Source organism: Dendrobates tinctorius, unplaced genomic scaffold, assembly GCF_039654945.1.
Source record: "Dendrobates tinctorius isolate UK_male_01 unplaced genomic scaffold, ASM3965494v1 ptg000010l, whole genome shotgun sequence".
NCBI lineage: Eukaryota > Metazoa > Chordata > Amphibia > Anura > Dendrobatidae > Dendrobates > Dendrobates tinctorius.
This window is the reverse complement of record NW_027361678.1, coordinates 14,101,552-14,221,810: the sequence shown is the minus strand read 5'-3', so window position 1 is coordinate 14,221,810 and position 120,259 is coordinate 14,101,552. Positions and strand designations below refer to the sequence as shown.

Genomic DNA, 120,259 nt, shown 5'->3' with positions numbered 1-120,259 from the left:
TGTTAGCAGTCTAAACCATGGATACCTAAGGTTCTGCAATGCCTGCACATGAGGAAAGACATAGCAAATCAGAGAAACTAAACTATATTTCTAATTGGAGGTATTTACTAAGATTATTATTATTACACCGACTACATATTGGGATAGGATCTTGGAGATAAAAATACCCCTTTAACCCCTTTCTGACATATGACGTGCTATCCCATCCATGTGCCCTGGACCTTAACGTCCATGGACGGGATAGTACGTCATATGCGATCAGCCGCGCTTTAACCCCTGGAACACTGCGATCAAACATGATCGCAGCATTCTAGGAGCAGGCAGAGGGGCTGTCAGCTGTGACAGCCCCTCTGCCTTTGGATCGGAGACCCGTGGCATGGCATGGGGTCCCGATCACTCCCATGGTAACCCAATGTCGTCATGACAACATCCGGGTCACCAGAGCTCAGAGACTTCCTGTCATGCACAGTGCACGTCAGGAAGTCACTAAGGTTAGTGACAAATCCCTGCAGCGCTGACAGCTTATATGGCATGCAGCTCTGCATGAAATATAAGCGATCAGCCTCCACAAAATGAGTGTCCCATAGTGGGACACAGTGTAAAAGTAGGAATGAAATAAAAAATAAATAATCGTAGAAATATTTTAAAAAAAAAATAAAAAAAAAAATATTTATTCCATCATTAAATTAATATTTGAATTAAAAAAAAATCTAAACAATGAAAGTACGGATATAAATAAACATGGTACCGCTGAAAATGTCATCTTGTCCTGCAAAAAACAAGCTGCCATATAGCTCCATTACTGGAAAAATAAAAAAGTTATAGCCCGCAGAATAAAGCGATGCAAAAATTATTTTTCTATAAAATAGTTTTTATTGTATAAAAGCGCCAAAACATAAAATGATATGTGAGGTATCGCTGTAATCGTACTGACCAGAAGAATAAAACTGCTTTATCAATTTTAACACACGCGGAACGGTATAAACGTCCCCCCCAAAGAAATTAATGAAACGCTGGTTTTTGTTCATTCTGCCTCCCAAAAATCAGATTAAAAAGTGATCAAAAAAATGTCATGTGCCCGAAAATGGTACCAATAAAAACGGCAACTTGTCCCACAAAAAACAAGACCTCACATGACTCTGCGGGCCAAAATATGTAACAATTATAGTTCTCAAACTGTGGTGATGCAAAAACTATTTTTTTGCAATAAAAAGCGCTTTTAGCGTGTGACAGCTGCCAAACATAAAAACCCGCAATAAATAGTAAACCATACCCCCCTTTTATCACCCCCTTAGTTAGGGAAAAATAATAAAATAAAAAAATGTATTTATTTCTATTTTCCCATTAGGGTTAGGGCTAAAGTTAGGATTAGGGTTGGGGTTAGGGTTGGGATTAAGGGTGTTTTAGGGTTAGGTTTGTGGTTAGGGTTATGGTTTGGATAAGGGATGTGTTGGGGTTAGAGTTACATTTGGGGGGTTTCCACTGTTTAGGTACATCAGGTGCTCTCCAAACGCGACATGCGTCTGATCTCAATTCCAGCCAATTCTGACTGAAAAAGTCAAACGGTGCTCCTTCCCTTCCGAGCTCTGCCATGCACACAAGCAGTGGTTTACCCTCACATATGGGGTATCAGCATACTCAGAACAAATTGCACAACATCTTTTGGTGTCCAATTTCTCCTGTTACCCTTGGAAAAATAAACAATTGGGGTGAAAAGATCATTTTTGTGAAAAAAATAAGATTTTTTTATCTTTACGGCGCTACATTATAAACTTCTGTGAAGCACTTGGGGGTTCAAAGTGCTTACCACACATCTAGATAAGTTCCTTAGGGGGTCTATGCTCCAAAATAATGTCACTTGTGGGGGGTTTCCACTGTTTAGGCACATCAGGGGCTCTCCAAGCGCGACATGGCGTCCAATCTCAATTCCAGACAATTTTGCATTGAAAAGTCAAACGGCGCTCCTTCCCTTCCGAGCTCTGCTATGCGCCCAAACAGTGGTTTACCTGCATATATAGGGTATCAGCGTACTCAGGACAAATTGTACAACTTTTGGGGTCCAATTTCTCCTGTTAGCCTTGGTAAAATAAAACAATTTGGATCTGAAGTAAATTTTTTGTGAAAAAAAGTTAAATGTTCATTTTTTTTTAATCATTCCAAAAATTCCTTTGAAGCACATGAAGGGTTAATAAACTTCTTTAATGTGGTTTTGAGCACCTTCAGGGGTGCAGTTTTTAGAATGGTATCACTTTTGGGTATTTATTATATAGACCCCTCAAAGTGACTTCAAATGTGATATGGTCCCTAAAAAAAAAAATTGTTTTGTAAAAATGAGAAATCGCTGGTCAACTTTTAACCCTTATAACTTCCTAACAAAAAAAAAATGTTGGTTGCAAAATTGTGCTGATGTAAAGTAGACATTTGGGAAATGTTATTTATTAACTAATTTGTGTGATATAGATCTCTATTTTATGGGCATGATTGCAAATTTTTCATCAAATTTACGTTTTTTTCACAAATAAACGAAAGTAATGTCAAAGAAATTATATCTCTATAAAATGAAGTACAATATGTCCTGAGAAAACAATGTCAGAATCACCGGGATCCATGGAAGCGTTCCAGAGTTATTACCTCATAAAGGGACAGTGGTCAGAATTGTAAAAATTGGCCTGGTCATCAGGGGTTAATTGTAAAGTCTCAAACACTTCTCTCATGCTGCGCCAGTTGTTTGCCGGACTGCATATAATGAGCTTGTTTCCACGTGTCCTCCCTATTTCCTTACAGACTGCAGCTTGGAGCCGGCCTCTCGTTCCTCCTGTATCTGGTGATCTATGTGTTAAGGCCTCGTCTCACATAGCGAGATCGTTAGCGAAATCGCTGAAACGTCACAGATTTTGTGACGCAACAGTGACCTCGCCAGCGATCTCGCTACGTGTGACACATAGCAGCGACCGGCCCTCCGCTGCGATGTCACTGATCGTGCTTGAATGTCCTGGGCCATTTTTTGATCGCTGGTGTCCCGCTGGCCAGCATGCATCGCTGTGTTTGTCACCGACGAGCGACCTCGTTGGCGACTCAGAAATCATGGACGCAGGCGGAGTCGTCAGAATAGCTGCTGTGTGACAAGGTCCCAACGACTGCTGAGGTTGTTATACGGATCGCCGGATCGTTGCTGCGCCGTTGAGTAGATCTGCCTGTTTGACAGCTTACTAGCGACCATTTAGCGACGTACCAGCGATCCTTACCAGGTCGTATCGTTGTTACTCTGTGTCCCCTGCTATTTTACTGCGCTGCACAGTTTGTTGGCACTATAGAAATAACAGTATTATTATTTAGAGATGGATTTCAGAGTAGCACCTTCTTATAGGCTCAATTCTCCAACATGGGAACTGACCGCTGCTCAGAGCGACCGCCAGTATTACTTGAATGAACAGGATGAGGATGATAGCCTTGCCACACAAGGACAAGCCATGGGCCATCATCTTGGGGCCTCATGCTCACTAGGAGACAGAAGCCGTATGTGGTGTCCGGTGACGCGACTCTGACCCACTGTATGCTGCTGGCTGGTAATAGTACAAATCAGTGGAGGAAACTCTGGCAGTATTGCACTAGTAGTTCACCACCAGCGGTGGAAGGTTGGGAATAGTGATGTGTCGGTCGCGAACGATCCGACACAAAGAGCCGGCTCCCCGCGGTGAACGATGGGAGCCGGCAGCCCAGTGAGAGCCACTAAAATCTTTAAATGGCTCTCACTGGGCCTAAAATCCCGGTGTTCGGCAGACGTAACTCCGCCCACTGGAACAAAACTCCGCCCACTAAGCAATATAATTGGTTCCTGGCGAGTGGGCGAGGTTTATGCGGTAGGTGGGCGGAGTTTAGAACGCCATAACACATATACAATAGGGATCCATTTAGGATCCAAAAGGTGTCGAGAAAAGAGTCAGCTTTTTGGTGAGCGGAGCCGTGAGAGCTGGATCACCAAAAAGAGCCAGACTGCCCATCACTAGTTGGGAAGTCACATGTAACATTTGGACAAGACCCCAACAGTCAGTATATACAGTGTGTACCCAAGAGCGCCCACCCTCATCACAAGATAACATAGCAGAGCGCACTAGTGCCAATGACCTCAGAAAGCCTGGGCCACGCGGCACCGACCACAGGGTCTGACCACGAGCAGGACCCCACGGATGGCCACAACACCTCAGGCTCTCTCCCTCTATCTCTCACCTCAGGGGGTGTCTCTTTCTCCCTCTCTCTCTCACCTCAGGGGGTGTCTCTTTCTCCTATCTCTCACCTCAGGGGGTGTCTCTTTCTCCCTCTCTCTCTCACCTCAGGGGGTGTCTCTTTCTCCCTCTCTCTCTCACCTCAGGGGGTGTCTCTTTCTCCCTCTCTCTCTCACCTCAGGGGGTGTCTCTTTCTCCCTCTCTCTCACCTCAGGGGGTGTCTCTTTCTCCCTCTCTCTCTCACCTCAGGGGGTGTCTCTTTCTCCCTCTCTCTCTCACCTCAGGGGGTGTCTCTTTCTCCCTCTATCTCTCACCTCAGGGAGTGTCTCTCCCTATCTCTCACCTCAGGGGGGTGTCTCTCCCTCACCTCAGGGGGGTGTCTCTCCCTATCTCTCACCTCAGGGGGTGTCTCTTTCTCCCTCTATCTCTCACCTCAGGGAGTGTCTCTCCCTATCTCTCACCTCAGGGGGTGTCTCTCCCTCACCTCAGGGGGGTGTCTCTCCCTCACCTCAGGGGGGTGTCTCTCACCTCAGGGGGTGTCTCTTTCTCCGTCTATCTCTCACCTAAGGGGGTGTCTCTCTCCCTCCCTATCTCTCACCTCAGGGGGTGTCTCTCTCCCTCCCTATCTCTCACCTCAGGGGGTGTCTCTCTCCCTCCCCATCTCTCACCTCAGGGGGTGTCTCTCTCCCTCCCCATCTCTCACCTCAGGGGGTGTCTCTCTCCCTCCCTATCTCTCACCTCAGGGGGTGTCTCTCTCCATCCCTATCTCTCACCTCAGGGGGTGTCTCTCTCCATCCCTATCTCTCACCTCAGGGGTCGTCTCTCTTTCTCCCTCTATCTCTCACCTCAGGGGTCGTCTCTCTTTCTCCCTCTCTCTCTCACCTCAGGGGGTGTCTCTTTCTCCCTCTCTCTCTCACCTCAGGGGGTGTCTCTTTCTCCCTCTCTCTCTCACCTCAGGGGGTGTCTCTTTCTCCCTCTCTCTCTCACCTCAGGGGGTGTCTCTTTCTCCCTCTCTCTCTCACCTCAGGGGGTGTCTCTTTCTCCCTCTATCTCTCACCTCAGGGAGTGTCTCTCCCTATCTCTCACCTCAGGGGGGTGTCTCTCCCTCACCTCAGGGGGGTGTCTCTCCCTCACCTCAGGGGGGTGTCTCTCCCTCACCTCAGGGGGGTGTCTCTCCCTATCTCTCACCTCAGGGGGTGTCTCTTTCTCCCTCTATCTCTCACCTCAGGGAGTGTCTCTCCCTATCTCTCACCTCAGGGGGTGTCTCTCCCTCACCTCAGGGGGGTGTCTCTCCCTCACCTCAGGGGGGTGTCTCTCACCTCAGGGGGGTGTCTCTCACCTCAGGGGGTGTCTCTTTCTCCGTCTATCTCTCACCTAAGGGGGTGTCTCTCTCCCTCCCTATCTCTCACCTCAGGGGGTGTCTCTCCCTCCCTATCTCTCACCTCAGGGGGTGTCTCTCTCCCTCCCCATCTCTCACCTCAGGGGGTGTCTCTCTCCCTCCCCATCTCTCACCTCAGGGGGTGTCTCTCTCCCTCCCTATCTCTCACCTCAGGGGGTGTCTCTCTCCATCCCTATCTCTCACCTCAGGGGGTGTCTCTCTCCATCCCTATCTCTCACCTCAGGGGGTGTCTCTCTCCCTCCCTATCTCTCACCTCAGGGGTCGTCTCTCTTTCTCCCTCTATCTCTCACCTCAGGGGTCGTCTCTCTTTCTCCCTCTATCTCTCACCTCAGGGGTCGTCTCTCTTTCTCCCTCTATCTCTCACCTCAGGGGTCGTCTCTCTTTCTCCCTCTATCTCTCACCTCAGGGGTCGTCTCTCTTTCTCCCTCTCTCTCTCACCTCAGGGGGTGTCTCTTTCTCCCTCTCTCTCTCACCTCAGGGGGTGTCTCTTTCTCCCTCTCTCTCTCACCTCAGGGGGTGTCTCTTTCTCCCTCTCTCTCTCACCTCAGGGGGTGTCTCTTTCTCCCTCTCTCTCTCACCTCAGGGGGTGTCTCTTTCTCCCTCTCTCTCTCACCTCAGGGGGTGTCTCTTTCTCCCTCTCTCTCTCACCTCAGGGGGTGTCTCTTTCTCCCTCTCTCTCTCACCTCAGGGGGTGTCTCTTTCTCCCTCTCTCTCTCACCTCAGGGGGTGTCTCTTTCTCCCTCTCTCTCTCACCTCAGGGGGTGTCTCTTTCTCCCTCTATCTCTCACCTCAGGGAGTGTCTCTCCCTATCTCTCACCTCAGGGGGGTGTCTCTCCCTCACCTCAGGGGGGTGTCTCTCACCTCAGGGGGTGTCTCTTTCTCCGTCTATCTCTCACCTCAGGGGGTGTCTCTCTCCCTCCCTATCTCTCACCTCAGGGGGTGTCTCTCTCCCTCCCTATCTCTCACCTCAGGGGGTGTCTCTCTCCCTATCTCTCACCTAAGGGGGTGTCTCTCTCACCTAAGGGGGTGTCTCTCTCCCTCCCCATCTCTCACCTCAGGGGGTGTCTCTCTCCCTCCCCATCTCTCACCTCAGGGGGTGTCTCTCTCCCTCCCCATCTCTCACCTCAGGGGGTGTCTCTCTCCCTCCCTATCTCACCTCAGGGGGTGTCTCTCTCCCTCCCTATCTCACCTCAGGGGGTGTCTCTCTCCCTCCCTATCTCTCACCTCAGGGGGTGTCTCTCTCCATCCCTATCTCTCACCTCAGGGGGTGTCTCTCTCCCTCCCTATCTCTCACCTCAGGGGGTGTCTCTCTCCCTCCCTATCTCTCACCTCAGGGGGTGTCTCTCTCCCTCCCTATCTCTCACCTCAGGGGGTGTCTCTCTCCCTCCCTATTTCTCACCTCAGGGGGTGTCTCTCTCCCTCCCTATCTCTCACCACGGGGTGTCCCTCTCCCTCCTTATCTCTCACCTCAGGGGGTGTCTCCCTCCCTCTCTCTCAACTCAGGGAGTGTCTCTCTCTCCATCTCTAACCTCAGGAGGTCTCTATCACCTCAGGGGTCTGTCCCACTTCTGGGGGTCTCTCTCCCTATCTCTAACCTCAGCGGTCTCTCGCTCCCTTTATTCTCATAAAGCGGGTCTCTCTCACTGCGGGGGGAACCCTCTCCTAGGTCTCAGGTTCTGGACCGCTCAGTACGAGACATAAACCTGCTTGGAATTGGCGGGCAGTCTCGGCCATGTTGTGCGTGGCGCCCATCACGAGAGAGAAGCCATTAGTAACAATAACCTCCTGCAGTTCCTGTACATGAGGCCGGAGCACCGTCCTCACAGTCTCCTATAGAACCAGAGACAGAAGCCGCGGACATGCAGGTCTCCTGTCAGTCACACAAGAGACTCCAAACATGGCGGTCAGAAAGACATACATCTGTGACGTCAGCACGGCGTCCGCCGTCACCACAGAGTTGTCATAGTGACCGAGAATCGACAGTGAGGCCTGAGGAACGCCGGAGCCTGGACGGCAGGAAACCGGTGCACGGTGTGACCCCCCGCGGGTGAGAAGGCGGAGACGTCCCTGCAGAGTGCGGTCATGTGTGCAGCCTGACGGTGCCAGGAGAAGAAACCTGAGGGGTATGTGTCTGCACATGTATACACTGCCCTGCGATATAATATGGGGATATTACATCTATATGTGACCTGCGGTATAATATGGAGATATTACATCTATATGTGACCTGCGGTATAATATGGGGATATTACATCTATATGTGACCTGCGGTATAATATGGGGATATTACATCTACATGTGACCTGCGGCATAATATGGAGATATTACATCTATATGTGACCTGCGGTATAATATGGGGATATTACATCTATATGTGACCTGCGGTATAATATGGGGATATTACATCTATATGTGACCTGCGGTATAATATGGGGATATTACATCTATATGTGACCTGCGGTATAATATGGGGATATTACATCTATATGTGACCTGCGGTATAATATGGGGATATTACATCTATATGTGACCTGCGGTATAATATGGGGATATTACATCTATATGTGACCTGCGGTATAATATGGGGATATTACATCTACATGTGACCTGCGGCATAATATGGAGATATTACATCTATATGTGACCTGCGGTATAATATGCGGATATTACATTTATATATGACACGCGGTATAATATGCAGATATTACATCTATATGTGACCTGCGGTATAATATGGGGATATTACATCTACATGTGACCTGCGGCATAATATGGAGATATTACATCTATATGTGACCTGCGGTATAATATGGGGATATTACATCTATATGTGACCTGCGGTATAATATGGGGATATTACATCTACATGTGACCTGCGGCATAATATGGGGATATTACATCTACATGTGACCTGCGGCATAATATGGAGATATTACATCTATATGTGACCTGCGGTATAATATGGGGATATTACATCTATATGTGACCTGCGGTATAATATGGGGATATTACATCTATATGTGACCTGCGGTATAATATGGGGATATTACATCTATATGTGACCTGCGGTATAATATGGGGATATTACATCTATATGTGACCTGCGGTATAATATGGGGATATTACATCTATATGTGACCTGCGGTATAATATGGGGATATTACATCTATATGTGACCTGCGGTATAATATGGGGATATTACATCTATATGTGACCTGCGGTATAATATGGGGATATTACATCTATATGTGACCTGCGGTATAATATGGGGATATTACATCTATATGTGACCTGCGGTATAATATGGGGATATTACATCTATATGTGACCTGCGGTATAATATGGGGATATTACATCTATATGTGACCTGCGGTATAATATGGGGATATTACATCTATATGTGACCTGCGGTATAATATGGGGATATTACATCTATATGTGACCTGCGGCATAATATGGGGATATTACATCTACATGTGACCTGCGGTATAATATGGGGATATTACATCTATATGTGACCTGCGGTATAATATGCGGATATTACATTTATATATGACACGCGGTATAATATGCGGATATTACATCTACATGTGACCTGCGGTATAATATGCGGATATTACATCTATATGTGACCTGCGGTATAATATGGGGAAATTACATCTATATGTGACATGCGGTATAATATGGGGATATTACATCTATATCAAATCAAATCAAATTTATTATCGCCAAGTACATATTACATATATACAAGGAATTCTTTGTGGCAAAGAGGCAACATAATATATAACAACAGATACAACAAGTAACATCTAACAAGACAGATACAGTATATAGTCTACACATGACGATTTAATTGTTGAACAGAGAGTGGATAGAAGCTGTTCATATGGCGGTTGGTGCTGCATTTGGGGACTCTGAAGCGACGTCCTGAAGGGAGTAGTTGGAATGAGGAGTGTCCCGGGTGAGAGGGATCGGATGAAATTTTCAATGCGTGGGATCGAATACTATTACATCTATATGTGACCTGCGGTATAATATGCGGATATTACATCTATATGTGACCTGCGGTATAATATGGGATATTACATCTATATGTGACCTGCGGTATAATATGGGGATATTACATCTATATGTGACCTGCGGTATAATATGCGGATATTACATCTATATGTGACCTGCGGTATAATATGGGGATATTACATCTATATGTGACCTGCGGTATAATATGGAGATATTACATCTATATGTGACCTGCGGTATAATATGCGGATATTACATCTATATGTGACCTGCGGTATAATATGGGGATATTACATCTATATGTGACCTGCGGCATAATATGGAGATATTACATCTATATGTGACCTGCGGTATAATATGCGGATATTACATTTATATATGACACGCGGTATAATATGCGGATATTACATCTACATGTGACCTGCGGTATAATATGCGGATATTACATCTATATGTGACCTGCGGTATAATATGGGGAAATTACATCTATATGTGACATGCGGTATAATATGGGGATATTACATCTATATCAAATCAAATCAAATCAAATTTATTATCGCCAAGTACATATTACATATATACAAGGAATTCTTTGTGGCAAAGAGGCAACATAATATATAACAACAGATACAACAAGTAACATCTAACAAGATAGATACAGTATATAGTCTACACATGACGATTTAATTGTTGAACAGAGAGTGGATAGAAGCTGTTCATATGGCGGTTGGTGCTGCATTTGGGGACTCTGAAGCGACGTCCTGAAGGGAGTAGTTGGAATGAGGAGTGTCCCGGGTGAGAGGGATCGGATGAAATTTTCAATGCGTGGGATCGAATACTATTACATCTATATGTGACCTGCGGTATAATATGCGGATATTACATCTATATGTGACCTGCGGTATAATATGGGGATATTACATCTATATGTGACCTGCGGTATAATATGCGGATATTACATCTATATGTGACCTGCGGTATAATATGGGGATATTACATCTATATGTGACCTGCGGCATAATATGGAGATATTACATCTATATGTGACCTGCGGTATAATATGCGGATATTACATCTATATGTGACCTGCGGTATAATATGCGGATATTACATCTATATGTGACCTGCGGTATAATATGGGGATATTACATCTATATGTGACCTGCGGTATAATATGCGGATATTACATCTATATGTGACCTGCGGTATAATATGCGGATATTACATCTATATGTGACCTGCGGTATAATATGGGGATATTACATCTATATGTGACCTGCGGTATAATATGGGGATATTACATCTATATGTGACCTGCGGTATAATATGCGGATATTACATCTATATGTGACCTGCGGTATAATATGGGGATATTACATCTATATGTGACCTGCGGCATAATATGGAGATATTACATCTATATGTGACCTGCGGTATAATATGCGGATATTACATCTATATGTGACCTGCGGTATAATATGCGGATATTACATCTATATGTGACCTGCGGTATAATATGGGGATATTACATCTATATGTGACCTGCGGTATAATATGCGGATATTACATCTATATGTGACCTGCGGTATAATATGCGGATATTACATCTATATGTGACCTGCGGTATAATATGGGGATATTACATCTATATGTGACCTGCGGTATAATATGGGGATATTACATCTATATGTGACCTGCGGTATAATATGCGGATATTACATCTATATGTGACCTGCGGTATAATATGGGGATATTACATCTATATGTGACCTGCGGTATAATATGGGGATATTACATCTATGTGTGACCTGCGGTATAATATGGGGATATTACATCTATATGTGACCTGCGGTATAATATGGGGATATTACATCTATGTGTGACCTGCGGTATAATATGCGGATATTACATCTGTATGTGACCTGTGGTATAATAGGGGGATGTTACATCTATATGTGACATGCGGTATAATATGGGGATATTACATCTATATGTGACCTGCGATATATAAGAGGGGGATATTACATCTATATGTGACCTGCAGTATAATATGGGGATATTACATCTATGTGTGACCTGCGGTATAGTATAGGGATATTACATCTATGTGTGACCTGCGGTATAATATGCGGATATTACATCTATGTGTGACCTGCGGTATAATATGCGGATATTACATCTATATGTGACCTGCGGTATAATATGGGGATATTACATCTACGTGTGAACTGCAGTATAATATGGGGATATTACTTCTATATGTGACCTGTGGTATAATATGGGGATATTACATCTATGTGTGACCTACGGTATAATATGGGGATATTACATCTATATGTGACCTGCGATATAATATGGGGATATGACATCTATGTGTGTCATGCGGTGTAATATAGGGATGTTACACCTATATGTGACCTGCAGTATAATATGGGGATAATACTTCTATATGTGACCTGTGGTATAATATGGTGATATTACATCTATATGTGACCTGCGATATAATATAGGGATGTTACATCTATATGTGACCTGCAGTGTAATATGGGGATATTACATCTATATGTGACCTGCGATATAATATTACAGCTATATGTGACATGTGGTATAATATGGGGATATTACAGCTATATGTGACATACGGTATAATATGTGGATATTACATCTATATGTGACCTGCGGTATAATATGGGATTATTAAATCTATATGCGACCTGCGGTATAATATGGGGATATTACATACGGTATAATATGGGGATATTACATCTATATGTGACCTGCGGTATAATATGGGGATATTACTTCTATACAGTTAGGTCCATATATATTTGGACCGAGACAACATTTTTCTAATTTTGGTTCTAGACATTTTACCACAATGAATTTTAAACAAAACAGTTCAGATGCAGTTGAAGTTCAGACTTTCAGCTTTCATTTGAGGGTATCCACATTAAAATTGGATGAAGGGTTTAGGAGTTTCAGCTCCTTAACATGTGCCACCCTGTTTTTAAAGGGACCAAAAGTAATTGGACAGATTAAATAATTGTAAATAAAATGTTAATTTCTGGTACTTGGTTGAAAACCCTTTGTTGGCAATGACTGCCTGAAGTCTTGAACTCATGGACATCACCAGACGCTGTGTTTCCTCCTTTTTGATGCTCTGCCAGGCCTTCACTGCGGTGGTTTTCAGTTGCTGTTTGTTTGTGGGCCTTTCTGTCTGAAGTTTAGTCTTTAACCACTTTATCCCCAAGAGTGGTTTGCACTTTCATGACAGGGCCAATTTTTACAATCCTGACCACTGTACCTTTATGAGGTAATAACTCTGAAACGCATCCATGGATCCCGGTGATTCCGACATTGTTTTCTCGTGACATATTGTACTTCATGTTAGTGGTAAAATTTCATTCAAATAACTTGCGTTTATTTGTGAAAAAAGCGGAAATTTGGCGAAAATTTTGAAAGTTTCCCATTTTTCCAACTTTGAATTTTTATGCTCTTAAATCACAGAGATACAGCACACAAAAAACTTAATAAATAACATTTCCCACATGTTTATTTTACATCAGCACAATTTTGGAACCAAATTTTTTTTGTTAGGAAGTTATAAGAGTTAATAGTTGACCAGCGATTTCTAATTTTTGCAACACCATTTTATTTTTACGGACCACATCACATTTGAAGTCTCTTTGAGGGGTCTATATGATTGAAAATACCCAAAAGTGACACCATTCTAAAAACTGCACCCCTCGAGGTGCTCAAAACCACATTCAAGAAGTTTATTAACCCTTCAGGTGCTTCACAGGAATTTTTTGAATGTTTAAAAAAATTACTTCAGGTCCAATTTTTTTTATTTTACCAAGGGTAACAGGAGAAATTGGACTGCAAAAGTTATTTTGCAATTTGTCCTGAGTACGCTGATACCTGATATGTGGGGGGAAACCACTGTTTCGACGCATGGCAGAGCTGAGAAGGGAAGGAGCGCCGTTTGACTTTTTCAATGCAAAATTGGCTGGAATTCAGATCGGACGCCATGTCACGTTTGGAGAGCCCCTGATGACCCTAAACAGTGGGAACCCCCCACAAGTGACCCCATTTTAGAAACTAGACCCCCCTCCAAGGAACTTATCTAGATATGTGGTGAGAACTTTGAACCCACAAGGGCTTCACAGAAGTTTATAATGTACAGCTGTACAATTAAAAAATCATTTTTTCCACAAAAATGATCTTTTCACCCCCAATTTTTATTTTCCTAAGGGTAACAGGACCCTATAAGTTATTGTGCAATTTGTCCTGAATACGCTGAGACCCCATGTGTGGGTGTAAACTACTATTTGGGCGCATGGCAGAGCTCGGAAGGGAAGCAGCGCCATTTGACTTTTATGGCTGGAATTGAGATCGGACGGCATGTCGCGTTTGGAAAGCCCCTGATATGCCAAAACAGTGGAAACCCCCCACAAATGACACCAATTTGGAAACTAGACCCCCAAGGAACTTATCTAGATGTGTGGTGAGAACTTTGAACCCACAAGGGCTTCACAGAAGTTTATAACGTACAGCCATAAAATTAAAAAATCACATTTTTTCCACAAAAATGATCTTTTGACCCCCAATTTTTATTTTTCCAAGGGTAACAGGACCCTAACAGTTATTGTGCAATTTGACTTGAGTAGGCTGATACCCCATATGTGGGGGTAAACCACTATTTGGGCACATGGCAGAGCTCGGAAGGGAAGCAGCGCCATTTGACTTTTTTGGCTGGAATTGCGATTAGACGCCATGCTGCATTTGGAATGCCCCTGATGTGCCTGAACAGTGGAAACCCCCCACAAATGACAACGTTTTGGAAACTAGACCCCCCCCCAAGGAACTTATCTAGATGTGTGGTGAGCACTTTGAACCACCAAGGGCTTCACAGAAGTTTATAACGCCCGGGCGTGAAAATAAAAAAATCATATTTTTTCCACAAACATGATCTTTCAGTCCCCAGTTTTATTTTCCCAAGGGTAACAGGAGAATTTGGACCCCAAAAGTTGTTGTACAATTTGTCCTGAGTACGCTGATATCCCATATGTGGGAGAAAACTACTGTAAAGGGACACGTCGGGGCTCGGAAGGGAAATAGTGATGTTTTGGAATGCAGACTTTGATGGAATGGTCTGCGGGTGTCATGTCGCGTTTGGAGAGCCTCTGATGTGCCTAAACTGTTGAAATTCCCCACAAGTGACCCTATTTTGGAAACTAGACCCCCCAAGGAACTTACCTAGATATGTGGTGAGCACTTTGAACCCCCAAGTGCTTCACAGAAGTTTATAATGCCAGGGCATGAAAATAAAAAAATATATATTTTTTTCCACAAAAATGATATTTTTGCCCCCAATTTTTTATTATCCTAAGGGTAACAGGAGAAATTTGACCCCAAAAGTTGTTTTGCAATTTGTCCTAAAGTAGGCTGATACCCCATATGTGAGGGTAAAACACTGTTTGAGCGCATGGCAGAGCTTGGAAGGGAAGGAGCACCGTTTGACTTTTTCAACGCAGAATTGGCTGGAATTGAGATCAGACGCCATGTTGCGTTTGGAGAGAACCTGATGTGCCTAAACAGTGGAAACCCCCCAATTCTAACTCCAACCCTAACCCCTACACACCCCTAACCCTAATCTCAGCCCTAAACCCTAGCCCTAACCCTAATGGGAAAATGGAAATAAATACTTTTTTTAATTTTATTATTTTTCCCTAACTAAGGGGGTGATAAAGAGGGGTTTGATTTACTATTTATGGCGGGTTTTTATGTTTGGCAGCTGTCACACGCTAAATGACGCTTTTTATTGTAAAAATAGTTTTTGCATCACCACATTTTCAGAGCTATAACTTTTCCGTATTTTGACGAGTTGACGTTTTTATTGGTACCATTTTTGGGCGCGTGACATTTTTTGATCGCTTTTTATTCCGATTTTTGGGACGCAGAATGAACAAAAAAACAGCATTTCAAGAATTTCTTTTGGGGGGTAAGTTTACACCGTTCCGCGTGCGGTAAAATTGAGAAAGCGGTTTTATTCTTCGGGTCGGTACGGTTACAGCGATACCTCATTTATGTCATTTTTTTTATGTTTTGGCGCTTTTATGCAGTGAAAACAATTTTATATAAAAATGAATTATTTTCTACTTCCCCCATGACAGCACCACGGAGAGAGGGGATCTGCCCCACGGGGACAGGAAACCTACAGATAAAAAGGCGGTACCTCTCTGCCGCATCAGTTGGTTTCCTGTCCCCATAGGGAACCTACAGACTTACCATCGGATGCCGGGGCCGACCAGTCTGGAGGATGGCAGCGGGAGCCACCTGCCCCAGCTGGGGCGGTCACCCGAGGCGCCACTGCTGGGGGTCAGCGGGCCTCCAGGGTGTGCAGGGGGGGAGAGCGGTGGCAGTAGGAAGATCCGTCCTCCCCTCAAGGCTTGGCATCCTCCATGAGCAGGTACCGGGAGAGCGTCAGCGGGCGCAGGTATTCCCCACACCGAGGAGGACGCTGCCGGCCGCGGTGCACCTCTGGGAGCTGGAAGCGGCGCGCACGCACAAGGCGCGTGTCATGAGGGACGGCAGGCCGGAAAGGAGGCGCCGCCGGCCGCGGTGCATCTCTGGGAGCCGGGGCGTGTGACGTCACGGGGCCGGCAGGCCGGAGAGGAAGCGTCGCCGGACGCGGTGCATCTCTGGAAGCCGGCGGTGGTGCGCACGCATGGGGCACGTAACGTCACACAAGAGCCGGCAGGCCGGGGGAGGCGAGGCAATGCCTCACACGCGCCAGATGTCAAGGAGTCACCGCCGCCCACGCGAAGGGGCGGATGGGAGGCGTCACCAGCTGGCCTTGTGGGGGGGGGGGGGGGGGGGGGGAGAGAGGGAAATTTGGGGTTGATCTCATCCCTCACTTGGTTAGAAGTGCACAGGGGGCGCAGCGTGGCCTGGCACCATGAGTGAACCAGAAGAGCAGCAACTGGTGGAAACGTCCTCAGACACAGGACACCAGCAGCAGCCACGGAAGTCACCGCAGCAGCACCGTAAGGCTACTTTCACACATCCGTTTTTGTAAATCCGGCACGATGCGGCGAAAATAGTGAAAACCGGATCCGGAATTGGATCCGGTTTTTTCACATTGAATTTAATGATCGCCGCATCGTGCCGGATGGACATGCGGCGCCTCCGGTTTGTGCCGGATACGGCAAACATGCGCCGTCCGGCGTCTGTAAAAAACGTTGCCTGCAACGTTTTTGAACAGCGCATGCCCGGGCACTGTGAGATTTAACCCCACAAGTGCCCGGCGAGTCTCTCTCTCCCTCTCCCTCTCTATCCCGTGCTGCGGCTCCTCTCAATACCGGCTCTCCTGTCCCCGGTGCTGCGGCTCCTCTCCATACCGGCTCTCCCGTCCCCCCGGTGCTGCGGCTCCTCTCCATACCGGCTCTCCCGTCCCCCCGGTGCTGCGGCTCCTCTCCATACCGGCTCTCCCGTCCCCCCGGTGCTGCGGCTCCTCTCCATACCGGCTCTCCCGTCCCCCGGTGCTGCGGCTCCTCTCCATACCGGCTCTCCCGTCCCCCGGTGCTGCGGCTCCTCTCCGTACCGGCTCTCCCGTCCCCCGGTGCTGCGGCTCCTCTCCATACCGGCTCTCCCGTCCCCCGGTGCTGCGGCTCCTTTAAATGTCCTCCACGCCGCATAAGGCGCCGCATCTACATCCGGTGTCACCGCTGCAGGCCGGATCCGGCGGACCGGCTTTTCGCCGCATGCCGCCGGACCCCTGACACCGGATGTGTGAAAGTAGCCTTAGAAGGACACCAAGGAGCAGCCGCAGCGACAAGGCAGCAGCAGCCGTTCGGAGTCCCGACGCAGCAAGGAGTCCCAAAGGACAAGCCGCGTGCAGATCCGGGGCCAACGGCTGATTCGGTATCCTTCTTCGGGCCGGCGGGTAAGTGGACTACGTGAACGTATATCCTGTAATTAGGGCCTGTCCTCCTTCTCTTACAGGGGAAGAAGTGCACCCAGAAATCTAACCACAAGATTTGCCCACTTTGTAAGGAGGAGCTCCTCACCGCGTGGGGGAAAAGACTCTGCCAGTCCTGCATTGAGCATACAATATGCAAGGAATCCCCAGGGTTCACTTCTGACCTTAGAGCCCTAATTGCCCATCAGGTAGAGACCACTGTCAAAACCCTGCGGGAAAAAAGCAAAAAGAAGAAACCCAAAAGAAAGGAACCCGAGTCAGACCCTAGTGAAAGGGAAAGTGGTTCTTCGTCATCTGACACAGCCCGTCATCCGGCTCCTCGTCCTCTGAGGATGAAGGTCGCAGCTGCTTCCCCATAGAAGAAACGGATAATTTAGTAAAGACTATCAGAACCACTATGGGGCTTGTAGATGCTAGGCCGAAGAGAACCATCCAGGACGCCATGTTTAGTGGGCTGGAACAGAAGAAAAGGAGGTCTTTCCCCATGAACGATAAAATCCAGTCGCTCATTCAGAGGGAGTGGAAAAGGCCGGAGAAAAAGGGCCTCCTAGCACCAAAAAGGAAATACCCCTTTGAGGAGCCAAGCTGCTCGTTTTGGGACAAGGCACCGAAAGTGGATGTAGCAATAGCGAAAGCTTCGAAAAAAATTCAACACGAGGACACTGAAAGACCCTATGGATATAAGAAGGCCGATACATTCCTGAAAGAAGCCTGGGAGGCAGCCGGAAGTGGACTAAAACCCGCTATAGCTGCCACTTGCACAGCCAGATCCCTGATGGTATGGCTGGACCAGCTGGACGACCAGCTAAAAAATAAAACCACAAGGGGAGCAATCCTGGACTCTGTCCCGTTAATGAGGGGAGCAGCGGCATTTCTAGCAGACACATCCGCAGATTCAATCAGATTGACAGCCAGGGAAGCCTCATTCTCGAATGCTGCACGAAGAGCCCTATGGCTCAAGTGCTGGACGGGAGACCTGCAAGCAAAAACAAAGTTGTGCTCCATCCCCTGTGAAGGGGAATTCCTTTTCGGGCCTACACTGGACGATATACTTGAGAAAGCAGGGGATAAAAAGAAGTCTTTCCCGAACCCATCCAATTTCCCCTTCAAATGCTTTCGGAGCAGGAAATTTATCCAGAGGAAGCCGCCTAAAAATTCCCAGGACAAGTGGGAAGATAGAAGAGGCAAAGGGAAGGGGTTCATGTTCGGGAAGCCGGCGGACAAGAAGCAACCCCAATGCAGGTGTCTCCCAGGTAGGGGGAAGATTGAGCCTCTTCTTCCCGGCCTGGGAAAAGATATCCGACAGTTCCTGGATCCTAAGCATTATAGAAACAGGCCTCAAGTTAAAATTCCACACCTTACCCAAACCCTCTTTCGTAGTGACCCCACAAAGGCAATAGAGAGAAGAGCAAGTTGCAGTACAGCAAGAGATTCAAACCCTGGTGGAGAAAGCAGTGTCGCAGGAAGTCCCCCACCGAGAAAAAGGAGAAGGCTTCTATTCCCCTTTCTTACGGAAGAAACCAGATGGAACATTCAGGACGATAGTAAACCTGAAAGGGTTGAACAAATGCTTAGTGATTCCTCCATTCAAGATGGAGACCATAAAATCCACGGTAAAGATATTGTTTCCAGCTTGTTACATGGCAGTACTCGACTTAAAAGACGCGCACTATCACGTCCCTATACACACGGACTACCGCCGGTTTCTCAGAATAGCAGTCACAATAGGGGGAGAAATAAAGCATTACCAATTCAAAGCCCGCCCATTCGGGCTGGCCATCGCCCCAAGAGTATTCACGAACATCGTATCAGAGGTTATGGCACATTTGAGAGAACAGAACGCCCTAATAGTCCCATACTTGGACGACTTCCTAATAGTAGGCAACTCCCTGGCCCATTGCAGAGACCAGTTGAACCAGACTATGGAATCTCTGTCCAACCTAGGTTGGCTGCTGAACCTACCAAAATCTCGGTTAATTCCGAGCCAGGTGCAGGAATATCTGGGCATAACCATAGAATCCATCAGGCAGGAGTGCCGCCTCCCCGAAGGGAAACGGCTACACATAGAGCAGCTAACAACAGGAGCAATGACACGGACACTAATGACACTCAGGAAGGCCATGTCCTTGCTCAGCTCAATGACAGCCTGCCTACCAGCGGTCCAGTGGGCCCAAGCTCATACAAGAGATCTCCAGTGGGAGATACTGGAGGCAGAAATTTCTCTTCACTAGTGTTGAGCATTCCGATACCGCAAGTATCGGGTATCGGCCGATACTTGCTGTATCGGAATTCCGTTACCGACTTCCGATATTTTTTCAATATCGGAAGTCGGCATCGGAATCGGAAGTTCAAAGTTGATTGACAGCCTGACGTCATCATGATGCGCGGTGTGTGCGCATCATGATGCGCCGTCATTTCGGGCCTGCCGCGGGTCTCTGCCGGCCTGCCGGGGGGCTGTGCCGGCCTGCCGGGGGGCTGTGTGGACTGCCCGGGGTCTGTACCGGCCTGCCGGGGGGGCTGTGCCGGCCTGCCGGTGGTCTGTGCACCCTGTGGGGGTCTGTACCGGCCTGCCGGGGGGCTGTGCCGGCCTGCCGGTGGTCTGTGCACCCTGTGGGTGTCTGTACCGGCCTGCCGGGGGGCTGTGCTGATGTCCGGGGGTCTGTGCAAGCATCGTCCGATGGGACTACAAGTCCCATCTGGCGATGCCTGCTACCATGACAGTGATTGACACATTAGCCAATGATGGAACAGTAGTAGTCCCATCATCCGGCTAATGTGTTAAATGTTAAAAAAAAAAAAAAAAAAAAATACTACATACATACTACATGCATGCTACATACATACTACATGCTACATACATACTACATACATACTACATACATACTACATGCATGCTACATACATACTACATACATACTACATATATACTACATGCATGCTACATACATACTACATATATACTACATGCATGCTACATACATACTACATATATACTACATGCATGCTACATACATACTACATGCTACATACATACTACATACATACTACATATATACTACATGCATGCTACATACATACTACATGCTACATACATACTACATGCTACATACATACTACATGCTACATACATACTACATGCTACATACATACTACATATATACTACATGCATGCTACATACATACTACATGCTACATACATACTACATACATACTACATGCATGCTACATACATACTACATGCATGCTACATACATACTACATATATACTACATGCATGCTACATACATACTACATGCTACATACATACTACATATATACTACATGCATGCTACATACATACTACATGCTACATACATACTACATATATACTACATACATACATATATACTACATACATGCATGCTACATACATGCTACATACATACTACATATATACTACATGCATGCTACATACATACTACATGCTACATACATACTACATATATACTACATGCATGCTACATACATACTGCATGCTACATGCATGCTACATACATACTACATACATATTACATGCTACATACATACCACATATATACTACATACATACTACATACAATACATTCATACAATACATACATAGACATACAGTACATATAACATAGAGTAACATACTTACCAATACTTGTCACATTGTTCCCCGAAGCCATTGTCTTTTACGGAATAAATATTAACATAACAAACCACAAAAATACTCACCCACGATCCGAAGCAGTCCACGAGTGTGTCCCACGACGATCTTGGGTAGAGAACTGCAGCATCAGCTGTTGCTGCCGTTCTCTACGGGCTGCAGGAATCCAATGACGGAAGGTAGGTATCCTTCCGCACTGTATTCCTCCGCCACTTAAAAAAAAAAAAAAAGTCCCTAGTCTCACTTTATGCCATTGCTGCTTCCCACGCAGCAATGGCATAAAGTGAGACTAGGGACTTTTTTTTTTTTTTAAGTGGCGGAGGAATACAGTGCGGAAGGATACCTACCTTCCGTCATTGGATTCCTGCAGCCCGTAGAGAACGGCAGCAACAGCTGATGCTGCAGTTCTCTACCCAAGATCGTCGTGGGACACACTCGTGGACTGCTTCGGATCGTGGGTGAGTATTTTTGTGGTTTGTTATGTTAATATTTATTCCGTAAAAGACAATGGCTTCGGGGAACAATGTGACAAGTATTGGTAAGTATGTTACTCTATGTTATATGTACTGTATGTCTATGTATGTATTGTATGAATGTATTGTATGTAGTATGTATGTAGTATATATGTGGTATGTATGTAGCATGTAATATGTATGTAGTATGTATGTAGCATGCATGTAGCATGCAGTATGTATGTAGCATGCATGTAGTATATATGTAGTATGTATGTAGCATGTAGTATGTATGTAGCATGCATGTAGTATATATGTAGTATGTATGTAGCATGCATGTAGTATGTATGTAGTATGTATGTAGCATGTAGTATATATGTAGTATGTAGCATGTAGCATGCATGTAGTATGTATGTAGTATGTATGTATGTAGTATATATGTAGTATGTATGTAGCATGTAGTATGTATGTAGCATGCATGTAGTATGTATGTAGTATGTATGTAGTATATATGTAGTATGTATGTAGCATGTAGTATGTATGTAGCATGCATGTAGTATGTATGTAGCATGTAGTATGTATGTAGCATATACACTCACTGGCCACTTTATTAGGTACACCATGCTAGTAAGGGGTTGGACCCCCTTTTGCCTTCAGAACTGCCTCAATTCTTCGTGGCAGAGATTCAACAAGGTGCTGGAAGCATTCCTCAGAGATTTTGGACCATATTGACATGATGGCATCACACAGTTGGCGCAGATTTGTCGGCTGCACATCCCTGATGCGAATCTCCCGTTCCACCACATCCCAAAGATGCTCTATTGGATTGAGATCTGGTGACTGAGGAGGCCATTTGAGTACAGTGAACTCATTGTCATGTTCAAGAAACCAATCTGAGATGATTCGAGCTTTATGACATGGCGCATTATCCTGCTGAAAGTAGCCATCAGATGTTGGGTACATTGTGGTCATAAAGGGATGGACATGGTCAGCAACAATACTCAGGTAGGCTGTGGCGTTGCAACGATTCTCAATTGGTACCAAGGGGCCCAAAGAGTGCCCAGAAAAAATTCCCCACACCATGACACCACCACCACCAGCCTGAACCGTTGATACAAGGCAGGATGGATCCATGCTTTCAAGTTGTTTACGCCAAATTCTGACCCTACCATCCGAATGTCGCAGCAGAAATCGAGACTCATCAGACCAGGCAACGTTTTTCCAATCTTCTACTGTCCAATTTCGATGAGCTTGTGCAAATTGTAGCCTCAGTTTCCTGTTCTTAGCTGAGAGGAGTGGTACCCAGTGTGGTCTTCTGCTGCTGTAGCCCATCTGCCTCAAAGTTCGACGCACTGTGCGTTCAGAGATGCTCTTCTGCCTACCTTGGTTGTAACGGGTGGCAATTTGAGTCACTGTTGCCTTTCTATCAGCTCGAACCAGTCTGCCCATTCTCCTCTGACCTCTGGCATCAACATGGCATTTCCGGCCACAGAACTGCCGCTCACTGGATTTTTTTTCTTTTTCGGACCATTCTCTGTAAACCCTAGAGATGGTTGTGCGTGAAAATCCCAGTAGATCAGCAGTTTCTGAAATTCTCAGACCAGCCCTTCTGGCACCAACAATCATGCCACGTTCAAAGGCACTCAAATCACCTTTCTTCCCCATACTGATGCTCGGTTTGAACTGCAGGAGATTGTCTTGACCATGTCTACATGCCTAAATGCACTGAGTTGCCGCCATGTGATTGGCTGATTAGAAATTAAGTCTTAACACACAGTTGGACAGGTGTACCTAATAAAGTGGCCAGTGAGTGTATGTAGTATGTATGTAGTATGTATGTAGCATGCATGTAGTATATATGTAGTATGTATGTAGCATATATGTAGTATGTATGTAGCATGTAGTATATATGTAGTATGCATGTTGCATGCATGTAGTATATATGTAGTATGCATGTTGCATGCATGTAGTATGTATGTAGTATGCATGTTGCATGTAGTATATATGTAGTATGAATGTAGCATGTATGTAGTATGTAGTATGAATGTAGCATGTATGTAGTATGCATGTTGTATGTATGTAGCATGTAATTTTTTTTTTTTTTTTTACATTCAACACATTAGCCGGATGATGGGACTACTACTGTCCCATCATTGGCTAATGTGTCAATCACTGTCATGGTAGCAGGCATCGCCCGATGGGACTTGTAGTCCCATCGGACGATGCCTGCACAGACCCCCGAAGCCTGCACAGCCCCCCGGCAGGCCAGCACAGCCCCCCGGAGCCTGCACAGCCCCCCGGAAGGCCGGCACAGCCCCCCGGCAGGCCGGCACAGCCCCCCGGAGCCTGCACAGCCCCCCTGGCAGGCCGGCACAGCCCCCCGGCAGGCCGGCACAGACCACCGGAGCCTGCACAGACCCCCTGGCAGGCCGGCACAGCCCCCCGAAAGGCCCGTACAGACCCCAGAGAGGCTGTACAAGGGAAAAACAGGATTTTTCTTATTCCGATACCGGAAGTCCCATAGACTTGAATGGGACTTCCGGTATCGGAATCGACGATACCGATACTTTTTTTTAAGATCGGCCGATCCATTCCGATCCGATACTTTGAAGTATCGGACGGTATCGCTCAACTCTACTCTTCACGGAAATTTAGAAGGGCAGTTAAACATCTCACCTGTAACAGCTTGCTCTCTACAGTGGTGAACAGAACCATCCAACCTATCCAGGGGGGTTCCTTGGGTGATTCCGGTCTCGCAGATCCTTACTACAGATGCAAGCCCCAGGGGGTGGGGGGCTCACTGGGACAACCATGAAGCACAAGGAGTCTGGACAGAGGACGAAAAAGCAGCCTCCTTGAATATGAAGGAGCTACTAGCGGTGAAACGCGCCCTCATATATTTTCTAAACTCCCTCAGGGGCCATCACGTAAGAGTGCTCTCGGACAACAGCACGGTAGTGGCGTACTTAAATCATCAGGGGGGCACGAGGTCCTGTACCCTTATGGATGTGACAAAATCAATTTTCCACTTGGCAGAAGGGAACCTAGGCTCACTAACGGCATTACACATAAAAGGGTCAGACAACCTGATGGCGGACTTTTTAAGTCGCACACAGCTGAGGCAGGGCGAATGGGAGCTGAACCAGAAAATTTTCAATCAGATCACGCAGCTATGGGGAAAGCCCAACATAGACCTATTCGCCAACAAAACGAATCGGAAAGTGAAGATATTCTGCTCCATAGACCCATCCGGGGACCCGTTAGCCCTGGACGCCCTTATGATTCCCTGGCACTTTCCCCTTGCATATGCGTTTCCCCCAATAGCCTTGATTCTGTCAGTTCTGAGGAACATCCGGGAGGACAAAGCGAGGGTAATACTAATAGCCCCTTTCTGGCCGAGAAGGACGTGGTTCTCGTGGCTGAGGAGAATGTCCATCTCCGATCCTTGGGTCCTCCCGGATATCCCGAACTTACTCTCCCAGGGCCCAGTACTGCACCCTCAGGTGGAGAATCTACACATGACGGCCTGGAATTTGAAAGGGCTCTATTAATTAACAGAGGCTTCTCCCAAAATTTAGTATCCATGCTACTGCAAAGCAGGAAGCCGATAACCACTAAACAGTACGGGAGGGTCTGGAGAAAATTCCTTTCAGTATCAAAGGCTAGTCCAAAGGGGAAAGTACCCATATCAAACATCCTAGAGTTCCTACAAAAGGGTTTGGAGCAAGGCCTAGCTACCAGCACACTAAAGGTTCAAGTGGCAGCCCTGGGGGCCCTATACAACTGTGACTTGGCGGGGAATCGTTGGGTATCCAGGTTCATTAAGGCAGCCGGTAGATCCAGGCCCGTGTCTCCCCTGAACGCCCCTCCCTGGGATCTAAATTTAGTACTCTCGGCCCTGACCAAACCTCCCTTTGAGCCGTTGCAGAAGGCGCCACTGAAATTAATATCTTTCAAAACCTGCCTCTTGGTAGCCCTCACATCAGCCCGTAGAATTAGCGACATCCAGGCCCTGTCGGCCTTTCCTCCATTCACACAGATCCTGGACGACAGGGTGCTACTTAGAACAGACCCAGCCTATCTGCCGAAGGTAGCGTCCCGATTCCACAGAACCCAGGAAATCTCTCTCCCTTCATTTTGCCCCAGCCCCAAAAACAAGGGAGAAGAGACCTTGCACACATTAGATGTCAGGAGATGCCTAGTGGAATACTTAGCGACAATCAGGGAGTGTAGGAAGGATAGGACTCTTTTTGTTTGCTTCCAGGGGCCAAAGAAAGGGCAGAAAGCATCAAAGAGCACGCTGGCGAGGTGGATAAGGGACGCCATCACCTTGTCGTACTCGTCAGAAGGCGTGGACATCCCAGGCAGAATAACATTCCACAAGAGCGGTGTTAACTTCCTGGGCAGAGAGAGCAGGCGTCTCCATTGAGCAGATATGTAGAGCCGCTACTTGGTCCTCTCCTTCAACTTTCTTTAACCACTATCGGCTGGACCTAGCCACCTCCTCACATCTAACGTTTGGTAGAAGGGTGCTGGAGGCAGTGGTCCCCCCCTAATAGTCTCTGCAATTCTCTCCTTGGTGCCGTCATGGGGGAAGGAGAAAATCGTAGTTACTTACCGATAACGGTATTTCTCCGATCCCATGAAGGCACCCGTATATTCCCTCCCTACACGCGTGGGGTGCGCACTTATTGTAAATATAAGTTAGTCAAAAAGTCACGTGGTGTCTCCTCTACGCAGTTTAATAATTATAGAAATTCCTTTTTCTTAAAGTGTTGTGTTAGTATTAGGCTGAAGTTCCATTAATGCTCTGTAAAACAACTGATGCGGGAGAGAGGTACTGCCTTTTTATCTGTAGGTTTCCTGTCCGCGTGGGGAGGATCCCCTCTCTCCGTGGCGCCGTCATGGGATCGGAGAAATACCGTTATCGGTAAGTAACTACAATTTTTGCATCGCATTATTCTGCGAGCCATAACTTTTTTATTGTTTCGCTGATGACGCTGTGTGGTGGCTCGTTTTTTGTGGGACAAGATGACGTTTTCAGCGGTACCATGGTTATTTATATCCGTCTTTTTGATTGCGCGTTATTGCACTTTTTGTTCGGTGGTATGATAATAAAGAATTATTTTTTGCTTTGTTTTTTATTTTTATTTTTTAATGGGTCCGCTAAAGGGGTTAACTAATAGGACAGTTTTATAGGGTGGGTCGTTACGGACGCGGCGATACTAAATATGTGTACTTTTATTGTGTTTTTTTTTATTTCCAAAAAATGAATTTATTAGGGAATATTTTTTTTATTTTTAATTTATTTAGCGATTTTTTTTTTTTTTGAACTTTATTACATTGTCCCAGGGGGGACATAACTGTCATGTGACAGATCGCTGATCTGTCACTTCACAGATCGCTGTGACAGACCAGTGATCTGTCACAGGCAGTGCAGAAGGCTTCCTCATGCCTGAGCTTTGCAGGCAGTGAGGAAGCCAGCTCCCTGCAGACCCCCGAAGGTCCCCGCCGCCATATTGGATCCGGGAATCTGCAGGGAAGGAGGCCCCCGCAGCAGCTCTGCACATTGCACTGCTGCGGGGGTCTCAGGGAAGCACGAAGGGAGCCCCCTCCCTGCCAATGCTTCCCTAAACCCCTGGTACACTGCAATCGTGTTTGATCGCAGTGTGCCAGGGGTCAGCGTGTCGGGGGCGGTCCGTGACCGCCCCTGACACATAGTGCCGGGTGTCAGCTGTGATAATCAGCTGACACCCGGCTGCGATCAGCGGCGCTCACCCCGTGAGCGCCGCTGATCGCGCTAGACGTACTATCCCGTCCCCGGTCATAGGGGCCGGGTACCGTGGACTGGATAGTACGTCGGATGTCAGGTAGGGGTTAACAAGTGAAATGCATGCTCAATTGGGTTGAGATCAGGTGACTGACTTGGCCATTCAAGAATATTCCACTTCTTTGCTTTAATAAACTCCTGGGTTGCTTTGGCTTTATGTTTTGGGTCATTGTCCATCTATAGCATGAAACAACGACCAGTCAGTTTGGCTGCATTTGGCTGAATCTGAGCACACAGTATGGCTCTGAATACCTCAGAATCCATTCCGCTGCTTCCGTCCTGTGTCACATCATCAATAAACACTAGTGATCCAGTGCCACTGGCAGCCATGCATTCCCAAGCCATCACACTGCCTCCACCGTGTTTTACAGATGATGTGGTATGCTTTGGATCATGAGCTGTACCATGCCTTTGCCATACTTTTCTCTTTTCATCATTCTGGTAGAGATTGATATTGGTTTCATCTGTCCAAAGAATGTTCTTCCAGAACTGTGCTGGCTTTTTTAGATGTTTTTTAGCAAAGTCCAGTCTAGCCTTTTTATTCTTGATGCTTATGAGTGGCTTGCACCGTGCAGTGAGCCCTCTGTATTTACTTTCATGCAGTCTTCTCTTTATAGTAGATTTGGATATTGATGCGCCTTCCTCCTGGAGAGTGTTGTTCACTTGGTTGGCTGTTGTGAAGTGGTTTCTCTTCACCATGGAGATTATTCTGCGATCATCCACCACTGTTGTCTTCCGTGGGCGCCCAGGTCTTTTTGCATTGCTGAGTTCACCAGTGCTTTCTTTCTCCGGATGTACCGAACTGTAGATTTTGCCACTCCTAATGTTGTAGCAATTTCTCGGATGGGTTTTTTCTCCTTTGACCGCTTGTTTCCTTCACAGCAAAACCTTCCAAATGCAAGCACCACACCTCAAATCAACTCCAGGCCTTTAATCTGCTTAATTGAGAATGACATAACGAAGGGATTACCCACACCTGTCCATGAAATAGCCTTGGAGTCAATTGTCCAATTACTTTTGGTCCCTTTTAAAAACAGGGTGTCACATGTTAAGGAGCTGAAACTCCTAAACCTTTCATCCAATTTTAATGTGGATACCCTCAAATGAAAGCTGAAAGTCTGAACTTCAACTGCATCTGAATTGTTTTGTTTAAAATTCATTGTGGTAAAATGTCTAGAACCAAAATTAGAAAAATGTTGTCTCTGTCCAAATATATATGGACCTAACTGTATATGTGATGGGGTATAGAATACCACATAAATATATTGAATACTCAGGTGCTTCCTTTTTCCTTTTAGTAAAGTTTAAAAGAAACTAAAAAAAATGTTTTGGAAAAAAATTTCCTTTTCTATTTCAAGTAGTTTTTAAGGAGCTTTCCCATCTCCAAGATCCAAGCCCAGTAAGTAGTAGGTGTAATAATATTAATATTAGCAATCACTTTCAGTTAGTAATGTAGTATAGTTTTTGTGATTTGCCATGTCGCTTACACCATGTGCAGGGCATTGCAGTAGCTTAGGCATCCATGGCTATGACCTTATAGTGACAGTTGCTATTGGTCGTAATCGTGGATACCTAAGCTACTGCAATGCCTGCACATGGGGTTAGCAACATCACGAATCAGAAGAACTATACTATATTTATTAGAGGTTTTTGCGAATATTATTATTACACCTTCTGCATATTGAGTTCTACTTTCTCCAATCAGTCCCATTCCCTCAGCGGTGCTGTAACCGCCATCTTCCCAGCCCCGGCGACGTGTAAAGCCCCCGTTACACACTGCGATATCGCTAGCAATATCGCTGTAAAGTCACCGATTTTGTGACGTTGCAGTGATATTGCTAACGATATCGCTGCATGTGATACTTGCCTCCGACCGATTCCCCCGCTGGTTATCGCTGATCGCGCGAGAAGCTCCTGGACCATTCCTCGTCGGCCACTTCCTGCTGGGCTTCCTGTGGCGCCGACGTGTGGAGCCAGGCGGGAGGACGCAGGATTGCCGCGTCTGACAGGTAAGTAGCGATCCCCGACCACCGCTATGTCGCTGGTGAGATCTGCCTGTGTGGCAGCTCACTAGCGACCACCTAGCGATGCACCAGCGATCCTGACCGCGTCATATCGCTAGTCGGGATCGCTGGTGCATCGCTAGGTGTAACAGTACCCTAACCCTAACCCTCTGTCCTCACTTCCCTGGCTTGTAACCTCCGGCCCCATTGCCTGATGGAGCGGTGTAAAGCTGCCACCACTGGAGGAGATGTGTTCTGTACAGTGACGGATCACACTTCTCTATTTGCGTCTGATGGATGAGTCTGAGTTTGGTTATTCCAGGAGGACTTTACCCCCTGACTGCATTGTGCCCCCTGTACAGATGGTGGAGGAGACTGAAGCTGTGGGCTTGTTATCAGGGCTTGTCCTCGGCCCCTTAGCTCCAGTGAAGGAAAATCTCAAAGTTTAAGTAAATTTTCTTTCTAATTTTTCATATTTAGAAGGAACTTGATGTTCCTATAGATCGGTGGTGGTGCAGGTCCTGAATCCCCCACCAATTGCACACAAGACTCCCGGTAAGTGTGCATCTCGGCAGACAGGAGCGTACAATTCCTGTCTGAGAGCGTACACAGGCTGGAGTACTGATTTAATAGAACATTTGCTTTCTATTGAAACTGCAGTTGGGTCTGTGTGCGCTTTCAGACTTGTCTGCTGAGCTGCATAATTGATGGGTTCTTTGATCACGGACCTCCACTGATGTGCAGATAATTGAAGGGCCTGCTAAATCTGAATAATTAGGAAAAGGACATTGTGGACACTTTTAGGTTCAGCTTTGTGGGAACAGTTTGTGGAAGACCATTATCTATTCTCAATGACTGTGCCCAGAGCGCGAGGTTCATAAAGACATGAGGGGAACATGAGCGGCCACACAGAGCCCGGACCCCATGCTATAATGGAGTTTGTGAGTCCGGCCTCCCCCCAACATCTGAGTCTAACTCCACAAATGCTTTTCTAAATGAAAGGGCAGAAATCCCCACAGACGCCTCAAAAATCTTCTAGAAATCCCAAAAGAGAGGGAGCCGTTATATCTGCATAGGGGCGACTCCATAGTAATGTCTATGGATGTAGGTGGAGGACAGAAAAGCTTGTGGTTTTGGGGGGGTCATATGTTTTTCTTTAAAATACTTTTAGGATATCATTTATGTCCTTTACTCACGTTTTTGGAGCCCTTAATTCCTCAGCGATTGTAGACTCATTGTCACAATTATTCTAACTCTTGTTTCAGTTTTCTAATATGGAGAACCTGGATCCATTCTCCAGCAGTCAAGAGAAGCTTAGAGTGCGCCGTAGGACAGCGCAAGAGGATCAGCCCAGAAACGCCATTCCTCCAGCTCCAGAATCTGATAAAGACTCGGGTTACTCAGGTAAAACAAATTACTAAGTCACGTAGTGTTTACCCTCGTGTCGGCTTATCTATTACTCCTTCCTGGCTTTCTGATCTGATTCTAAGTCACCGTTATTGACGACTGTACTCAATGCATCTGCACTAAGTCAGCAGTTGTACTCTTCATGTGTGGGACTTGGCTTTACACACTGTCTGTACTCACGGGTGTTTTTTTTTTTTTTTTTGGTACAAAATTGTCTTCCTGTGATCTCATTCTATAACCACCATTCTTGATCAGTGTTCTTCTAGTTGTGGATGCCTGAGCCGAGGACTTTGTAGTCTTGGTCTTTCTTACCTCCTTCAGGATAGCTCTTTGTTTTACAGCGTATGCCTCGAGGAACCACGGTTTTCTTTTATATATAGTTTGTATAATTGTGAACTGATGTTCACCCTGGTCCTTTCCATCTTTTCTCATATTTATCTTCTGAAGGAGGTTTTCCCCTCCTCCCTGTCCCTATGTCTTGCCCTATTGGGGTAGCCGTCGCTCGGATCTCTGAATTTCTTTATATAAATTTGCAAAGTAATCTTATAATACACTACTGTTCAAAAGTTTAGGGTCACTTAGAAATTTCCTTATTTTTCAAAGAGATGCACAGTTTTTTCCAATGAAGCTAACATTAAATGATTCAGAAATACACTCTATACATTGTTAATGTGGTAAATGACTATTCTAGCTGCAAACGTCTGGTCTGTAATGCAATATCTTCATAAGTATATAAAGGCCCATTTCCAACAACCATCACTCCAGTGTTCTTATGGTACTTTTAGTTTACTAATTGTGTTAGAAGGCTAATGGATGGTTAGAATACCCTTGAAAACCCTTGTGCAAGTATGTTAGCACAGCTGAAAACAGTTTGGCTCATTAGAGAAGCTATAAACCTGACCTTCCTTTGAGCTAGTTGAGAGTCTGGAGCATTACATTTGTTGGTTCCATTAAACTCTCAAAATGGCTGGAAAATAAAGAACTTTCATGGAAAACTCGACAGTCTATTCTTGATCTTAGAAATAAAGGCTATTCCATGTGAGAAATTGCCAAGAAACTGAAGATTTCCTACAACCGTGTGTACTACTCCCTTCAGAGGAGAGCACAAACAGGCTCTAACCAGAGTAGAAAGAGAAGTGGGAGGCCCGGCTGCACAACTGAGCACCAAGACAAGCACATTAGTCTGTAGTTTGAGAGATCGACGCCTCACAAGTCCTCAACTGGCAGCTTCAATAAATTGTACACGCAAAACGCCAGTGTCAACGTCTACAGTGAAGACGTGACTCCGGGATGCTGGCCTTCAGGGCAGAGTGGCAAAGAAAAAGCCGTATCTGAGACTGGCTAATAAGAGGAAAAGATTAATATGGGCCAAAGAACACAGACATTGGACAGATGAAGATTGGAAAAAAGTGTTATGGACAGACGAATCCAAGTTTGAGGTGTTTGGATCACACTGAAGAACATTTGTGAGCTGCAGAACAACGGAAAAGATGCTGGAAGAGTGCCTGACGCCATCTGTCAAGCATGGTGGGGGTAATGTGATGGTCTGGGGTTGCTGGTAAAGTGTGAGATTTGTACAAGGTAAAAGGGATTTTGAATAAGGAAGGCTATCACTCCATTATGCAACGCCACGCCATACCCTGTGGATAGCGCTTGATTGGAGCCAATTTCATCCTACAACAGGACAATGACCCAAAGCACACCTCCAAATTATGCAAGAACTATTTAGGGAAGAAGCAGGCAGCTGGTATTCTATCTGTAATGGAGTGGCCAGAGCAGTCACCAGATCTCAACCCCATTGAGCTGTTGTGGGAGCAGCTTGACCGTATGGTATGCATGGGGTGAAATTTCTGGAAGCGTGGGGTGAAATTTCTCCAGATTACCTCAGCAAATTAACTTCTGGAATGCCAAAGGTCTGCAATGCTGGAATTGCTGCAAAGGGAGCATTCTTTGCCAAAAGCAAAGTTTTGAAGGAGAAAATTATTATTTCAAATTTTTTTTTATTTTTTTTTTTTTTATATAACCTTGTCAATGTCGGGGCTAGATTTTAAATTCATTTGGCAACTCATTTAATTAATAAAAGTATGGAAAACACAAAATTGTCTGGGTGACCCCAAACTTTTGAACGGTAGTGTATATTTCTAATAGAAATATTTTAATGAAAAATATAGTTAAAAATAGTTTTACAGTCATTATAAAAATACTTCCGTTATACTACGACTTGGGGCAGTATTATAAGAAACCCAACACATTATAATGACACCATATGCACATTCCTGCATCCTTACTATATAAACACAGCATTCTACTGGAGAGGGAGAGGAAAGATGGGGGAAATGACCACGGAGGAGGAGAAAACGACGGAGGAGGGTGAAGGGATGGGGAGGAGGGGAAACGATGGGAAGGGGGAGGGACGGGGAGGAGGGGAATAACGGAATAGTAAGGAGAGGAATAACGAGATAGGAATGATAGAATAATGGAAAGGGTGGAAATAACAGGATGGGCAGAGGAAGACTGCGCCACTTCCTACAAGGCATAGCCCCTCTTCTCCCACAGCCAACCGTTGCTAGTTAAAAATGCTGGACGCTCAGCATGTCACATCCTCCTAATACAGCGAACATTTGACCTTGTGGTGACACAGTATAAAAAGAAGAGATGACAGGAGCCTGTCTCTTCATTATTGGGGGCTGTCATGTACCCGGCCTGTCTCTTCCTTATTGGGGGCTGTCGTGTGTACAATGCCCTTTCTCCATTATCGGGAGCTGGCCTTCTGCCAGCTCATTGACAGCCCTCACCTTGTCATTGTGGCCGTATTGTGCCAAGGTAGCACATTGTAAAGTAGTAGGGCCTTGACAGCAGTGCCACGTCAGTGCCCATTGTCAGCTTTTTGACGTGCTGTGTGTCTGTGCCAAGCCGTTGCCGTATCTTGCGCCTGATACATTTTTCTTTCTGTAGATGTTGCATCTGAGTGCCTGAGTTCTGTGGAGCCGACCGACACAGAGGAAGGTGTCCCATCATTGCATTGGAGCACGACATGTCCTCCGTCTCACCATCCTCCTCTTCTGGTCCTGAAGAATTTGCTAGTTGATCAGGTAGGACAAGTTATATATGGGATGTTACAGCTCATATACAGTGCCTACAAGTAGTATTCAACCCCCTGCAGATTTAGCAGGTTTGATAAGATGCAAATAAGTTAGAGCCTTCAAACTTCACACAAGAGCAGGATTTATTAACAGATGCATAAATCTTACAAACCAAAAAGTTATGTTGCTCAGTTAAATTTTAATAAATTTTAAACATAAAAGTGTGGGTCAATTATTATTCAACCCCTAGGTTTAATATTTTGTGGAATAACCCTTGTTTGCAATTACAGCTAATAATCGTCTTTTATAAGACCTGATCAGGCCGGCACAGGTCTCTGGAGTTATCTTGGCCCACTCCTCCATGCAGATCTTCTCCAAGTTATCTAGGTTCTTTGGGTGTCTCATGTGGACTTTAATCTTGAGCTCCTGCCACAAGTTTTCAATTGGGTTAAGGTCAGGAGACTGACTAGGCCACTCCAACACCTTGATTTTTTGCCTCTTGAACCAGGCCTTGGTTTTCTTGGCTGTGTGCTTTGGGTCGTTGTCTTGTTGGAAGATGAAATGACGACCCATCTTAAGATCCTTGATGGAGGAGCGGAGGTTCTTGGCCAAAATCTCCAGGTAGGCCGTGCTATCCATCTTCCCATGGATGCGGACCAGATGGCCAGGCCCCTTGGCTGAGAAACAGCCCCACAGCATGATGCTGCCATCACCATGCTTGACTGTAGGGATGGTATTCTTGGGGTCGTATGCAGTGCCATCCAGTCTCCAAACGTCACGTGTGTGGTTGGCACCAAAGATCTCGATCTTGGTCTCATCAGACCAGAGAACCTTGAACCAGTCTGTCTCAGAGTCCTCCAAGTGATCATGAGCAAACTGTAGACGAGCCTTGACATGACAGCCTTACGGGCTCGTCTGGAACGGAGACCATTGCGATGGAGTACGTTACTTATGGTATTGACTGAAACCAATGTCCCCACTGCCATGAGATCTTCCCGGAGCTCCTTCCTTGTTGTCCTTGGGTTAGCCTTGACTCTTCGGACAAGCCTGGCCTCGGCACGGGAGGAAACTTTCAAAGGCTGTCCAGGCCGTGGAAGGCTAACAGTAGTTCCATAAGCCTTCCACTTCCGGATGATGCTCCCAACAGTGGAGACAGGTAGGCCCAACTCCTTGGAAAGGGTTTTGTACCCCTTGCCAGCCTTGTGACCCTCCACGATCTTGTCTCTGATGGCCTTGGAATGCTCCTTTGTCTTTCCCTTGTTGACCATGTATGAGTGCTGTTCACAAGTTTGGGGAGGGTCTTAAATAGTCAGAAAAGGCTGGAAAAAGAGATAATTAATCCAAACATGTGAAGCTCATTGTTCTTTGTGCCTGAAATACTTCTTAATACTTTAGGGGAACCAAACAGAATTCTGGTGGTTTGAGGGGTTGAATAATAAATGACCCTCTGAATAAACTTTTCACAATTTAAAAAAAAATTAAACAAAGAAATAACATTCTTTTTTGCTGCAGTGCATTTCACACTTCCAGGCTGATCTACAGTCCAAATGTCACAATGCCAAGTTAATTCCGAATGTGTAAACCTGCTAAATCTGCAGGGGGTTGAATACTACTTGTAGGCACTGTATTATTACATTTTACACACCTTAATATCCATTTTTATCAACCCTAATAATGACACTGCTCTATGTGTGTGTGGAGCACCACAAGTGACCTCTTTCTCTAGTCGCTTCTCTCGTTTACTGGTGACTTCCCTCCTTCTCTGGTCGCCTCCCTCTCTCTCTGGAGGCCCTCCCCCTCTCTCTCTGGAGGCCCTCCCCCTCTCTCTCTGGAGGCCCTCCCCCTCTCTCTCTGGAGGCTCTCCCTCTCTGGAGGCTCTCCCTCTCTGTCTCTCTGGAGGCCCTCCCTCTCTGTCTCTCTGGAGGCCCTCCCTCTCTGTCTCTCTGGAGGCCCTCCCTCTCTGTCTCTCTGGAGGCCCTCCCTCTCTGTCTCTCTGGAGGCCCTCCCTCTCTGTCTCTCTGGAGGCCCTCCCTCTCTGTCTCTCTGGAGGCCCTCCCTCTCTGTCTCTCTGGAGGCCCTCCCTCTCTGTCTCTCTGGAGGCCCTCCCTCTCTGTCTCTCTGGAGGCCCTCCCTCTCTGTCTCTCTGGAGGCCCTCCCTCTCTGTCTCTCTGGAGGCCCTCCCTCTCTGTCTCTCTGGAGGCCCTCCCTCTCTGTCTCTCTGGAGGCCCTCCCTCTCTGTCTCTCTGGAGGCCCTCCCTCTCTGCCTCTCTGGAGGCCCTCCCTCTCTGTCTCTCTGGAGGCCCTCCCTCTCTGTCTCTCTGGAGGCCCTCCCTCTCTGTCTCTCTGGAGGCCCTCCCTCTCTGTCTCTCTGGAGGCCCTCCCTCTCTGTCTCTCTGGAGGCCCTCCCTCTCTGTCTCTCTGGAGGCCCTCCCTCTCTGTCTCTCTGGAGGCCCTCCCTCTCTGTCTCTCTGGAGGCCCTCCCTCTCTGTCTCTCTGGAGGCCCTCCCTCTCTGTCTCTCTGGAGGCCCTCCCTCTCTGTCTCTCTGGAGGCCCTCCCTCTCTGTCTCTCTGGAGGCCCTCCCTCTCTGTCTCTCTGGAGGCCCTCCCTCTCTGTCTCTCTGGAGGTCCTCCCTCTCTGTCTCTCTGGAGGCCCTCCCTCTCTGGAGGCCCTCCCTCTCTGGAGGCCCTCCCTCTCTGGAGGCCCTCCCTCTCTGGAGGCCCTCACTCTCTGGAGGCCCTCACTCTCTGGAGGCCCTCACTCTCTGTCTCTCTGGAGGCCCTCCCTCTCTGGAGGCCCTCCCTCTCTGGAGGCCCTCCCTCTCTGGAGGCCCTCACTCTCTGGAGGCCCTCACTCTCTGGAGGCCCTCCCTCTCTGTCTCTCTGGAGGCCCTCCCTCTCTGGAGGCCCTCCCTCTCTGGTGGCCCTCCCTCTCTGGTGGCCCTCCCTCTCTGGAGGCCCTCTCTCTCTGGAGGCCCTCTCTCTCTGGAGGCCCTCCCTCTCTGGAGGCCCTCCCTCTCTGGAGGCCCTCCCTCTCTGGAGGCCCTCCCTCTCTGGAGGCCCTCCCTCTCTGTCTCTCTGGAGGCCCTGTCTCTCTGTCTCTCTGGAGGCCCTGTCTCTCTGGAGGCCCTGTCTCTCTGTCTCTCTGGAGGCCCTGTCTCTCTGTCTCTCTGGAGGCCCTGTCTCTCTGGAGGCCCTCCCTCTCTGGAGGCCCTCCCTCTCTGGAGGCCCTGTCTCTCTGGAGGCCCTCCCTCTCTGGAGGCCCTCCCTCTCTGTCTCTCTGGAGGCCCTCCCTCTCTGTCTCTCTGGAGGCCCTCCCTCTCTGTCTCTCTGGAGGCCCTCCCTCTCTGTCTCTCTGGAGGCCCTCCCTCTCTGGAGGCCCTCCCTCTCTGGAGGCCCTCCCTCTCTGGAGGCCCTCCCTCTCTGGAGGCCCTCCCTCTCTGTCTCTCTGGAGGCCCTGTCTCTCTGTCTCTCTGGAGGCCCTGTCTCTCTGGAGGCCCTGTCTCTCTGTCTCTCTGGAGGCCCTGTCTCTCTGGAGGCCCTCCCTCTCTGGAGGCCCTCCCTCTCTGGAGGCCCTCCCTCTCTGGAGGCCCTCCCTCTCTGGAGGCCCTGTCTCTCTGGAGGCCCTCCCTCTCTGGAGGCCCTCCCTCTCTGGAGGCCCTGTCTCTCTGGAGGCCCTCCCTCTCTGTCTCTCTGGAGGCCCTGTCTCTCTGGAGGCCCTCCCTCTCTGTCTCTCTGGAGGCCCTCCCTCTCTGTCTCTCTGGAGGCCCTCCCTCTCTGTCTCTCTGGAGGCCCTCCCTCTCTGTCTCTCTGGAGGCCCTCCCTCTCTGTCTCTCTGGAGGCCCTGTCTCTCTGGAGGCCCTCCCTCTCTGGAGGCCCTCCCTCTCTGGAGGCCCTCCCTCTCTGGAGGCCCTCCCTCTCTGGAGGCCCTCCCTCTCTGGAGGCCCTCCCTCTCTGGAGGCCCTCCCTCTCTGTCTCTCTGGAGGCCCTCCCTCTCTGGAGGCCCTCCCTCTCTGCCTCTCTGGAGGCCCTCCCTCTCTGTCTCTCTGGAGGCCCTCCCTCTCTGGAGGCCCTCTCTCTCTGTCTCTCTGGAGGCCCTCCCTCTCTGGAGGCCCTCCCTCTCTGTCTCTCTGGAGGCCCTCCCTCTCTGGAGGCCCTCCCTCTCTGTCTCTCTGGAGGCCCTCCCTCTCTGTCTCTCTGGAGGCCCTCCCTCTCTGGAGGCCCTCCCTCTCTGTCTCTCTGGAGGCCCTCCCTCTCTTGAGGCCCTCCCTCTCTGTCTCTCTGGAGGCCCTCCCTCTCTGGAGGCCCTCCCTCTCTGGAGGCCCTCCCTCTCTTGAGGCCCTGTCTCTCTGGAGGCCCTCCCTCTCTGGAGGCCCTGTCTCTCTGGAGGCCCTCCCTCTCTGTCTCTCTGGAGGCCCTCCCTCTCTGTCTCTCTGGAGGCCCTCCCTCTCTGTCTCTCTGGAGGCCCTCCCTCTCTGGAGGCCCTGTCTCTCTGGAGGCCCTGTCTCTCTGGAGGCCCTGTCTCTCTGGAGGCCCTCCCTCTCTGGAGGCCCTCCCTCTCTTGAGGCCCTGTCTCTCTGTCTCTCTGGAGGCCCTCCCTCTCTGGAGGCCTTGTCTCTCTGGAGGCCCTCCCTCTCTGTCTCTCTGGAGGCCCTCCCTCTCTGTCTCTCTGGAGGCCCTCCCTCTCTGTCTCTCTGGAGGCCCTCCCTCTCTGTCTCTCTGGAGGCCCTCCCTCTCTGTCTCTCTGGAGGCCCTGTCTCTCTGGAGGCCCTCCCTCTCTGTCTCTCTGGAGGCCCTCCCTCTCTGTCACTGGAGGCCCTCCCACTCTGTCTCTGGAGGCCCTCCCTCTCTGGAGGCCCTGTCTCTCTGGAGGCCCTGTCTCTCTGGAGGCCCTCCCTCTCTGGAGGCCCTCCCTCTCTGGAGGCCCTCCCTCTCTGGAGGCCCTCCCTCTCTGGAGGCCCTCCCTCTCTGGAGGCCCTCCCTCTCTGGAGGCTCTCCCTCTCTGTCTCTCTGGAGGCCCTCCCTCTCTGGAGTCCCTCCCTCTCTGGAGGCCCTCCCTCTCTGGAGGCCCTGTCTCTCTGGAGGCTCTCCCTCTCTGTCTCTCTGGAGGCCCTCCCTCTCTGTGTCTCTGGAGGCCCTCCTTCTCTGTCTCTCTGGAGGCCCTCCTTCTCTGTCTCTCTGGAGGCCCTCCCTCTCTGTCTCTCTGGAGGCCCTCCCTCTCTGTCTCTCTGGAGGCCCTCCCTCTCTGTCTCTCTGGAGGCCCTCCCTCTCTGGAGGCCCTCCCTCTCTGGAGGCCCTCCCTCTCTGTCTCTCTGGAGACCCTCCTTCTCTGTCTCTCTGGAGGCCCTCCCTCTCTGTCTCTCTGGAGGCCCTCCCTCTCTGTCTCTCTGGAGGCCCTCCCTCTCTGTCTCTCTGGAGGCCCTCCCTCTCTGTCGCTCTGGAGGCCCTCCCTCTCTGTCGCTCTGGAGGCCCTCCCTCTCTGTCGCTCTGGAGGCCCTCCCTCTCTGTCTCTCTGGAGGCCCTCCCTCTCTGTCTCTCTGGAGGCCCTCCCTCTCTGTCTCTCTGGAGGCCCTCCCTCTCTGTCTCTCTGGAGGCCCTCCCTCTCTGGAGGCCCTCCCTCTCTGGAGGCCCTCCCTCTCTGGAGGCCCTCCCTCTCTGGAGGCCCTCCCTCTCTGTCTCTCTGGAGGCCCTCCCTCTCTGGAGGCCCTCCCTCTCTGGAGGCCCTCCCTCCCCTCTCTGGAGGCCCTCCCTCTCTGGAGGCCCTCCCTCTCTGTCTCTCTGGAGGCCCTCCCTCTCTGTCTCTCTGGAGGCCCTGTCTCTCTGTCTCTCTGGAGGCCCTCCCTCTCTGTCTCTCTGGAGGCCCTCCCTCTCTGGAGGCCCTCCCTCTCTGGAGGCCCTCCCTCTCTGGAGGCCCTCCCTCTCTGGAGGCCCTCCCTCTCTGTCTCTCTGGAGGCCCTCCCTCTCTGTCTCTCTGGAGGCCCTCCCTCTCTGGAGGCCCTCCCTCTCTGGAGGCCCTCCCTCTCTGGAGGCCCTGTCTCTCTGGAGGCCCTCCCTCTCTGGAGGCCCTCCCTCTCTGGAGGCCCTCCCTCTCTGGAGGCCCTCCCTCTCTGTCTCTCTGGAGGCCCTCCCTCTCTGGAGGCCCTCCCTCTCTGCCTCTCTGGAGGCCCTCTCTCTCTGTCTCTCTGGAGGCCCTCCCTCTCTGGAGGCCCTCTCTCTCTGTCTCTCTGGAGGCCCTCCCTCTCTAGAGGCCCTCCCTCTCTGTCTCTCTGGAGGCCCTCCCTCTCTGGAGGCACTCCCTCTCTGTCTCTCTGGAGGCCCTCCCTCTCTGTCTCTCTGGAGGCCCTCCCTCTCTGGAGGCCCTCCCTCTCTTGAGGCCCTCCCTCTCTGTCTCTCTGGAGGCCCTCCCTCTCTGGAGGCCCTCCCTCTCTGTCTCTCTGGAGGCCCTCCCTCTCTTGAGGCCCTGTCTCTCTGTCTCTCTGGAGGCCCTCCCTCTCTGGAGGCCCTGTCTCTCTGGAGGCCCTCCCTCTCTGTCTCTCTGGAGGCCCTCCCTCTCTGTCTCTCTGGAGGCCCTGTCTCTCTGGAGGCCCTGTCTCTCTGGAGGCCCTGTCTCTCTGGAGGCCCTCCCTCTCTGTCTCTCTGGAGGCCCTCCCTCTCTGTCTCTCTGGAGGCCCTCCCTCTCTGTCTCTCTGGAGGCCCTCCCTCTCTGTCTCTCTGGAGGCCCTCCCTCTCTGTCTCTCTGGAGGCCTTGTCTCTCTGGAGGCCCTCCCTCTCTGTCTCTCTGGAGGCCCTCCCTCTCTGTCTCTCTGGAGGCCCTCCCTCTCTGTCTCTCTGGAGGCCCTCCCTCTCTGTCTCTCTGGAGGCCCTCCCTCTCTGTCTCTCTGGAGGCCCTCCCTCTCTGTCTCTCTGGAGGCCCTCCCTCTCTGTCTCTCTGGAGGCCCTCCCTCTCTGTCTCTCTGGAGGCCCTCCCTCTCTGTCTCTCTGGAGGCCCTCCCTCTCTGGAGGCCCTGTCTCTCTGGAGGCCCTGTCTCTCTGGAGGCTCTCCCTCTCTGTCTCTCTGGAGGCTCTCCCTCTCTGTCTCTATGGAGGCCCTCCCTCTCTGTCTCTCTGGAGGCCCTCCCTCTCTGTCTCTCTGGAGGCCCTCCTTCTCTGTGTCTCTGGAGGCCCTCCTCCTCTGTCTCTCTGGAGGCCCTCCTCCTCTGTCTCTCTGGAGGCCCTCCTTCTCTGTCTCTCTGGAGGCCCTCCTTCTCTGTCTCTCTGGAGGCCCTCCTTCTCTGTCTCTCTGGAGGCCCTCCTTCTCTGTCTCTCTGGAGGCCCTCCTTCTCTGTCTCTCTGGAGGTCCTCCTCTGTCTCTCTGGAGGCCCTCCCTCTCTGGAGGCCCTCCCTCTCTGTCTCTGGAGGCCCTGTCTCTCTGGAGGCCCTGTCTCTCTGGAGGCCCTGTCTCTCTGGAGGCCCTGTCTCTCTGGAGGCCCTGTCTCTCTGGAGGCCCTCCCTCTCTGTCTCTCTGGAGGCCCTCCCTCTCTGTCTCTCTGGAGGCCCTCCCTCTCTGGAGGCCCTCCCTCTCTGGAGGCCCTCCCTCTCTGTCTCTCTGGAGGCCCTCCCTCTCTGTCTCTCTGGAGGCCCTCCCTCTCTGGAGGCCCTCCCTCTCTGGAGGCCCTCCCTCTCTGTCTCTCTGGAGGCCCTCCCTCTCTGGAGGCCCTCCTTCTCTGTCTCTCTGGAGGCCCTCCCTCTCTGTCTCTCTGGAGGCCCTCCCTCTCTGTCTCTCTGGAGGCCCTCCCTCTTTGTCTCTCTGGAGGCTCTCCCTCTCTGGAGGCCCTCCCTCTGTCTCTCTGGAGGCCCTCCCTCTCTGGAGGCCCTCCCTCTCTGGAGGCTCTGTCTCTCTGGAGGCCCTCCCTCTCTGGAGGCCCTCCCTCTCTGTCTCTCTGGAGGCCCTGTCTCTCTGAAGGCCCTGTCTCTCTGGAGGCCCTCCCTCTCTGGAGGCCCTCCCTCTCTGGAGGCCCTCCCTCTCTGGAGGCCCTCCCTCTCTGGAGGCCCTCCCTCTCTGGAGGCCCTGTCTCTCTGGAGGCCCTGTCTCTCTGGAGGCCCTGTCTCTCTGGAGGCCCTCCCTCTCTGGAGGCCCTCCCTCTCTGGAGGCCCTCCCTCTCTGTCTCTCTGGAGGCCCTCCCTCTCTGTCTCTCTGGAGGCCCTGTCTCTCTGGAGGCCCTCTCTGGAGGCCCTCCCTCTCTGTCTCTCTGGAGGCCCTCCCTCTCTGGAGGCCCTCCCTCTCTGCCTCTCTGGAGGCCCTCCCTCTCTGTCTCTCTGGAGGCCCTCCCTCTCTGGAGGCCCTCTCTCTCTGTCTCTCTGGAGGCCCTCCCTCTATGGAGGCCCTCCCTCTCTGTCTCTCTGGAGGCCCTCCCTCTCTGTCTCTCTGGAGGCCATCCCTCTCTGTCTCTCTGGAGGCCCTCCTTCTCTGTCTCTCTGGAGGCCCTGCCTCTCTGTCTCTCTGGAGGCCCTGCCTCTCTGTCTCTCTGGAGGCCCTCCCTCTCTGGAGGCCCTCCCTCTCTGGAGGCCCTCCCTCTCTGGAGGCCCTCCCTCTCTGTCTCTCTGGAGGCCCTCCTTCTCTGTCTCTCTGGAGACCCTCCTTCTCTGTCTCTCTGGAGGCCCTCCTTCTCTGTCTCTCTGGAGGCCCTCCTTCTCTGTCTCTCTGGAGGCCCTCCTTCTCTGTCTCTCTGGAGGCCCTCCCTCTCTGGAGGCCCTCCCTCTCTGTCTCTCTCTGGAGGCCCTCCCTCTCTGGAGGCCCTCCCTCTCTGGAGGCCCTCCCTCTGTGTCTCTCTCTGGAGGCCCTCCCTCTGTGTCTCTCTCTGGAGGCCCTCCCTCTGTGTCTCTCTCTGGAGGCCCTCCCTCTCTGGAGGCCCTCCCTCTCTGGAGGCCCTGTCTCTCTGGAGGCCCTCCTTCTCTGTCTCTCTGGAGGCCCTCCCTCTCTGTCTCTCTGGAGGCCCTCCCTCTCTGTCTCTCTGGAGGCCCTCCCTCTCTGTCTCTCTGGAGGCCCTCCCTCTCTGTCTCTCTGGAGGCCCTCCCTCTCTGTCTCTCTGGAGGCCCTGTCTCTCTGGAGGCCCTCCCTCTCTGGAGGCCCTCCCTCTCTGTCTCTCTGGAGGCCCTCCCTCTCTGTCTCTCTGGAGGCCCTCCCTCTCTGTCTCTCTGAAGGTCCTGTCTCTCTGTCTCTCTGGAGGCCCTGTCTCTCTGGAGGCCCTGTCTCTCTGGAGGCCCTCCCTCTCTGTCTCTCTGGAGGCCCTCCCTCTCTGTCTCTCTGGAGGCCCTCCCTCTCTGTCTCTCTGGAGGCCCTGTCTCTCTGGAGGCCCTGTCTCTCTGGAGGCCCTGTCTCTCTGGAGGCCCTCCCTCTCTGTCTCTCTGGAGGCCCTGTCCCTCTGGAGGCCCTGTCCCTCTGGAGGCCCTGTCCCTCTGGAGGCCCTGTCTCTCTGGAGGCCCTGTCTCTCTGGGGGCCCTCCCTCTCTGTCTCTCTGGGGGCCCTCCCTCTCTGTCTCTCTGGGGGCCCTCCCTCTCTGTCTCTCTGGGGGCCCTCCCTCTCTGTCTCTCTGGGGGCCCTCCCTCTCTGTCTCTCTGGGGGCCCTCCCTCTCTGTCTCTCTGGGGGCCCTCCCTCTCTGTCTCTCTGGGGGCCCTCCCTCTCTGTCTCTCTGGGGGCCCTCCCTCTCTGTCTCTCAGGAGGCCCTCCCTCTCTGTCTCTCTGGAGCCCCTCCCTCTCTGTCTCTCTGGAGGCCCTCCCTCTCTGTCTCTCTGGAGGCCCTCCCTCTCTGTCTCTCTGGAGGCCCTCCCTCTCTGTCTCTCTGGAGGCCCTCCCTCTCTGTCTCTCTGGAGGCCCTCCCTCTCTGTCTCTCTGGAGGCCCTCCCTCTCTGTCTCTCTGGAGGCTCTGTCTCTCTGGAGGCCCTGTCTCTCTGGAGGCCCTCCCTCTCTGTCTCTCTGGAGGCCCTCCCTCTCTGTCTCTCTGGAGGCCCTCCCTCTCTGTCTCTCTGGAGGCCCTCCCTCTCTGTCTCTCTGGAGGCCCTCCCTCTCTGTCTCTCTGGAGGCCCTCCCTCTCTGTCTCTCTGGAGGCCCTCCCTCTCTGTCTCTCTGGAGGCCCTCCCTCTCTGGAGGCCTTCCCTCTGTCTCTCTGGAGGCCCTCCCTCTCTGGAGGCCTTCCCTCTCTGGAGGCCCTCCCTCTCTGTCTCTCTGGAGGCCCTCCCTCTCTGGAGGCCCTCCCTCTCTGTCTCTCTGGAGGCCCTCCCTCTCTAGAGGCCCTCCCTCTCTGTCTCTCTGGAGGCCCTCCCTCTCTGGAGGCCCTCCCTCTCTGGAGGCCCTGTCTCTCTCTCTCTCTCTCTCTCTCTCTCTCCTTTCTTCACCCAGGACATATCAGGCTTCTTAGGCCGGTTTCACATTTGCGTTAAAGGCCGCAATGTCGGCTTGCGCACGGCCGCCGCTAAGCCCTGTCCCTGCCGCGCCTCCGCCGGTAGCTCTGCCTCCGGGCGCATGACGCTGCATGCGTCCCCTATCTTTATCACTGAGGACGCAGGCCGTGCGCAGTATGCGTTTTGGCGGCGCCTGCTTCCTTTTGACGGCGCGCCGACCAGCGCCAAACGCAACCTGTTGCAATTTGGTTGCGCTTGGCGCACCGTCAAAAGGACGCAGGCGCCGCCAAACGCATACTGCGCACGGCCTGCGTCCTCAGTGATAAAGATAGGGGACGCATGCAGCGTCATGCGCCCGGAGGCGGAGCTACCGGTGGAGGCGCGGCAGGGGGCGGGGCTTAGCGGCGGCCGTGCGCAGGCCGACGCTGCGGCCTTTAACGCAAATGTGAAACCGGCCTTATAGAGGATAGGGGCATGTCCAAGTTGGGGTATAGAAGTCCATTTCATATCTGTCTCCTCTTAGTCTGTGGCAGGCACTGACATATTCCACTGTTATGGCCACTGCACTTTCCTCTTCCCTCCAGTATTATCTGCAGTTTCTTTTCCTCCTTGGACGTGAAGTCTGGGAGGAGATCACACAGTCTCTTGAAGTGACTCTCTCACTGCGGAATATTTGGGGCACCTCAGCAGGAAGTGGGCCTCATCCTCCAAGGCCTCCTGGGGGCACTGCTGGCAGAGTCTGCTCTCTTGTAGTTCTTCGGTGCAGCCCGGATTAGATGAGTAGGTTGTGGGCGCTCAGTCTGTACCGGCTCAGGATCTGTCACTCTTTGGGGTTTTCTAGTTTCTCTAGAAATGGGGCCAGTTTGAACTCCCTCTGTAGGTTCTGGTATATCATCAGTTTCTGGGGTTTGTTTGTCGTTCCTCCAGATGCTGAGATATTCCTCTTTGAGTACCATCTTCCGTAATTCACCTTTTGTCAGGTCATGTAGGTTGATGGCTTGGTCAGGCTGGCTGTGGGTACTTCATGTTGGGAGGCTTCCTGGTGTAGTAAGGCTTTGTGATGGTAGGAGCTGGGACTTCTACTTTGTAGGTGAGCCTTGAATGACAGCGCCTTCTGGATTGCGAGGTGTAGTGGGAATCTGCCCAGCTCTGCTTGGCAGGCGCTGTTTGATGTGCTCCGATGGACTTGGAGAAGATGCTTGCAGAACTCTAGGTGGAATATTTCTGTCAGCCCAGCGTCCCACTTTGATCAGTTTCGATATGAGACTGGGCCCCAGACCTCACTGCCATACAGAAGGATTGGGGCACTGATTGAGTCAAAGATTTTTAGCCAGACGGTTACTGGTGCCTTGAGATAGTACAGACGTCTTCTGATGGCATAGAAGGCTTTGGATGCCTTGTCTTTCAGTAACTCTATGGCTTGCTTGACGCTCCCTGACTGGCTGATGTCTAGGCCCAGGTAGGTGTACTTGTTGGTTTCTGTAAGTGGAGAGTTGTCTATCATAAAGGTAGGATGGCCAGTAGGTTTCTGCTTTCTTTTCTGGAACACCATGATATTAGTTTTTTTCTGGTTGATTGGCAGTGCGCATGAGCTGCTGAAGGTCTCTGGATTTTCAGATGATCTTGGAGGCCTTAAGCCCCCGTTACACATAGCGATATCTCTAGCAATATCGCTATAACGTCACCAATTTTGTGACGTAGCAGCGATATCGCTATGTCTGATACTTACCTCCGACCGGCTCCCCCCGCTGCTCATCGCTGGTCGCGCGAGAACGTCCCGGACCATTTCTCGTCGGCTGCTTCCTGCTGAGCTTCCTGTGGCGCCGACTAGCGACGCGTGAACGCCGGCGGGAGGACGTCAGGATCGCCGCGTCTGACAGGTAAGTAGCGACCCCCGACCCCTGCTATGTCGCTGGTGAGATCTGCCTGTGTGGCAGCTCACTAGCGACCACTTAGCGATGCACCAGCGATCCATATCGTTGTCGGGATCGCTGGTGCATCGCTAAGTGTAACGGTACCCTTACTCGGTTGGTGATAACAGCACAATGTCACCAGTATACAGCAGAGATTTCACCTGGGTGTCATGGAGGGAGCTCATTGATGTAGATGTTAATAAGCGTTAGACTGAGGCTGCAGCCCTGTCTCACTCCTCGGCTCTCTTGGAAATAGGCCGTCCTCCTTCCGTTGACCCTCATGCTGCAACTGTTCTCAGTTTAGGAGCTTCGGATGACATCATATATTTTGACTCCTATTCCGCTCCCCAGCAGTTTTAGGCTAAGTGCACACGTACCGGAACTCTCGCGGAAATTACCGCGAGAATTCCGGAATTCCAGTCCGCAGGAAAATCGCATTTTAAATTCCCGCGATTTTCCCGTGGAAAAACTAGCGTTTTGCAAGCGTAATTAGCTTGCAGAATGCTAGCGTTTTCCAAGCGATCTGTAGCATCGCTGGGAGAACTGATTGACAGGTTGGTCACACTCGTCAAACATAGTGTTTGACGAGTGTGACCAACTTTTTATTACTGAGGCCGCCTATGCAGCATCAGTAGTAAAAGATAAAATGTAAAAAAAATAAAAAAAAATGGTGTTATTCTCACCCTCCGACGTCCCGCGCATCCGTTCCCAGTAATCCTTTGCGAAAATGCCCGCGATGACGTCCGTTCTCGCGGGATCGCGATGTCTCGCGGTAATTCGCGATGACGTCGCGCAAATGACCGCGAGACTTCGCGATCCCGCGAGAACAAACGCCATCGCGGGCATTTTCGCAAAGGACTACTGGGAGCGTGGAGAGAGGCGGGAAGGCTGCGCGGGACGTCGGAGGGTGAGAATAACAATATTTTTTATTTTTAAATTCTATTTTTTACAGGGATATGGTGCCCAAAGCCCGGAGGACAGTCTCCTCTCCTCCGGACCGTGGGTACCATCCGCCATTGTTCTGCTTACTTTCCGCATGGTGTGCACAGCCACATGCGGGAAGTAAGCGGAACAATGCATTCCTATGGGTGCGGGATCGCCGCGATTCCGCAAATTAATGAGCATGCTGCGGTTTTTACCGCGAAGCGATTCCGCCGCGGTAAAAACCGCAGCATTAGCGCAGCATTAGCACAGCATTGCGGAATCCCATAGGAATGCATGGGATGCTTATTTTTCGCGGCAAAATCGCGCGGTTAAAACAGCCGCGGAAACGCGAAAAAAACTCCACGTGTGAACTCAGCCTCAGGAATAGTCCTGGGTACCACACTGAGTCAAAGGCCTTCCTGAACTTGAATTTAATTCAATTCAAATGAGCTTTATTGGCAGGACTAAGTACATGTTGGCATTGCCGAAGCAAATGGTAAAAATAGTGGGAGGGCGGAGGGAGGCATATAGAGGTCCAGGATATATCAGGCTCCTGTTAGAGGGTAGGGGCATGTCCAGGGTGGAGTATAGGAATCCATGTAATATCAGGCTCTTTAGTTGGGGGAAAAGGGACATGTCCAGGGTGGGTCTAAAAGTGCTCCATGACGTTTGTGACGGGCACTGACATATTTCGCTGCTATGGCCGCTGCACTTTCCTCTACCCCCAGAATTATCGGCAGTTTTTCTTCCTCCTCCGTGGAGGTGAAGTCTGGGAGGATATCATAAAGTCCCTTGAAGTAAGTGGCCCTCACTGCGAAGTATTTGGGGCACCTTAGTAGGAAGTGGGCCTCGTCCTCCACGGGGGCATTGCTGGCAGAGTCTGCGCTCTCGAGGCTTGTAGTTCTGTCGGTTCCTCTCACTCGCCTCTCTCTTTCTCTCTCTCTTTGCCTGTCTCTCTTGCTCTCTCTCGCCTCTTTCTCTCTGCCTCTCTCATCTCATCTCTCTCTCTCGTCGCCGCCCTTTTTCTCTGGATGCAGCCCTTTGATTGCCCCCCTCTCTTTCTCTCAGGTCGCCCTCCCTCCCCCTCTCTTTGGTCGCCCTCCCACCCTCCCTCCGTGTGTCTCTCTCTCTCTCTCTGTCTGGTTGCCCTCCCTCTCTGTCTGGTTGCTCTCCCTCCTTCTCTCTCTGGTCGCTCTCCCTCCTTCTCTCTCTGGTCGCTCTCCCTCCTTCTCTCTCTGGTCGCTCTCCCTCCTTCTCTCTCTGGTCGCTCTCCCTCCTTCTCTCTCTGGTCGCTCTCCCTCCTTCTCTCTCTGGTCGCTCTCTCTCGTCACCTCCCTCTGGCTGTAGCTCTTCATCGTCCTATATATCCCATTGGCAGCGGCTGCGTTTCTGTCATTTTCACAGAAGGCTGGTGTGTTTTGACTTTTTTTTTAATTTTTTCTCTTCTAGGGGTCTAGACCTGACCCTCCTATCCAGTCCTGGGCAGTCCGTCCATCCTTTCAGTTGCTCCCAACTTCTTCACAAATCCTGGTTTTCCCCCCATCAATACCTTCAACAACGTCTCAGCCTGTCTGTAAGAAGTCCACTAAGTACCTGCCCATCCTGAACTCTTACACCAAGATCGCCCCACATCCATGTCAGCTTTCCTCCAATGTAACCCATCCAAACACCAACAAGAGGGCGGCTAATCTGTCCCACCACAGCCAGGCCAAGAGGCTAGCCTCAGGATTACAGCGTTTCACAGCTAAAGGAAATGCAGCATCCGCTGTCCCTGAGTGCCACGTACAGAAGTCTGTACTACCGAGAGATGAAGTGTCATGTTGTGAGCTGGATCTGACAACTCCACCAAAAGACACCAATGATACTGTGAGCAGAGACAAAGAAGACCACCGCACAGTATCCTCACACAGTATCTCATGTAGTGAAGATGGGACGCTGCCTGCCCACCAGCAACAGAACAAAAGCCGACGATTTCACAACACACTGGATGTTTTACGCCGCTCTGGACTGTTGAGCATTGCCATGAAAACGAAAGAACTGGCCCGACTCAACCAGGCCACGCAGGTGCAGCTGGAGAGACTGCAGGAGCAGGTGGCCATCTACTCCAAGGCCGTCTGCAGCAATAAACCCGACGACTGGCAGATGTTACACGACTCGCTGGTGGGAAGTCACGTGATAGTCGAAGAGATTGATATGTGATGCTGGAGCTTCATCTCTTACTAACGTCATCTTCTCGCACGTCTTCTGGATTATATGCTGCTATCCAGATATAAGGCCTCCCTGCTACTGCTGAGACAACAGGAAGGTCTGAATGTAAATCCGTTCAGCCGCACAACCAGCAGCCGCCGGGATAATCCGTAGCCACTGCTTTTCCTCATGGGAGCAGAGCTAGCAACGTAGGAAAGCACGTTCTCTATAGAAACAATTCATTTATGAGGTTTATCCAGATAAAGCTCTGCAACAACATGAGACGTCCTGCAGTGTTTAGTCTTCTGTGTCGTGTCCAAGGGCAGAAAAGCTGGCAGCTGAAGTGCATGGATACTGTAATACTGGTTAGACTCAGCAACACCCTAACTATACAACCTCACCCATGGGATGTGCAGTCACCCCGTGTCATAGACTTCCCCTTACCTCTCAGTGTACCGAGTGCTGATGTAGCCGTCCTCTACCTCCATTTCTGTTGTTCTATTCCGTGTTTCCCTCACCATTAGGAGCACTTGCCAGATCAGACATTACTTCAGAGTAGCCATAGACGACTCTTTTATATCTTTATAGAGCGTTGTGAACTGTCGTCTGCGCCTCCCTCCTGTTCACTAAGATTAGTAGGATGGATACCGAGCACGGTAGGAGGCCTCCTGTATGTAATGGATATGGAGGGACAATGCTAGTTTTTCAGAGACCCCATATTTTGTTGCATGTTACCTCATGGTCACTGAAGGAATGACACCTCTTTTCAGTAATAGATTATCAGAAAGTGAAGCCAAATGGGTGACAGACATCATGCTTCACCAGGAGTGTGGAAGTTAAATACAAGCCGTGCAGCCTGTATGAAGAAATTTATTCTAGAGTTGTATGTGAAATCCACAAGTGTCCTGCCACCATAACGGTCACAGAAGGAAAAGCATTATGTCAGCCTTATAACCAGATTACTGCAGTGTTATGCGTTGTAAGGTACTGCATGCCCTGCAAAATAGTAATTTACAGGCGACATACGGGTGACTGAGCCAGGCGGCGTATGAGTAGTAGGTAACCACATGGCACTGGTGCTGCTCACCTTGGTTCCCACCTTTGCCTCCCAGTTTAGGGGATATCTGTGATCTATGGGTGATTGCATAGAAGCCACTGCAGAAAATAAGATCTGCTCCATTGGCAGTACCCTAGTCCACAGTGGTGTTTGATGAGCCGAACGTACTTTTGTAGGAAATTTGCAGGGACTGAAGGGATGTTAATAAGAAGATCACAACACAGCGATTGAGATTCAGTGGAGCCGAATAACTGGTGATTGTGACGGCTGCAGATTACTAAAATAATGGACAAATATCTGGGTCCCAATAAAACATGCACGTACGAAGTGTGATCCTTTGCATTGTTTCCTGATAGATGGAGATGGTGAATGTAACCATAATCACACGGAATATCGCCAGAATAATAGGTACATACACCTGACCTTATATAGCCCCCTTGTTGAAAATGGTCTGGTATTTAGGAGCTTCTTTGGCAGCTTTGACACTGCCTTTTTCTTTTCCTGGAGGTTCGTGCAGGGAGCTGAAGTTCTCATGGGGCGTCTTGTGTTGAGGATCTCTGGAGGTTAGCTGTGAAAGTAAAGGGGCAGAGTATGTAAAGGCGAGAACATGTTCCCTGACTTCCTGAGGGAGAGCTTGCCAACTAATCGTACAGATAGGCCTCTCATATGCTCCCTGAATAAGCGTCCAAAACTCAGCCTCCCTATAGGCCCTCACACCTACTAGATGGTGACATGATTATGCTTACTAACAGTAAAGAGCACCGGGTGTCCACTCTCAAAGCAGAGGAGACAGGGATGTCTAGCTGGGAAAATCACTCTGCTGCCAGCTCCGGCCACCAGTGGAAAGGATGAGAGCCGTGGGGAGCTGAATCATGGCAGCAGCCGAGCTTTGCTCTAGTTAAATGTCATGATCTATCTGACAGATCTGCACTAATTGCATGAGACAGATAAAAGCCGCCCAATCACAAAGCCGGAGCACTGCATCAATTATTCAGAATATTCCAAGAAGAAGGTGCCAGGACTAGAACAAGACCCTCAGGGACAACGTTCTCAGTCACTGGTGATCGTGGAGAAAAAGTAGCTGTCACAATAGGTTTATTGCACCCTCATATCGGAGGGCTCTGTGCTGCTGCTGCCAACAGCCCTGCCACCATAAGATATTCATTGTGTGGCAATGGAAAATGAGCACATCATCATGTGAGAACACTGTTGTTTGGTAGCTGGTGATGCTTACTTATGCTGGATTACTCCACTGACTGCATAAGATCTGAAGATGATGGTTTGGCTGCTCTTCCCCTTTGTCAACTATTCAGAACTGCATTGCCTCAAGTCCTAGTCTTAATAATTATCTTGTAGTTTACAACCCTACTGTTGTCTGCCGCTCTTCCTTCCATGACATATCAGAGCCGCTCCCAGTGTGATGGTGACTGCGTTTATACAGGACTGTTGTGCTACAATCTTTCCTTATGAGAAACCTTTAAGGGATTGACCTTAAGCAAGCCTATGTCTCTAAAAGTCACCTGTAATGTAACTGCAGGTATGTTGTACCGTCCCTAAGCACAAAATTACTAGACTCCTCATTATTTGCCGCTGTTGCAGCCTATGCTTGAACTGTAGAGACGATGATGATTATGAAGAATATTGGAGACCTAATTCCATGTCAATCATCTGTATACTATTGGACATGGAGTTATAAAAAATCCTTCAGCATCAGCAGTGGTAACATAACACCTTGCCAGCTCAAACAGAGGATTCGCACCCCCCCTAGCTAGCTGGTATGCAACCTTCTACAGGAAGATCCCCTATGGATCCAAGCCATGTGGCCTGAGTCCTTTGTTAAGCCAGCTAGGATTTCGTAAATGAGTTATGGAAATACTATATGTCCTAGCTGTACATCATATATATATATTTCAGAGATCCCCAGACCAGGTCAAGCGCCTGTCTGGGTCTTGAATCATTTTAACACACACGGGAAGGGAGATACATAGAACAGCCACTAGAAGATTGGTAGCAAAATTGTGTTTAGCCTCTGAGTAGCCTCTGAGTAGGGGCCCAATTGGATTCGATGGCGCCAGAACCACTGCCTTATTACCGACCAGAAAGTAGTTGTGATCTTTCATAGGTTTTGGGAGATTATCTCCAAACCTCCAGGGGAGGAGATTTAGGTTCAGCACAGAGGGCAGGAGGGGAGTGACCCAGAGGGATAAATACTTGTGTGCAGCATTTCCTATTGCTTTTTATCTGGGAGGTTGCGAGGACATCGTGTGAGGACAAGTCACACACGGAGACAACCACAAGCCTCACACATGGCCGCCCCTTACCCCCGCAAGCCAGGCCTTTCATCTAACTGGTAACTGACTAGATGTTCTGTTTATACCCTTTGTCCTACCCCTATTGTTTTTGCATAACTGATCATTATATATATATATATATATATATATATATATATCCATAGTGTGTCTATATGGTGTATTCTCTAGTGTGCCCTTAAGGTGATTAAATATATTATTTACGGTAACCTTGGGCTGCTCTTTTATATCGATCCTCGAATCCACATGTCCATTTTCCGGCCTAATCTCACAAGCTACTCGGGGCTGATTTCTGGCCCGATATAACCCTGTTAACGGACCAGGTGTGTATCGAACAAGTAACTGGTGGCAGTCCTACCGAGCTGATAAGTTTCTGTTTCACTGGTGCTAGTTAAAGGGGCCTGTCAGGGTTGTGGGCGAGTGTGGTGCAATGTCAATGACTGTGTGGGCCACCCTCTCTCACTCCCCTTACTTCCCTGGGTCCGTGTGGACAGGAGGGGGTCAATGTAAAATTGTACCAAGCTGACCTTACGTGTCCCTAGGGAGTTCAGAACGTCACGTTGGTACAAATGGGGAGGCCTTACCACGTGATCCCGCTGACATAATATTGACGTCAGACAGGATGGTGAGGTGTGGCTCCACGTTTCTTCACAAACCACTTGTGAAGGAGACACACCTCAACACCCCATCTCACGTAAGTATTACGTCAGCGGGATCACAGGATAAGGTCTCCCAACTTCTACCAACGTGATGTTCTGCAACCCCTTGATACGTATGGTCAGCTTGATACAGTTTTACACTGACCCCCCCCCCCCCATCCCCTGTCCCCAGGGGTCCAGGAAGGTACGGGGAGTGAGTGAAGGAGGCCCACGCAGTCACTGACATGGCACCACTCTCGCTCACAACCTTGACAGGCTGAGAGAACCCTTTCACTAGCAGCAGTGCAACAGAACCTGTTGTGATTGGGTCACCGAGGAGGAAAACAAAACCAAGCTAAGTCACAGAAAACCAGAGAGGTTGGTAACTACGCGGATTGCAGACCCCTGATCCTACCCACACAACTAGCAGCAGTCGTGGAGCATACCTACGATTATTCTAGACGCCTCGTCACAGCCGGAGGACTAAATAACCATAAAGCAAGAAAAGGGGAAATCTAAACTGCCCCAGAGCAGACCCCAAAGAAATAGATAGCCCCCACACATGTATTGACGGTGAAACAAGATGAAAGCACAAACACAGGTAGGAAAATAGGCTGTGCAAACGATGGGACCTACACTAACTAGAAACGGGTGGATTAAGGGTAACCAGGGCCCCGGGCTGTTCAGACTCTGTGGGTCCCCCGATCATGTGACGGGGTCATGCGACGGGGTCATGAAGGACAGTGCCCAGAGATGGTTTACTTAATGAGGACATGCCGCGGGCAAACAATAGCCACAGAAGAAATGGACATCTAATCCGAAAAATGACGCGCTTCTGCCAGGCGGCTGCTGCATCACCAGGTCATTAATATCGCAGGGAGAAGACAATGGGAGAGGGAATCCCCACACCAAAGAGGCATTTCACTCCCCCAGCAGACAAATCAATGACTGAAGCCTGGAACTCTGTGAGCAGTGTCACAGTCAGTGGCCACAGACGAGATCTGCTAGCCACATGGAAAATACAGCTGACCCATCACCCAAGAAGCCATCACAGACTTGTACTGGGGATGAGCGATGTGCATGGATCTATAGATATGGGGGATCTCCTCCAGAACCAGAGACCATTGTGCTCCCGGGAGATCAGTTCCTGGTAACATACATGACAGGGGCATGTGGCCCCACAGGACAGGGAGCAGGGGCAGGGGGTCCCACAGGACAGGGAACAGGGGCAGGGGGTGCCACAGGACAAGGATCAGGGGCATCACAGGGGAAGGGGGTGCCACAGGACAGGGAGCAGGGGCATCACAAGGGAAGGGGGTGCCACAGGACAGGGAGCAGGGGCATCACAGGGGAAGGGGGTGCCACAGGACAGGGAGCAGGGGCATCACAGGGGAAGGGGATGCCACAGGACAGGGAGCAGGGGAATCACAGGGGAAGGGGGTGCCACAGGACCGGAATCGGGCATCACAAGGGATGGGGGTGCCACAGGACAGGGAGCAGGGGAATCACGGGAAGGGGGTGCCACAGGACAGGGAGCAGGGGCATCACAGGGGAAGGGGGTGCCACAGGACAGGGAGCAGGGGAATCACAGGGGAAAGAGGTGCCACAGGACGGAGAAGGGGCATCACAGGGGAAGGGGGTGCCACAGGACAGAGAGCAGGAGCATCACAGGGGCAGGGGCTGCCACAGGACAGGGAGCAGGGGAATCAGAGTGACGGGATCCCACAGGACAGGGGCATCACAAGGGCAGGTGGCCCTATGGGGCAGGAGATAGGGGGTCCCATGGGGGCAGAGGGTTCCACAGGACAGGGGGCAGGCACCACCACATCACAATGCTCCTCTGTGCCCCCCACTCTGCACTGGCACTGCCCAGGGCATCACCCGCCCCTGGCACTACTACAAGGCTGGCAGCAGGTTCAGCACAGTTTGTGGCACCAGAGCGAAGCTTGTCCTCCGGGGCCCTGCTCACACTGACATGTGGGGGCCACACTTTTACCTTTTAGGTGGCTACTTTGAAGAACCTAGAATATAAGACATACAGTATTTTCAGTTGTTTCACACTTTTTTGTTAATTATATAATTCCACATGTGTTAATTCATAGTTTTGATGACTTCAGAGTGAATCTACAATTTTCATAGTAATGAAAATAAAGAAAACTCTTTGAATGAGGTGTGTCCAAACTTTTGGTCTGTACTGTGTGTGTGTGTGTGTATATATATATATATATAATATATATTGTGTGTGTGTATATATCTCTATATATAAAATATAACACTATGACTTATCTCAGCTAAGATAAAGCCTAGATCCTCAGGCTACATTCACACCATGGGTGTAGCCAGGATCAATCAAACCTGGGGGGGGGGCCAGAACCTCATACTGCACACCTCAGCTGCTGCAGAACCTCATACTGCACACCCCTACACTTGAAAATAAAGCCTACACCTCAAGAAGATGTGATGAATGCAGTCTATTTATTCCAACTATCAATTGATGTTGATGTGTTACTGAAGACGAGCAATGCCTGTCCTGGGCGTCCTTTTGGGCAGCTATGAGGTGTACCTGACTGGTGCTAAAAAAAAGGAGTGTTAGTCTGTGTACTACCCCGTTTTCATTCTTTTTGGTACAGATACGATATGGATAGACAGATATGGATAAATGGATAGATAGAGCAGATTTCTAATCTGCTTTTGCTATTGAAAACATTATCTATGAGCTCAAAAACCTTTCAGGTGATGCAGTTTTTTAAAAAGCTGATCGGCTTTTGCAGCTGAAAAACGTATCCTCAAAAAACGCAGGAAAAATGCTGTGTGTGAATGTAGCCTTAGATCAGGAATGTAACAGCCATTTATAGGACATTTCATAACTTTCCCAAATTCCTATGAAAAAATATTCAGCACATCCTGCATTGAATTACTGTACCCAATTTATTATATATTTTAGGAGTCGGTCCATTTTATACCGACTCCACCAAAATGAGCACCGACTTCGACTCCACAGCCCGTCTCTGGCATATTCTGAGAACAGAGCAAAAAGAGGCCAATCTAATAAGGGACAAAAAGCAAACTGGCACATACAGTAACATGAGAGTGGAAATTCAACACAGCCCCAGCCGGGGCTGGCCACACAAAAACTGAATAGACAAAACCAAATCAAATGTGAACATTAGCAGAGAAAACTTAGCTTGAGAAGACAGGAACTGAGCTGGAAACCAAGACCTCAGAGGGCAGGAAAAAAATCACCAGCATGGGATTAGGGAGTCGGCTGTCTTAAATCCAGTCTGAGACTCCAGATGTCCAATCGTCGTCCTCATTATCAGGTGGGAGGTCTCTGTTAATTAGATCAGCTTCATTACCTCCTGCCACCACCAGAGGGAGCCCGGAAAGAGAACTCACAACTCCTCTGTCAGCACAAACAGTTCCCTCACCAGAAACCAGAGGCAGACCTGAAAATGAGTTCACAACAAGAACCTTATCAATCCGGTAGGACTGCCAGAAGTTCCTTGTTCGATATACGCCTGGTCCGTTAACAGGGTTATATCACTCTAGAAACCAGCCCCTGGTAACGTGAGTTTAGGTCGAGAAACTGACTTGTGGATCAAGATAAAAGGTTAAATTATATATTTAATCGCCTAAAGCAGGGGTCCCCAACCACCGGTCCGCGGCCCAGCACCGGGCCGTTGCAGTGCCCTTGCCGGTCCGCGGACACAAGGGGAGCCGGCGGCGGTGCAGCAGCTGATACTCACCTAGCGGTCCCTGACGGCGCGGCAGCTTCATCCAGCGCTGAGCGGTCAAGTGTACCGCTCATTTAAGGTCATAAATATGGACGCCACTCATCTCCCATAGGCGTGGCGTCCATATTCATATCTTAATGAGCGGTAGCACGTGACCGCTCCGCACAGGAACTGAAGCGCCGCGAGATGCAGGGAGGGAAGTTCAGCGGAAGGAAGGTCAGCGATGTGAGGGTAAGTATGATGGGGGAGCCGAGCGGAGCCATATATACAAGGGAGGGAGAGTGGGAGCGGAGCCATTTATACAAGGGAGGGTGAGTGGAAGCAGAGCCATATATAAGGGAGAGAGAGTGGAAGCGGAGCCATATATAAGGGAGAGAGAGTGGGAGCGGAGCCATATATAAGAGAGGGAGAGTGGGAGCGGAGCCATATATAAGGGAGAGAGAGTGGAAGCGGAGCCATATATAAGGGAGAGAGAGTGGGAGCGGAGCCATATATAAGGGAGGGAGAGTGGGAGCGGAGCCATATATAAGGGAGAGAGAGTGGGAGCGGAGCCATATATAAGGGAGAGAGAGTGGGAGCGGAGCCATATATAAGGGAGGGAGAGTGGGAGCGGAGCCATATATAAGGGAGAGAGAGTGGGAGCGGAGCCATATATAAGGGAGGGAGAGTGGGAGCGGAGCCATATATAAGGGAGAGAGAGTGGAAGCGGAGCCATATATAAGGGAGGGAGAGTGGGAGCGGAGCCATATATAAGGGAGAGAGAGTGGAAGCGGAGCCATATATAAGGGAGGGAGAGTGGGAGCGGAGCCATATATAAGGGAGAGAGAGTGGGAGCGGAGCCATATATAAGGGAGAGAGAGTGGAAGCAGAGCCATATATAAGGGAGGGAGAGTGGGAGCGGAGCCGTATATACAGGGGAGGCCGGGAGAGTGGAAGCAGAGCCATATATGAAAGGGAGAGTGGGAGGGGAGCCATGTATACAGGATGGGACAGGGGAGCCATGTATACAGGATGGGACAGGGGAGCCATGCATACAGGATGGGAGAGTGGGAGCAGAGCCATGTATACAGGATGGGAGAGTGGGAGCAGAGCCATGTATACAAGGGAGGGAGAGTGGGAGCGGAGCCATGTATACAGGGATGGGACAGGGGAGCCATGCATACAACAGGGGGAGCCACACAGAGCTGGACAGGATGGGGGAACCACACATACATTTTCTGATTATTAGAAAATAATCAGCATGTACAGTACTCCAGTACAATCTTTCATAAGTGCTCAATGCTCCATTTCCTTGTAGGTTCCAATCATCATTAGCAGTGATGGTCATCAGTAGAAGTAGCCCAGTGCTCCCACTGAAACAGAGAAACAAGCCAGGTGCTCCCACTCCTTCAAAACCTATGGTGAGTTGAGTCACATTATAAATGTTATAATTAAATGATAAGTATGCACTGCTAAACTACAACCGCGTCCATAGCCCTGCCCCCTTATGACCAAAGCCCCGCCCCTGTCACACCTCCATCCCCGCCCTGCCGGGCCATGGAAGAGTGGTCTTGCTTGAAGCCGGTCCCTGGTACAAAAAAGGTTGGGGACCACTGGCCTAAAGGACACACTAGAGAATACACTATACTGTATATACACAATGGTTATACATATATAATGGTCAGTTATGCAAATACAATAGGGATAGGACAAAGGGTATAAACAGATCATATAGTCAGTTACCAGTTAGATGAAAGGCCTGGCTTGAGGGGGGAGGGGCTGCCACATTGGAGGCTTGTGGTCCCCTCCATGTGTGACTTGCCCTCGCCGAAAAATAGCAATATGAAATGCTGTACACAAGCATTTACCCCTCTGGGTAACTCCTCATTCCCTCTGGGCAGAACCTAAATCTCCTCTCCTGTAGGTTTGGAGATAAATTTCCCAAAACCTATGAAAGATCATAACTCCTTTCTGGACGGTCCTAGAGCAGTGGTTTTGGTTCCATTGAATCCGACCGAGCCCCTGCTACTCATAGAGACTGACTACCATTTTGCTACCTAGCTGCTCGTGGCTGTTCTATGTATTTTCCTTTCTGTGCATGCTAGAATACCTCCAGATCCAGACAGGCGCTTGACCTGGTCTGGGGATCTCGAAAATATATACGATGTACATCTAGGACAGTGGCGGCTAACATATGGCACATGTGCCAGAGGGGGCACGCAGGGCCCTTCCGGTGGGCACGCGTGCCATCTCAGGACTAGAAGACTGCAGGGGAGCAGCGGGTCACAGGAGGCAGGATCTGTCGGCTGTAACGGTGCCCGCTGCTAGAGAGAAATATTCACTGCACTGGCAATGAATATTCATTTCTCTTATAGCATGCATAGTTGCAGCCGATGGCTTCCAGCAGCTGCCGGGTTAGCACGGGTGCCCGCTCATTAAGATAATGAATATTCACCTCTCTCCACTCCCACAGGCTGGAGAGAGATGAATATTCATTCCCTTAATGAGCGGAGACGCGTGATCGCCCAGCTGCTGGCACCTGAACAAGATGCTGTGAGGGCGTGCAGGGAAGGTAAGTAGGAAGTTTTGTATTTTATTTTTAATGCTTTTCTCATGGGGGGGCCTTACATGCCACGAGAGGGTGAGTAACTAAGCATGTGAAGATAGGGATAAGGAGCCATGCATACCAGAATAGGGATGAGGAACCATGCATGCAAGGCTGGGGATGAGGAGCAATGCATACAAGTATGGGGATGAGGAACCATGCATACCAGAATAGGGATTAAGGGACAATGCATATGCGGCTTATACTGGAGTCAATAAGTTTTCCCATTTTTTTCATGTCAAAATTAGGTGCCTCAGCTTATACTTTCGTTGGCTTATACACGAGTATATATGATATATATATATTTTTTTGTGAGTCCATTATACTGTAAGGAGCGCTATGTGAGCACATTATACAGTATGAAACACGGTGGGGCCATTATACAGTATGGAGCATCATGTGGAGCCACTATACAGTATGGAGCATCGTGTGGGGCCATTATACAGTATGGAGCACTATGTGGGGGCATTATACAATATGGCGCATCGTGTGGGGCCATTATACAGTATGGAGTACTATGTGGGGCCATTATACAGTATGGAGCATCGTATGGGGCCATTATACCGTTTGGAGCATCGTGTGGGGCCATTATACAGTATGGAGCATCACATGGGGCCATTATACAGTATGGAGCATCACGTGGGGCCATTATACAGTATGGAGCATCGTGTGGGGCCATTGTACTGCATGGAGCATCGTGTGGGGCCATTATACTGCATGGAGCATCGTGTGGGGCCATTGTGTAGTATGGCGCATCATATCGGGCCATTATACTGCATGGGGCACTATGTGGGGCCCAGTACACTTTGTGCAGGACTATGTGGGGGCTATGTGGAGCCATTGTACTGTATGGAGGGCTGTGTGGGGATTACAGTTGGAGCATCATACTGTGATGGGGTCACCATTCTTTGTTGGGGGAACTAAGGGAGAGGGTACAGTAGGGTCATCATACTGTGCGTGTGGAGGAGTTCACTGTTGGGGTATCATACTGTGTTTGGGAGCACTTTTGTTTGCATCATACTTTATTTGTTTTATTCAATTTTTTTTATCCTTTGTTATTACATATTTAAATTAGGCCATTGGGCCATATGCTTTTTACTGCTGTTACACAACATATTATATTATTCCACTATAACTCCTGAGAGGCAGCAGCCATATCGCAACACAGTTCACACGTGCTTCATTTCATATGTGGTCTTTATTGCATCTTATAACACCGAACGTTACTGACATTCTGGACTTCCTGCACTTGAGGACAAAATAGTCTTCCAGCATTGTGCAAGAATTTTAGTCAGGTGTGTAAATAAAGGTGGCAGAGTAAGAAGCTTCATACAAAGTGACTGAAGAAAAGAGAAATGTAAATCTGTATCAAGTGACCAGACCACCCTCCATCATCAGTAACTGGTAACCTCCCATCATCTCCAGTCCTCTGTATGTGGTGACCTCCCGTCAACTCCAGTCATCTACATTTGGTGGCCTCCAGTCATCAGTATCTGGTGACCGGCCGTTGTCTTCATCATCCGTATCTGGTGACTGCATGTCTCCTCCATCATCAGTATCTGGTGACCGACTACCCGTTGCTTCCATCATCAGTATATAGGGACCGCCCGTCACCTCCATCATCAGTATATGATGACCACCCTCCGCCTCCATCATCAGTATCTGGTGACTGCCCGTTGCTTCCATCAGTATCTGGTACCTGCTCATCGTCTCCATCATCAGTATCTGGTGACTGCACATCACCTCCATCATCAGTATCTGGTGACTGCCCATCACCTCCATCATTAGTATCTGGTGACAGCCCATCTCCTCCATCATCAGTATCTGGTGACCGCCTGTCACCCTCATCACTGCTTCTCACTTGTACACAGGTTATGGAGGATCTCCGCAGGAGGTTATACCAAACATCTTGGAGAACTGTCCCTAGATCTTCTGTGTATGAGGCTTGTGCGGATTCTTCTGTCTCATATCATCACCTACAAGACTCCATGTTCTTAATGTCTTTGTATACAAATTTTTTCAGCATGACAACAACCCCCTCAATATCCAGCCAATCAGACACTTTCTGATGGTATTATACAGACAGATACTTATCCATCATGTAAGTAATGAAAAGAAGTGATGGAGGCAACTGTTGAATGGGTCGACAGGTGGTCACGAGATACTGATGATGGGGGAACGGGTGGTCACCAGATGCTGATGATGGAGGTGACAGGTGATCACCAGATACTAGAATGAACAAGGAGAAAAAATACAAACACACAAAATACTAATATAAAGTGTAATAATCACATTAATATAAATAAAGATATAAATATATAAAAAAGTGTGATTGAACCAATCTCCCAAGAAAAGGATGGCAGACCATCCGGTGTGTATGAAAAGATTTACTCAAGGGTGGATAAAAAAGTACCACAAGATCAGAGCAGAATGTGCAGCATGAATGATGATACAATGATAAAGTAATAAAAATGATAATAACAAATGGCAAAATTTTTTGTGGAAAAAATGCCTTTATTAAAATATATTGGCACAACAATTAAGTGCATTAAAATTATATATATATATAATCATAAAAAAGAAAAAATAATAATAATAAAATATAAAACCACATATGCGGTATACTTATGTATATTGGAAAACCCGTTCCATAACAAGAGAGGCTGAATTAATGATACAGGTAAAAAAGTGCATAATTATAGTGACACAAAAAAATAAATATACATTAATAAATGTGCCAAAAGTGCAGCTGTGCAAATAAGTAAAAAACGCCCTAAGGCGTGTGCTATTAAACCAAAAAAATACCTGTAAGCCAATGACCGCAATGTGGATAATATAATGACGCGCGTTTCGGAAATAAAATCTCCTTCATCAGGGGGATAGATACATCATAGTGTAGACGGACGATTATTTATAGGGGAATCAATTAAACCCAAAATACCACACCAGCGCATGCGCCGCTACTAAAACCCGGAAGTCAAGGACTAATCCAAGTCATGTGATCGAGTACTTCCGGGTATGGTCAGACGCCGTTGCCATGTAAATCAACAGCGTCATCAATAACAAATACATGTAGCTGAATGCTCATTAGAAAATAGCAATAGTAGCTCACATATGGCTAAACAACGGCTTGGGTTTAATTGATTCCCCTATAAATAAGCCTTAGGGCGTTTTTTACTTAATTCAGCCTCTCTTGTTATGGAACGGGTTTTCCAATATACATAAGTATACCGCATATGTGGTTTTATATTTTATTATTATTATTTTTTCTTTTTTATGATTATATATATATATAATTTTAATGCACTTAATTGTTGTGCCAATATATTTTAATAAAGGCATTTTTTCCACAAAAATTTTTGCCATTTGTTATTATCATTTTTATTACTTTATCATTGTATCATCATTGTATCATCATTCATGCTGCACATTCTGCTCTGATCTTGTGGTACTTTTTTATCCACCCTTGAGTAAATCTTTTCGATCACCAGATACTGTTGATTGGGTCGACGGGCGGTGGCCACACACTGATGGGATTTCCATTTCTATTTGTTTTATTCACTTTGCATTTTGTTAATTGATAAAATTAAACTATTTAGCACTTATTTTTTAAAGCTTTTTCTGAGCAGCACTTTTATCACACCTGCCTAAGACTTGTGCACTGTACTGTACCTCGGAGTAAAACAATGGACATACTGGCTCTACCTAGCTTTTTGGTACCATGGTTCGTCATTTGTAAGGACTCCTGATAATGTTGCATCTGAATGCCGTCACTGACTTAACACTATGGATTCTGGAATATGGAAGATTTCATCCTCGGAGGAATTAATTTAGTGACAATAATACAATGCTGGATCAGTATTAAACCGATCTGTGCTTATTAAGACAGCATAGACTGACAGAAGAGTGAATGCGCAGAGCACTAGCTCAAACTTAATCTCAAGGCAGATGAACGCTGCTTCATATGATGGATTTCTAATCTAAGGATATTTTAGGAGTCACCGATCAGCGACCATCACTCATTCCTAAAACACAATAGTTCTGGGCCTACATATGAATCAATACTTAGATCGGCCAAGGTCTGGTGCTGGTGCACAGCCCTGAATGGGTCTATACTCCCTGACGGAAGTTATGTCGCTTATCCATGTTATATAAATAAAAGCTTATAACCTGACGTTAAATTCATCCATTGGTTGTATAAATTATTATTTTGAAAGCTGAAACCCTCCGAAATGTGGTTTAGGTTTAGAAAATAAATTTGCATCAATGCTGAAATATTGATCATTTAATGGACACAGAATTTTCAGATTTTGGCAAGACAAAAGTTTTGTCGGCTACAGAAAGTAATGTGATATTCAAACAAATAATTAACTTAAAATAGAAATATATGTTGCATAACATTGATGAATGAAGTTGTGGTGCTATTAGAGTCATATTTAATATTTTGTGTGACTTCCATGAGCTTGAAGGACTGCATCCATGTGGTTCAACAATGATTCATACAATTTATTAATGAAGTCATCAGGAATAGCAAAGAATGCAGTCTTACATGCCTCCCAGAGTTCATCTAGATTCTTTGGTTTTGGCTTCCAAGCTTCCTCTGTCATCCTACCCCAAACATGTTCATGTCTGGTGACTGGGCTGGCTAGTCCTTGAGCACCTTGATCTTTTTTGCCTGGAGGAACTTTGTTGTAGAGATGGAAGTATGAGTTGGAGCACCATCCTGCTGCAGAATTAGACCCCTTTTATGATTTGGAATATAAGAGGTAGCTAATACTTCTTGATATTTTAGGCTATTGATATTGCCTTCCACCTTGCAAATGTTTCGCACACCCCCATACTGAATGTACTGTAACTCCAGACCATGATCTTTCCACCACCAAATTTAACTGTTTTCTGGGTGTAGTTTGGATCCATACGGGCTCCAGTAGGTCTCCTGCAGTATTTACGGCGGCTGTGGTGTAATGCTACTGAAGATTAATCAGAGAAATCCACCTCCTGCCACTTTTCCAGCGTCCATCTGTTTAGCAGGCTGTGGGACTTTGCAAATGTCACACGTTTTTTTATTTGCCTTTTGTTTAGTGCTGGCTTCTGGGCACTGATTCGACCATAGAGGCCATTTCAAGACAGAACTCTACAAACTCTTCTAGTTGACATGGACTTGAGGTGACCAGGCCTGTTGGAACTCTGCTGCAGTGGAAGAGGGGCTTGCTTTGGATGTTCTAACCAGCAAATGTTCTTCCTGAGCAGTTGTCTTGAGGGGTCTTCCGGATCTGGGCTTGTCAAACACATCTCCAGTCTCTTCAAATCTTTTTTTAATTTTTTGTACTGGACTCTGAGACACATTAAAGGTGCCAGCCACCTCTGCAGTGGATCTGGTCTTCAGCCTCTTGATAATGCAGGCTTTGGTCGCAGGGTGAATTTTTGGCATGCTGTCAGAGCTCAAGTTGCAGCTCAAGTGAAGGTCTGGGGTGCTGGGTTTCTTTTTATACACACCCACTAATTAACCGATCATTTACTGAGCACAGGTGAGGATGTACACTAGGATTGGGTGCATTATATGACCAGGCGTCAAAACTTTTGTCTTGCCAAAATCTGACCATTCTGTGTCCATTAAATGATCAATATTTCTTAATTGATGTCAATTTATTTTCTTAACCTAAACCACATTTCGGAGGGGTTTCAGCTTTCAAAAGAATAATTTATACAACCAATGGATGAATTTAACGTCAGGTTATAAGCTTTTATTTACATAACATGGATAAGTGACATAACTTCTGTCAGAGTGTAGGTTTAGTTATCATTAGTAGTACTGTACTTGACAGCCCTACATGTATTCAGGCTGTCAAGTAGCCACAAATCATGCAGCTGCGGTGACAGAAACTAAATCTCTGAGCACTTCCAAGTACTCAGAGACCACCTGAGCATGCTCAGGAAAACCCGAGCAATGAGTATAGTCGTTCAGGTTTTCCCGAGCACGCTCGAGTGTCCTCCGAGTATTCTGGCGTGCTCGGAGATTTAGTTTGTGTCAGCGCAGGTGCATGATTTGCGGCTGCTGGACAGGCTGAATACATGTGAGGAATGCCTTTTTGTTAGGAAATCCTCACATGTATTCAGGCTGTCTAGCAGCCGTAAATCATGCAGCTGCTTCGACACAAACTAAATCTCCGAGCACGCCAGAATACTCAGAGGACACCCGAGCATTAGAAGGGATGAGCAGACCCGTGGAAGTTCGGGTTCCAAACTTTAGTCCACAGTTTTGTTTGGGTACCAGAACCCAAACCCCATTGAAAACAATGGAGACCCGAACTTTGGATCTGGAAAAAAAATCTCTCGGCACTCTGACACTAGCTGTCCAGTAGGACCCCCCAAACTTTTAAGTTCTGGTTCGCTCATCTCTAATCATTAGTGATACTGGATCTCCGGACAAAGCAGCAGGTGAATCAAATTCTTTCCACAAAGCCAAAGTTCAGACAAGAAATCAGGACAAAAAAAAACAGACAGAACAGAAAGTGGACTCGGCTTCTACTAGGCAAATCCACACATCCACATCTGCTCCATGATTTAGTTGATTTAGGGTGGTATAGCAATTACCCAAGATAGGGGAGCGAACAAAGCTGTTGTAAGGGATAATAACAGGCAACTCGGCTCCCAGGACGTATAATAACGAAGCGACTTAGCTCCCGGGATGAAGAAAAAGGAGGCGAACTGGGTACCCGGACATAGACTAACGAATGGACTTGGCTCCCGGGACATAGAATAACGAGTGGACCCGGCTCTCAAAACGTAGAATAACAATGCGACTTGGCTCCAGGATGTAGAATAATTAGGCGACCCAACTTCTGTGACATAGAAGAACGAGTGGACACGTCCCCCAAGACGTAGAGTAACATGACTACTTGGCTCCCGGATCATAGAATAACGAGTGCACCCGTATCCCGAGACATAGAATAACAAGTGGATCCGTCACCTGGGACTCAAGTGGACCTGGCTCTGAGATGTTGATTAATGAGTGGACCAGGTTCCCAGGACCTAGACTCATGAGTGAACCTTGCTCCCGGGACGTAGACTAACGAGTGGACCCATCTCCTGGGACGTAGAATAACAAGTGGACCCGTCTCTGGAATGTAGAGTAATGAGTGAACCCAGCTGCCAGGATGTAGACTAATGAGTGGGCCTGGCTCCAGATTTGTAGAATAATGAGTGGACCCAGCTCCCGGGATGTAGACTGAGTGGACCCGGCTCCTGGGAAGTAGTTAATGAGTGGACCCGGCTCTTGAGACATAGAATAATGAGTGGACCCAGAAAAACAAGGCATCCCAGCTCTTGGGCCAGTGGACTTGGCTACCTGAACGTAGACTAACGAACTAACTGATTCTTTGCACAGGGCGGTGAGTAGATCAATGTCCTGGTAATTACATATTTAATTGGACCAAAATATGACAACTCGGGTTCTGCCTTTTTTTCTACACACAGATGTCAGGAGGTTGAAGATTTCAGGAACCCCTAGTAAAGAATAAAGCGGTGTAAGGTAAGGCTGGTTTCACATTAGCGCTTTTGTGCGCAGCGCATCGTGCGCACCCGTGCGCATGCGCACTGCGCACCTATACTTAACATGACGTGCGCATGGTCTTGCGCATACTTGCGTTTTCGTGCGCATGCGTTTTTTTGTCTTTTGCGCCAGGCGCGCCAGACGCAACATGTTGCATTTTTGGTTCCGCCCTGTCTCGTCAAAAAAACGCATGCGCACGCTTGCGCACGGAATGCGCAAAAACACCACATTGGAGCCTATGGGAACGCATGCGTGCGCATGGTCTTGCGCACGCTTGCGTTTTTTTGCGCATGCGTTTTTGAGTTAAACAAGTCTAGAATGTTCTCTAGACAATGGAAAAAACGTCACACTTAAAAACGCATGCGCATAAAAAACGCAAACGCATGCAAAAACGCATGTAAAACGCAAACAACGCTGCGTTTTTTTTACACCTCAGCGTGCGCATGACGTTAAAAAAACGCGCGTTTGTTTTGCGTTTTTCTTTGCGTTTTTTATGCGCCCGATGCGCTGCGCAAAAAAACGCTAATGTGAAACTAGCCTTAGACAGAATTGTGATGAAGGAAACAAAGTCTCAATACAGGTGTTTTATTGTCGTGTTTTCTTATAGCGTAACATCTTCGTACTCTTTAAAGGGATTGTCCACATTAGAGAGATTTTTATATACGATATATACATGATTTACAGTGGGGAAAAAAAGTATTTAGTCAGCCACCAATTGTGCAAGTTCTCCCACTTAAAAAGATGAAAGAGACCTGTAATTGACATCATAGGTGGACCACAACTATGAGAGTCAAAATGAGAAAACAAATCCAGAAAATCACCTTGTCTGATTTGGCAAGATTTATTTTTCAAATTATGGTGGAAAATAAGTATTAGGTCATTAACAAAAGTTCATCTCAGTATTTTGTTATATATCCTTTGTTGGCAATGACAGAGGTCAAACGTTTTCTGTAAGTCTTCACAAGGTTGGCACACAGTGTTGGTGGTATGTTGGCCCATTCCTCCATGCAGACCTCCTCTAGAGCAGTGACGTTTTAGGCCTGTTGCTGGATAGCACAGATTTTCAAATCCCTCCAAAGGTTTTCTATGGGGTTGAGATCTGGAGACTGGCTAGGTAATTCCAGGACCTTCATATGCTTCTTACGAAGCCACTCCTTCATTGCCCTGGCAGAGTCCTTGGGATCATTATCATGCTGAAAGACCCATCTACGTTTCATCTTCAGTGCCCTTGCTGATGAAAGGAGGTTTACACTAAAGTCTCACGATACATGGCCCCGTTCATCCTTTCATGTACATGGATCAGTCGTCCTGGTCCCTTTGCAGAGAAATAGCCCCAAAGCATGATGTTGCCACTCCCATGCTTCACATTAGGTATGGTGATTTTTGGATGCAACTTGGCATTCTGTCTCCTCCAAACACAAGTTTTATTTCTACCAAACAGTTCTACTTTGGTTTCATCAGACCATATGACATTCTCCTAATACTCTTCTAGATAATCCAAAAGTGCTCTAGCAAACTTCAGATGGGCCCGGACATGTACTGGCTAAAGCAGGGGACATGTCTGGCACTGCAGGATCTGAGTCCCTGGCGGCGTAGTTTGTTACTGATGGTAGCCTTTGTTACGGTGGTCCCAGCTCGATGCAGGTCATTCGCTAGGTCCCCCCCGTGTTGTTCTGGGATTTTTGCTCACCGTTCTTTTGATCATTTTGACCCCACGGGGTGAGATCTTGCGTGGAGCCCCAGATCGAGGGAGATTATCAGTGGTCTTGTATGTCTCCCATTTTCTTATTATTGATCCCACAGTTGATTTCATCACAGACGGCTGCTTGCCTATTGCAGATTCAGTCTTCCCAGCCTGGTGCAGGGCTACAATTTTGTTTCTAGCGTCCTTTGAAAGCTCTTTGGTCTTCACCATAGTGGAGTTTTGAGTGTGACTGAGGTTGTGGACAGGTGTCTTTTATACTGTTAACAAGTTCAAATAGGTGCCATTACTACAGGTAATGAGTGGATGACAGAGGAGCCTCTTAAAGAAGAAGTTACAGGTCTGTGAGAGCCAGAAATCTTGCATGTTTTTAGGTGACCAAATACTTATTTTCCATCTTTCCATCATAATTTGAACAATAAATCTTGCCAAATCAGACAAGGTGATTTTGTGGATTTGTTTTCTCATTTTGAATCTCATAGTTGTGGTCTACCTATGATATCAATCACAGGCCTCTCTCATCTTTTTAAGAGGGAGAACTTGCACAATTGGTGGCTGACTAAATACTTTTTTTCCCCACTGTTTTGCAGATGAGGGAACACAGGAGGTCCTTCATTAAGGACTGTCATCTCATTTCCAGAGAGAGTTTCTGTCTACTTCTGTCTCTGAATTGTAGAGTAGTGACGATCACCAGGGAACCTTTTAATAAAAAGATTGTTCAAAGCTGATGCAGGTGATGAAGCACAGCAGTCAGACATTACAGTACTTCATCAGCCTTATTCGTTCCTTGACATCGACACAAACCTTACGGAATGTTTATCTACTGGGGTCTATTGGACTAACTCTAAGCATACCCTGCAATGATCAGAGCTGAGCTGCCCTGTGCTATTACTACTAGTGTCTAGTAATTCTCATAAAGCATTCACCAGAAGCCACTCATGTCTGTGAGTGATTAGCTTTTGTTTTACATATATCCAATGATCTAGATTAGTGGGGTCATGAATGGCCAATAAACGTGCAGAACTAGCCACTAATATGGAAGAATGCATGGCACGGTCTGGGGTGACAGAGGACACTGTGGTTATTGGTACAGGCCTCGTAGCTGAGGATGCAAAGCTTCTTATCTGGATGTTCTAGTCGTTAGTATGCCTAGTAAAATTGTTAAGGATAATATATTAGGAAGGTCTATCAATATGTACAAATCACTGAGCGGATCCAGCAGTCGCTAGGAACTACATGAGGTCACTGAAGCAAAATGTCCCCCACTGTAAGGAAACAGCTGTGATGTCTCCACACCCCATGTCCCACCAAGTCCATGATGACATTTTAGTAGGTCGCACCACTATTCCTGTCTTCCTGCCTTCATTTTTGCTTCGTGCTAGGAAAAAGAATTGCCAGGAGCCATTGCTTTCCAAAGACGCTTGTGATGTTGTCCATCCAGGTGATGGGGCTGCTGTTTTCGGAGGGGATTTGGTGACAGCCGGGTCTTCTGGATATCAGTAACAGATGGTGCCAACAGAAGGCACCACAGGCTAAACCCACCCCGAACCAGAGGTAAAGCATTAAGACAGCCAACATCTCCGAACTGAGAAGAGAACCTGTGGAGAGGAAGAACTGAGTCAGAGAAGGTTGTCACGAGAGAACCCCATCAGGCTGCTGAAGTTGGGGCAAAAAAATGTCTAGAAAAGCAGATTCCGGCCTAGCATGCGGTATTATGGGCCAGACATGGCAGACGGCAGCTCTCAGTGCCAGGTCCATCCTCACCCACCCTGTCTATAAATAGCGCCAGGCTCTTGGCAGGGTCCCCATGTGTCATTGTCATAAGAAGGCACAAAACTGGGGCAGCATTGATCAATGTCACCAGAGCCCAGGAAACTTAACCCCTTACAGTGTGGGATGTGTGCTATGTGTAACCTACTCATGTAACATGCTGGAAAGCCCCGATTATCCATCCACCTCAGCCTGGACGCTGCACAATCTATATAAATTGGATAAATGCTGACATATTTTCACCATCTGCCCAAGTGTTGCACTTTTCAGCCACAGCATTGGCACATTTGCAGAGACTTATACAGTGGGGAAAAAAAGTATTTAGTCAGTCAGCAATAGTGCAGGTTCCACCACTTAAAAAGATGAGAGGCATCTGTAATTTACATCATAGGTAGACCTCAACTATGGGAGACAAACTGAGAAAAAAAAATCCAGAAAATCACATTGTCTGTTTTTTTTTCAGCTGGCTCACATGGCAGCGTATATATACAGTGGTGTTCAAAATAATACCCTTCTAATATGACGAACCAAATTAATCACTGTTTTTGGTATAAATTATACCACCACACGTCACACAATTTACCAGTTGGTACAGAAGATTCTAAAAAAAACCACCAGACTCCACATTCATGATCTGCAGGTTTTTGAGTTTGTGTATTAGAATAATTAATTGAAAGGGGAAAGTGTTCAGAATAATAGCAGTGTGGAGATCAATCAGTGAGGTCAATCATTCTGTGAAGAAAGAGGTGTGAATCAGGGGGCCCTTATCTAAGGGTGAACCTGGACAAGGTGTACATGCATTTCTCCTTGAAAGCCTGAGAAATATGGGTCGTTCAAGACATTGTTCAGAAGATCGGCGTACTTTAAAACTTATAAAGAAGTGCAGACAATGATCGGCTGTTCAGCTAAAATGATCTCCAATGCTTTACAATGGAAAGCCAAACCAGAGAGACGTGGAAGAAAACAGAAGACTACCATTCATATGCATGGAGGAATAGCCAGAATGGCAAAGGCTCCGCCGATGATCAGCTCCAGGATGATCACAGACAGTCTCACGTTACCTGTGAGGACTGTGACAGTTAGAAGACGCCTGTGTGACGCTAATCTCTTACCAAGAAGTCCCCGCAAAGTCCCACTGTTCTAAAAAAGACATATATTGAAGAGGATACAATTTGCCAAAGACCACGTCGACTGACCTAAAGAGAAATGGAGAAACATATTGTGGACTGATGAAAGTAAAATTGATCTTTTTGGGTCCAAGGGCCGCAGACAGTTCATCAGACGACCCCCAAACTCTGAATTCAGCCACAGTACACGCTGAAGACAGTGAAGCATGGTGGTGAAGGCATCATGATCTGGGCATGTTTCTCTTACTATGGTGCCGGACCTATTTACCGCATACCAGGGATCATGGACCAGTTTGTATATATTCAAATACTTGAAGAGGTCCTGTTGCCTTACACTGAAGAGGATATGCCCTAAAAATGGGGGTTTCAACAAGACAAGGACCCTAAACATATCAGTAAACCAGCAAAATCTTGGTTCCAGCCCAACAAAAAGAGGACCTTAGACCTAATCCGATAGGACACTTGTGGGGTGACATCAAAAATGCTGTTTCTGAGGCAAAGCCAACAAATACCAAAAAATTGTGGGATGTTGTCCAAGCATCCTGGGCTGGAATGACAGTGACCGGGGCCAGAAGTTGGATGACTTTATGCAATATAGATGTGAAGCCGTTCTAAAAAAACTGTGGGTAACAGCTAAATATTAGGCTAGTGATTCACAGGAATGATAAATCCACAAAAATAGTATATTGTGAGTTTGTAAAGACAAATGCAGACACTGGTATTTTTGAGATAGCTCAATGTTCATTATTTGTTATTTTCTGTAAAGTAGTTGTAAATTATATAGATTTCTCTTCATGTTTTTAATTAGAAAACAGCGTGCAATGTTCCCAATGCTGGAAATAAGAACTAGTGTAAAGAGTCTGTGGTTAACTCATGTCTTTGGACACTCCTATTATTTTGAACACTACTGTATGCCTGCAGGTAACACTCCCTGCATCCATTTAGCTCTGATGCTCACATCACTCCACCTCAATTTGCTAAACACTAAAACAAATCTGCATGAGACTTTCAAAAATAGACACCCCTCGTCCAGCGCTTGCAGACCCTGCCCTATTGGTACTGCATGAAAGTATAAGGGGTGAGTAAGTAATGAGCCCATACTTGGACCCAAGTCAACAAGCAAAGGGTCTGACCTGAGAAGAAACGTGTGACGGAGAGCGGCAGGAGCCTGAGGAAAGTCAGAGGATTGGAGAAGGACAGAGAGAAGTTGTGAGAAATGTATCCCAGTCCAGCTACCACGGCATGGAAGCAGCTGCAGGAAGCGTGTAGGCAGAATAACACAAAGCTGCGCAGGTTGCTGCGTCCGATGCACGTCCCGGTGAAGAAGCAATGATGTTCCTGCTCCCACATCATCCTAGAGCAAATACTGCAAAATAACTTATCGGACATGTCTGCATCAGTGCTCATCCCACCAGATGCAGGGCTGTTCCAAATGACGAGGAAATAGTTCCCTATGACATTAACCAGAAAAAAGACAAAGAAGAAACTGTGAAGAAAACCGGAAAGAGGCAGCGAGTGTCCTTCGTACATGCCAGGGAGAAAGAAGAACAGCTGGAGGCTAAAAGTCACCGCAAGAAGGCAGAGAAAGTAACAGGGTGCCATAAGGTTCAGAAGCTGCAGGAGAACCATCCTAGTCCACGGGACAGTTTTGACATGGCGGAGAATATGTACAAGAAAGGTGTCTGGAGTGTCTGACGCTTTAGCTCCAAAGTTGCTGCCAGAAGAGGAGCATGGCTGATCCTGAACAGAAACAGAACAAGAATCATCATTAGTAAAGCTGGTATTGTCCGCAAGAGCAAGTGTCGGGAGTTATATTATGCTCTGCCCTCCACTCAGCCATCCTATATTATACTCTGCCCTCCACTCACCCATCCTATATTATACGCTGCCCTCTACTTACATGTCCTATATTATACTCTGCCCTCCACTCAGCCATCCTATATTATACTCTGCCCTCCACTCACCCGTCCTATATTATATACTGCCCTTTACTCACTCTTCATTCATTATACACTGCCTCCACTCACCTGTCATACGTTGCACCCTGCACTCCACTCGCCTGTCGTATGTTACACCATATAGTAGAAAACACTGTGTGCACTACTGTAGTGGTGCCAAGTTAGGTTCCCAAACCATATATGATAAATTGAAAACCTGGCACTCAACTTAAAGGGAATCTTCACCCCTTTTTTGAGATATCATATAATGATATCATTCAATTGTGTGTCACATAAGGATTCTCTTAGTACTTTTGCTTCCCCCTGACCCCGCACCTTTCATGCATATTTACCTTTTTTATATCGGTTCAGATGTATGTAAACTGCCGCTGTCCGGTCCGCTGGGCGGGGCTTATTCACCTGCTCCCCCCTCCCTGTCTTGCTCTACGTATTTCTTCTCGCACGTTACACCCTGCCCTCCACTCGCCCGTCGTATGTTACACCCTGCCGTCCACTCGCCCGTCGTACGTCGCACCCTACCCAACACTCATCCGTCGTCCGTTACACCCTGCTCTCCACTCGCCCGTCGCACGTTACACCCTGCCCTCCACTCGCCCGTCGTACGTTACACCCTGTCGTCCACTCGCCCGTCGTACGTCGCACCCTACCCAACACTCATCCGTCGTCCGTTACACCCTGCCCTCCACTCGCCCGTCGTACATTACACCCTGTTGTCCACTCGCCCGTCGTCCGTCGCACCCTACCCAACACTCAACCGTCGTCCGTTACACCCTGCCCTCCACTCGCCCGTCGTACATTACACCCTGTTGTCCACTCGCCCGTCGTCCGTCGCACCCTACCCAACACTCAACCGTCGTCCGTTACACCCTGCCCTCCACTCGCCCGTCGTACGTTACACCCTGCCCTCCACTCGCCCGTCGTACGTTACACGCTGTGCACACTATAGGGGTTGTATCCGTACTGTATAGCACATGTGCTTCACCTTCCATACTGGAATGTCTCTCTGGATATCTCATGCTGCCCCTTGCTTACAATAAGTAAACCCTTTCCAATGTCTCTGTTGCCCTAGATGTGTTAGGAGCAGCGTAGTGTGTCAGGTCCATGATGTGTGCCCCCCACGTGTACAGTCTGCGTCCCACTGACCTTGGGCAGGGCTGGAGATTGCTGTCTGTCTGCTGTGCTGCTGGTCCCCTCTCATCCTGAGGTGGCATCTTGTATAACATCCTAGTCGGCGACCACACTCCTCCCCCTGTACCCAGATACCTGCCCCCTCTCCGCAGCCAGCACTGTGCACCTTTCTGCTGTCTGTGCACAGATGATGCTGAGGATTAACCTTCATCTCCCCTTCATCAGTGGCCCCTTCCCTCCGCTCCTTCTTTTGTCGCACTTGTCTATATGAGCGATTGCTGCATTAAGTGGGTCCATGATGCTTCCTTATGGAGATGATCCCTTATTAATGTCAAAGATCAGGGGTACACAGCACCCATGCTCATTAATCAGTCTGCATCCTTCTACCAGTGCCCTGCTGCACAATGGGTGCTCAGCTAAAAAGCCCCAAACCTGTGCTCACCTCCCCCCACTGTTATGTGGGACAGTAATTGGCAGAGCAAGGGTTAATAAAATAAATAAGCCACCTGTCAGCCCATAAGCCAGCAATGTGGCCATTAAAGCCCTCTCCATGTGAATGGGGTGCTTGATATCTGTGGACTGTATGACTGGTTGCGGGGTCTTCATGCAACTTCCATCAGCCCACGTAGAAAGACCCCTTATATCGCCAATCAGCGCCGCTAATGAGCAGAAGTTAGCTGCGGTAACACAGCAGAAGATGAGAAATGTGGAAGAAATACAGATATTGATCGTTCTCTGCGTTTGTGGGTAAGAGGAGTTTAATGTGTCCTTTTGGTGAGTATATGGAGGGGTGTGTGAAGTTACTGACTGCACCCACTGCATGGACGAGTCTCGAATATGCGGAGTGCACTGACAGCTTCTATGCTGACTCTACAGCACAGTACTCCAACTGCCCCGGGCAATGGGTAACACTGGGAAATTCCACGGCACACCCTCAAAGAGGCATGCTGTATGCGACATTGTGGCATGCACAGAAAGCCCCTGCACGAAAGCTACGGCATATGTTCTAATAAAATATATCCACGCTGCAGGCAAAAACCTGCAGTGTAACATTTACCTGCACTGCGAGCTTAAAATCCACAGAATATCAATTTACACTGCGGCATATCACTTCAGCGAAATCTTGTGTGGACATATCATTAAAATCCTTTAAATAAACCGGGACAACTCCCTCCGACATAAAACACAACAGTGTTACTGCTCTTACAGTAGAGAATCTGCAGCGTAACTGATCATACAGACCAGCACACCATAGTGTGAGCCCTTGTATATAGGTGACAGGTGGGAGTATTCTAAGCCCCTGTAGATAGGTGACAGCGGCATGTACACTACTCTAACCCCTTGTAGTGCAGCCGGGTTGGTGCAGTGAGTAAGATAGACACGAACCACATAAATGTCCAACATAAACAATGTCTCTGTTTGCAGACTCGTATACAGGAGTGATATCCTCCGAATCGCAGTCGGGTTTCCATATATATATAGTCCAGAACTCAAAACCTGTTGCTGTGGACGATGGCACGGACATGTCTTTTGGGTGCGTCAGCCGCCTTGACGTCCCTGGCCCTGTGTTAGCTTCACACAGTCCTGAGTTGCACAGAGACACCTGCTCTTCAGCTTGCAAACTCTAAACTGACACACCCAAGCCAAAAACTGAAAGATTTAAATAGAACTACTTCCAAAACCCGGAGTGGAAAGAGTGACTCGCCCCACTACCAGACCTGCAAATCCCTCTAAAATTAAAAGCCCTTAACGGGTTTTCCAAAACATCTGACTGAGTCACTACTTCAACCCAATCAAATCTTTCTTTTATTTTGCCTTGTGACCCACAGACGTCCTGCTGTGAACACAAGCTACTCCACTCTCTGTCCGCATCCTGGGGGACACATATCGACCCTCACATATGATCTCCCTCACTGCCTCACAACCTGTATATATTTGGTGGCAAATGAAGTACTCTGAACCCCTATATATGATAGCCAGGAGTACTCTTAACCCCTGTATATATGTAACAGCTAGGAGTACTATAAATCCCTGTAGATATTTGACAACACCTATTTATAGGTGAAAGCTGCATGTATACTGAGGCCCTGTATGTATTTTACATTCACTGCATATAGGTGACAGTCGGAAGTACTTTAAGTCTCTGTACATAGGTGATAGCTGGGAGTACTCTGGGCCCCTATGTATGTTTGACAATCCCTATATATACAGTGGGGAAAAAAAGTATTTAGTCAGTCAGCAATAGTGCAAGTTCCACCACTTAAAAAGATGAGAGGCGTCTGTAATTTACATCATAGGTAGACCTCAACTATGGGAGACAAACTGAGAAAAAAAATCCAGAAAATCACATTGTCTGTTTTTTTTTCATTTTATTTGCATATTATGGTGGAAAATAAGTATTTGGTCAGAAACAAGCAATCAAGATTTCTGGCTCTCACAGACCTGTAACTTCTTCTTTAAGAGTCTCCTCTTTCCTCCACTCATTACCTGTAGTAATGGCACCTGTTTAAACTTGTTATCAGTATAAAAAGACACCTGTGCACACCCTCAAACAGTCTGACTCCAAACTCCACTATGGTGAAGACCAAAGAGCTGTCAAAGGACACCAGAAACAAAATTGTAGCCCTGCACCAGGCTGGGAAGACTGAATCTGCAATAGCCAACCAGCTTGGAGTGAAGAAATCAACTGTGGGAGCAATAATTAGAAAATGGAAGACATACAAGACCACTGATAATCTCCCTCGATCTGGTGCTCCACGCAAAATCCCACCCCGTGGGGTCAGAATGATCACAAGAACGGTGAGCAAAAATCCCAGAACCACGCGGGGGGACCTAGTGAATGAACTGCAGAGAGCTGGGACCAATGTAACAAGGCCTACCATAAGTAACACACTACGCCACCATGGACTCAGATCCTGCAGTGCCAGACATGTCCCACTGCTTAAGCCTGTACATGTCCGGGCCCGTCTGAAGTTTGCTAGAGAGCATTTGGATGATCCAGAGGAGTTTTGGGAGAATGTCCTATGGTCTGATGAAACCAAACTGGATCTGTTTGGTAGAAACACAACTTGTCGTGTTTGGAAGAAAAAGAATACTGAGTTGCATCCATCAAACACCATACCTACTGTAAAGCATGGTGGTGGAAACATCATGCTTTGGGGCTGTTTCTCTGCAAAGGGGCCAGGACGACTGATCCGGGTACATGAAAGAATGAATGGGGCCATGTATCGTGAGATTTTGAGTGCAAACCTCCTTCCATCAGCAAGGGCATTGAAGATGAAACGTGGCTGGGTCTTTCAACATGACAATGATCCAAAGCACACCGCCAGGGCAACGAAGGAGTGGCTTCGTAAGAAGCTTTTCAAGGTCCTGGAGTGGCCTAGCCAGTCTCCGGATCTCAACCCTATAGAAAACCTTTCGAGGGAGTTGAAAGTCCGTGTTGCCAAGCGAAAAGCCAAAAACATCACTGCTCTAGAGGAGATCTGCATGGAGGAATGGGCCAACATACCAAGAACAGTGTGTGGCAACCTTGTGAAGACTTACAGAAAACGTTTGACCTCTGTCATTGCCAACAAAGGATATATCACAAAGTATTGAGATGAAATTTTGTTTCTGACCAAATACTTATTTTCCACCATAATATGCAAATAAAATGAAAAAAAACAGACAATGTGATTTTCTGGATTTTTTTTTCTCAGTTTGTCTCCCATAGTTGAGGTCTACCTATGATGTAAATTACAGACGCCTCTCATCTTTTTAAGTGGTGGAACTTGCACTATTGCTGACTGACTAAATACTTTTTTTCCCCACTGTAGGTGCCAGCTGAGAGTACTCTTAGCCCTTGTATATAAGTGACAGCGAGGAGTACTCTGAGCTCTTATATATGAAACAGCTGTGGAGTACGAAGCACTTGTATATAGGTGACAGCCAGGAGTTCTCTGAGCCCTTGTATATAAGTGACAGCTGGGAGTACTGAGTCCTTGTATATAGGTGACAACCGGGCGTACTCTGAGCCCTTGTATATAGTTGACAAATGGGAGTACTCTGAAAACAAAGATCACTCCAAGATCATGGTATGTAATAATGAGGTCATAAAGGAACCCAAGGAAACATCTAAGCAACTAAAGGCCTCTCTCACAGTATCTAATGTTAAAGTTTATGGGTCCACCATCAGGATGACACTGAACAACAATGGTGTGCATGGCAGGCTGGTGAGTGGAAAGTATCTGCTGTCTAAAAAGAACATTACTGCCCTTTCACAGTTTACTAAAGATCACCTGGAAAAGCCAGAAGGTCCTGGAACAGTGGGGCATGGATGAAAGCAAAGTAGAGCTTTTAATTTTAAATAATAATCTTTGTTTAGAGAAAGAAAATCACTCCAGTACAGCATAAACCGTCCTACATCTGTGACAGGGGGGTGGTGTCATGGGAGGGCTGCATCACGATAAAACCAAATAAAAATATATATGCACAGTATAATAATAACAAATTTTATTTCTATAGCGCCGACATATTCCGCAGCACTTTACATTTCAGAGAGGATTTGTACAGACGATAGACATTACAGCATAACAATAATCACATAGATCATAACAAATACCAAGAGGAATGAGGGCCCTGCTCGCAAGCTTACAGTCTATGAGGAAAGAGGTAGACACGAAAGGTGGGTGGTAATAGTTGCCCTGATTGTATGGACCAGCCATAATGTTAAGTGTGTAACAGTACAGATACAGAGGGCTAATGGATGTATAAAGCATGTGGGAACATGATGCGGGGAACCTGGTTATGGTAAAACTTTTGGCTGTGCCACACAGGGATAGATTAATGTGTTGAGGCGATAGGCCAGTCTGAATAAATGCGTTTTCAGGGCACGCTTAAAATTGTGGGGATTGGGGACTAATCGTATTGACCTGGGAAGTGCATTCCAAAGAATTGGCGCAGCACGTGTAAAGTCTTGGAGACGGGAGTGGGAGGTTCTGATTATTGAGGATGCTAACCTCAGGTCATCAGCAGAACGGAGGGCGCGGGTAGGGTGGTATACTGAAACAAGGGAGGAGATGTAGGGTGGTGCTGAGCTATGGAGGGCTTTGTGGGTGAGGGTTATAAGTTTATACTGAATTCTGGAGTGGATGGGTAGCCAGTGTAATGACTGGCACAAGGTAGAGGCATCGGTGTAACGATTGGTGAGGAATGTATCCTGGCTGCAGCATTCAAGACAGATTGGAGAGTTTGGTATGAGGGAGACCGATTAGAAGAGAGTTACAATAGTCGAGACGAGAATGAATAAGAGAAACAGTAATAGTTTTTGCAGAGTCAAGAGTAAGAAAAGGTTGAATTCTAAAAATGTTTTTGGGGTGCAGATGACAAGAGCCAGCCAGTGCTCGAATGTGGGGGGCAAAGGAAAGCTCGGAATCAAGTATGACCCCAAGACAGCGGGCATGTTGCTGGGGAGTAATAGTGGAGCCATACACAGAAATGGCAATGTCGGGTATAGTTACATTAGTAGAGGGAGGAAACACCAGGAGTTCAGTCTTTGACAGGTTCAGTTTCAGATATAGTGAGGACATGATATTAGACGCAGCGTTTAGACAGTCGCCGATGTTTTCTAGAAAGGCTGGCGTGATGTCAGAAGAAGAAGCGTATAATTGGGTGTCATCAGCATAGAGATGGTACTGGAAACCAAATCTACTGATTGTTTGACCAATAGGGGCAGTGTACAAGGAGAAGAGGAGGGGGCCTAGAACCGATCCTTGAGGAACCCCAACAGTAAGGGGAAGGTGAGAGGAGGAGGAGCCAGCAAGGGATACAGTAAAGAAGCAGTCAGAGAGATAGGAGGAGGACCAGGAGAGAATGGTGTCCTTGAGGCCAATGGAATGGAGCATAGTGAGGAGGAGCTGATAATCCACAGTGTCGAGTGTTGCAGAGAGATCCAAGAGAATTAGCATGGAGTAATGACCATTTGATTTAGCTGTTAGTAGATCATTAGAGACTTTAGTGAGGGCAGTTTCAGTAGAGTGTAAAGAGCGGAAACCGGATTGGAGAGGGTCGAGAAGAGAGTTATCAAAGTATGCTTATAGATGATACCAAAGGAGAAAAAAAATCTCCTAAAATATCACTTTTATTTATATGGTTCCAAAATGCCCATATAGTAAAAGAGCTATGAGGTCACAGAGACGTTACCATAATCTTAAAACACAGTAATATTGCAAAAAATAATCTAGAAGGGGAGGATATGTACTCATTTTACACATGTTGCTCAGTGTAGTAACATCTTTTTCACAAGCACATGAGCTCCCCGGATGAACCCTGGTCTATTTTCCTGGGAGAAACGCATTGGGATGGGTTTGTATTGCGATCATATAAGTACATTTATTTATTTTCTCTTTTTTCTGCATTTTGACCATGTTATCAACCCCGATGGATCATTCTTCCTCTGCCTATGTTGTGTTCAGAGGCTATTTGATTATTTGAATCTTGCAGATCCCACTATTATGCGGTTCTAGAACTTTACTACATCTGTTCATGATTGGTGTTACCTAGCTGAAAGACACCATTATAAAACTTTTTGAGTGTATATAACAAATATTTCTGTTATGGTCATAGTTGTAAGGAGCAGATAACTATGGTCTTCTAACAGATATAAGCTACGACATTGCACTTTATTTGGTGGTGTTGGTTTTTTGGATAGACAGTCCCTTTAGGGTCATAAGGGAAAGCTGACATTGAGCTGGGGCAACGTGTCGAACCTAGGATGCCAATCTCTGCAGCAATGTAGGGAAAGTGAGGGTGAGTACATATCCCCTCTTCTAGATTATTTTTTCCAATATTAGTGTGTTTTAAGATTATGGTAATGTCTGTGACCTTATAACTATATTACTATATGGGCATTTTTTAATCATGTAAATAAGTTATATTTTTTGAGTTTTTTTGTTCTCTAGTTACAATTTAGGGGCTGCATGAGGGCCTGGACGCTCGCCATCACAGATGGAACAATTAATTCTGAATTATACCTGCGAATTCTGAAGGAACATGTCGGGATGTCTGTCCATTAAGCGAATCTCAATAGAACAAGGGTCCTGCAACAAGAAAACGCCCGAAAGCCAGAAGCCGTTCTACAGAAGAATGGTGCCAGGAGAATAAAGAAGTCCTGCAGGAGCCAAGTCCCAGTCACATACTTTTACCACTCACAGATGTATTGGATCATTTTCCTTATTTAAAAAATGTTAAAGTCTAATATTTTTGAAAATCTGATGTAGTTTTAGCCCAAAGTGATGCAGAAATATGGAAATCTTTTAATTGTTCCCAAACTTTCAAAAACCACTGTAGGTAACAGCTGGTAGCAAATGTAGCACCTGTATATACTGTAGGTGACAGCTAGGAGACCACTGAGCCTCTGATTATAGGTGATAGCTGGGAGACCACTGAGCCTCTGATTAGGTGACAGCTAGGAGACCACTGAGCCTCTGATTATAGGTGATAGCTGGGAGACCACTGAGCTTCTGATTATAGGTGATAGCTGGGAGACCACTGAGCCTCTGATTATAGGTGACAGCTAGGAGACCACTGAGCCTCTGATTATAGGTGATAGCTGGGAGACCACTGAGCCTCTGATTAGGTGACAGCTAGGAGACCACTGAGCCTCTGATTATAGGTGATAGCTGGGAGACCACTGAGCTTCTGATTATAGGTGATAGCTGGGAGGCCACTGAGCCTCTCATTATAGGTGACAGCTGGGAGGCCACTGAGCCTCTGATTATCGGTGACAGCTAGGAGACCACTGAGCCTCTTTATAGGTGACAGCTGGGAGACCACTGAGTCTCTCATTATAGGTGACAACTGGGAGACCACCGAGCCTCTCATTATAGGTGACAGCTGGGAGACCACTGAGCCTCTGATTATAGGTGACAGCTGGGAGACCACTGAGTCTCTCATTATAGGTGACAACTGGGAGACCACCGAGCCTCTCATTATAGGTGACAGCTGGGAGACCACTGAGCCTCTCATTATAGGTGACAGCTGGGAGACCACTGAGCCTCTGATTATAGGTGACAGCTGGGAGACCACTGAGCCTCTCATTATAGGTGACAGCTAGGAGACCACTGAGCCTCTTTATAGGTGACAGCTGGGAGACCACTGAGTCTCATTATAGGTGACAACTGGGAGACCACCGAGCCTCTCATTATAGGTGACAGCTGGGAGACCACTGAGCCTCTGATTATAGTTGACAGCTAGGAGACCACTGAGCCTCTCATTATAGGTGACAGCTAGAAGACCACTGAGCCTCTTTATATGTGACAGCTGGGAGACCACTGAGTCTCTAGTCTCTCATTATAGGTGACAAGAGACCGCTGAGCCTCTCATTATAGGTGATAGCTAAGAGACCACTGAGCCTCTGATTAAAGGTGACAGCTAAGAGACCACTGAGCCTCTGATTATAGGTGATAGCTGGGAGACCACTGAGCTTCTGATTATAGGTGATAGCTGGGAGACCACTGAGCCTCTGATTATAGGTGACAGCTAGGAGACCACTGAGCCTCTGATTATAGGTGACAGCTAGGAGACCACTGAGTCTCTCATTATAGGTGACAACTGGGAGACCACCGAGCCTCTCATTATAGGTGACAGCTGGGAGACCACTGAGCCTCTGATTATAGGTGACAGCTAGGAGACCACTCAGCCTCTCATTATAGGTGACAGCTAGGAGACCACTGAGCCTCTTTATAGGTGACAGCTGGGAGACCACTGAGTCTCTCATTATAGGTGACAACTGGGAGACCACCGAGCCTCTCATTATAGGTGACAGCTGGGAGACCACTGAACCTCTCATTAAAGGTGACAGCTAGGAGACCACTGAGCCTCTCATTATAGGTGACAGCTAGGAGACCACTGAGCCTCTTTATAGGTGACAGCTGGGAGACCACGGAGTCTCTAGTCTCTCATTATAGGTGACAAGAGACCACTGAGCCTCTCATTATAGGTGATAGCTAGGAGACCACTGAGCCTCTGATTATAGGTGATAGCTGGGAGACCACTGAGCTTCTCATTATAGGTGACAACTGGGAGACCACCGAGCCTCTCATTATAGGTGACAGCTGGGAGACCACTGAGCCTCTGATTATAGGTGACAGCTGGGAGACCACTGAATCTCTCATAGGTGACAACTGGGAGACCACCGAATCTCTCATTATAGGTGACAACTGGGAGACCACCGAGCCACTCATTATAGGTGACAGCTGGGAGACCACTGAGCCTCTGATTATAGTTGACAGCTAGGAGACCACTGAGCCTCTCATTATAGGTGACAGCTAGGAAACCACTGAGCCTCTTTATATGTGACAGCTGGGAGACCACTGAGTCTCTAGTCTCTCATTATAGGTGACAAGAGACCGCTGAGCCTCTCATTATAGGTGATAGCTAGGAGACCACTGAGCCTCTGATTAAAGGTGACAGCTAAGAGACCACTGAGCCTCTGATTATAGGTGATAGCTGGGAGACCACTGAGCTTCTGATTATAGGTGATAGCTGGGAGACCACTGAGCCTCTGATTATAGGTGACAGCTAGGAGACCACTGAGCCTCTGATTATAGGTGACAGCTAGGAGACCACTGAGCCTCTGATTATAGGTGACAGCTGGGAGACCACTGAGTCTCTCATTATAGGTGACAACTGGGAGACCACTGAGCCTCTGATTATAGGTGACAGCTGGGAGACCACTGAACCTCTCATTATAGGTGACAGCTAGGAGACCACTGAGCCTCTCATTATAGGTGACAGCTAGGAGACCACTGAGCCTCTTTATAGGTGACAGCTGGGAGACCACTGAGTCTCTAGTCTCTCATTATAGGTGACAAGAGACCACTGAGCCTCTCATTATAGGTGATAGCTAGGAGACCACTGAGCCTCTGATTATAGGTGATAGCTGGGAGACCACTGAGCTTCTCATTATAGGTGACAACTTGGAGACCACCGAGCCTCTCATTATAGGTGACAGCTGGGAGACCACTGAGCCTCTGATTATAGGTGACAGCTGGGAGACCACTGAATCTCTCATAGGTGACAACTGGGAGACCACCGAGCCTCTCATTATAGGTGACAGCTGGGAGACCACTGAGCCTCTCATTATAGGTGACAGCTGGGAGACCACTGAGCCTCTGATTATAGGTGACAGCTAGGAGACCACTGAGCCTCTCATTATAGGTGACAGCTAGGAGACCACTGAGCCTCTTTATAGGTGACAGCTGGGAGACCACCGAATCTCTCATTATAGGTGACAACTGGGAGACCACCGAGCCTCTCATTATAGGTGACAGCTGGGAGACCACTGAGCCTCTGATTATAGTTGACAGCTAGGAGACCACTGAGCCTCTCATTATAGGTGACAGCTAGGAGACCACTGAGCCTCTTTATATGTGACAGCTGGGAGACCACTGAGTCTCTAGTCTCTCATTATAGGTGACAAGAGACCGCTGAGCCTCTCATTATAGGTGATAGCTAGGAGACCACTGAGCCTCTGATTAAAGGTGACAGCTAAGAGACCACTGAGCCTCTGATTATAGGTGATAGCTGGGAGACCACTGAGCTTCTGATTATAGGTGATAGCTGGGAGACCACTGAGCCTCTGATTATAGGTGACAGCTAGGAGACCACTGAGCCTCTGATTATAGGTGACAGCTAGGAGACCACTGAGCCTCTGATTATAGGTGACAGCTGGGAGACCACTGAGTCTCTCATTATAGGTGACAACTGGGAGACCACCGAGCCTCTCATTATAGGTGACAGCTGGGAGACCACTGAGCCTCTGATTATAGGTGACAGCTAGGAGACCACTGAGCCTCTCATTATAGGTGACAGCTAGGAGACCACTGAGCCTCTTTATAGGTGACAGCTGGGAGACCACTGAGTCTCTCATTATAGGTGACAACTGGGAGACCACCGAGCCTCTCATTATAGGTGACAGCTGGGAGACCACTGAACCTCTCATTATAGGTGACAGCTAGGAGACCACTGAGCCTCTCATTATAGGTGACAGCTAGGAGACCACTGAGCCTCTTTATAGGTGACAGCTGGGAGACCACTGAGTCTCTAGTCTCTCATTATAGGTGAGAAGAGACCACTGAGCCTCTCATTATAGGTGATAGCTAGGAAACCACTGAGCCTCTGATTATAGGTGATAGCTGGGAGACCACTGAGCTTCTCATTATAGGTGACAACTGGGAGACCACCGAGCCTCTCATTATAGGTGACAGCTGGGAGACCACTGAGCCTCTGATTATAGGCGACAGCTGGGAGACCACTGAATCTCTCATAGGTGACAACTGGGAGACCACCGAATCTCTCATTATAGGTGACAACTGGGAGACCACCGAGCCACTCATTATAGGTGACAGCTGGGAGACCACTGAGCCTCTGATTATAGTTGACAGCTAGGAGACCACTGAGCCTCTCATTATAGGTGACAGCTAGGAGACCACTGAGCCTCTGATTATACGTGACAGCTGGGAGACCACTGAGTCTCTCATTATAGGTGACAACTGGGAGACCACTGAGCCTCTGATTATAGGTGACAGCTGGGAGACCACTGAGCCTCTGATTATAGGTGACAGCTAGGAGACCACTGAGCCTCTCATTATAGGTGACAGCTAGGAGACCACTGAGCCTCTTTATAGGTGACAGCTGGGAGACCACTGAGTCTCTCATTATAGGTGACAACTGGGAGACCACCGAGCCTCTCATAGGTGACAGCTGGGAGACCACTGAGCCTCTCATTATAGGTGACAGCTGGGAGACCACTGAGCCTCTCATTATAGGTGACAGCTAGGAGACCACTGAGCCTCTTTATAGGTGACAGCTAGGAGACCACTGAGCCTCTCATTATAGGTGACAGGAGACCATTGAGCCTCTTTATAGGTGACAGCTGGGAGACCACTGAGTCTCTAGTCTCTCATAGGTGACAAGAGACCGCTGAACCTCTCATTATAGGTGATAGCTAGGAGACCACTGAGCCTCTGATTATAGGTGATAGCTGGGAGACCACTGAGCTTCTGATTATAGGTGATAGCTGGGAGACCACTGAGCCTCTGATTATAGGTGACAGCTAGGAGACCACCGAGCCTCTCATTATAGGTGACAGCTGGGAGACCACTGAGCCTCTGATTATAGGTGACAGCTGGGAGACCACTGAGTCTCTCATTATAGGTGACAACTGGGAGACCACCGAGCCTCTCATTATAGGTGACAGCTGGGAGACCACTGAGCCTCTCATTATAGGTGACAGCTAGGAGACCATTGAGCCTCTTTATAGGTGACAGCTGGGAGACCACTGAGTCTCTAGTCTCTCATTATAGGTGACAAGAGACCGCTGAGCCTCTCATTATAGGTGATAGCTAGGAGACCACTGAGCCTCTGATTATAGGTGATAGCTGGGAGACCTCTGAGCTTCTGATTATAGGTGATAGCTGGGAGACCACTGAGCCTCTGATTATAGGTGACAGCTAGGAGACCACCGAGCCTCTGATTATAGGTGACAGCTGGGAGACCACTGAGCCTCTGATTATAGGTGACAGCTGGGAGACCACTGAGTCTCTCATTATAGGTGACAACTGGGAGACCACCGAGCCTCTCATTATAGGTGACAGCTGGGAGACCACTGAGCCTCTCATTATAGGTGACAGCTGGGAGACCACTGAGCCTCTGATTATAGGTGACAGCTAGGAGACCACTGAGCCTCTCATTATAGGTGACAGCTAGGAGACCACTGAGCCTCTTTATAGGTGACAACTGGGAGACCACCGAATCTCTCATTATAGGTGACAACTGGGAGACCACCGAGCCTCTCATTATAGGTGACAGCTGGGAGACCACTGAGCCTCTGATTATAGTTGACAGCTAGGAGACCACTGAGCCTCTCATTATAGGTGACAGCTAGGAGACCACTGAGCCTCTTTATATGTGACAGCTCGGAGACCACTGAGTCTCTAGTCTCTCATAGGTGACAAGAGACCGCTGAGCCTCTCATTATAGGTGATAGCTAGGAGAACACAGCCTCTGATTAAAGGTGACAGCTAAGATACCACTGAGCCTCTGATTATAGGTGATAGCTGGGAGACCACTGAGCTTCTGATTATAGGTGATAGCTGGGAGACCACTGAGCCTCTGATTATAGGTGACAGCTAGGAGACCACTGAGCCTCTGATTATAGGTGACAGCTAGGAGACCACTGAGCCTCTGATTATAGGTGACAGCTGGGATACCACTGAGTCTCTCATTATAGGTGACAACTGGGAGACCACCGAGCCTCTCATTATAGGTGACAGCTGGGAGACCACTGAGCCTCTCATTATAGGTGACAGCTAGGAGACCATTGAGCCTCTTTATAGGTGACAGCTGGGAGACCACTGAGTCTCTAGTCTCTCATTATAGGTGATAGACCGCTGAGCCTCTCATTATAGGTGATAGCTAGGAGACCACTGAGCCTCTGATTATAGGTGATAGCTGGGAGACCACTGAGCTTCTGATTATAGGTGATAGCTGGGAGACCACTGAGCCTCTGATTATAGGTGACAGCTAGGAGACCACCGAGCCTCTCATTATAGGTGACAGCTGGGAGACCACTGAGCCTCTGATTATAGGTGACAGCTGGGAGACCACTGAGTCTCTCATTATAGGTGACAACTGGGAGACCACCGAGCCTCTCATTATAGGTGACAGCTGGGAGACCACTGAGCCTCTCATTATAGGTGACAGCTGGGAGACCACTGAGCCTCTGATTATAGGTGACAGCTAGGAGACCACTGAGCCTCTCATTATAGGTGACAGCTAGGAGACCACTGAGCCTCTTTATAGGTGACAGCTGGGAGACCACCGAATCTCTCATTATAGGTGACAACTGGGAGACCACCGAGCCTCTCATAGGTGACAGCTGGGAGACCACTGAGCCTCTGATTATAGTTGACAGCTAGGAGACCACTGAGCCTCTCATTATAGGTGACAGCTAGGAGACCACTGAGCCTCTTTATATGTGACAGCTCGGAGACCACTGAGTCTCTAGTCTCTCATTATAGGTGACAAGAGACCACTGAGCCTCATTATAGGTGATAGCTAGGAGACCACTGAGCCTCTGATTAAAGGTGACAGCTAAGAGACCACTGAGCCTCTGATTATAGGTGATAGCTGGGAGACCACTGAGCTTCTGATTATAGGTGATAGCTGGGAGACCACTGAGCCTCTGATTATAGGTGACAGCTAGGAGACCACTGAGCCTCTGATTATAGGTGACAGCTAGGAGACCACTGAGCCTCTGATTATAGGTGACAGCTGGGATACCACTGAGTCTCATTATAGGTGACAACTGGGAGACCACCGAGCCTCTCATTATAGGTGACAGCTGGGAGACCACTGAGCCTCTGATTATAGGTGACAGCTAGGAGACCACTGAGCCTCTCATTATAGGTGACAGCTATGAGACCACTGAGCCTCTTTATAGGTGACAGCTGGGAGACCACTGAGTCTCTCATTATAGGTGACAACTGGGAGACCACCGAGCCTCTCATTATAGGTGACAGCTGGGAGACCACTGAGCCTCTGATTATAGTTGACAGCTAGGAGACCACTGAGCCTCTCATTATAGGTGACAGCTAGGAGACCACTGAGCCTCTTTATAGGTGACAGCTGGGAGACCACTGAGTCTCTAGTCTCTCATTATAGGTGACAAGAGACCGCTGAGCCTCTCATTATAGGTGATAGCTAGGAGACCACTGAGCCTCTGATTATAGGTGATAGCTGGGAGACCACTGAGCTTCTGATTATAGGTGATAGCTGGGAGACCACTGAGCCTCTGATTATAGGTGACAGCTAGGAGACCACTGAGCCTCTGATTATAGGTGACAGCTAGGAGACCACTGAGCCTCTGATTATAGGTGACAGCTGGGAGACCACTGAGTCTCTCATTATAGGTGACAACTGGGAGACCACCAAGCCTCTCATTATAGGTGACAGCTGGGAGACCACTGAGCCTCTGATTATAGGTGACAGCTAGGAGACCACTGAGCCTCTCATTATAGGTGACAGCTAGGAGACCACTGAGCCTCTTTATAGGTGACAGCTGGGAGACCACTGAGTCTCTCATTATAGGTGACAACTGTCTTATGAGGAAAGGTTGCAGGATTTGGGAATGTTTAGTTTGCAAAAGAGAAGACTGAGAGGAGACTTAATAGCTGTCTACAAATATCTAAAGGGCTGTCACATTGTAGAAGGATCAACTTTATTCTCATTTGCACAAGGAAAGACTAGAAGCAATGGGATGAAACTGAATGGGAGGAGACACAGATTAGATATTAGAAAAAACTTTTTGACAGTTAGAGTGATCAATGAGTGGAACAGGCTGCCACGAGAAGTGGTGAGTTCTCCTTCAATGGAAGTCTTCAAACAGAGGCTGGACAGACATCTGACTGGGATGATTTAGCGAATCCTGCTTTGAGCAGGGGGTTGGACCAGATGGCCCAGGAGGTCCCTTCCAACTCTACGATTCTATGATTCTATGATTCTATGGGAGACCACCGAGCCTCTCATTATAGGTGACAGCTGGGAGACCACTGAGCCTCTGATTATAGTTGACAGCTGGGAGACCACTGAGTCATTATAGGTGACAACTGGGAGACCACCGAGCCTCTCATTATAGGTGACAGCTGGGAGACCACTGAGCCTCTGATTATAGTTAACAGCTAGGAGACCACTGAGCCTCTCATTATAGGTGACAGCTAGGAGACCACTGAGCCTCTTTGTAGGTGACAGCTGGGAGACCACTGAGTCTCTAGTCTCTCATTATAAGTGACAAGAGACCGCTGAGCCTCTCATTATAGGTGATAGCTAGGAGACCACTGAGCCTCTGATTATAGGTGATAGCTGGGAGACCACTGAGCTTCTCATTATAGGTGACAACTGGGAGACCACCGAGCCTCTCATTATAGGTGACAGCTGGGAGACCACTGAAACTCTGATTATAGGTGACAGCTGGGAGACCACTGAGTCTCTCATTATAGGTGACAACTGGGAGACCACCGAGCCTCTCATTATAGGTGACAGCTGGGAGACCAATAAGCCTCTCATTATAGGTGACAGCTGGGAGACCACTGAGCCTCTGATTATAGGTGACAGCTAGGAGACCACTGAGCCTCTCATTATAGGTGACAGCTAGGAGACCACTGAGCCTCATTATAGGTGACAGCTAGGAGACCACTGAGCCTCTCATTATAGGTGACAGCTGGGAGACCACTGAGTCTCATTATAGGTGACAACTGGGAGACCACCGAGCCTCTCATTATAGGTGACAGCTGGGAGACCACTGAGACTCTGATTATAGTTGACAGCTAGGAGACCACTGAGCCTCTCATTATAGGTGACAGCTAGGAGACCACTGAGCCTCTTTATATGTGACAGCTGGGAGACCACTGAGTCTCTAGTCTCTCATTATAGGTGACAAGAGACCGCTGAGCCTCTCATAGGTGATAGCTAGGAGACCACGGAGCCTCTGATTAAAGGTGACAGCTAAGAGACCACTGAGCCTCTGATTATAGGTGATAGCTGGGAGACCACTGAGCTTCTGATTATAGGTGATAGCTGGGAGACCACTGAGCCTCTGATTATAGATGACAGCTAGGAGACCACTGAGCCTCTGATTATAGGTGACAGCTAGGAGACCACTGAGCCTCTGATTATAGGTGACAGCTGGGAGACCACTGAGTCTCTCATTATAGGTGACAACTGGGAGACCACCGAACCTCTCTTTATAGGTGACAGCTGCGAGACCACTGAGCCTCTGATTATAGGTGACAGCTAGGAGACCACTGAGCCTCTCATTATATGTGACAGCTAGGAGACCACTGAGCCTCTTTATAGGTGACAGCTGGGAGACCACTGAGTCTCTCATAGGTGACAACTGGGAGACCACCGAGCCTCTCATTATAGGTGACAGCTGGGAGACCACTGAGCCTCTGATTATAGTTGACAGCTGGGAGACCACTGAGTCTCTCATTATAGGTGACAACTGGGAGACCACCGAGCCTCTCATTATAGGTGACAGCTGGGAGAACACTGAGCCTCTGATTATAGTTGACAGCTAGGAGACCACTGTGCCTCTCATTATAGGTGACAGCTAGGAGACCACTGAGCCTCTTTATAGGTGACAGCTGGGAGACCACTGAGTCTCTAGTCTCTCATTATAGGTGACAAGAGACCGCTGAGCCTCTCATTATAGGTGATAGCTAGGAGACCACTGAGCCTCTGATTATAGGTGATAGCTGGGAGACCACTGAGCTTGTCATTATAGGTGACAACTGGGAGACCACCGAGCCTCTCATTATAGGTGACAGCTGGGAGACCACTGAGCCTCTGATTATAGGTGACAGCTGGGAGACCACTGACTCTCTCATTATAGGTGACAACTGGGAGACCACCGAGCCTCTCATTATAGGTGACAGCTGGGAGACCACTGAGCCTCATTATAGGTGACAGCTGGGAGACCACTGAGCCTCTGATTATAGGTGACAGCTAGGAGACCACCGAGTCTCTCATTATAGGTGACAACTGGGAGACCACCGAGCCTCTCATTATAGGTGACAGCTGGGAGACCACTGAGCCTCTGATTATAGTTGACAGCTAGGAGACCACTGAGCCTCTCATTATAGGTGACAGCTAGGAGACAACTGAGCCTCTTTATATGTGACAGCTGGGAGACCACTGAGTCTCTAGTCTCATTATAGGTGACAAGAGACCGCTGAGCCTCTCATTATAGGTGATAGCTAGGAGACCACTGAGCCTCTGATTAAAGGTGACAGCTAAGAGACCACTGAGCCTCTGATTATAGGTGATAGCTGGGAGACCACTGAGCTTCTGATTATAGGTGATAGCTGGGAGACCACTGAGCCTCTGATTATAGGTGACAGCTAGGAGACCACTGAGCCTCTGATTATAGGTGACAGCTAGGAGACCACTGAGCCTCTAATTATAGGTGACAGCTGGGAGACCACTGAGTCTCTCATTATAGGTGACAACTGGGAGACCACCGAGCCTCTCATAGGTGACAGCTGGGAGACCACTGAGCCTCTGATTATAGGTGACAGCTAGGAGACCACTGAGCCTCTCATTATAGGTGACAGCTAGGAGACCACTGAGCCTCTTTATAGGTGACAGCTGGGAGACCACTGAGTCTCTCATTATAGGTGACAACTGGGAGACCACCGAGCCTCTCATTATAGGTGACAGCTGGGAGACCACTGAGCCTCTGATTATAGTTGACAGCTAGGAGACCACTGAGTCTCTCATTATAGGTGACAGCTAGGAGACCACTGAGCCTCTTTATAGGTGACAGCTGGGAGACCACTGAGTCTCTAGTCTCTCATTATAGGTGACAAGAGACCGCTGAGCCTCTCATTATAGGTGATAGCTAGGAGACCACTGAGCCTCTGATTATAGGTGATAGCTGGGAGACCACTGAGCTTGTCATTATAGGTGACAACTGGGAGACCACTGAGCCTCTGATTATAGGTGACAGCTGGGAGACCACTGAGCCTCTGATTATAGGTGACAGCTGGGAGACCACTGACTCTCTCATTATAGGTGACAACTGGGAGACCACCGAGCCTCTCATTATAGGTGACAGCTGGGAGACCACTGAGCCTCATTATAGGTGACAGCTGGGAGACCACTGAGCCTCTGATTATAGGTGACAGCTAGGAGACCACCGAGTCTCTCATTATAGGTGACAACTGGGAGACCACCGAGCCTCTCATTATAGGTGACAGCTGGGAGACCACTGAGCCTCTGATTATAGTTGACAGCTAGGAGACCACTGAGCCTCTCATTATAGGTGACAGCTAGGAGACAACTGAGCCTCTTTATATGTGACAGCTGGGAGACCACTGAGTCTCTAGTCTCATTATAGGTGACAAGAGACCGCTGAGCCTCTCATTATAGGTGATAGCTAGGAGACCACTGAGCCTCTGATTAAAGGTGACAGCTAAGAGACCACTGAGCCTCTGATTATAGGTGATAGCTGGGAGACCACTGAGCTTCTGATTATAGGTGATAGCTGGGAGACCACTGAGCCTCTGATTATAGGTGACAGCTAGGAGACCACTGAGCCTCTGATTATAGGTGACAGCTAGGAGACCACTGAGCCTCTAATTATAGGTGACAGCTGGGAGACCACTGAGTCTCTCATTATAGGTGACAACTGGGAGACCACCGAGCCTCTCATAGGTGACAGCTGGGAGACCACTGAGCCTCTGATTATAGGTGACAGCTAGGAGACCACTGAGCCTCTCATTATAGGTGACAGCTAGGAGACCACTGAGCCTCTTTATAGGTGACAGCTGGGAGACCACTGAGTCTCTCATTATAGGTGACAACTGGGAGACCACCGAGCCTCTCATTATAGGTGACAGCTGGGAGACCACTGAGCCTCTGATTATAGTTGACAGCTAGGAGACCACTGAGTCTCTCATTATAGGTGACAGCTAGGAGACCACTGAGCCTCTTTATAGGTGACAGCTGGGAGACCACTGAGTCTCTAGTCTCTCATTATAGGTGACAAGAGACCGCTGAGCCTCTCATTATAGGTGATAGCTAGGAGACCACTGAGCCTCTGATTATAGGTGATAGCTGGGAGACCACTGAGCTTCTGATTATAGGTGATAGCTGGGAGACCACTGAGCCTCTGATTATAGGTGACAGCTAGGAGACCACTGAGCCTCTGATTATAGGTGACAGCTAGGAGACCACTGAGCCTCTGATTATAGGTGACAGCTGGGAGACCACTGAGTCTCTCATTATAGGTGACAACTGGGAGACCACCGAGCCTCTCATTATAGGTGACAGCTGGGAGACCACTGAGCCTCTGATTATAGGTGACAGCTAGGAGACCACTGAGCCTCTCATTATAGGTGACAGCTAGGAGACCACTGAGCCTCTGATTATAGGTGACAGCTAGGAGACCACTGAGCCTCTCATTATAGGTGACAACTGGGAGACCACCGAGCCTCTCATTATAGGTGACAACTGGGAGACCACCGAGACTCTCATTATAGGTGACAGCTGGGAGACCACTGAGCCTCTGATTATAGTTGACAGCTGGGAGACCACTGAGTCTCTCATAGGTGACAACTGGGAGACCACCGAGCCTCTCATTATAGGTGACAGCTGGGAGACCACTGAGCCTCTGATTATAGTTGACAGCTAGGAGACCACTGAGCCTCTCATTATAGGTGACAGCTAGGAGACCACTGAGCCTCTGATTATAGGTGACAGCTGGAATACCACTGAGTCTCTCATTATAGGTGACAACTGGGAGACCACCGAGCCTCTCATTATAGGTGACAGCTGGGAGACCACTGAGCCTCTTTATAGGTGACAGCTGGGAAACCACTGAGTCTCTAGTCTCATTATAGGTGACAAGAGACCGCTGAGCCTCTCATTATAGGTGATAGCTAGGAGACCACTGAGCCTCTGATTATAGGTGATAGCTGGGAGACCACTGAACTTCTCATTATAGGTGACAACTGGGAGACCACCGAGCCTCTCATTATAGGTGACAGCTGGGAGACCACTGAGCCTCTGATTATAGGTGACAGCTGGGAGACCACTGAGTCTCTCATTATAGGTGACAACTGGGAGACCACCGAGTCTCTCATTATAGGTGACAGCTGGGAGACCACTGAGCCTCTCATTATAGGTGACAGCTGGGAGACCACTGAGCCTCTGATTATAGGTGACAGCTAGGAGACCACTGAGCCTCTCATTATAGTTGACAGCTAGGAGACCACTGAGCCTCTCATTATAGGTGACAGCTAGGAGACCACTGAGTCTCTCATTATAGGTGACAACTGGGAGACCACCGAGCCTCTCATTATAGGTGACAGCTGGGAGACCACTGAGCCTCTGATTATAGTTGACAGCTAGGAGACCACTGAGCCTGTTTATATGTGACAGCTGGGAGACCACTGAGTCTCTAGTCTCTCATTATAGGTGACAAGAGACCGCTGAGCCTCATTATAGGTGATAGCTAGGAGACCACTGAGCCTCTGATTTAAGGTGACAGCTAAGAGACCACTGAGCCTCTGATTATAGGTGATAGCTGGGAGACCACTGAGCTTCTGATTATAGGTGATAGCTGGGAGACCACTGAGCCTCTGATTATAGGTGACAGCTAGGAGACCACTGAGCCTCTGATTATAGGTGACAGGAGACCACTGAGCCTCTGATTATAGGTGACAGCTGGGAGACCACTGAGTCTCTCATTATAGGTGACAACTGGGAGACCACCGAGCCTCTCATTATAGGTGACAGCTGGGAGACCACTGAGCCTCTGATTATAGGTGACAGCTAGGAGACCACTGAGCCTCTCATTATACAGTCGTGGCCAAAAGTATTGACACCCCTGCAATTCTGTCAGATAATGCTCAGTTTCTTCCTGAAAATGATTGCAAGCACAAATTCCTTGGTATTATTATCTTCATTTAATTTGTCTTAAATGAAAAAACACAAAAGAGAATGAAGCAAAAAGCAAAACATTGATCATTTCACACAAAAATGGGCCAGACAAAAGTATTGGCACCCTCAGCCTAATACTTGGTTGCACAACCTTTAGCCAAAATAACTGCGACCAACCTCTTCCGGTAACCATTAATGAGGTTTTTTTACAATGCTCTGCTGGAATTTTAGACCATTCTTCTTTGGCAAACTGCTCCAGATCCCTGATATTTGAAGGGTGCCTTCTCCAAACTGCCATTTTTAGATTTCTCCACAGGTGTTCTATGGGATTCAGGTCTGGACTCATTGCTGGCCACCTTAGAAGTCTCCAGTGCTTTCTCTCAAAACATTTTCTAGTGCTTTTTGTAGTGTGTTTTGGGTCATTGTCATGCTGAAGACCCATGACCTCTGAGGGAGACCCAGATTTCTCACACTGGGCCCTACATTATGCTGCAAAATTTGTTGGTAGTCTTCAGACTTCATCAGCCATGCACACGGTCAAGCAGTCCAGTGCCAGAGGCAGCAAAGCAACCCCAAAACATCAGGGAACCGCCGCCATGTTTGACCTGTAGGGACCGTGTTCTTTTCTTTGATTGCCTCTTTTTTTTCTCCTGTAAACTCTATGTTGATGCCTTTGCCCAAAAAGCTCTACTTTTGTCTCATCTGACCAGAGAACATTCTTCCAAAACGTATTAGGCTTTTTCAGGTAAGTTTTGGCAAACTCCAGCCTGGCTTTTTTATGTCTCAGGATAAGAAGTGGGGTCTTCCTGGGTCTCCTACCATAAAGTCCCTTTTCATTCAGACGCTGACGGATAGTTCGGGTTGACACTGTTGTACCCTCAGACTGCAGGGCAGCTTGAACTTGTTTGGATGTTAGTCGATGTTCTTTATCCAACATCCGCACAATCTTGCGTTGAAATCTCTTGTCAATTTTTCTTTTCCATCCACATCTAGGGAGGTTAGCCATAGTGCCATGGGCTTTAAACTTCTTGATGACACTGCACACGGTAGACACAGGAACATTCAGGTCTTTGGAGATGGACTTGTAGCCTTGAGATTGCTCATGCTTCCTCACAATTTGGTTTCTCAAGTCCTCAGACAGTTCTTTGGTCTTCTTTCTTTTCTCCATGCTCAATGTGGTACACACAAGGACACAGGAAAGAGATTGAGTCAACTTTAATCCATGTCAACTGGCTGCAAGTGTGATTTAGTTATTGCCAACACCTGTTAGGTGCCACAGGTAAGTTACAGGTGCTGTTAATTACACAAATTAGAGAAGCATCACATGATTTTTCGAACAGTGCCAATACTTTTGTCCACCCTCTTTTTTATGTTTGGTGTGGAATTATATCCAATTTGGCTTTAGGACAATTCTTTTTGTGTTTTTTCATTTAAGACAAATTAAATGACGATAATAATACCAAAGAATTTGTGTTTGCAATTATTTTCAGGAAGAAACTGAGTATTATCTGACAGAATTGCAGGGGTGTCAATACTTTTGGCCACAACTGTAGGTGACAGCTAGGAGACCACTGAGCCTCTTTATAGGTGACAGCTGGGAGACCACTGAGTCTCTCATTATAGGTGACAGCTGGGAGACCACTGAGCCTCTGATTATAGTTGACAGCTAGGAGACCACTGAGCCTCTCATTATAGGTGACAGCTAGGAGACCACTGAGCCTCTTTATAGGTGACAGCTGGGACACCACTGAGTCTCTAGTCTCTCATTATAGGTGACAAGAGACCGCTGAGCCTCTCATTATAGGTGATAGCTAGGAGACCACTGAGCCTCTGATTATAGGTGATAGCTGGGAGACCACTGAGCTTCTGATTATAGGTGACAGCTCGGAGACCACTGAGCCTCTGATTATAGTTGACAACTGGGAGACCACCGAGCCTCTCATTATAGGTGACAGCTGTGAGACCACTGAACCTCTGATAATAGGTGACAGCTAGGAGACCACTGAGCCTCTGATTATAGGTGACAGCTGGGAGACCACTGAGTCTCTTATTATAGGTGACAACTGGGAGACCACCGAGCCTCATTATAGGTGACAGCTGGGAGACCACTGAGCCTCTGATTATAGGTGACAGCTAGGAGACCACTGAGCCTCTCATTATAGGTGACAGCTAGGAGACCACTGAGCCTCTTTATAGGTGACAGCTGGGAGACCACTGAGTCTCTCATTATAGGTGACAACTGGGAGACCACCGAGCCTCTCATTATAGGTGACAGCTGGGAGACCACTGAGCCTCTGATTATAGGTGACAGCTGGGAGACCACTGAGCCTCTCATTATAGGTGACAGCTAGGAGACCACTGAGCCTCTTTATAGGTGACAGCTGGGAGACCACTGAGTCTCATTATAGGTGACAGCTGGGAGACCACTGAGCCTCTGATTATAGTTGACAGCTAGGAGACCACTGAGCCTCTCATTATAGGTGACAGCTAGGAGACCACTGAGCCTCTTTATAGGTGACAGCTGGGAGACCACTGAGTCTCTAGTCTCTTATTATAGGTGACAAGAGACCGCTGAGCCTCTCATTATAGGTGATAGCTAGGAGACCACTGAGCCTCTGATTATAGGTGATAGCTGGGAGACCACTGAGCTTCTGATTATAGGTGATAGCTGGGAGACCACTGAGCCTCTGATTATAGGTGACAGCTAGGAGACCACTGAGCCTCTGATTATAGGTGACAGCTAGGAGACCACTGAGCCTCTGATTATAGGTGACAGTTGGGAGACCACTGAGTCTCTCATTATAGGTGACAACTGGGTGGCCACCGAGCCTCTCATTATAGGTGACAGCTGGGAGACCACTGAGCCTCTGATTATAGTTGACAGCTGGGAGACCACTGAGCCTCTGATTATAGTTGACAGCTAGGAGACCACTGAGCTTCTCATAGGTGACAGCTAGGAGACCACTGAGCCTCTTTATAGGTGACAGCTGGGAGACCACTGAGTCTCTAGTCTCTCATTATAGGTGACAAGAGACCGCTGAGCCTCTCATTAAAGGTGACAGCTAGGAGACCACTGAGCCTCTGATTATAGGTGACAGCTAGGAGACCACTGAGCCTCTGATTATAGGTGACAGCTAGGAGACCACTGAGCCTCTGATTATAGGTGACAGCTGGGAGACCACTGAGTCTCATTATAGGTGACAACTGGGAGACCACCGCGCCTCTCATTATAGGTGACAGCTGGGAGACCACTGAGCCTCTGATTATAGTTGACAGCTGGGAGACGACTGAGCCTCTGATTATAGTTGAGAGCTAGGAGACCGCTGAGCCTCTCATTAAAGGTGACAGCTAGGAGACCACTGAGCCTCTGATTATAGGTGACAGCTAGGAGACCGCTGAGTCTCTCATTATAGGTGACAGCTAGGAGACTGCTGAGCCTCTGATTATAGGTGACAGCTAGGAGACTGCTGAGCCGCTGATTATAGGTGACAGCTAGGTGACCACTGAGCCTCTGATTATAGGTGACAGCTGGGAGACCACTGAGTCTCTCATTATAGGTGACAACTGGGAGACCACCGAGCCTCTCATTATAGGTGACAGCTAGGAGAACACTGAGCTTCTGATTATAGTTGACAGCTGGGAGACCACTGAGCCTCTGATTATAGGTGACAGCTAGGAGACCACTGAGCCTCTGATTATAGGTGACAACTAGGAGACCACTGAACCGCTTTATAGGTGACTGCTGGGAGACCACTGAGTCTCTCATTATACAGTTGTGGCCAAAAGTTTTGCCACCCCTCCAATTCTGTCAGATAATACTGTTTCTTCCTGAAAATGATTGCAAACACAAATTCTTTGGTAATATTATCTTCATTTAATTTGTCTTAAATGAAAAAACACAAAAAGAATTGTCCTAAAGCCAAATTGGATATAATTCCACACCAAACATAAAAAAGAGGGTGGACAAAAGTATTGGCACTGTTCGAAAAATCATGTGATGCTTCTCTAATTTGTGTAATTAACAGCACCTGTAACTTACCTGTGGCACCTAACAGGTGTTGGCAATAACTAAATCACACTTGCAACCAGTTGACATGGATTAAAGTTGACTCAGCCTCTGTCCTGTGTCCTTGTGTGTACCACATTGAGCATGGAGAAAAGAAAGAAGACCAACAAAGTCTGAGGACTTGAGAAACCAAATTGTGAGCAATCTCAAGGCTACAAGTCCATCTCCAAAGACCTGAATGTTCCTGTGTCTACCGTGCGCAGTGTCATCAAGAAGTTTAAAGCCCATAGCACTGTGGCTAACCTCCCTAGATGTGGACGGAAAAGAAAAATTGACAAGAGATTTCAACGCAAGATTGTGCGGATGTTGGATAAAGAACCTCTACTAACATCCAAACAAGTTCAAGCTGCCCTGCAGTCCGAGGGTACAACAGTGTCAACCCGTACTATCCGTCGGCCTCTGAATGAAAAGGGACTGTATGGTAGGAGACCCAGGAAGACCCCACTTCTTACCCCGAGACATAAAAAAGCCAGGCTGGAGTTTGCCAAAACTTACCTGAAAAAGCCTAAAACGTTTTGGAAGAATGTTCTCTGGTCAGATGAGACAAAAGTAGAGCTTTTTGGGCAAAGGCATCAACATAGAGTTTACAGGAGAAAAAAAGAGGCATTCAAACAAAAGAACACGGTCCCTACAGTCAAACATGGCGGAGGTTCCCTGATGTTTTGGGGTTGCTTTGCTGCCTCTGGCACTGGACTGCTTGACCATGTGCATGGTATTATGAAGTCTGAAGACTACCAACAAATTCTGCAGCATAATGTAGAGCCCAGTGTGAGAAAGCTTGGTCTCCCTCAGAGGTCATGGGTCTTCCAGCAGGACAATGACCCAAAACACACTTCAAAAAGCACTAGAAAATGCTTTGAGAGAAAGCACTGGAGACTTCTAAGGTGGCCAGCAATGAGTCCAGACCTGAATCCCATAGAACACCTGTGGAGAGATCTAAAAATGGCAGTTTGGAGAAGGCACCCTTCAAATATCGGCTACCTGGAGCAGTTTGCCAAAGAAGAATGGTCTAAAATTCCAGCAGAGCATTGTAAGAAACTCATTGATGGTTACCGGAAGCGGTTGGTCGCAATTATTTTGGCTAAAGGTTGTGCAACCAAGTATTAGGCTGAGGGTGCCAATACTTTTGTCTGGCCCATTTTTGGAGTTTTGTGTGAAATGATCAATGTTTTGCTTTTTGCTTCATTCTCTTTTGTGTTTTTTCATTTAAGACAAATTAAACGAAGATAATAATACCAAAGAATTTGTGTTTGCAATCATTTCCAGGAAGAAACTGAGTATTGTTACGTGTTACAGAACCACTCAGCACCCAGAATATGTTGTGCAGTTATATGTATGTATAGCAGTGATCTTTTATATGCGCCCATGTAACGAAGGAATTCCAGCCAACGCAGAGCGGACCTCCGAAAACATGGGGTGATACTGAAAGAGGTACCCCAGCCTGGGTAGACCCCGTTACACTGGTGGCAGCGGCGGGATATGATACCCCTTCTGCAGGAGGAAAGGAATGAATGGAAAACAACTACCAGAAGTTAAAGAGAACTACATTAAAAGATCTGGTGGAAGCCCGAGGGTTGATCGCCAGCAACAAAACAAAAGCGGGTTTGATAGCAGCCATCATGGAACACGACAGTGCAGCGCCCCCCAATGTGAACGTGGAGGAGACCGAATTCCAGAGGGAGGTAAAGAACAGATTGGTGCTCTATGGCCCAAACCCTGCGGTAGAGATCATACGAGAGGTGATGGCTGATGTGCGTACTGATCTGAAGGAAAAGATGGCCGAGCGGACCAGGATAGAGCTAGCCAAGATGGAGATGGCAGAGCGGACAAAAGTGGAGCTGGCCATGATGGAGATGGCAGAGCGGAGAGAGGAGAGTCAGCGAGCAGGGGGAGCTCTGGCCTTCGACCAGGTACCTTCAACAGTAAGCCACAAAAAGATCCAGTATAATGCCTTCCGACAGTTGGGGGAGGCAGAGGAAGACATTGATGGTTTTCTGCAGGACTTTGAGCGGCAGTGTGCCCTTCATCAAGTGAAGCCGGAGGAACGGGTTCAGATTCTGGCCAGCAAGCTGACAGGCCTGGCAGCGGACGCCTATCGCACGGTACCTGATGAGGACTGTATGGACTATGAGCGGATCAAAGAAGTGATCTTGGCCCGGTATGCGCTGACACCAGAGGCCTATCGCCAAAAGTTCCGCGCTTCCGATACCCACGCTGAATGGGCCTGTAAATTACGGCGGTCACTGCTACAGTGGGTACAAGGGAGCCAAGCAACCACTAAGGAGGACGTCCTCCAGCTCTTCTTGTTAGAACGATTCTTTAATGGACTAACCCCCGAGACACAGCAATGGCTTCGGGACAGGCGGCCAACGACTCTTGAGGAAGCCGCTCGTCTGGCCGATGAACATCATGATGCCAGGAGGCCGCCGTTGTCCGGATCAAAGATGGTCACTAGGGGCCCGCCCATGGACCTGGAGGGCCCCAAACCACCGAAGATTGTTGGGGGACCAGCTAAAAACCCGGCCTACCACAGTCCCCCTGGGGTGCGATGCCACACCTGCCGTCAGCTGGGCCACCTGCAAAGACAATGTCCCAACCGGGCTCAGCATACCCAGTAGCCAAAGGCGGGAACAGCTACCTTCAGCCGGGCTGCTGTACACTGCTACCAAGGCGAAGCAGACCCGGCATTGGGGGCTACGACTAACCAGGGGGTGGAAGAGATGGAGGAAGTGCTGCATGAAGTAGACCCCGTGCAGGCAGCCCGCGCAGATAATCGACAACAACATCGACAGGTCGTGTGGGTTAATGGGAAACGTATGCAGGGACTAAGAGATTCCGGAGCAACTTTGACCCTTGTGAAGCCTCATCTCGTCCGGGACCAAGAGAAGACGGACCGGACAGTGGCAGTCCGTGTAGCAGGGGGAGCCATACATCGACTGCCCACTGCCAGGATTCACCTGAACTGGGGAGTCGGGGATGGCCTTGTTGAGGTCGGCTTGATGGAGGATTTGCCTGCAGACGTCTTGCTGGGAAATGACTTTGGGCCCATGTTGTGTGCATTCTCGGTAGCCCCTCTGGCTGAGACCTATCCGGTGACCACCCGGTGACAAGCTCGAGCTGCGGAGGCGGAATCACACTTAGAGGAGGCTCAGGTAAGACATCCCAGCCCTACACGTATTCCCATAGCCAGACACATTTCTTGGGCCACCCCAGATGAATTTAAGAGGGAGTTACTTGAGGATCCTTCATTAGAGGGATATCGTGGGAAGGCACAGGAGGGGAGAGGAGTACTGGAAGGGGAACAGTTTGTATGGAAGCAGGGACTCCTCTACCGGATCACAGAGCAGCACCACACAGGGACAAGCCCCACTATAAAATGACAGATGGTAGTTCCCAAGAAGTATAGGCAGGAGCTACTGTGAATCTCTCATGACACCCTTAGCCGGGCACTTCGGCGTCAGTCACACCAGGCATCGTCTGACACAAAACTTCTTTTGACCGGGGGTAACCTATGATGTTCATCAGTACTGCCAGACCTGTGACAGTTGTCAGCGCATTGGCAATAGGGGGGATCGATGCAAGGCCAAATTACGCCCCCTCCCCATTGTGGAGGAACCATTTAGCTGAGTAGCGGTCGATCTGATAGGGCCGTTAGCCAAACCCAGTCCATCAGGGAAAAAGTATATATTGACAGTGGTAGATTATGCCACACTGTATCCAGAGGCGGTTACGTTACCTAACATACTGGCAGAGACGGTGGCGGCCGCCCTGCTCCAGGTGTTCTCACGGGTTGGATTTCCCCGGGAGATTATCTCGGACCAGGGTACCCAGTTTACAGCAGAGGTGACCAACCAACTGTGGAAGCTGTGCGGCGTAAAGTCCATTAGAAGCGCCCCTTACCACCCGCAAACCAATGGGTTGTGTGAACTCTTTAACGGGACATTAAAACAGCTCATTGGGACTTTTACCAGGACCTACAGAGACTGGGAGAAATTCTTGCCACACCTCCTGTTTGCCTATCGGGAGGTGCCCCAAGAATCCACGGGGTTCTCCCCGTTCGAGCTGGTATACGGGAGACGGGTAAGGGGACCCCTAGACTTAGTGCTGGAACACTGGGAAGGGGAGGGCCTCATAGAAGCGGTACCTATTGTACCCTATGTGCTGGAATTCTGGGACTGCCTACAGGAGCTGACTCAGGCTGTACGTGAGAACCTGCAGGCGACCCAGCGGCACCAGCGCATATGGTACGATCGGAGGGCCAGAGGGCCACTTTGGAAATAGGACAGAAGGTCCTGGTGTTAGAGCCCACTAAGCAGAATAAGTTTCAAGCTGCATGGCAGGGGCTCTACCAGGTAGTGGGGAAAATAGCCGACACAACCTATAATGTCGCCGATTGTGACGACCCCAGAGTTATCCGCATATTCCACGTGAATATGCTGAAGCCCTACCGGGAGCGCCCTGAAGAGGTAGTGGCCATCTGTGCACCTGAAGCAGAGGATTTTGCCGGTCTTCCCTTGCCGGATGTCTTAGGGGAAAGGACTCAGTCTAAAACATGGGACCAGGTACACTTGGGTGAAGACCTAGGCCCCTGGGAGAGACAGCAGGCGGAGGAGTTGTTGAGGCAGCAACAGAGGATGTTTTCGGGGAGACCAGGGTACACTCGACTGGCACAACACAAGGTTGAGACCCAGGATCAGACCCCCCTGCGACAAAACCCCCTCCGCGTCCCTGAGTCTGTACGAGAGTGAATGCGACAAGAGATACAAGAGATGCTGCGTTTAGGGGTCATTGAAGAGTCAGATAGTCCCTGGGCATCCCCCGTAGTGTTAGTGCCCAAGAAGGATGGGACTACACGGTTTTGTGTAGACTATCGTAGGCTCAATGAGAAAACAGTGACGGATGCATACCCCATGCCGCGTGTGGATGAGTTGTTAGACCGGCTGGCAGGGGCAAAGTATTTGACCACCATCGATCTATGCAAAGGCTACTGGCAGATTCCCCTTAGTCCTGACGCTATTCGCAAGTCGGCATTTGTCACCCCGTTCGGCTTATTCCAGTTTCGAGTTATGCCATTCGGGATGAAGAATGCCCCGGCGACCTTCCAAAGGTTGGCTGACCGGCTTCTGGATGGTCTCCAGGACTAGGCTTGTGCATACATGGACGACATCGCGTGCGACATGGGAAGAGCATCTAAATCACCTAGAGACAGTATTGGACAGGATCCACCAGGCCAGAATCACCCTGAACCCAAACAAGTGTCATGTGGGCAAAGCAGAGGTTCAGTATTTAGGGCATTGGGTGGGAAGTGGGAAACAGCGACCAGAACCAGCCAAGATTGAGGCCATAGCCAAATGGCCCATCCCACGCACTAAAACCCAGGTCATGGCGTTTCTAGGGACAGCGGGGTATTACAGGAAATTCGTTCCCAATTGCAGCAGCGTAGCCAAGCCCCTCACTGATCTGACCCGTAAGAACCAACCCCGCCAGGTAACCTGGACCTCAGAGTGTGAGGAAGCCTTCCACCAACTAAAGGACGCCCTCACAAATACCCCGGTATTGGCCGCACCCAATCCAACTAAACGTTTCCTGGTTCACACAGACGCTTCTATGTTTGGATTGGGGGCAGTACTGAGCCAAGTCGGGCCGGACGGCCAAGAACACCCGGTAGCTTACCTGAGTCGGAAACTACTGCCCCGTGAAGTAAGCTATGCGGCCATCGAGAAGGAGTGCCTGGCGGTAGTATGGGCACTCAAGAAGTTGCAACCATATTTGTATGGACAACAGTTTTCCCTCCTAACGGACCATAATCCCCTAGTCTGGCTTAATCGGGTCTCTGGAGACAACGCCAGATTGCTGCGGTGGAGTTTAGCCCTACAACCTCTGGACTTCACCATCCACTACAGACCCGGCAAACAAAATGGTAATGCCGATGGACTAAGTCGACAAACGGAACTTGTACCAACTCCATAAACTTCGGTCATCCCCAAACCGATCCGTTGAGGATCAGACTGTGTATGCCGATCGCGTCGCTGAAAAGGGGAGCCGTGTTACAGAACCACTCAGCACCCAGAATATGTTGTGCAGTTATATGTATATATAATAGGTTCTATGTGAGATGCATGTCCCTAATGCATCAGCACACAGGCTGCGCCCCTGGGCAGAGGGGACAGGATATTCTCCTTTTGTCCACCCTCCTCCCACCTTTGTAATTCCCACAGTAAACATCGGCAGGCTCCGGCCACCTGCGGCTTTTGTAATGCATGTCTGGCCTGCCGCTTTTCTATTTGCCGGCCCTCTGTAGCTGTGTGATATATTCTGAGTAAAGTGTTGTCAGACTGGAAATACGTGGAGAAGCAGTGATCTTTTATATGCGCCCATGTAACGAAGGAATTCCAGCCAGCGGCATTCATTCTCGCTCCAGCCAACGCAGAGCGGACTTCCGAAAATACGGGGTGGTACTGAAAGAGGTACTCCAGCCTGGGTAGAGCCCGTTACAAGTATTATCTGACAGAATTGCAGGGGTGTCAATACTTTTGGCCACAACTGTAAGTTGTGGGAGACAACTGGGAGACCACCGAGCCTCTCATTATAGGTGACAGCTAGGAAACCACTGAGCCTCTGATTATAGTTGACAGCTGGGAGACCATTGAGCCTCTGATTATAGTTGACAGCTAGGAGACCACTGAACCTCTCATTATAGGTGACTGCTAGGAGACCACTGAGCCTCTTTATAGGTGACAGCTGGGAGACCACTGAGTCTAGTCTCTCATTATAGGTGACAACTGGGAGACAGCTGAGCCTCTCATTATAGGTGACAGCTAGGAGACCACTGAGCCTCTGAATAAAGGTGACAGCTAGGAGACCGCTGAGCCTCTCATTATAGGTGACAGCTGGGAGACCACTGAGCCTCTCATTATAGGTGATAACTGGGAGACCACCGAGCCTCTCATTATAGGTGACAGCTAGGAGACCACTGAGCCTCTGATTATAGATAACAGCTGGGAGACCACTGAGTCTCTGATTATAGGTGACAGGAGACCACTGAGCCTCTGATTATAGGTGAAAGCTAGGAGACCACTGAGCCTCTGATTATAGGTGACAGCTGGGAGACCACTGAGCCTCTTTATAGGTGACAGCTAGGAGACCACTGAGTCTCTCATTATAGGTGACAACTGGGAGACCTTCGAGCCGAGCCTCTCATTATAGGTGACAGCTAGGAGACCACTGAGCCTCTGATTATAGTTGACAGCTGGGAGACCACTGAGCCTCTGATTATAGTTGACAGCTAGGAGACCACTGAGCCTCTCATTATAGGTGACAGCTAGGAGACCACTGAGCCTCTTTATAGGTGACAGCTGGGAGACCACTGAGTCTCTGAATATAGGTGACAGCTGGGAGACCACTGAGCCTCTGAATATAGGTGACCGCTGGGAGACCACTGAGCCTCTGATTATAGGTGACAGCTGGGAGACTGCTGAGCCTCCCATTATAGGTGACAGCTAGGAGACCACTGAGCCTCTGAATATAGGTGACAGCTAGGAGACCGCTGAGCCTCTCATTATAGGTGACAGCTAGGAGACTGCTGAGCCTCTGATTATAGGTGACAGCTAAGACCGCTGAGCCTCTGATTATAGGTGACAGCTGGGAGACCTCTGAGCCTCTGATTATAGTTGACAGCTGAGACCACTGAGCCTCTGAATATAGGTGACAGCTGGGAGACCACTGAGTCTCTCATAATAGGTGACAGCTGGGAGACCACTGAGCCTCTGATTATAGGTGACAGCTGGGAGACCACTGAGCCTCTGATTAGAGTTGACAGCTGGGAGACCACTGAGCCTCTGATTATAGGTGACAGCTAGGAGACCACTAAGCCTCTGATTATAGTTGACAGCTATGAGACCACTGAGCCTCTTTATAGGTGACAGCTGGGAGACCACTGAGTCTCTAGTCTCTCATTATAGGTGACAACTGGGAGACCGCTGAGCCTCCCATTGTGGGTGACAGCTAGGAGACCACTGAGCCTCTGATTATAGGTGACAGCTAGGAGACCACTGAGCCTCTCATTATAGGTGACAGCTAGGAGACCACTGAGCCTCTGATTATAGGTGACAGCTAGGAGACCGCTGAGCCTCTCATTATAGGTGACAGCTAGGAGACCACTGAGCCTCTTTATAGGTGACAGCTGGGAGACCACTGAGTCTCTCATTATAGGTGACAGCTAGGAGACCACTGAGCCTCTGATTGTAGTTGACAGCTAGGAGACCACTGAGCCTCTTTATAGGTGACAGCTGGGAAACCGCTGAGCCTCTCATTATAGGTGACAGCTAGGAGACCACTGAGCCTCTGATTATAGGTGACAGCTAGGAGACCGCTGAGCCTCTCATTGTAGGTGACAGCTAGGAGACCGCTGAGCCTCTGATTATAGGTGACAGCTGGGAGACCACTGAGCCTCTGATTATAGTTGACAGCTGAGACCACTGAGCCTCTGAATATAGGTGACAGCTGAGAGACCACTGAGTCTCTCATAATAGGTGACAACTGGGAGACCACTGAGCCTCTGAATATAGGTGACATTTGGGAGACCACTGAGCCTCTGATTATAGGTGACAGCTAAGAGTACACAAAGCCCTGTATATAAGTGACTGCCGGAAGTATGCGGAGCTACTGTATATAGGTGACAGCCGGGAGTACACGGAGCCCCTGTATATTAGTTACCGCTGGGAGGACACAGAGCCCCTATATAAAGGTAACAGCTGGGGAGTACACGGATCCCCTGTATATACGTGATAGCTGGGGAGTACACAGAGCCCTTGTATATAGGTGTCAGCCTGGAAGTACATAGTGCCCCTATAAGTAAGTGACAGGCGTGAAGCCATGGAGCCCCTCTATATAGGTGACAATTTTTTGGGTGCTTGTTCTTCCATACTACATCATAAACAGCCACCGTAAAACTAAGGAGCCCAGGTTGCGGGGAGGTTGGCAATCCAGTGCACTTATTTCCTCCATAGGTAGGTCACAATTTTTTTTACTGGCCGAGATCCATCTTGGCAAACATAAGGTGAACATTTCTGCCTTTCTGGACAGTGGGGTGGGGTTTAGTTTGATCGACGCTAGGTTCATCCGGACTCGTGGATTCAAAGCACATAAATTGTGTAGACCTATACCCATAGTCGCCATTGACTCTGCACCCTTGAGCCAGGGGTAGTTTACTCCGGTCATTCGTATGTTGCATTTACAGTTAGGAGGCATGCGCTCAGAAGGTATTGACTGTTATGTGTTAGAGGTCTTGCCGTCTCCTGTGTTTCTTGGACTACCTTGGCTCACTCTGTACAATCCTGTGGTAGACTGGCAGACTTGGGAGGTGGTAAAATGGTGAGAATATTGCCAGGAGCACTGCTTGGGCACCCAGCTAGCCAGGGTGGGTACCCAATCTCTACCTGAATACATGTCTGACTTCGGGGATGTGTTATTAGAACGGGTGTCAAGAACTTCCTCCATCATCCTTATGATTGAACTATTAATCTTATTCCTGGGGCGAAGCTGACAAAAAGCAGGTTATATAATACTAGATTATGGCCCGATGCTATCGCATCGGGAATCTCGCGGGATTTCACGAAATCCAAGATGGCGTCGCCGCAAGAACATGTCGGCGGCCTGGAGAACGTCTGGATCCAGGATCGCGGCGGCGGAGGAAGATGTCGGGGCAGCGACGATGACGGTGTGAGTATGAGAAACGGAGTGAGAGGAACGTATGTGGAGTGAAAGAGTGAGTGGACGTGAGTGGAGGTGAAAGGTGAGAGGAGTGTGTGTTGAGGCGGTGTGGTGTGTTGAGGGTTAACATGTGCGTGTGTGTGTGTGTGGTGACGTCACCGGAGAAGCTGCTTAGGGCATTTATTATTATAGATCTCTAGTCCAGAGAGGCATGTCAAAAAGGACTATATCGCTGAGAGTCTGGAAAAGGGCCTTATCAGAACGTCTTCATCTCCCGTTGCAGCAGGGTTTTTCTTTGTCAAGAAAAAATACGGGGTGTTACGCCCCTGCCTAGATTTCCGCAAACTTAATCAGATCACGGTCCAGGATCCATATCCTCTCCCTCTTATCCTTGGCCTCGTTAATCAAATTGTAAGAGCCAAATGGTTTTCTAAACTGGATCTCAGGGGGGCATATAATCTAATTTGCATAAAGGAGGGAGATGAGTGGAAGAGTTACTTGAATACACCTGAGGGACACTATGAAAATCTTGTGATGCCGTTTGGGTTCACTAATGCTCCAGCAGCTTTCAACACTTTGTTAATGACATTTTTAGTCACCTGGCAGGTAGGTTTGTTGTGATCTACCTTGATGACATATTGATTTACCAAACGTCAAGACCTTTGAGCAAATTTTCATCAATGAAATCGAAAAATTACATAGCATTCCCACCAATACTGTTTCTGAGCAGGGGTGATGCAATTTATTTCGAAATTTTGAAAAACGTTCTGCTTTCGTTTAGTTTGGGAATCTGTGTTGGGGATTTGGTGTGGTTGTCCTCAAGGAACATTAAGTTGAAGGTCCCTTCTTCGAAACTGATATCAGGTTCATTGGTCCTTATAAGATTGTGGCCATTGTCAATCCTGTAGCATTCCGCCTTGAATTGCCACCTACTATTAGGAGTCATAATGTGTTTCACCAGTCTCTGCTTTAAAATTACGTTACGTCCTCTGAACTATCACCCTCACCTCTATCTCTGGTCACAGTTAATGGAAATTTGGAATTTCAGATTTCTACGATCATTGATTTTCATTTGGTTCATCAGTCTCGAAAGTATCTGGTACACTGGAAGGGTTATAGTCCTGAAGAGATAATGTGGGTGCCAGCATCTGATGTCCATGCGGAAAGTTGATCCAACTTTGACGTTCCGGAGGTCTCTCTTAGATGGAGGGGTGCTGTCACAGGTTTACTGCGACTGGGAAGTGCCAGAAAACTGTAGTGTTTGATTTCCCGCTCTCCTGCATGATTTAGAAGCACCTCACCATCATATTAAACAGTGCAGTTTTCTGCTAACAGTGCAGGGGTTAATCTATTAAGTTGAGAGCTCCTGAAGATTTCCTGCATTGATGCTCACAGCTGTTCAGTGTTGGCCACTCCCCTTTCCTACATATACTGGCCTCTGCTATATACACTGGCTTTTGGCTATCAGGGATGCCAGTGTTAGTTTCTTTCTACCTGGAGCTGGAGTAGTTGGTTGTTTGAGGAGGGTGTTTGGAGTGCTTATCTAAAGACCATTGCTTAGTTATTTTGTTGTGTGCATATCCTCATCCTCAATTTGTTTTCTTTCTTTCTTCTACTCCCCAGTGTTCCACTCTGTTATGTGTCAGTGCATATTTGTGTGATTGGTGTTTTCGTTTATCCCTGTATGTATTCCCATGTTAGTCTGGTTTATGTATTTTCATACACTACTACTATCCCCTCTTTCCTGGGTGGGGTAGGGAACAGATTAAGGGTGGGTTTAGGAGTTCAGGAAGATACGTGGCCCTGTCATCTTTACCATCATAAGTAATCTGGGGAGCAGGGATAGCTGGGGCGCCCCTAGGGCTAGGAACAGAGAAGGAGCTCATGGTCCCGGGATATCTGACAACAGAGTCGTGACACTCTGTATATAGGTGACAGCCTGGAGTACATGAAGCCCCTGTATATAGGCAGCAGCCGAGAGGACATGGAGCCGCTGTATATAGGCGACAGCCGGGAGTACATGGGTCCCCTGTATATAGGTGAGAGCCAGGTGGCCATGAAGCCCCTGTATATAAGTGACAGCTGGGAGTATACGGAGCCCCTGTATATACGTGAGGCAGGAGTACACGGAGCCCCTGTATATAGGTGAGAGCCGGGAGTACACGGGCCCCCTGTATATAGGTGAGAGCCGGGAGTACACGGATCCTCTGATCCTCTGTATATAGGTGAGAGCCGAGAGTACACGGATCCTCTGTATATAGGTTACAGCCGGGCATACACGGAGCTCCTGTATATAGGTGAGAGCCGGGAGTACACGGAGCCCCTGTATACAGGTGACAGCTGGGAGTACACGAGCCCCTGTATATAGGTGAGAGCTAGGAATACACGGAGCCCCTGTATATAGGTGAGAGCCGGGAGTACATGGAGCCCCTGTATATAGGTGAGAGCCGAGAGTACACGAAGCCCCTGTATATAGGTGACAGTTGGGAGTACACGGCCCCCTGTATATAGGTGACAGCTGGGAGTACACGGGCCCCTGTATATAGGTGAGTGCCGGGAGTACACGGAGCCCCTGTATATAGGTGACAGCTGGGAGTACACGGGCCTCTGTATATTGGTTACAGCCGGGCATACACAGAGCCCCTGTATATAGGTGAGAGCCGAGAGTACACGGAGTCCTTGTATATAGGTGAAGCCGGGAGTACACGGGCCCCTGTATATAGGTGACAGCCGGGAGTACACGGGCCCCTGTATATAGGTGAGAGCCGGGCATACACGGAGCCCCTGTATATAGGTGACAGCCGGGCATACACGGAGCCCCTGTATATAGGTTACAGCCGGGCATACACGGAGCCCCTGTATATAGGTGAGAGCCGGGAGTACACGGAGCCCCTGTATATAGGTGAGGCCGGGAGTACACAGAGCCCCTGTATATAGGTGAGAGCCGGGAGTACACGGAGCCCCTGTATATAGGTGAGGCCGGGAGTACAGAGAGCCCCTGTATATAGGTGACAGCCAGGAGTACACGGGCCCCTGTATATAGGTGAGAGCCGGGCATACACGGAGCCCCTGTATATAGGTTACAGCCGGGCATACACGGAGTCCCTGTATATAGGTTACAGCCGGGCATACACGGAGACCCTGTATATGATAGCCGGGAGTACACTGGGCCCCTGTATATAGGTGAGAGCCGGGAGTACACGGGCCCCTGTATATAGGTGAGAGCCGGGCATACACGGAACTCCTGTATATAGGTGACAGCCGGGCATACACGGAACCCCTGTATATAGGTTACAGCCGGGCATACAAGGAGCCCCTGTATATACATGAGAGTCGGGAGTACACAGAGCCCCTGTATATAGGTGAGAGCCAGGAGTACACGGAGACCCTATATATAGGTGAGAGTCGGGAGTACACGGAGCCCCTGTATATAGGTGAGGCCGGGAGTACACAGAGCCCCTGTATATAGGTGAAAGCCGGGAGTACACAGGCCCCTGTATATAGGTGAGAGCCAGGAGTACACGGAGCCCCTGTATATAGGTGACAGCAGGGAGTACACAGAGCCCCTGTATATAGATGAGAGCCGGGAGTACACTGGGCCCCTGTATATAGGTGACAGCAGGGAGTACACGGAGACCCTGTATATAGGTGAGATCCGGGAGTACATGGAGCCCCTGTATATAGCTGACAGCAGGGAGTACACAGAGCCCCTGTATATAGGTGACAGCCGGGAGTACACGGAGCCCCTGTATATAGGTGACAGCAGGGAGTACACGGAGACCCTGTATATAGGTGAGAGCCGGGAGTACATGGAGCCCCTGTATATAGCTGACAGCAGGGAGTACACGGAGCCCCTGTATATAGGTGACAGCCGGGAGTACACAGAGCCTCTGTATATAGGTGACAGCAGGAAGGACACGGAGCCCCTGTATATAGGTGAGAGCCAGAAGTACACGGAGCCCCTGTATATAGGTGAGAGCCGAGAGTACACGGATCCCCTGTATACAGGTGACAGCTGGGAGTACACGGGCCCCTGTATATAGGTGAGAGCAGGGAGTACACGGGCCCCTGTATATAGGTGACAGCAGGGAGTACACGGTCCCCTGTATATAGGTGAGAGCAGGGAGTACACAGTCCCCTGTATATAGGTGAGAGCAGGGAGTACACGGGCCCCTGTATATAGGTGACAACCGGGAGTACACGGAGCCCCTGTATATAGGTGAGAGCCAGAAGTACACGGAGCCCCTGTATATAGGTGACAGCAGGGAGTACATGGAGCCCCTGTATATAGGTGAGAGCCAGGAGTACACGGGGCCCCTGTATATAGGTGAGAGCCGGGAGTACACGGAGCCCCTGTATACAGGTGACAGCTGGGAGTACACGGGCCCCTGTATATAGGTGAGAGCAGGGAGTACACGGGGCCCTGTATATAGGTGACAGCAGGGAGTACACGGTCCCCTGTATATAGGTGAGAGCAGGGAGTACACGGGCCCCTGTATATAGCTGACAGCAGGGAGTACACGGAGCCCCTGTATATAGGTGACAGCCGGGAGTACACAGAGCCTCTGTATATAGGTGACAGCAGGAAGGACACGGAGCCCCTGTATATAGGTGAGAGCCAGAAGTACACGGAGCCCCTGTATATAGGTGAGAGCCAGAAGTACACGGAGCCCCTGTATATAGGTGAGAGCCGGAGTACACGGAGCCCCTGTATACAGGTGACAGCTGGGAGTACACGGGCCCCTGTATATAGGTGAGAGCAGGGAGTACACGGGCCCCTGTATATAGGTGACAGCAGGGAGTACACGGTCCCCTGTATATAGGTGAGAGCCAGAAGTACACGGAGCCCCTGTATATAGGTGACAGCAGGGAGTACATGGAGCCCCTGTATATAGGTGAGAGCCAGGAGTACACGGGGCCCCTGTATATAGGTGAGAGCCGGGAGTACACGGTGCCCCTGTATACAGGTGACAGCTGGGAGTACACGGGCCCCTGTATATAGGTGAGAGCAGGGAGTACACGGGGCCCTGTATATAGGTGACAGCAGGGAGTACACGTCCCCTGTATATAGGTGAGAGCAGGGAGTACACGGGCCCCTGTATATAGGTGAGAGCCGGGAGTACACGGAGCCCCTGTATATAGGTGACAGCAGGGAGTACACGGGCCCCTGTATATAGGTGAGAGCAGGGAGTACACGGGCCCCTGTATATAGGTGACAGCAGGGAGTACACGGAGCCCCTGTATATAGGTGAGAGCAGGGAGCACACGGGCCCCTGTATATAGGTGACAGCAGGGAGTACACGGTCCCCTGTATATAGGTGAGAGCCGGGAGTACACGGGCCCCTGTATATAGGTGAGAGCCGGGAGTACACGGAGCCCCTGTATATAGGTGACAGCAGTGAGTACACGGGCCCCTGTATATAGGTGAGAGCAGGGAGTACACGGAGCCCCTGTATATAGGTGACAGCAGGGAGTACACGGTCCCCTGTATATAGGTGAGAGCAGGGAGTACACGGAACCCCTGTATATAGGTGACAGCAGGGAGTACACGGGCCCCTGTATATAGGTGACAGCAGGGAGTACACTGGCCCCTGTATATACAGTCATGGCCAAAAGTATTGACACCCCTGCAATTCTGTCAGATAATATTCAGTTTCTTCCTGAAAATGATTGCAAACACAAATTCTTTGGTATTATTATCTTCATTTAATTTGTCTTAAATGAAAAAACACAAAAGAGAATGAAGCAAAAAGCAAAACATTGATCATTTCACACAAAACTCCAAAAATGGGCCGGACAAAAGTATTGGCACCCTCAGCCTAATACTTGATTGCACAACCTTTAGCCAAAATAACTTCAACCAACTGCTTCCGGTAACCATCAATGAGTTTCTTACAATGCTCTGCTGGAATTTTAGACCATTCTTCTTTGGCAAACTACTCCAGGTCCCTGATATTTGAAGGGTGCCTTCTCCAAACTGCCATTTTTAGATCTCTCCACAGGTGTTCTATGGGATTCAGGTCTGGACTCATTGCTGGCCACCTTAGAAGTCTCCAGTGCTTTCTCTCAAACCATTTTCTAGTGCTTTTTGAAGTGTGTTTTGGGTTATTGTCCTGCTGGAAGACCCATGACCTCTGAGGTAGACCCAGCTTTCTCACACTGGGCTCTTAATTATGCTGCAAAATTTGTTGGTAGTCTTCTGACTTCATAATGCCATGCACACGGTCAAGCAGTCCAGTGCCAGAGGCAGCAAAGCAACCCCAAAACATCAGGGAACCTCCGCCATGTTTGACTGTAGGGACCGTGTACTTTTCTTTGAATGCCTCTTTTTTCTCCTGTAAACTCTATGTTGATGCTTTTGCCCTAAAAGCTCTACTTTTGTCTCATCTGACCAGAGAACATTCTTCCAAAATGTTTTAGGCTTTTTCAGGTAAGTTTTGGCAAACTCCAGCCTGGCTTTTTTATGTCTCGGGGTAAGAAGTGGAGTCTTCCTGGGTCTCCTACCATACAGTCCCTTTTCATTCAGATGCCGACGGATAGTACGGGTTGACACCGTTGTACCCTCGGCCTGCAGGGCAGCTTGAACTTGTTTGGATGTTAGTGGAGGTTCTTTATCCAACATCCGCACAATCTTGCGTTGAAATCTCTTGTCAATTTTTCTTTTCCGTCCACATCAAGGGAGGTTAGCCACAGTGCCATGGGCTTTAAACTTCTTGATGACACTGCGCACGGTAGACACAGGAACATTCAGGTCTTTGGAGATGGACTTGTAGCCTTGAGATTGCTCATGCTTCCTCACAATTTGGTTTCTCAAGTCCTCAGACAGTTCTTTGGTCTTCTTTCTTTTCTCCATGCTCAATGTGGTACACACAAGGACACAGGACAGAGGTTGAGTCAACTTTAATCCATGTTAACTGGCTGCAAGTGTGATTTAGTTATTGCCAACACCTGTTAGGTGCCACAGGTAAGTTATAGGTGCTGTTAATTACACAAATTAGAGAAGCATCACATGATTTTTCGAACAGTGCCAATACTTTTGTCCACCCTCTTTGTTATGTTTGGTGTGGAATTATATCCAATTTGGCTTTAGGACAATTCTTTTTGTGTTTTTTCATTTAAGACAAATTAAATGAAGATAATAATACCAAAGAATTAGTGTTTGCAATCATTTTCAGGACGAAACTGAGTATTATCTGACAGAATTGCAGGGGTGTCAATACTTTTGGCCATGACTGTAGGTGACAGCAGGGAGTACACAGCCCCTGTATATAGGTGACAGCAGGGAGTACACGGAGCCCCTGTATATAGGTGACAGCAGGGAGTACACGGGCCCCTGTATATACAGTGGGGAAAAAAAGTATTTAGTCAGTCAGCAATAGTGCAAGTTCCACCACTTAAAAAGATGAGAGGCGTCTGTAATTTACATCATAGGTAGACCTCAACTATGGGAGACAAACTGAGAAAAAAAAATCCAGAAAATCACATTGTCTGTTTTTTTTTCATTTTATTTGCATATTATGGTGGAAAATAAGTATTTGCTCAGAAACAAGCAATCAAGATTTCTGGCTCTCACAGACCTGTAACTTCTTCTTTAAGGCTGTGTGCACACGCTGCGGAAAAGGTGCGGATTCCTCCGCGCGGATTTTGTACAATCCGCAGGTGAAACCGCAGGTCAAAAGACCTGCGGTTTTACCTGCGGATTGCTCTGCGGTTTTGCCCTGCGGTTTTTCATCTCCTCAATGGAGGAGATGGCAAACCGCAGGAGAATCCGCAGAAAGAATTGACATGTCAATTCTTTCTGCGGATTGAAAACCGCAGATAATCCGCGCGGAAAATTCCGCACCGTCTGCACTGCGGTTTTTGATTCCCATAGGGAATCATTGTACTGTACACCGCAGCAAAAACTGCTGCGGGTCCGCAGCGGCCAAAACCGCTGCGGAACCGCAGCAAAATCCGCAGCGTGTGCACACACCCTAAGAGTCTCCTCTTTCCTCCACTCATTACCTGTAGTAATGGCACCTGTTTAAACTTGTTATCAGTATAAAAAGACACCTGTGCACACCCTCAAACAGTCTGACTCCAAACTCCACTATGGTGAAGACCAAAGAGCTGTCAAAGGACACCAGAAACAAAATTGTAGCCCTGCACCAGGCTGGGAAGACTGAATCTGCAATAGCCAACCAGCTTGGAGTGAAGAAATCAACTGTGGGAGCAATAATTAGAAAATGGAAGACATACAAGACCACTGATAATCTCCCTCGATCTGGTGCTCCACGCAAAATCCCACCCCGTGGGGTCAGAATGATCACAAGAACGGTGAGCAAAAATCCCAGAACCACGCGGGGGGACCTAGTGAATGAACTGCAGAGAGCTGGGACCAATGTAACAAGGCCTACCATAAGTAACACACTACGCCACCATGGACTCAGATCCTGCAGTGCCAGACGTGTCCCACTGCTTAAGCCTGTACATGTCCGGGCCCGTCTGAAGTTTGCTAGAGAGCATTTGGATGATCCAGAGGAGTTTTGGGAGAATGTCCTATGGTCTGATGAAACCAAACTGGAACTGTTTGGTAGAAACAAGTTGTCGTGTTTGGAGGAAAAAGAATACTGAGTTGCATCCATCAAACACCATACCTACTGTAAAGCGTGGTGGTGGAAACATCATGCTTTGGGGCTGTTTCTCTGCAAAGGGGCCAGGACGACTGATCCGGGTACATGAAAGAATGAATGGGGCCATGTATCGTGAGATTTTGAGTGCAAACCTCCTTCCATCAGCAAGGGCATTGAAGATGAAACGTGGCGGGGGCTTTCAACATAACAATGATCCAAAGCACACCGCCAGGGCAACGAAGGAGTGGCTTTGTAAGAAGCATTTCAAGGTCCTGGAGTGGCCTAGCCAGTCTCCAGATCTCAACCCTATAGAAAACCTTTGGAGGGAGTTGAAAGTCCGTGTTGCCAAGCGAAAAGCCAAAAACATCACTGCTCTAGAGGAGATCTGCATGGAGGAATGGGCCAACATACCAAGAACAGTGTGTGGCAACCTTGTGAAGACTTACAGAAAACGTTTGACCTCTGTCATTGCCAACAAAGGATATATCACAAAGTATTGAGGTGAAATTTTATTTCTGACCAAATACTCATTTTCCACCATAATATGCAAATAAAATGAAAAAAAAAACAGACAATGTGATTTTCTGGATTTTTTTTTCTCAGTTTGTCTCCCATAGTTGAGGTCTACCTATGATGTAAATTACAGACGCCTCTCATCTTTTTAAGTGGTGGAACTTGCACTATTGCTGACTGACTAAATACTTTTTTTCCCCACTGTAGGTGACAGCAGGGAGTACACGGGCCCCTGTATATAGGTGACAGCAGGGAGTACACGGGCCCCTGTATATAGGTGACAGCAGGGAGTACACAGGCCCCTGTATATAGGTGACAGCAGGGAGAACACAGAGCCCATGTATATAGGTGACAGCAGGGAGTACACGGAGCCCCTGTATATAGGTGAGAGCCGGGAGTACACGGAGCCCCTGTATATAGGTGACAGCAGGGAGTACACGGGCCCCTGTATATAGGTGACAGCAGGGAGTACACGGGCCCCTGTATATAGGTGACAGCAGGGAGAACACAGAGCCCCTGTATATAGGTGACAGCAGGGAGTACACAGGCCCCTGTATATAGGTGACAGCCGGGAGTACACGGAGCCCCTGTATATAGGTGACAGCAGGGAGTACACGGGCCCCTGTATATAGGTGACAGCAGGGAGTAACACGGGCCCCTGTATATAGGTGACAGCAGGGAGTACACGGGCCCCTGTATATAGGTGACAGCATGGAGTACACGGGCCCTGTATATAGGTGACAGCAGGGAGTACACAGGCCCCTGTATATAGGTGACAGCAGGGAGAACACGGAGCCCCTGTATATAGGTGACATCAGGGAGTACACAGAGCCCCTGTATAT

General features: G+C 48.5%; 2 protein-coding genes and 1 long non-coding RNA gene across 3 annotated transcripts; 2 read left to right on the top strand and 1 right to left on the bottom strand.

Moving 5' to 3' along the window:
* The first annotated feature begins 7,555 nt into the window (after positions 1-7,555).
* On the top strand, positions 7,556-53,048 carry CIPC (CLOCK interacting pacemaker). Its single transcript, XM_073587485.1, has 4 exons — positions 7,556-7,745; positions 30,850-30,988; positions 33,947-34,083; positions 48,736-53,048. Exons 2-4 carry the CDS (start codon positions 30,859-30,861, stop codon positions 49,483-49,485), a joined length of 1,017 nt encoding a protein of 338 aa, XP_073443586.1. The 5' UTR covers positions 7,556-7,745; positions 30,850-30,858; the 3' UTR covers positions 49,486-53,048.
* Positions 53,049-65,965: 12,917 nt separating this feature from the next.
* Positions 65,966-82,217, top strand: LOC141099281 (uncharacterized). Its single transcript, XR_012234465.1, has 3 exons — positions 65,966-67,186; positions 67,272-67,326; positions 81,971-82,217. It is a non-coding gene; the product is annotated as an uncharacterized lncRNA (long non-coding RNA).
* On the bottom strand, positions 67,917-75,227 carry ZDHHC22 (zDHHC palmitoyltransferase 22). Its single transcript, XM_073587466.1, has 3 exons — positions 75,048-75,227; positions 73,080-73,686; positions 67,917-70,647 (listed from the first exon to the last, which is right to left on the bottom strand). The coding sequence occupies exons 2-3, from the start codon at positions 73,573-73,575 to the stop codon at positions 70,412-70,414; spliced, it is 732 nt and encodes a 243-aa protein (XP_073443567.1). The 5' UTR covers positions 73,576-73,686; positions 75,048-75,227; the 3' UTR covers positions 67,917-70,411.
* Positions 82,218-120,259: the final 38,042 nt, after the last annotated feature.

Excerpts from the sequence above, each read along its gene's own strand:
- CIPC (XM_073587485.1), top strand. The coding sequence starts at position 30,859 with ATGGAGAACCTGGATCCATTCTCCAGCAGTCAAGAGAAGCTTAGAGTG. Across the intron at positions 30,989-33,946 it reads TAAAGACTCGGGTTACTCAG|ATGTTGCATCTGAGTGCCTG; the intron begins GTAAAACAAATT and ends TTCTTTCTGTAG. Across the intron at positions 34,084-48,735 it reads AGAATTTGCTAGTTGATCAG|GGGTCTAGACCTGACCCTCC; the intron begins GTAGGACAAGTT and ends TTTCTCTTCTAG.
- ZDHHC22 (XM_073587466.1), bottom strand. The coding sequence starts at position 73,575 with ATGGTTCTCCTGCAGCTTCTGAACCTTATGGCACCCTGTTACTTTCTC. Across the intron at positions 70,648-73,079 it reads CGTCACACGTTTCTTCTCAG|GTTCTCTTCTCAGTTCGGAG; the intron begins GTCAGACCCTTT and ends TCCTCTCCACAG.